General features: G+C 37.0%; 7 protein-coding genes across 12 annotated transcripts; 3 read left to right on the forward strand and 4 right to left on the reverse strand.

Moving 5' to 3' along the window:
• Positions 1-371: 371 nt before the first annotated feature.
• Positions 372-11,275, forward strand: LOC139115418 (gamma-butyrobetaine dioxygenase-like). The gene is made up of 5 exons (XM_070677519.1): positions 372-4,069; positions 5,013-5,118; positions 5,344-5,543; positions 6,075-6,241; positions 9,852-11,275. The coding sequence occupies exons 1-5, from the start codon at positions 3,324-3,326 to the stop codon at positions 10,049-10,051; spliced, it is 1,419 nt and encodes a 472-aa protein (XP_070533620.1). The 5' UTR covers positions 372-3,323; the 3' UTR covers positions 10,052-11,275.
• Positions 11,276-17,986: 6,711 nt separating this feature from the next.
• LOC139115420 (uncharacterized) lies at positions 17,987-22,338 on the forward strand. The gene is made up of 3 exons (XM_070677520.1): positions 17,987-18,571; positions 19,361-19,609; positions 20,112-22,338. Exons 1-3 carry the CDS (start codon positions 18,061-18,063, stop codon positions 21,050-21,052), a joined length of 1,701 nt encoding a protein of 566 aa, XP_070533621.1. The 5' UTR covers positions 17,987-18,060; the 3' UTR covers positions 21,053-22,338.
• Positions 22,339-22,426: 88 nt separating this feature from the next.
• On the reverse strand, positions 22,427-32,693 carry LOC139115421 (uncharacterized). 5 transcript variants are annotated; one of them, XM_070677523.1, is made up of 7 exons: positions 32,504-32,693; positions 31,130-31,300; positions 30,330-30,420; positions 27,238-27,406; positions 25,783-26,812; positions 24,549-24,822; positions 22,427-23,799 (listed from the first exon to the last, which is right to left on the reverse strand). In XM_070677523.1, exons 5-7 carry the CDS (start codon positions 26,316-26,318, stop codon positions 23,551-23,553), a joined length of 1,059 nt encoding a protein of 352 aa, XP_070533624.1. In that variant the 5' UTR covers positions 26,319-26,812; positions 27,238-27,406; positions 30,330-30,420; positions 31,130-31,300; positions 32,504-32,693; the 3' UTR covers positions 22,427-23,550. The 5 variants fall into 5 exon arrangements, with proteins under 5 accessions (XP_070533624.1, XP_070533622.1, XP_070533625.1 ...); XM_070677521.1 differs by having other exon boundaries at positions 31,126-31,300; XM_070677524.1 differs by lacking the exon at positions 31,130-31,300.
• A 2,387-nt stretch (positions 32,694-35,080) lies between these two features.
• Positions 35,081-60,528, reverse strand: LOC139115425 (uncharacterized). The gene is made up of 4 exons (XM_070677529.1): positions 60,210-60,528; positions 39,333-39,864; positions 36,887-37,688; positions 35,081-36,581 (listed from the first exon to the last, which is right to left on the reverse strand). The coding sequence occupies exons 2-3, from the start codon at positions 39,676-39,678 to the stop codon at positions 37,540-37,542; spliced, it is 495 nt and encodes a 164-aa protein (XP_070533630.1). The 5' UTR covers positions 39,679-39,864; positions 60,210-60,528; the 3' UTR covers positions 35,081-36,581; positions 36,887-37,539.
• Positions 52,923-55,676, forward strand: LOC139115424 (uncharacterized). 2 transcript variants are annotated; one of them, XR_011548118.1, is made up of 3 exons: positions 52,923-53,205; positions 53,763-54,392; positions 54,616-55,676. XR_011548118.1 is itself a non-coding variant. In XM_070677527.1 (2 exons), exons 1-2 carry the CDS (start codon positions 53,780-53,782, stop codon positions 54,969-54,971), a joined length of 969 nt encoding a protein of 322 aa, XP_070533628.1. In that variant the 5' UTR covers positions 53,768-53,779; the 3' UTR covers positions 54,972-55,081. The 2 variants fall into 2 exon arrangements, 1 of the variants encoding a protein (XP_070533628.1); XM_070677527.1 differs by lacking the exon at positions 52,923-53,205 and having other exon boundaries at positions 53,768-54,392; positions 54,616-55,081.
• LOC139115423 (uncharacterized) lies at positions 55,781-60,621 on the reverse strand. The gene is made up of 3 exons (XM_070677526.1): positions 60,228-60,621; positions 58,725-59,519; positions 55,781-57,845 (listed from the first exon to the last, which is right to left on the reverse strand). Exons 1-3 carry the CDS (start codon positions 60,523-60,525, stop codon positions 57,325-57,327), a joined length of 1,614 nt encoding a protein of 537 aa, XP_070533627.1. The 5' UTR covers positions 60,526-60,621; the 3' UTR covers positions 55,781-57,324.
• Positions 60,622-64,394: 3,773 nt separating this feature from the next.
• LOC139115426 (uncharacterized) lies at positions 64,395-68,364 on the reverse strand. The gene is made up of 3 exons (XM_070677530.1): positions 67,995-68,364; positions 66,504-67,298; positions 64,395-66,362 (listed from the first exon to the last, which is right to left on the reverse strand). Exons 1-3 carry the CDS (start codon positions 68,290-68,292, stop codon positions 66,091-66,093), a joined length of 1,365 nt encoding a protein of 454 aa, XP_070533631.1. The 5' UTR covers positions 68,293-68,364; the 3' UTR covers positions 64,395-66,090.
• Between the last annotated feature and the right edge of the window lie 75,815 nt (positions 68,365-144,179).

A 144,179-nucleotide genomic window follows, 5' to 3' on the forward strand; every position in this document is an offset into this window, starting at 1 on the left:
GTTATCGGTCAGAACAACAGAAGAAGGGAAGATACAGTGTCATCACCTTAACCTCCTCCTTCAGAGAAGAAATGAGAAAAGGCAATTTTCGCGGAATCTATCCCTTCATTACCGATGACGTTAACATATGAAATATTTATAATCCCATGAAAATATCGCCTGTAAACGATGACTTTATGCTTATACTAAAGATCAGTCTAGTTCCTTGACAAATTTCACGCTGCAATTTAGGGAGCCGTCATTATTTACAGCCTGGGGTTTGAGAGGAATATGCCGGGGGGGGGGGTTTAACTCAAAAAATGGAAAGCTGCAGCTGCGAAGAGAGTTGCTCAAAATGTAGAGAAAGAGGGGAACTACTCAATTTAGGGAAAGCATTTGTTTAGTACAGTTATAAAAGGATGCAATAATAGTAGAAAAGAATGAAAAACACAATAGATTATAAAATGGCACAATTTTATAAAAACACGGTACAATTTGATATGTATTTATACCAAGTATATTGACTATCATTACTAAATGAGCGATTTTTCAGTATTTCCTAATAAAAAGTTGGTGTACTTGCCTGATCAAGCATGAAAAACTTTCACTTTCCGTCCTAGTAGGGTAATGGTTATTTTTGAGAATGTTTAAAGAGAAAAGCTAATTCTTCAAAGTATGCAAACATTGGACTGCTTCGATAACCAACCCATCTTTTTTTTGCTTTGTCATGGTCTCAAAAATACCTGAGCAACAGAAATTTCTTGTATCTTTCAACCAAATGTAATTTAATCTCTACATTCAGCTTTTGTTTTTTTCATCTTGTTTATCTTCCCTGTCCTCTTTGACACAGGTTTTGGAAATCTCTTGATAAACACAATATTGCAGAAACAAAATTTTGATACTCAATATGAAAAGAGCATCAAATGCATTCTATGCATACGAATGATTATCTGATATCTTATAATGCAAAACAACCCTAGGCAGTGTTCAAATTACAGATGAAACACCCGCTGTAGATATTGCTGGCCCATCCCCGACCTCTCGCGGAGCTTTAAAAGATTGAGATCATAAGTCACACACTCTGACCTGTGCCCACCGTTTTTTTCTCTCCTTACAGTTTGGTGAGTAAGACCTATCTGATTTTCAAAGTATATTTGTTCGACTCGTAAGTTGCATATGTCTGTATGTGTGCGAACACGTGAGCCATAGGATGTGGTGACCTTTGAATGTCAAAGTGTGTCTAAGTGGAGTAATAAAATACTGCCTATAAAATTTAACTAGGCGAGCACAGAATTGTTTAGAGTCGCTGACCCTTGATTTGTTCACAGAGATTTTATCATCATAATATCAAGTTATTTCAAGGGCCACAATCCCTAAACGAGGGACTTTGAATCCTGTCGAAACACTTCAAAAAAGAACTCAAGCAAATAAGGGGCCGTGGATAATTAAAACATGCGCACGATAAACGAAACTAAGTGCGTTTGTCCTCAACCGCCCTCCTCGAAACGAAAGTTTGGAAGTGCGAAAATCCAACCAAGCCTCATTCTGTATCTGTATCCAACAATCGTAGATTACGTCGCTATGAAATCACGCATACGCTATTACCGACCGCCTCCCCCCACGCACCCTCCCCCTCTAAAATCAATCTCTGTTCAGTGCCAACTCAACAATGACGCTACCAATAGAATGGAATGAAACAGTGAATCCAATGATTGTTACGTTATTTTACTCGTGCACTGATTCACATGTATGTCAAAAGAATGGTGTACGCAGCGTCGGTGCCGTACTGTCCTATTACACTCCAGACAATGTAGCGCGATATTTTGCGATACAGAAGAACGTGTAGCGAGATGTTGCGATAGGAAAACTTGTTGTGCGATTTTTGCGCACGGTAATCGAAATACAGCCAAACCCACTCACCCATAAGTTGCGTTTACCATGCGCGTGTTTTAATTATCCACGGCCCCTAAGCGAATCGTGCTACAAATCACAAATCGACGTTTTTTCCTCATATTTTTTCCTTTGCCTCCTGGCGTTACAAAAACCTCGACTAATTTCCCCTGTATCTTCCAAATTCTAGAAAATACTCAAACAGTTTCGCCATAACAGACCAATGTGTTGTCAGGCCAGCGAAGAAAACCTTCAACTGGACGACGTCACGGTCCCGGGCCTATCTTCATGCAAATATTATGACCTATCTAGTAAGCAAATAAGATGACCCAGGCCTATCTACAATACGATTACTATAGGTACATGTATGTATGACGGTATGATTGTTTGCATACATAATAAAGAACATTAGACAGTTGCATTTGTATCCATGTTTGTCAATAAAAATGGCATTTGTTTGTTTATGTTTTGTTTGTTTGTATACGAGTATAGTCAACAAATGATACTTTAAAAATTTGCTAATACAAAACCACATATAAGGAATAAAGCATACCCCGCCTTTGCCGTAAGGAGTAAGCACTCATGTGTCTATAGTCTTTGCTTTCGCACCCTATAAGGAAGAGTGATTAAAGATGCTTGGTCAGTATCAGTACACACCTAAGTCCCATGAATAGTGATACTGTCGTCGCATCTTGAATATGTTGCAATGACGGTTTGTAGAGTGACCGTGGTACGGGATGTGTTGTTCAGTCAATTAATTCAATTGCTGTTATTCAGTTTGTATATATACGTTGTTTGCTCTCACATTTATTTGTTTGTCTATTTATCCTGACTTCTCTGTGGTCGGGATGAATAGTTTCATGTATTCAGCAAAGGCAGTCATGCAAACCTGTTGTGATTATCGCAACTTTATGTATTTGTGTCACTCTCAAACAATCAGAGGACAATTTCCCTAGTGTTCTTTTGTTGTGGGAGCCTCGCCGAAACATAAAACGTTTACACATAATCCTTATTGTCAGTGAAAGTTATAGTGCTTTCATCTCTATTGGATCAGATTTACATATTTGTCAGGTTATGTGAGCTGAACAAATGGAAAACACATTGAGCACGCCACTACCTTCTTTTGGCCTCGCAACTTAGTCAACGCTGTATTTTTAGCAAATGTTAGGCTGTTATATGTTAAAAAGTATAGCGAGAACCATATTTTCAGTGAAAGGTTCTATGCTGCCATCAGAATTGAGTAGTCTGAAAACTATCCATGGTCTGACCTGTCGGTCTGTTTACAGGACTTCAACCAATAAATTGAGAATAGCGTGGCGTGGAGGTCACTGGGGTCCTCGCCCTGCACAATCTAGTCTACACTGTATTGTATCGTGAGATCATTTACTGCAAGCGCGTTGCGGTGAGCTGGCTGGAAGTATTATTTGGAGGTGCAGCATTTAAATACTTGTAAAATGACAACGTTTATGCCACGGTTGTGGAGCTTATCTTCTGGACGATTTCATCGTCAACTCCAATTACGTCTACAACTGTGGCACAAAGGACTTATGACTTCTTCGACGACATGGCAGAATCAGAAACAGGTTTGTCGCCAAGCTCCAGCAGTTTGTCAAAGATCGGTTCCACTAGTCGTATTTAGGCGTCAACTCGCTTCCCAGACTGTACAGTCTCACGTTGAAGTTACATCGCCGATTCAGCAGACATGGAAGGAAGATCCTCAAAGAATGCTTCGAGTGAAATTCAGGGATGGCTCAGAAAATAGGTATCCTTATATTTGGCTCCGCGACAACTGTTTTTGCCCTAGTTGCTTCCTGGCAGGCACCAAGCAAAGGCTCATTACGATGAACCATCTAGACGTGAACGTTACACCGGACTCCATTTCGCTATCCAAGGACGGCGAACTTTTGACATTAATTTGGCCCGACGGTCATCGAACTGAATTTAAATCAGGTTTCCTGAAAGGCATACTTTTTGAAGAGAGACGGGTCAGTGAAAACAGACATCTCTGGGGATCGGAAATTTTACAGAACGTACCAACATTTCAATTCCAACATATCCTTGACAGCGACAAAGCACTGCTGGGATTTATGACAGAACTGAAAAATACCGGTATGTTACTGGTTCAAAACGTGCCGACGGAAATGGGCCAATTGATGAAGGTTGCTGAAAGAGTAGGCTTTATTCGTGTTACAAACTATGGGTAAGTAAACTTTATATCAGGTATCGCCACTCCAACGACCTGTGGGCTTCAAACTTTCCGAAATAAGTCACCCTCGGACAGAAGTAAAGCACGTCGATACATTTTCAAATTCACTGACCTTCAGTCTCAAAGTAAATGGAAGGATTCGGTCATGTTTACAAACCAAGGGATGGTGTCGGTGGACTTTGGGGTGGAAATTGAACCCTGTCGTATGCACACACTTTTGTAATCAGCGTCACTATAAACAAAACCAGTCGTCCTAGTCTCTTCGTTGTTTGGCATTCCCCAGGATTGTGAATAGGACACTGAAATGCCAGAACAATCTGATAACGCCGTGCACTATAAATCACGTAAACAATAACTGCTAACGAATGCAAATTTCCGCGTAAAGATGATAAAAATGTCAACCTCTGGAACGGAAGCCTACTTTTTTTTATCAGCAGTGTGTTCGAGTACACGATCGATCCTTTGTTCAGATATTGAACACCATTTTGCCTCGCTGTAGCTCAACAGCTGAACAATTGCTCTTCGCCAGTATTGTAGACAACTTAAATGCGTGCATCAAGCCTGTAGATTAATATGTTTTCAATGACACACATGGTCACTCTGATAATTCCCAGCTTGACATGACGTCATCTTACCATTCATTTGTATGAAACACGATTGGAACTAATTTTGGATAATTGGATTTTCATATTTTGCAAATTTCTCAAACGTTTTATGTGCCATTTAGCTGAATGTTGCAATATCGCAAATTACTCATAAAAACTAGTGTGTAATATAAAAAGAAAAACAGACGAGATAACATTTGTAGATTAAGTCGACATTACTTCACCATCCAATTATCCCAAATTCGTTCCATTCATGTTGTGAATGAAATGAAAATGCCTTCGTTCAGTCTGACCCTTCTTCCTTTTCTCATTCATATATAATGGAACTCCAGGCCTGTATATTCAATTAAAAGTAAATTTGACGCAACAACTATCGGTTTTACGGGACATGCTTTGAATCTGCACACGGATTTATCTTGCTATGTCTATAAGCCCTCGGTAAGTTTCTATATTTGTTATTTGTTTGAGGTTTTTTCCAGATGAATCACGTATCACCATGACTACATGACATACTTTTTCTCTTAAATTTCTTCCGTAGGTTATCGGTTTTTGGATGATAATACCATGAAAAGGGTCGCAGTTAGATTCTTCATGGACGCTGAAAGTGGCAAGTGAGAAACAAATCCAAAGTTCATTCATTTTGCCATTTCTCTGAAAATGTAGATCCAATTACTGCACTGTATCAAGCAACATCGTGGAGAAGGAGGAGACAGTGTATTCAGCGATGGATTCAAAGCGGTAGAGCAGTTAAAAGAGAACGACCCAGAATCCTTCAATATCTTATCTACCACCGTTGTCGACTTCCTTGACTACGGAACAGATTTCATTAAGTGTATATTAAAGGCCTCTCACACAATCATAAAGTGAGTATACAATGCATTGACATCAGCAAGCAAACCCCTTTGTCATTACATGTCGTTCATATTCATCATAATAATCAAAAACTACAGAACGATTTCAATGGTATCAAAATCACCACAATATTCTAAGGTGTACTGAATATCAATCTAGGAGTCTCTGACTGTCTGTCTCAGTGCCACTCTGCCTTTGTCTCCATACATACATTTGTTTATGTATCAAATTTGATCTCTTGCATGTTATGTTTTCCTCCTAATGCGCTTTGAATAAAAATCTTTATTTGCCTTCCGCTTGCTGCTGGGTTTTCAGAGAAAATTAAGAAAACAAACACAATGTAAACACTATTACAAATAAACATTATTTTTCCAAAAGAAACCACATAAAAATTGAGCTTACGTTAATACGCTAGTGTTTTTTGTTTGTGTTTGTTTGGTTTTTTTTCTGGCTGGCTGGTAGGGTTTTTTAAAAATCCAAGGACGGTAAACAAAGAATTTTCTTTTAATGGCCTAACCTTTTGCTCTAATATGTATTTCTAGATTAGACCAGTTTGGTGAGACGTCGATGGTCACTTACGCTGACTTTTGTAGGAATGTTCATATGAACATGTCCCCGGAGAAAGTCTACACATTTTATAAAGCTCTGAAGGCATTCTATGATATTCTTAACAGTCCAGAGAATATCATCAAGTTTAAACTACAACCAGGTAATAATAATACCAACTTTTATTTATTCTCAATCACCTGACGTATATGAAACGAAATAATCTACACTGACATCTAGGGTTTTTCTTGTCCAGACTTGTCTCGACTTGTTAATTTGGTTTGACGAAAGATATTAAATATACAAACACAATATTTCCTTGAAAACAACCTATAGTTTCAAACGCATAAAAGAAACTGATTCATAGAATAAAACTTAATTGCCCAATATAAAGTGGACGAAAGCAGGGTTTCACGTGAATCATCAGTAACCTAGGGAGTCTTTTAAGGGTTCGGAGCAAAGTAAATGATATGAGGTACTAGGAAGCCTTTTCAGTAACTATTCAAATGGTTATTTTTTCCAGTCTAACTTATTAAAACTTTACCTTTTCACTTTGGATTAACTAGATATTATTTCCTAATACTTTTCTTCGTTTCGACGTGATTACCGTGTCACCACTCGTCTTCGACTCGAGGTGACACGGTCATTACGTAACGAATATTTTTCGGGTCAAGAATTCACACTTTTTGCGAAATAAAAGGGGTTTTCCACAACAAATCCGCGTTCAACTTCTCAACTACTTTTGGAATAACATTAGTAATATGGGCGAGTTGTCGATCATTTCTAGTCGTCAGTCACGTGAGCAACGAACACGTGTACATTGCAAATGCCAAGTGACCTCACACAACACGAACCTTCCGCGAAGATATATAAGATTTTAAGGATAGCATAGGCCTAACAATTTAACTCGGACAATGTTACGTCATTTTTCGAGAAGAACAATCGACTGAATCTCAACAGCGCGAACACTGTGTAGCGTACCGTCTGTGCATCCAGAGTTCAGGTGGCGGTGGGATCTTCACGGACACGAACCTCCATATTAGTAACAAATTAACTAAAACAAAATGACTCCAAGTGGATGTATTTTTTCAAAGTCTAAAAATTATGGCTAATTTTTAAAAAATGTTCAAGTCAGACAAATTTTAATCGCGGGAGAAATATACGGCGCCGTGTTGTTCTTTTTCACATTGAAGAACGCATCGAAGATCGACACTTTAAAAGTTCCAACGTAACGCACCAAAACTGATAACAAAGATACGGGTTGTCAAGACGTAGAACGACCAGAGTATAAATCCTGTTATCACATGAATGGCCCGAATTCCCACCTGTGTGACGTAGAACAGGACGGATAAGAAATCCGAATTACCCCTGTTGTACGTCATCAACGGAACTTTTTTCTTGCATGGTACCCTTCAACACAGGTGTCCGGAGTTGCCGGTGTACATGCATAGAGAGAGATTGGAAGGTGTGACACGGTTTTGCCCTCCGGAATGAAAATGACAATAAAATACGGGGTTTACAGTCAAATAAAAGGTCTACACCGATATCGAAATACCTCTTGCCTTTAACGCTCAAGTTTCAAGAATGCAAACTAGCATTTAGTCTCGATATCGGCCAAAAACTCTCTGGTAGCCCCGTTCATCAGGCTGTTACGTACGGCAGCCATTTGGATAACTACATTCTTTCCCATAGTGCAGTGCGGGTTCATTTGCATTCCACATGAACCCGTGACCCCGCAACCGCTAAATTTAATGAGGCGCGTTTTGCCGGTCCCTGCCTGGCCAAGAATAAAAATATTGTGGCCCTGGTCGACAGCATTGCGTATTTTGGTCTCCATCGCAAGATTTCGACACATCTGCATAGACCACGACTCCTATTCCCGCGATCACGTTTGTTTTGATCGTGCAAAGGTCACGAGTTCATCACTTTTGCACGCTGAACCATGGGTAATTTGTCTCGTTCAAAATGGCTGACGTACGTAACACCCTGAGGATGTACGTAACCAGGAATTCAGGGCCAAAAGAGATACTAAATAACGATTAACACGTCTCAGGGTTGGACATTAAACGTCAAAGGTATTTATCTGTCGGAGGAAGGTATTTTTTGACTACATGTGTTGATATACATGGATTTTTTTGTCATTTTCATTCGGAGGGCAAAACCGTGTCACACCTTCCAATCTCTCTCTATGCATGTACACCGGAACTCCGGACACCTGTGCCCTTCATGGGGGTCGCGACGTGAACATAGACCGATTGTCGTGATCGATGCCATGTGCCATGCTCTCAAGACACTTTTTCAAAAAAGGTGACCCGATAAATTCACACATGGAAACATAGAAGGCATGTCCAGCGAAATTTCGAGTCGCTAAAACTATAGCTGTTCCCGAGAATCGAATGGGGATACAGCCAATCCAGTCGAGTCGCCTCGTAAGGCTCAATCACAATGTGGACGTCGCGTCGTACATGGCGATCCCGGTTGGCGATAAACCTAAAATCTTCACCTCAACGGAAGTTCATGAATGAAGGAGTACAGTATAATCTTCGGGAAAGCGACATACAGGCACAAGCATAAAGTCATTCGACTAACAACGATAAATTTCCTTCATCATACAAAAATTCCTTAAATTCTTGCTCGGAATCAAACCTGTAGCGGCGTAAGGTTGTAGCGCTAGCGAAGACATCAGCTGTTGAGCTGTAGGCTATATGCATTGCAGCGCTGTGGAATCCGATGTACTTCGAAAGTTGACTCAGACAACACTCAAAATAGAGTTTCCGTCAAGTAAAATTAGGATGTATCTACGGGTGAGATATATGTCACTGCAAACATCAAAATCCTTAAGACGAAAACATTGACGACCGAGATCGGGATTAACGAGTTGACACCGGCATGGCAGAGACCGGTGACGGCAGCGTTGTGGGCATAAAGTACATGCAATGAGGTACACTCTGTGTGTCATCGAACGGAATCTTTCGCGCTCGCCACGGTCGTAAACTAGTGTGATATTTTGAAAAGCCACGGAATCTCTGAGAATGAGAATTACTGTTTCGATCGTGTCGTTGCATTCACTTCATAAATCTATTTGTAAATATTCTGAATAACTCTGAATACTGTGGCTATCCGTCGCTAGCACGATGAAAGTTATGTCGACCGTACCGTACCGATGGCCGACTTGCCTTGGCATCGGTACAGCGCGAGACAATGATTGACAGGTTCACGTGACCGAATCCGTATGTCTGGTTGGTGGAGATACTATTTCATGTAGCAAATTTCAGCTTGATGGGATTTATGAATGAAAGTATCTCCTGGGTGACGGGCCGCTTTACTCTTTAAATGAAAGTAATCCGCGTAAGTAAAACACAAATCGCGACGAAATTCATGCAATTTGTTACGATAATTTTGATCCATCTACGTCAAAAGAAAAATAAGAAGACTGTTCATGTGATAAATATATAATTCGGCTCGAAGTTGTACGGCTCCGCGAAAAACACTCGTATACGATGACGTCAAACAGAGAAAAATACCATGGGATTATATATGAAATTTTCAGTTCAGGGACGATAAACTTGCCTTGTGCATGTGATAAAAAATGTTATTTAATGTATCTTCCGTACCTGAAGCCAGTTTCATCCAGGGATGTTCCCGAGAGGAAGCACACCATACTGAACCTTGAATGGCTTGAGAGTCAGAATCGGCTAAGTCCAGGCGTTTCTCATTTGCCTAGACTATATGGAAGTTTTGCTACCTGTAATTCTTTTCTTCTTCGTTCAAAGGTGAAATGATTGTGGTCGACAACACTCGGGTCCTTCATGGTAGAACAGCTTTCACAGTCGAAGCCGGGGAAGAGCGCCACCTAGAGGGAGGTTATTTAGACTGGGACCTTGTGAATGCACGGATCAGATTGCTCAAACAGCGATTTCCGTCTGGCAGATTAGTCGACGAAAGAGAGAATGAACAAATTGATATCGTTTAGCAGAAATTTCTTCAAGTCTGCTTATCACAACAATAGTACAAAGATTTGCTGGGGCATTGCCGTTTGTTTGCAGATACAATTAGCACTCTGTACTTTGACTGCACATCCACTCTACATAATCACATCTCACAAGGTTCTTCTTTCATCAGCAAGTATATCAGGAAAAAGATTAAAACTAATTATGCAAAACTAAATTTCAAGATTAGTGAAAACATGCATGGAAATACTGAACTTAGTGGACAGAAATTACAGAGTGAAGACTGTGTCTTTTTGGATGGATCGTCAGATATTGCGCAAGTATTTTAAAGGGTAAAGTTCATACATGCCTCATTGCGAGGGTCGCCATATTTACTGAGAAATAAGACGGGAAGGTACGGCCTACGTGATTCAAATGCTGACCTCGAGGTCACTAACTTAAGACGATCGTAATATGATTGAAAGTGCAGATTAATTTTGAATTTCACCAAAAAATATATGATACATAGAAGTCAGGCAAACGCTTGAAAATATTCCGGACCGCTACAAAACAAGCTATATCTGTACATTTCTGTATATTTGATTACAGATGTAAACATACTTTAATGTCAGCAGTCTATGCAAAAACTATGAATATTTTTTCCTAACACAAAATAGCACTATTGGTTGCATTTATAGATGTTTGATAACTGATAACATGCAATTGAATAGAATAAGGTGGTATATATGAAAAAGAAATTTGCTTTAAGAATTTCATTGAAAATGATGATTCGCTACACATTGTAGTTTTTGAAGAAAGTGAGCAATTTTTTCCACAACAAAACTTGCAATATCTGTGAATTTATAGATGTTTCATTATTAAATTAAATGGAACTGACGAGAATGGGTTGATTACAAGTGCATATATTTACAAGAAATTTAATTTTGGAATTTGATTGGCTATACATGGCAGTCTATGAGAAAAATGTGAACAGTGGTTTCCCCATACAAATGGCAATATCTATATATTGACATATGTTTGATGATTGATATAAATGTAATGAACTGGAATAAGGTTGTTACATGTGCAGTGACATACAAGAAATTTGATTTTGATTTCATTAAAAATGTTGTTTCACTATATAGGAAGCGTAGGAGAAAACGATCAAGAGTTTTTTTTTACAATAAAAACTAGCTAAAGCTCTGCATTTGTAAATATACAACAATTGATACAAATTTACTTGATTAGAATAAGATGTTTGAAAGTGCTGATGCGAAAAACACATATGATATTGGAATTTCAACCCGAAGTATCAATTCACTTGCCGTAATTTTTCTGCTACACAACTTGCCATATATGTGAATTTATATGTGTGAATATTGTTTAACATATACTAATTATTCTAAACAAACGTATGTTCTGTGTAGTATACATGCCAAACAACCAAAGAAGAAGAATACTGTACGTTCTAATATTGGACAGCCATTGTACGTGAATAAAAAAACTTACAGAAGTATTTATTGTGAAATGTGGTATCTTTTTTTATCTAATTAATTGTAACCTTGCATAAAGTGATTACTTAATACACAGGTTAAAAGTAGCCTTTGATAGGTTAAACGCCATATAAGAAATATAAAGTCATGCATATTGGGATACTACCGATAATACGAAGCTGTTCCATACTGGTTAGAGGGTCAATGTTTTTGACGCATGAAAATTGAGATGGTACACAATTTTTCATGTAAACACTTTCGAAAAGGTAAGCATTTTCGAGCAGCATCATTTTCGATAACCCCGCCCCCTGTAATTTATTTCCAGTCCCTTAGAGTCCAACATCTAAAAAAATCATAATTTGATTACATCTAAGCGAAGTATCACGGACAGATAGACACAGATTAACAGGACAGACGCACGGACAAAATTTTTGACATATTTAGGTCCATTCAATATAGAGATAAGAGGGATGTCAGGTTCTAATATTGGATATTTGTTGTACAGACTCTTATGTAATAGAAAATTAGTAATATTCAATGTTTTGTCGTTAAAATCATGCAATGTTTGGCTTCTTAAGAATAGATCTCTTCGTTGATCTCACGGTGGTTACCGATAACCACGCTGTCAGAATATTGTCTATCCGCACATGTTTCAAACTCTATAGAAACATCATAGAGCTTCGAAGGAATTCGAAAACATTTTCATTTCGAACAGCCGATTCAAGAAAACACCTGGTAAATAATATCAAATTGTGTAACGTGTGTCACAAACTACAGCAACGACGTTTTACAGGCACTTATCACTTGCATTAGGTTGATTTGTTTTGTTCTGAGGACAAATTAAATCGTCAGACGTTCAATAAAGTTTACTCGAAGACCTTTTTAACGAGAAATTATAAGGATAAACAAAATCAATCAATGTAAACATAATTTTCATGAATGCTTTTGCTAATTTAAACAAGGTAGTGACGTCAAGACAATATGCAAGACCAGGCCAGTCGCTCGACATCCACATGATCTGCAGACGCCAACTTCACGGCTGTGGATCAGTTGCAGTATTAAGGTAGAGGGCGACGAATTCGGACGCGCACACGCTTTAGAACGTTTCTGCGCAGATTTAACTCCAGCCTGCCGCAATGGGTTATTTGTAGCGCATGTATTTAACATCACCTGTCATTGTTGAAATTGCGCTTTTTACCTAATTTTTTGACCCAGTGTCTTAGAAATACATGGGACCTATGACCTTGTCATATTTTGACCCCCTAGGAAGCTGGTTTTTATTCAATATGAGCGAAAAATTAACATTTCTCTCCCATTTATATGGCGCAAATTACCCATTCACCTGGAGATTTTGTAAAAAGTAGCGTGGTGACACCCTTTTATTAAAAGTGTAAACTAAATGGTATTATGTCAGGAGTTTATTCGCCAAGTTTGGTCAAAATGACACCATTCAAAACGACAAGAAGAAAGTTCGAAAATTATGTAGTGATATAATTTCGATATCGTCATTTTGTAATCGATACTTATGTTAAAATTTCTTCACAAACATCATGAAAACTATACATTCGATAGATATGGATCTTAAGTCTTGGTATTTATTAAAATTAACTCATTTGCTAAGCGTTTTATAATTGCTTTCTTTAGTTTAAATGAATTATATCATTTTTATTTATTTCTAACGACGCCATTTTAACGTCCGTTTCCATGGAAACAAGCGTGGTGACCCCCATTTTTTATTTCATTTTTGCACTTGCACAACTTCCAAGAATATTTGTGCAAAGTTTCAAGAAAATGACACCCACAACTAATTTTGACGTAATTCGTAGTACTTCACCTTAAGGCGACATGTCCCAGTTTTGAAGTCACAGGTCGCATGTTGCTGGTTGTGACCGGATTTCCATAAGGAAGAGAAAGAAAAACCAAAATGTATCATACCCTTACGTTCATGCGTCGGGACGCAGATGGTTGGGGCAGACGCTGTACAAACGACGTGCGCATAGTTGTGCGCATTCTTGATAATGGTCGTCGATTATACACAAGAGGGGTGGTCGCAACGTTGATTTCTGTACGCACTAGCAAAACGGAGGCTTACGGACTCCTAAACCACTGAACTTTCCAGGGTAAAAACTACTCAACATTTAATATACGCATACAAAGAAATATTTAGTACATTTTTGATTAATGTGTGGATTCATTTTGCGGAAAAACAGTTGTGTACATTCGTCCCTCCGTTTTGCAGCCTCAATTATTTGGGCGACACACCCCCAGTTTTGTGGACCCTCCGGTTTCAAATTAAAAGTTCCGGTCCTAAAATTTTTCCAAATTGTAGATAATTAATTGACACAATGTCATTTTCTTGCCGAAAAAAACTTCGCATGCCCGAATATGTTTCTATGCTCCTAAAGTCGATGGTGCGTCCCTTAACGACAGTTTAGTACGACTGTTTTGCGTATTGATCTAGTAGCCCCCACGAAATACAGATTTATCGTAGAATCCGCTGTAAAATAAATGCAGTTGTTGAGTAATAGGCTGTTCAGACGGTTTTGGCTGTGTAAATATCAATAAACGTCCCGAACGGCAGCGATACCACTCCGTTGTTGTGCCGAGTAGTAAGATGACCTTTTGGGGTCACCGCTAAAGGTCATTGTCCCCGATAATGCAACTGAAATCTGATATACAATGCCAACCCAAAGTCCTAGAAAATCATTTTAAAAAGTACCATACGCCTTTTACTGACACCTCACAACATCATGGAGTACAAAAAGGGAGATTTGGTATCGCACGATGCCGAGAGACTTGGTTTGATGTGTAAATACGTCCTCCCGGGAAAGCAGCACGTTTGCGAAAATAATTTACATAACAATAGCAAGTTCACGGCGCGAAATCTAAATTAAGTATGACGGCGTCACTAGCAACAACATTACACACGAAATCAAATAGAAAGGTTACGGCGCGAAATCTAAACTAAGCATGACGGCATCACTAGCAACAAGATTAATCACGAAATCAAATTTTGAAATCATTTACCAAGAAGGAGCCATAGTCAGTGCATCGCCAAATCTGACAATGGAAAAGATATGCGCTTTATCACCACTTACACGGTCTCAATACAAAGATTTGTGTAGTGGGGAGCATCGTCGGGTCTTTGGCAGACATGCCTTATTTGCTGCAGTGAAAGAGGGCCAACTGTTATGCAGAACTCACTATGACAATGCCGGAGAAGCAAGATCTGCATATATCCATCAACATCTGGTCACTCAACCACCTTAAGGTCCTGTCCTCTTTAAGGTTTTGGTTGGGTCATTATGGATAACAGAGTCCCCTCCCCATCAACTGCGTTACATTCCTCGCTTGCGACCATTCCAGTTACACCTTTTCAACGCATCGGAAACTGGGTTTGAATTCTATCGGTAGCATGATCTGTCTGAGTTGTTTGCAAAGAGTTGAACACCAGGTAAGGAATTCAATAGTATGGGACTAAATGATAGTTTAAAAAAACAGCATATTTTGATATTTTACTTTTTCAGTATCTAAAACATCCACAGCAGAGTTAATATTTTGTTTCAGTTGTTCAAAGTGAAAATATTAAACCAGTCATACTTTTAAAATATTGATGACTTATGTTTTTTTTTGTAATTTCATTTTATCTCACTTGTAACAGGGAGGAATTCAAGCTCCATTTCAACATTCTTTGCCTGACTCGACTTTTGAAGAAATGGAGTCTCTTCATAATGTAAGTATCAAAATGATACAGAATTTGTGTCACAATAGGCTGTTCTATATGTTGGAGGAGAGGGGTGCATGGAGAATGCCCTTGAGTGACAGACATCCAGTCCACATTCAAGTTTAAGGATATATGAACAGTAAAATTGAAAGTATTGTCATTTCTCTAAATTCTCAATTTTATAAGTATAAGATGTGAAATTAAATATGGGATCTGCTCGTTTGTGAAATACATCAGTTATGATAAAAAGGCTGAGTCAACATTTTTTCACCAATGCTTTTTCTATAGACAAAATCATTCAATGCTTTTATCAAAAAATTGAGCACGGTGACCATACAATGCTATTTGATCACTATGATTTATTTCTTTTGACTGAGCTATGTGCAAATTTTCATGAAAATGACAATAGCAGTTCTTTTCCCAGCAATACTCAATGTAATCCTATGAAAAGAGACATATTCCATGTGTTTATAGTGCTGGTACATCCTTAATGACAGTGATATTGTGCAAAAAAAATGGAAATCTGAGAATGTTATATAGATATTTACTGTGTACAATAACTACGAATACATCTTCTGGGGATTTTATACTTACTTTAAAAAAATTGTAATTCTATGGGAAAATTGTGATTTAAACTGTTTTATCAATGGGGTTTCAACTTAAGGTTCCACGACAAGAAATTGACCTTTTTAAGCCAACAGTTTTCTAGTAGTTAATAAGCTCAGAACCCACATAAATTATATGTTTTCAGAGAGCCTAGATATAGGGGAACATTTTGGTTTCCATAGTGTCACCATTGCTTACATAACTATCATGTGACAGGTAATTTGCATAACCTTTCAAAAATCGGTTTTCCCTGTGTTTTGTTTCAATGCTTAGAGATATGTGGCTGAAATGTGTGTGAGAGCAAGCTGTCCTAAGGATCTTCAAAAGTGTGTCTCAGAATTTTTCTAAACCTTCTGAAACAATTTTTATGCCAGAAAAACTTCCAGAGCGGTGAATTTATCCTGGTTGATTTCTTTATAATTGTGCTCAAATAAAACCTAAGCAAGATATAAATCTGAGACACTTTTTTGAAGAACATTGTGACAGCTTGCATTCCAGCAAGTTTGAATCAGATATTTTGAAGTACTGAGCCAAAACATAGGGAAAACAAATTTTTGAAAGGTTATGCAAATTACCTGTCACGTGATAGTTATGTAAACAGTGGTGACACTATGATTACCAAAATCTTTCCCTATATCTAGGCTTTCAGAAAATGTATAATTTACGGGGGTTCTGAGCTTATTAACCACCTGAGAAATGTTAGATTAAAGAGGTTGATTTCTTGTCTTGGAACCTTAAATGGGAAAAAAACTACATATTTGGGTCATTAGGTTTCTTTTGATAAAAAGAGAAAAAAAATTCTGCTCCCTGAAATATGGTTTATACCGTAGTTTAATTGATTGGAGTGCATTATATCCATGAATAGGGTGGGAGTTGAACTGTGACAACTAGAGAATGGAACAGTTTCAATGAACAGAACAATAGAACAACAGAAGTTAAGGGGAAGGTTACCCAGCAATCTCTTTCATCAATAAATAATCTATGAAAAACTGGTGTGAAATCAGCCTTTGTTATTAACTTTTACTTACTGATAGCATGATGGCACCAATTTGAAAACCATTGGTTATAGGACTGCGTTGGAAGTGATGCAAGAGCTTAGCACTGCACTGACACTTGTAGGGCTTCTCCACTGAGCTGTAGACTATGGGGAAGCCCTACAAGTGTCACTGCAGTGCCAGGCTCTTACCTCACTTCCAACTATAATCAATGGTTTTTAAAGGGGCACCATCGCGCTATCAGTAAGAGAAACTGAATAAAAAAGATGGATTTCACACCAGTTTTTCAGTTTTTTTATTGATGATCACCATATCGCTGGGTAGCCTTCCCCTTTAATATATCCAAAATATATTTAATATGTGACTTTGTCCCAGTGACCTCAGTTATATCTTTATTTTATTACCTGGAAGATAAGCTTTAGTTTTAGCTTTTCTACTCTTATACAAAGCCTTTAAAATAATTGAAATTCAACTATACATGTGTTACATGTGTGTTCTACTGTTATTATGTCGTTCCTGCAGAATGCTGAAGAGGACTTCACATGTATCGAAACATCTTATGGTACAATTAAATATTCTAATGGACAGTTTCACGTAAAATGTGACATCTGGAACAAACTGATGACAGATGTGAAAAACTTATCAACAGGTGAATTCTTTGATTATTACTACATTTATTAGTATAGTAGAAGACAGAAATTATCTAATTTGAAAGATTTGTAAAATACTGGAAATATTTTTTCCCTGTATTACTTTTACCAGTACTTACTTGATAACCTTCCAAGGCAAATATAAATTTAAGTTTCAGGGCTTAGCTAATTGATACAGTCTGTTTATGTATCATGAATATTAATAGTGCTGACAAATGAACTGGACTAAAGTTCAAATGTCAACAATAATAATGCACTTTACTAACATACATAGTGTATTATTCACAATGCTTCATGGAGTTGAACAATTAAAGTTTAAACCAGTACAGAAAAAGTATATAAAATTACACCTATCCCTTGCTGTATGTTTTTTATAAAAGGGCACATAACACAGTCATGGTTTCCAGCAATAGTATTTTATTGACAATTCTCGCCACCTTAAATGGGCTTTCTGTACGTGCTAGGGAGTCAATAACAGGTTACAGAAATGCATTCTGGGTAATAGGTCGACCATGAGCGGCCATCTTGTTCGTTCGTCTGCTAAGCTGTCTGTGTGTGTTACGTGCACTGAAGGTCATCGAGAAAATGGTTTTTACATGTGAAGCAGCGGAATGTGGCTGTCATTCACGGAAATTGAAACATTTAGACAAATATCCATGGATGTCAGGTATCAGATTGGTCAAATGGCCTCGTAATCGCTTAGCTTTAGCTCGGTGGAAGAGGCTAATACGTCGAGAAGGTAGAAGTATCAAAGGTTCAGAAAACGATTGTGACTTTGCTAGGGACGTCTTGAAAATCTCAAAACGTTCCAGACTTTGTTCACTGCATTTTGATGAAGACCAGATCGACGATGGAGGATTTTCAAAAGGAGATCCAAAATATTTTGCTTGGAATAACTGGGGGAAACCTCTGCAAACACGTTCAACATCAACATTGACCAAGCTTAACGCAGCCAGGTCATCCAATTCAAAGGCAAATGATGCTTCGTCTGCCTGTTTAACACAGCCACCGAGTCTGAACAGTCATTGCGAAAAAATGGAATGTTACGATGTACCTGTCACGACTTCATATTTTGGCAAGACAGTTGCGGTCGGACGTAAGTTGAAACTAAATCGCTTTTCAAACGTAACGTAGCAAATAGATTACGTGCCCCGACACAACTTCTGTGCAGCAAAGGCTTATTTTCTCCATTGCATTGTGCTATGGGTAGCCCTGCGTACGATGCTGTGTGTTCCGCTACAGCTAATAGCCCCGCTCACGGGGCTATTAGCTGTAGCGGAACACACAGCATCGTACGCAGGGCTATGCTATGGGTAAATTGTAATATACATCGCACATCTTGCTGACCCCAGTCATTTTGTTGATTGTGCAAAATGATAAACAAAACAATGTTGCTGCAATATATTTAATCATTACATGAAGATGAAGAATAGTAATGCTAAATATTTTCGGATATTTATGTCTAATTATGAATTACCAAAGGAAAAAGTTTGCTTCCTACATTTTGCCAGTACTGGATTAAAAAATAGTTTACCATATATATTTCAACAGAGCTCAAGGCTAAGTGTTTGCATGGTAGTCCATGTAGACAACCATTTCTGAGAGGTATTCTAAAGAAGACATCTGGAAATCTACCTTTACCCTAGCCATATGGCAAATTTTAAATAATATGTCAGTTTATCCACTTCCTCAAGCCCTACAATATCAAATGAATTTAGTTTCACCATACTACTTGTTTCAGTAATGTTGAATTTAAACATGTACATGGTGTATGAGCATGAACAGACTTTACAAACTAAATGTATTCATGATATTCAAGAGAATTGTATTATGTAGAACATGAGGAATTTTTCTCCAAGTTGTTTATTCCTTATTTTATTGACAGGGATGAGGCCTCTTTTACAGAGTTGGGTTGGTACACCACAACCGATTGACCATGATTATCTACATAGTGCTGCACCTAACCTTGTCAGTATTGCCAGCCAAACTGATTTAACGTTGGAAGATATTGATCACCTGGAATGTTTCGCCAAATCATCATCTCCACCAGGAGGGAACATTGTTGATGCTATCACTAAAACAGATGAGCGAGTCAACTTTTATACTGGTATCCAGTCTCGAAGTCTGTTGGAAGGTATATGTTTGTGATTTCTTAAAACCGTCTTAAATATGTATTGTGCTGTCCATATGATCAAGTTTGTGTAGTTTGCAAGGATGTCACTGTCTTTTGAAATGTCAGTCTGTAAAACAGATACCAAAGTTTCATTTGGTAGGAAGTGCCATCCTACAGAGGCATAATTTTCTAAATTTTAAATTTTGTATTTGATATTAAAGTTTGATTTGTTCTATGTGATCACAAAGATGTTCAGATTGCAAATTAAATAAAAAAGGACATGCAGGTGTAATACATCATAGAATATGCCTAAAATTATATCAAGGAAATTTATGATCTGTAGAATGTACTGAATGATTATACTGACTGTCTCCGTAAATGCCTGTAATTTTGTGGATATCTTTCAGTGAAGATGAAAGACAAAATCCAGTTGCATGTGTAGCTAAGCTCAATCATTCTTCATGTCTTAATAAAATTTAATGTTCATGTGTAAATATTAAAGAATGTCTTGTCTTAATTTTAGGTATCTTCAACTCTGTAAAGTTTGGTATTGATTACATGAAATTTTGGCGAACTTCAGACAGTGCAAAAGAGAAGAAATACGAGCAGAACAGCAGTCGGCGCCCTGGTCGTCGTCAAGAGGTCCCTGCATACTTTCAGTTTATCATGTGTTTGATACGTATCCGACTGAATCTGCCCCTCCTTGTTTTGGCAGATTTGTTTTGTGTCAGTACCTCAACTGTTACTAAAATTACTATCACATGGGTATCATACTTGCATCAAACTATTGTTCCAGCATTGCTGATATGGCCAACTCAAGAACAGATTCGTGGATGGATGCCGTTGGAGTTTAGAAAGGAATTTCCATGTACACGAGTTTTATTAGACTGTGCAGAAATTTTTGTAGATAAGCCCAGTAATAAGAGTGAACAATACAAAACATACTCCCAATATAAAAGCCATAACACATACAAATGTCTGTTTGGAGTTTCACCATTTGGAGCCTTTACCTTTGTTAGTGATTTGTGGTCAGGGAATGTTTCTGACAAATATATAACAGAGCACAGTGGACTGGTAGAGAAAATTGAAGCAGGCGATGAAGTCATGACAGATAGGGGTTTCCAAATAGAAGATTTACTTTTAAAGCGTGATGCAACGCTTATTGTACCCCCATTTACTAGAAAATGGCATAATGGCAAAAAGAAACGGCTAAATGTAAAAGAAATTAGGAAAACCAGAAAAATTGCAAATCTGCGCATTCACATTGAACGTGCTATCCAGAGAGTCAAATGTTGGCGTATCCTTAAACATCAAATCCCTGCAAGTCTTAAGGATGTTGCATCAATGATTGTACAGCTTGTTGCAGCTTTATGTAATTTAAAGGGTCCTTTGTTCTATAGTAAGGATGAAAAGCATCTCAAGAAGTTTAAATCCAGCAAGAAAAAGCCTGTCAAATATTGTTGATGCTGAATACATATTGGACTTGTTTGTGTTTATCCCCATCTTACACTATTTTTGACACTGAATATTGTATGAAAAGTTGAGACTGACAAACAGGAACTGGCAGACCAACAGAAACAAAAATGCCTGGGTCTGTCTGTGTCTGTTTCCATGTCTGTCTGCACCTGTTTGTGTCTTTTTTATCTTTCTGTATGACCCTTGCTGAAAGATCTGCAAACCTCTGGCATTGTCTTGGTATTCTGGCTTGGTCAGCTCTGCCTGTGTCAGACATGTAAGTTAATTGCAGAACTTTCAACCAGAGTAATGCAAAAAGAATTGACAACTGAATTGATGCAAACAGATGGAAATAGACACATGTACACCAAACTTTTTGTTTCTGCTGGTCTAGTGCTCTTTCCTATCTGTCTCTCAGCCTGTCATGAATATTCAATTACAAAAATATTCTGAAATGGGGTAAACCTTTGTGCAATATGAAACCTATTTCAGTTTTGGAGAAATTTAATCAACTCCAAGTGAAGTTAGGCCTGAAAGTCTTAATGTGTACTACATTATATGCTCATTACTGTACGAGATATCCAAGATGAGATGTGTTGATAAGTTGTGAAACAAGTTTAGGTGTGATACCGCTTGGCAATTTGACAGTCCAAACAAGCATTATTTTCAAAACTGAGCAGAAAGTACATATACATGACTAAATTATACATGCATCCAAAATGAGTCAAGATAACACTGACAAAGCTATAGAAGTGATAAACTCAGACAACAACACAGTGGTATGCCAATAGGTTATTCACATGAAACCTTATATCAGGTAGTGAACAAAGGAAGTACAGGCTGTGTTCAGTTTGGACAAAATTTTGACTTTGTTAATTCATCTCACATTGGAGTATTACTAATAAATGGAAAGATTTTGCAAACTTTGAGTTTATGATTGTTTGTGACACATGCTAGAATGCAAAACAAAAATAGACTTAAATGTAAAGTTATAGTAACATGTATCCATTTTGCGTTATTTCCCAAATTATTTTGATATTTCCAGTGTTCAGCTTTTCAGCACAAATTGTGTATAAAAACGTTGATGTTGTTGTGAACAACTAAATTTCAGTCCATAAATTTCAGTATGGACTGAATTCAGATATACCGGGTATTGTCTGTATTTTTACAGGTTACACTGACAAGACAAACTGTGTGTTTCAGTAAAAATGTACATTGAGTATATTTGCATTCACATGGACTGAACATTGGAATTAAAGATACTTTCAACACAAACTCTTGCATCTACAATCAATGTCTTAATGTAATTGTCCAAGAATTAAACATTCTGCTATATAAATGTGGTGAAAATTTGTGAAAAAACTTGAGATTAACCATGAACTCTTTTTTTTCTGACATAAGGCATATCATTTTAATTTTTTCAAAGAAATTGTTCAACAGATTTTAGCTATACACTGAGGAAACAGCAAGTTTTTCCTGGAAATGTGTCTCAGTAACATTCACCTTTACAGGGCAAGGTAAACAGTAACACAATAACAACAGTATTCATTGATTCAATACAGGTGTAGAATTAAAGGGCCAGTAACTCCAACTTCTGATTAGTTTTTATTTTTGTTTTAACACCAAACATAGTTATTGTTCTACTTTCCAAATACACACACACACTAATCATCTTGTCAACTCAGCTTGTGAATGTACAGACTGCATTGCTATTGTTGACAAGTGAATTCTGGTCTTGACTAGAATTCAAATGTAAACAAGAACAGTGCATCTTACACGTCGACACTACGTTGACAAGCAAAATGGTGTTTAAACATACTTTGGGCAGTTGAACAAGAAACCATGGTTGATGTCAAAAACAGAAACTCAAAAAAATCAAAGGTATTGGCCCTCTAAGTAGCAGATGTCAGTCCTTTTGTCCTTCCAGACTTCAGTTTAATGAAGGAGAGGTGTTACCCTATCAAGAAAAAATGCTCTTGCTTTTTCTCTAAGAATATCCCATATTGCCTTATTGAAAGGGATTTTTATTACCGCTATAGCTTTCCTAGTATGAAATACCAAATCACATTGAGGCACACCAGTAACTCCCATTTGGAATTGTACTTGACTATACCATGGGGATTTCTCTTTTAGAGTCAGTCTTTCGTTTGATATATTGAAATGATAATCTGGGTCAAGCTCAGGAATTTCCCAGGGAAAAGTATTCTGATGCTTAAAACTGCACTTAATCTCAATAACTCTTTTGTTACAACATTCACTGACAGCCATGCCATCGGGAGATGTACCCATAAATGGACTATCTGGATAAATGAAAAAGCCACATTCATTAACTTTAAAATTCTTGTGCTTTTGTCCTTCCTGCATATAGTACAAATGTCTAGCCACAGTCTCATATTTCCTTCCATGTTTTACATATTTGATCGTTTCCAGGCTTGCAGCTGTGCCCATTATCTTGTCCAGTAGTGATTTTGCATGGCTTGTGTTTTTTGTAGCTCTGACAGCATCTGCTATACTAGCTGTAATTCTACCTTTGCGTACTGCCTCCCACTCTGGAGTATTCTGACAGAGTTTTGTAGATATTCATGATGACTTTGAGTTGTATTTTCAACCATATACTCAATAAAGTCATCAGATAGAGAAGACTGTTGGAACTGATGATATAGAGTCACCATGCTTGGTACAGAATTATATTGCACATCTGGAGGTGGAGAGACTAGCTTCAACAACAGAGCACCAGGGTGATCAGTCTCACAGACCTGCCAAACAGATAACATGACTATGTAATGAATCACAGATAAAAACTAAGGGTCAATCTCACTAAACAGTATATGAATAAATAATTAGTTTGGTTATGGCTCTCATAGTTCTTTCTAACATTTACCACTATTTTGACCCATATTATTGGGTGTTAAAACAGTTGCAAATTTTAATTAGACAAAAATGGTTTTGTTGACATCCTCACCCTATCAGCAAGGATTGTGATCATACATTGTAATACTGATCACCAAGGGATGAGGGACAATGCTAAATGGCAGTATTGCAAAGAATCTCAACAAAAAGTTATTTAAAAACAAAAATGATTCAACTAATCATACAAAGGGACAGTTGCTGTAATTTTTTTCAGCATTTCTTTTCATGTGTATCAATGATTATTTCCTGGACAACTCACTATTTTGAAATGCCAAGTATTCAGCTTATCAACACAGTCTGTATGCATCACCTGCCATAGTTTGTGAACAACTGAAATCATGTCATGATATAAATTAAACTTTGAACACTAGAAGAAACGCAGAGTTTTTGTTTACAGGTCAAATATTGTTTCTTTCCACATGATTTACTGGGCAGAACAAGAAACTATAATCTATGCATGCAGCAACAAGTTTACAAAGGGCATAAAAATCCTGGAAAAAAAAAGTCAGCTACATGTACTGGACCATCTCTGTGAATGCTGCTTATAATGCAATGTTTGCAAAGTAGGAATGACAATAATGTGCAATAAACTTACATGAGTCATGTGTTGGCGGATACTTATAATATCCCCATTCTCCAATGACTTAAGTGGTCTGTAATTTGAGGGTGTTGGACCTGGCTTTTTTGGTGTTGTCTTGTCCTTGCGATAGTCAAGGTCTGTGACTACCACAGGCTGGGACTCCCTTCTTGGTCTTGACCACTCACACCTGTTATCAGTTCCAACAGCTGTATGTCTATCTGTTCTCCTGTCATTGAAGTCTGCCACCGCAAACAACAAACATGTGACGTGTTTACAAGAGCCGTCATCTCTAAATGTTAGAAAATACGATATCAACAGAACTGTGAGAAAGACATATCTTGTACAGCTTACCCGTAGGAAGTGAAAAATACAGGAGATGTGACATCACTTTTTAACATGCAAAGTAACTACTTGTTAGCTGAATGTTCTTCCACTCTGAGCCATACAATATTTACAAAAAAGGAAATGCTTCTTGATTAAAGTTATGTATTTTAATCCCATGGAATTGAAATGTGCAATCCCATGGAATTGCGATGTGCAACAAAGATAATATTTTTTTGCATTAAGTATCAAATTATTTTTGATGGAAGTATAGTCTTCATTCTGTTACCTGTACACCTCCATCTGACCTGTGCACTATTCAGTGGTACAGTAAGATACACCACAATTTTCTAATACCCTGCAAATTATCATTATTCCTGCAAAGCATGTTTTTTGTTGCTACAATATTTATCATAACACTGAATCTATACAATAATAATTGGTCAGCCAAACAACATGTGATACTACCAACAGTTCATCTCTTTCCTTCACTTGTTATTACTCTAGTAGATACACTATTACTCACTAAAGTTCAATGTTTTACTTCTATGTTTTGTTGACCATGATTTCATAACAGTTCTTCTGTTGATTTGTGTGTAAATATTACATCTTTGGTGTTATTACTCTTCCAGACTTATTTCATCCTTTGTTTTGTTTTGTTTATGACGTGTTTTGCAAGGCCCTGGGCCACAAGGACAAACTCAGAAATCGTACAATAATTTTAATTGTAGTGCAAAACAAAACACAACACCTGAAGATCAGGGTCACACATTGACTACAAGTTACAATTTACAAGTGCATCAGGGGAATGTTTTGCATTCTGTTATTCTACCCATTTCGACATAAACACACTGTTCAAGTAGATTTCTGTGTACAGGGCGAAAATTTTGATATGCATGGTAAATAAGATCATGAAAGCTATACTTACGCGGCTACACATGCACAGCCAGCTGAAAGTACTACTGCATTTTTTGTCATCAAAACCCATGTCTCATAGCGACCTGCAGTTTGTCTTTGCTCAGGTTTCACAGCCCCCTTTAGATAGACATAGTCGTTGTTGTTGTTAATGATGCCGATACTAACGCATTCAACATGACCGTCCTTGAACATCAGATATCCATCATCACATTTATAGTTACTTAGTCTCTCGGAAGTCCACTTGCAGTGAGAAACAATGTACGCAAAAACATCGCCCAGCGTTAGTGCAGGCGTATTCTGCAAGTCTCGGTCCCAGACGACAGCTTTGCCATTCAAATCAACACTTTTCCCATCGTCGTCCACAACAAGTCTCCGGCTTCGTTCCGATATCTCGTGATCACATTTCTCCAACACTTCATATCTTAATTCTGCCTTTTCCGCCAACTCGATTGATTCATTCTTTTTCTTTCTGCAATACGAAATTCCTCGATCACGAAGAAATTTCTGCAGCTGCTCTCGCCGCATTTGTTTAAATCTGTCCGCCATTTTTAAAAGTGGTCGACTGATCGGGACTTTTATAACTAGCTTAGGGGGTCAAAACCTAGTTAAGGTAGCGAGAATTACACTGATGAAACTATGCTGTAACTTTTTGATATCACTTTGGATATTTTTAGTTTGTTGTGTAGAACCTCATTGATGAATTGATTTCAGAAACAACACTATACTTCAGTTATTAGAATATATATTATCAAAGTGTTTATTATCTCAATGCATAAGGTGTGATTTGAGAATCTGTGATCGTTAGTAGGACCATACAAATAATCTAATTATGAGAAACAACCTATTCAACATTTTGTCTCTTAAAATATGGACATTTCTTTACTAGGTTTCAACTTCGAGGATTCCGTCCGGTCTTTTCAAGAAGCCCTCCACAGGTATTACCAAACCAATCCAGACAGAAGACTGTACAACAGCGACGACATGGAGGCTTTCAGTGACAGACACAGCCCTGGACTGTACCAAGCCATCCTGGATTCCATCTGTAGACAAGACAACAGACTGTCACTTGAAAGGTACCATTTGCAGAGGAAGAGAACTGTAGCTTTATTACACATTATTTCTTATTTCAGGTAACTTTTATGATTCAACATTAAAATATAGATCAGATATTGTAAGATAAATTTAAAATGTACATTATAGAGACTAGTCAATATGGTAATTATCACAAAAATCAATCATTTACACTTCAGTTTGGATTTCAATGTGATGCATTTATTAGCTTATCATTTTTAAATAAAAAAATTTATGTTAAATTTTTAACGGCCTCATATTTGAAATATATCCCTGAAGTGATCATAAAAAACATAAAACTTGGCATTAAAATAATGTGTTTTAAGAATATTGCAAAGTGGGAGTACCACTTTAATACTACATTTAAAAATATATTGGCTTTTTGACAACTTACCTGCTTTTTTTCAGGTCACAGAAGTGTTCCATACTGGAAAAGGATTGTGGGGTTTATCTCCGACAGCATGGTTTGTCATGGGAGGGTTTAGTTTTGGGTCGGGTAATGGGTTACTCTACAAGCCAGAATACCATCAAGCGGTATGAGGAGTATCTTGCCACCAAAAATACTGAAATGACAAACAGACGTGTATTAGATGCATATAATGTAAGTGAAATGGTTTGTTTCAATAAAACATTCTAGGTTTCAAAATGGTGAAATGATGTCAATCTTTCTTTAGATCTGCAAAAAACATGATTACTTTATGTGTAGTTTTTTTCCCTTAGATTCAAAGTGAAAGTTAGACATTATCAAAATGAGTAATTAATATCTACTTGGCTATACGTGTTTCATCTGTGCCTAGCTCTAGGAAATTCAAAACCCATCAATTAACATATATATTTGTCTTCTTTTTTTTCCTTTCAGAAGAAACTGATATAAACTCTGAATTCAAAACCCATCAATTACATATATTTTTTTCTTTTTTTCCTTACAGAAGAAACTATTAATAACACTAAATATTGATGACTACCGTCACATACATTTACACAAAATTCCCACCGATACGACAACATCCTCTGCTCTCCATTTTGCTACAATCTTAATATCCATTCCTGGTTGCCCTGCCATACCAATCAACAACAACATGCACAATGTAATTAATAGTGTCACTGGTGGTGTAGATCCAGAAATTGTAAGAAACACAATACATGAAACAATGAAACAAACCCAAACAATCATGAATTCTCTACCTGCAGAATATACAAACATCACACCAGACAAGTTTGATGAAATGTTAGAACACTTCAAGATATACAAAGAATACCAGTTCAGGATGATGCACACACTTAAACACTCACATCTTGTAGACCTCCTCGAGATTCCACTCCACAGTCTAGAGAACTATCACACCTGTTATCAACACATCTCAGACAAAATTCCTGCTTTCAAAGTATATTCTACCAAGTACACTGTGGTGATGACAGCAGACTGGCCAGGATGGTTTTTCAGCAAGAAGTTACAAGCTCAGAGTAAGATTAATGCAAACATCATTCCAAGACAAGGACCACTTCATGTCAACCTCAATATTGATGAAGACCATGTGATGATGTGTTGGGCAATCTATGCACCACTTTACAAGAAGGTATTTCAAAGAGAACTTCCTCTGAAACCCAAGCCATGGCAGACCAAACTGATACTCTGTACATTCTACCTTGGTTGGAGACTGATCCGAGAACCGATACTTCAAATCTTCAAATACTGCAAGGATCCAGAGGTGGATTTTGTCATCCATGCTCTAGAAGATATTCTCCCAACTTGTCTCCTTCTGTATGCTGCTGTCTTCCGATCTGGTAACTACAGTTTGTTTCAGCAACTCATGAAGAGAATCAGTATCTTCTTTATCCAGTGGGGAAGACATCATTATGACAGGGCATGTCTTTCATACTTGAGTGATTCTCAATTTCACTCCCTCTCTTTTCCACTTCTAACATCACACTTCTCTTCATATCTCACTGCATTCACTGAAGCTCTTGTTGAGTTGTTTCATGCACAACTCAGACGACACACACAACGAACCAATATATCATCTTCTGATATCCAGAAAACAGCCAGATCTCTTAGCTGCAGTGGTTTCCAACAACAACTCACCAGTGCATTCATACCACCAGGTCAGAGGGGAATCAGCAAAAGGGATTACTCTGTCTTGGCAGGGAAGGCAGCCGAAGCTATGGCCACCATGTTTACTGAGATTGGAGCCAATGTTGGGAAGACAAAGAAATCACAAGACACAGATAGTAGTGGTTTGCCAATTGGTCCTCCAACTTACCAGCTGAAGACTTTGCAATCACAGATTCAACCCAAACAAATGCCACTTTCATATGTAGTAGCACGTGATCCTGCAACCAACACACTCTGTGATCATCCTGATTGTTCCACACCACTTGATGACACTAAAGATCTCCTACACTTACCATGCCGCCATCTCATACATTCATTACACCTTGACACTGACTCAAGCTGCCCAATATGCACACCCCTCATTCAAGATCAAGCACAGAAACTTGTCAAAGCTCTCAATGAGTCTTTCATTCAGCCTACACAATCAGCAACTACAGTTTCTCATACACAACAACAGCAAACAGATGAAGCAGCCTCTTGTAATGTTACACCTGCCATTACACACACAGATAGACATTACTACAGTTCACCTCAGTTTGGTGTTGACCTTTCAACACAAATTCAACATATACAAGTACAAAGACAGCATCACCCACCAACAAGAGCTCCTCCACTCTCATCAGCTCAACCTTTTGCTGCCAGTCGAAGGCGGTGTTCACATTGTAAACAGTATGGTCATACCAGAACAACCAACAAAGTCATCACCTGTCCTCGGCTGCTAGAAAGAAATCAGAGTCCATCAGACAATCGAGAACAGCCTCCATTACAATCTCAGTCACAGCATTCTACACATCAGGAACAGCCGCCGATACACAGATCAAGTCAGACACAGCATCATACACAAAACAACAGCATACCTCCATCCAATCAGTCATATACAATGGTTATCTCCATGCCTCAAACACAGTTGTATCATAACTGCCTATACTGGGTATTTCCTTCTGGTTTCAGTCAGGCTGGTGTCCGACAGAGCAGCAGCAATGCATGCACTATAATTGCTCTGTATACAGCACGTCTTTTTCATTTAAATAACACAATCCTTGATCAGATCCCATCTCACGTAAACACAACACTACCACATTCAGTCAGTTCTTTATTGTATTTAGGTCTCAAGTCAGGAAATGAAAGCCATGACAGGTAAGTCTAGTCTGTATACCTCTAACACCAAATATAACAAGACAGAAGACACATGCTCATATGTACCCTGTTATTTAATGTGTTATGGAAAAAAATTCTACTAATTGTTCCAAATATTGTCATTATGGTTTTTACAGAGGTTGAAGCTATTAAGTATTTTGCACATCTACTGAAAAGAACTATGTTTAAGCCACATTATCAACAGCATAATGTTGAACTTATAATTTACTACTTACCTCATTAATTTTTTTTTCAGATACATGAAAGAACATGCTTCACTTGATCCAAATCTGACTGTTGAGGAGGCAGTTGCACATTGCAGGTTTCCTACACAATACAATCAAGAAATAGGCCCTGTTTACAACAATTTCAATAACACAACTGAAAGTCTTGTACATCAGTTACAACACCAGTTTTCACTTAATACCACTCACACAATAATATATGTTTCACGAGGACAGAGTGTGGTTTTCTATAAACATCGAAATAAGGTAATGATAGTTACAAACATTTTACAGAAACAATTCCTGTATACTATTAATTAGCCATTTTCATGACCCCTCCCATCCTTGTATTTCCGTTGGTATGAATCTGTCAATCAACAAAAACTCTACAACTTTAGGTTATATTCACCTAAATCTGGACTGAATTGCTACTCTACTCATTTGTATGCAAAACAGGGTTTTTTTCATTTCTTGTACCAAAATGATGATTTTTGACACCACATACCACTGGAAGCACAAGGATGCGAGGTCATGAATAGGTCATGAAAATGGCCAGTTGGTGATGCATTCAATCACATGATTATCGCTGCAGTATTTATGGTAACTGATCAACCGCTCACTTTTTTTGCTAAATGTACTATAAATCTAATAATGACTAATATTGGTTTTATTTTAATTACAAAAATAACAACTTGACTAAACATCTTTTTTCAGTTGATCCTGTTTGATTCACACTATCACATCTTGGGTGGTCATCAGTTGGGCGCTGTCTTACTAACAACTTCATTAGATGAGCCAAAACACTTACTCGCCAAATTTAATCAGTTGACAACTGGGAATGACGTCTGCAATGCTGTCGGTAGTATAACACCCATTTCCTTCAACTAACAGGTAAGTCCATTTTCAAATAATGCTTTTCTAATAACTTGACCAATGTCATTGCCGAACCTTCACTGTAAAGAAGTCTTCGTGTAATATATATACTGTGTAAAATAAAATTACATGTAACATCAATGGACACAAAAATCTGACAGGTTATTACCATTACAATGTGATACAATTGCATGTCAACACTGACACGCATCCACTCTGCACACACTGAACACCAACATACCCTACCTATGGCATGTACCTTGACGTGGTGGTAGGGCAACTGATTGGTAGACAGTAATATAATGAACTCAGACAGACTGTATCTGTCTGTATGTTAACTAACTGGGATTAAATAAATTGTCACTGTCTATCAATCAGACCAAAACATGCCAACTTTTCAATACATTTTGATGGCCATTGACCCATTGTACAATAAAAATAAGCTTACTGTGTGACAAATAATTACAAAGACAGAATCTCAATGATTTACACATTATTACATAATCTCACTGCTGGAAAAATTTATGCAGCAAACTGTCAAAATCTTTTGTCTCAATAAGTAAGAAGATGGTGATCACACTATAAGATGACAAATCATAATATTTATCTATAATTTTTTACAAATATTTTCATTAATGCAAACCTGAAATAAAGAACCCATTCTCACAAAGTGTACATGACCATTAGTCTTTTTCAATACCATATTGTATACCACTCTCATTACTTATTTTCATTTGCAATGATAGATAGAAATGGATGGACAGGTAGATAGACATAAAGACAGAGACCATTAACAGAAAGGAACAGAATGAGTATAGGTGACAGGAAGAGTTAGAATACCAGCATAAACATATGACATACTTGACAAACATGTTTCACATGGCAAGCTTGTACACTCATATGATATATGAATAATAAATTTATCAATAAAGAAAATAACATTGAGGAGGAATGAATACTCCGCAGAGGCATGGATGTCACGTCAATGATACAGCAGGGAATAGAGAATGCACGACCCACACGCCCAAAATCACACAAACACAAACACACTAGCACAACAGTATCGCAGGCGGCTGCTCACCAGCGCAGCAACCATACTCGCATATCAAATTCATCTGAGGTTATACTGTATGAGATACACGAAAACGGTTCAACTATGGACGTAATTTGCTACATCCACAAAATGGTCGTCGGTAAACCGCTTCGAGTGTGCACTGTGCTGTCTCTTGTTTACATTACGTTGGGTTCGTCAACAAGACTTCATCACAAATGGCAATCATTTTTCATTTAGAGGTATAATAAGACATACTCACCGAAAATTGTTCTCAAATAGCAAATGAAAAAGCCCCTCAAAATTTATTTGTATTTGTATTGTTTTTCGTTCTCCCGAAGTCCAGAGTCATGCTTAAAAGTCTACGTAGTGTCGCGCATTTGACAGTAGATAGAACGTAGTGCGGAAAGCGCTTCCGGGTTGGCTCACGCATGCGCGTTGCGTTTGTACAGCGTCTGTTGGTTGGGATGGTTTCTGCAGTAGAGCGCCACCTAGAGGGAATTAATTCAAACTAGTAGTTAGGGATTAAATCGGCAATCAACATCCAAAGTGATTTATTTAGAAATGAATCAACAAATTTAATTAATCTCTGAGATTAAATTTCTAACAACACAACCACAGAGATTAGGTGAGAAAGTATGTATTGTTTGCTAGCAGGGAACGAGTTGTAGGCTGGATAATGTTCGGATGAAAGGTACAACGCATACACCTACCCACCCTACCTTACGTGCCAGCAAGGTATGACGGAAGAATACCTTGCTGGTGCGTTCGTTTGTTGACTTTAACAAAGTTAATCCGGTGATAATCTGGTGACAGCGTCAACAGATCAGTAATGTTACTCTTGCTTGCTTTGGCGCATTAGGCAATCAAACGCATCAGATAATAGACGCAACACAGTGACAAAATTGTACGAAACCAGTGCTAACATAAGACCAAGACACCAAAGGTTGGCAGTATTCTTTAATGGCAAATACTATCATAGCCAACGTATTAAAATAAAATAAACCATAGGGAGAAGAACACTGTGCTGAGCCCTGAGACACCCGTACCCGGCCCTTGCCCTTTGGGATCGACATTTGTGCATCCCCTGTGGCACGAGTCAAGTTAACGAATCTTAAACGCTCTCTGTTGGTGTGACTAAACATTTATTTTGTTCACACGATCTACTTTTCTTAACACATACCTGACTTACTAGTTATGGAAATTCACTACTTCCAACGAGCTACTAATTCAAAAATAGCATAAAAGCTCAGGGACTAAAGCAACTTACTTAAAGTATGAAATCGAAAACATTTTGGTTGCAATCAATTTAAATGTTTTTGGTTATAATGATACAGTAATTGTCTGGAGAGGTATTGCCTTGACGTGTGCATTATCATTAGCAATGCATTTACAAATATATCTGGAGGATGAGAATACAGAAAAAATGATTGATTTTATCAAATGCCCTATCAAACTAAAAAGGCATTAATGTACCCCCTTCTGACTTGCTATAATTTTGAAATTCCTCCTCTCAAAACTGGCCTGGTTTTGAAACTGACAGAATCTTACAGTGTGTATGTGTCTGTGTTTGTGTGTGTGTATGAACGGTGTGTTTGTAGGGAAGGAGAGTGCCGTTTTTACTTATTTTCTCTCACAGGTGAAGTTCATTCTCTAAAACAGAAAAAAAACGTGATCACATAAAAAAGGTTTGGATACAGGATGACGTTCCTCACCCGTCAGGAAAACTGAACATAATTTACAGAATTGTTCAAAACGGACGAAAGCTGTACCTTTTGGCCTATTGTTCAGCGCGATTTATTCTGTGTATCAACCGCAGTTTATTGTTCTACTCCCAACAGCATCCTTGAATGACAAAATATTATATTTGGCAAAAATACTCTGTATATGTTTAAAGACCGTAATCAAATGAATTCTAGTCCGGACTTGAATTCAATTTTATACAGTGACAATGCTGATACATATGGGTGTGTTATACGCTAAAACAGAGACCTTTCATCACACTTCAGGGAGTAGGACAATAATCTACGGTAGATTCACAAACCAATGTTCCTGCAAAAAATAGCCAAAGGTTATACAGCCAATAGAGCTATAAATGAAAGACTTGTCATGATTGAAATAGATATTGAAAAAGGAGTCCGTTTTCACATATCGCGATATTTTCATTTTTTGCAGTTTGTGAAAGTTTTATTTTCTCATATTTGTTTCAGTGAGTTAAAAATAGATCTTCAGCAAACTTCAAATAAGTTATAAGGTTATTTTACAATTTAATACATGAATATATTGTGCAATAGTTTGTATTTATTTTATTTTCATGACACCTGTGTGACCTTTACATCCTGGCATTTTTGTTGGTATGGATTTGCCGTTTTGCTATACTAATCATTTTTTGAACACCTTCTTAACAAAAAATCTATTTTCTTTACTAATGATAGAGAAAGTTCATTGTTGTATCATACCATACTGACAAAATACCAGGATGTATGGTCACTCTTTGGTCATGGAAATGGCCTATCCTCATCCATAAATCTGAGTTGTTTAGTAAAGTCATCTGAGTAGTTATACTGTTCCATTGTGAGGTCACTGTTTACACTGGGCCTCCCTGGAAATCAGTATATTTTTGACTGAGGGAGCTAACCAGTATCAATATGAATATTAAAAAATAAATAAAATAAACTGTAATCTTAAGACTGCTCTATAAAGTCAAATTGATATTTCTGATGACACGCAGAACAATGAGGCTTGAGTAGTTCCATGTCATCTTGGTTGATACCTATGGGTGTGAAAAAGTACCTATATGTTTGTGTATGTGTCCTTAACAATAAATACACACAGAGGATTGTTTCTCCAATACAATTTATTTTTGTGACTTTTCTTTCAGAGACAGCTCAACATATATTACATTTTAATTAGAGACAGTCTCGTTTCGAGTACCCCTAATACTGGATTTTAACTGTAACAGCCATATTAGGTTATTTTTAGTTGGCTTAATTTGCTTCTGAGAAACAACAGAAGAATGTCAAGTATTAGCGCTATATATATGTAGTAGTTTGGAGTAAAATTGTTCTGAACTGTATATACTTCGAGGAAGACATTCACAATCTTCTTTTAAGAAAGTCATTGTTAAACTGTATTCGTATAAGAGTGTTGTTAACTAGAGCTGTCGAAATACTTTACAGCATAGAAAATGGATAAAAAATATTCTACATGTCATTCACGAATAAAGTGAACATGAAAAATACTTGCTTCAAGGTAAAAAAAATACATGAAAATACAACTGGCAAGTTGGAGTCTGTCGTTCTCTGGAAATACTTCCTTCAAGGTAAAAAAAAAGTACCAATCTGTTTCCACCAGTGTAAGTCATAAATGCAAACCAATATTTCATTTTTCTGTACGATATATAATTATTACAAGTTTTGGATTTCTGCATATTTAGTCCACACATTTTGTACAAACAGGTTGTATGATAGTGAGACCATCAGTACTATACTACACAAGGTAAAAAGAAAGAAGCGGTAAAATTGTTTAAACATTTCATCATATTCTGTCAGTGTAAAGATAACACATAGAAATAAACAAAATATGATTCTTACATCACGACCATGGTTTCAACAAATTCATCTCATGTAGGACACTATTTGTATTTGATCTAGATATTCACTAGCAACTCAATTAGCATATACATGTTAGGCTCTGGTTTTCAGGAAAGTACCTCAAATCTATGTATGTAGACAATCATCTAATATGTTCACCTGATAATAATGTAAAGACAAGTCGAACAGTTACAAGAGAAAATACCTTACTTTTCGAAAGTCTCCTTTTCAGAGAGCTTTTTAAAATACTTCTCTAATCTGTGAAATAAACGTATCACATACTTAAGAATATATGCGACTGTAGACAACAACAATTCAAGTAGCTTGATGATGTGTTTCAAAATGGCAATATTTTCTTTCACAATGCGTATTATTTTACCGCGCAAAGTTGAGTCTCCTGCACTCGGAACAGATGTCTTATGCTCTCCATCTGCTTGTCTCGAACTTTGTGACTGGGAAACAGGCAAATTGGAATCTGTCGTTCTCTGGAAAAACGACTTACAATTTGTTATCGCTCGACGTAGGTTGGTCAAAAGCAGGAGAATCAAGGTAATGATTGCTTGAATGAACGAACGTCTCATGTCCTTGACGGAAACCCCCCTTTTAGCATTGACTTTACCATTTATATCCATTTCGGTATTGTTGTAATCAACTTCAGCCAAAACTTTCAAAACTTTATCAGAGGAAGATTGTGTATCTTGAACAACAGGTATTACTTTCCCATTGAAACTAACGCCGATCTTTCTGCTGTAGAAATGAAAATAAAGACAATTAATCTTAACTGGGTTGTTTAACTAATAAAACTTTGCTTATCTTTCAAGAATCATTTTCTAATTCTGGAAAGGAACTCTAGCATTATTAATAAACACAAAAGGCCAATAACATGGGAAACTGGAATAGCACGTTAACAACACACAATCTATAGGACAAGGCCATATCTTTAGCACCAGGCGATATACAAAATACAGTGTCATATAAATTTCCGTCATCGACAAAAAAAACCAAAAAGCTGCGTAAAAATGTTGATAACTTGAATGAATAAATCAACTTACCAGTTACTTTTGTATCGTCTTCATTTGCATCTACCATATTATAAACGACTCTTCACTATGAGTGACCCTGGCCAATGCGTCATAGGTCAAAGGTCCCATACCGAGATGATGCAGTACACTCCATATGAAATGCAGGACTATTGTCGGGATGAAAGGTACGGCACTCTTCAATACCCTCGGCATCTGTTCGTTGAATCTTGTATTCGCAATATCATCCACCGATTTTTGTAACTCGTCTACCTTAAATTCATGTGCCTTGTCTTGGTCTTGGACACTTTCAGCAGACAGATGAATCACGTATACTTTCATGATGATCTCGCGTTTAGAAAGGTTCAACTTCAGAAAGTTCACGACTTCGTATGTTATGACCGTATTCTTTGAAGTGTTACCAGTCTCTTTCTTACTAGCAATGACGAAAGGATTCAGATGCAAAGAGTGACTGAAATTGTCTGGAATGTCGCCAGTTGCGATTAAAAGAATGGTACGTATTCGCCAAAATCTATAAACCATATTTTCAGCTTTCTGGAACGCAACCTGCAATGATTTATTTCGCATGAAAGACTGTTTAAGCTATCTCTTGTAAAATTTGTAGAGAGGAATTGTAACTTTGAAAAAATCCCTTAGTGGTCAGTTTGAGCCTTATTAAACTTGTCCTAAATAGTGAAACAACGTTTTCTGACTGCAAGGTCATAGGCGATAGCGTCATTGTATTTCCACGTTGCCAGCCATGGTTTTGCAATAAATGCGTCATCTTTCAGTTGTCTTGATCTCTCATCGCCATAGACTACAATCAATACAGCTCCTAAAATGATAGAAATCATGTTTATAAAATGAACCTAATTATCAACAGTATACAAGGCACAGGAAAGTATCATGTGATAATGTACAAGAGCACACAACGCAGATTCACATTTATAAACTTCCCGACTCGAAACGCAGCCTACAGTAATTTCTTTTCTATGAAACATTGGTTACGCCGCCTGTCATAAAATTTTCACATACGAATTGTTATTTGAAAAATTTCCTTAGATAATCAATATGTGGCTTATTAAACTTGTCGCCGATAGTGAAACAATGTTTCCTTGCAGCGAGGTCATAGACGATGACGTCACGGAATCTCCAAGTTGTCAGCCATTGATCAATAGGTCAAAGCTGGAATTCGAATGGACCACATTACAAACACATGTGTAAACGCGCATAAAGAACGTGCATTTCCATACGTGTTAGTGCACATATGGGTTGTTTGTACCGCGATCACGTGATCTCTTGGACGTACTGAGTCTGCAGAACGCTCGCGTCCTTTTTATTCCGGAGTAGAACCGTTTAAGTCGTCATCTCCCAGCCGTGTAGATTGCTTATCAACATAAACTATAACCAGTAGAGATCCTAATAGAGGAAAAATAATTTCACCTCAAACAGTTGCTGTCTCCCAGCTTTAGGAATATCACCACAGTTGGAATATTTATTTTATCTTCACGGAGGGTGAAGAGATGATGACTTATCTTAAAGGGTGGTGCTCGTCGGAACTCTACTCAAAGGTTGTTAGGGACTTTCCTACGGCCGATGTAAATACTGTATCTAGGTTCAGTTGGCGATTGATGAAAGTTACAACATGTTTGTTAAACAATGAATATCGTAAACTTTATATGTTGCAGCTATATTGAAGTGATGCATATAGACATCATGCATGGAATACAATGTTTATAGACAAGAAGTAGCACACGCGCAGTTCCGACGACTACCCCACTTTAAACTTTTAAACAAAGTAGTGACGCAGCATAAACTGATACACGAGGCAGATTCGAAGAAAGGAATGTACCACCAGTCGATTGGGTGAGATTACGGGGTCGAATGACAAAACTAGGAAACTTAGAACATAAAAGGCAGATACCGTACAAAGACTGATGCATGCCTTGCAGACGGATTAAAAATGTTTTAGGACTGAGAGAGTGAGAGAGGGGTACACCATACATGTAGAGTGATGTCAATACGAAAATATCAATACAATCACACTAAAGACAGCACCAGGACATGTAAAGAAATTGTCACATTTGATTAATGTCTAACAGACGAGGTCTACCAGATTTGGTATTAACATTGTAATGTCAGTAATATTCGCGATCGCGAAGTCCAAAAAGTACGATTATAAGCCGGGGTTGCCTTAAGAGAGCTTTCACTTATCAGGTCATTTCAGGTCATGAAACATTCGAATTTCTTGTTCATATTTACCGGCCCAGCGACATCTTTTCTTGATTTACTGACGGCATGAATCGTATTTCTGCAACATTCAGGAAGTGACAATCATCAGAATTAGGTATCGCCATTTATGAAACTCAGTATTTGTGAAAAGGCATCGCCAGTTTGTGGCCATAATACTTTTCGAATGTTGCCTAAAATATCAACTTCCTGGTGTTTGGAGAATTGACTCGATGAAATACATATTTACCTTTAGGGAAGGTGAATGAATCAGTAAGTGTTCTGAGTTCATCCCAGTGATCTACATTCTTATCTCTGCGTTCCGGTGTAATGAGGGTACGGGTCTGCCTGGCGTCGATCACAATCACCGCTGTTCTGCTAGCAAAGTCATCCTTGTACTCCTTTGTGGCGGCATAATGTTCCACGAGGAAGTCACCGTGACTTCCACCTTCATTCAAAACTGACGTAAGGAGCCCTCTGACTTTTTCACCTGCTCCACGAAAGCTTTCTAGCTTTGTGAAAATTGATACAAGGTGTTTTGAAGACATGGCTGCTGGTGACGACTCACGACTGAACGCTTCTATCCTTCTATTCATTCAGTGTATAACCTTTGCCCCAATATGGCGGCAACCTTCGTTCTGGTGTGGTGACGTACGAAACGATGACTCATACGTGCCAAAGGTAACATTCTATGCCATTGTTCATTGCCTGGTAATTTCAGATGCAGCTTACCCTAGCCGTTTACAAAAAAAAATTGTCAGAGAGGTGTTTTACATGTACATCTACGAATCGATGTAATTGAACAGAAATAAGATGTCTGAGGGGAAACGGAAGCCGAACTGTGTTTTTGCAGTGTTTTGCGATATTCAAGCCCCCTCCCCCCCCGGCCCCTCCCCATACACAGATAGCTATTCTCCTGCGCAGCTGCGTCAGTTCCCCGAAGTAACCCACCTTCTAACCCTCTGCACACTACAAAAGTTCTCAATCCTCTCCGCTGTCCATGGTGTTGCCCCTCCTCAGGGTAAACATCCGCAACAACTGTAAATTCGCTTCTTTTTTCATAGTTAACATCTTCCTGTTCCCTAAACGTACAGCTGCCTTTTAGTCCCTTTGAGAAATGTCACCTTCTCAGGCAATCAGTTCTATCGACCACCGACAAATGCATCTTGTGAACGAAAGAAGAATTTTTTAAACAAGGAACTGCGATGACGCACTTTCAAATATGTACATTGCTTTTTTATAATTATTATGATTATTATTTTTTCAATAATTTTATCAATCAGCAAGTTATATCATGTGTATTAAGACCATTGACCGGTCTCAACATACGTGTCGGTGGTTTGACAGTTGGTAGGGAAGGCACGATCGCCCTCTACCGAATTAATTTTGAAACGAATCGGATTATTATGTATTCATAGGGCACTACGAGCAAATACGATGAAGAATCTTTGAATAAAACAGGTTTGAAAGTAAATGGGGATTTGACTCCAATAGTCAAAATATTTTGCCAGGGCTATTATGGGGTGAGAACACCGCCAAAATTATCTTGAAATCTTTATTTAAACTTATCTCATCATTATTATTCCATTTATTTTGGTGATTTGGTGATAATTATGTAAATATTTTGCCATTATTATGCAATTATTTGATCATTATTTGGATATTATTTTGACATAATAACGAACCTATTTGGTAATTCGGTTGTTGTGACATTATTTGGCATTGATGTCTTGATTTGGAACTTATTTCACAATTATTATGCCATTATTTGGTGATTTGGTCATTTTTATGTCATTATTTTGTCTTTATTATTCGATTATTTGGTCATGATTATGACATTATCTTGATATTATCTTGACATTATTATGAATTTATTATGTTAATTCGGTTCTTTTGCCATTATTCGGCATTGATGTCTTGATTTGGAACTTATTTCATCATTATTTTGCCATTATTTGGTGATTTGGTCATTTTTACGTCATTATTTGGTCTTTATTATGCGATTATTTGGTCATGATTACGACATTACCTTGACATTATTACGAATTTATTATGTTAATTCGGTTCTTTTTCAATTATTCGGCATTGATGTCTTGATTTGGAACTTATTTCATCATTATTATGCCATTATTTGGTGATTTGGTCATTTTTATGTCATTATTTGGTCTTTATTACGCGATTATTTGGTCATGATTACGACATTATCTTGATATTATCTTGACATTATTATGAATTTATTATGTTAATTCGGTTCTTTTGCCATTATTCGGCATTGATGTCTGATTTGGAACTTATTTCACCATTATTATTCCATTATTTGGTGATTTGGTCATTTTTACGTCATTATTTGGTCTTTATTATGCGATTATTTGGTGATTATTACGACATTACCTTGACATTATTATGAATTTATTATGTTAATTCGGTTCTTTTGCCATTATTCGGCATTGGTGTCTTGATTTGGAACTGATTTCATCATTATTTTGCCATTATTGGTGATTTGGTCATTTTTATGTCATTATTTGGTCTTTATTACGCGATTATTTGGTCATGATTACGACATTATCTTGATATTATCTTGACATTATTATGAATTTATTATGTTAATTCGGTTGTTTTGCTATTATTTAGTATTTATGTCTTGATTTGGAACTTATCTCATCATTATTATCATTATTTGGTGATTGGGTCATTTTTGTGTCATTACTAGCCGTTATTATGCGATTATTTGGTCATGATTACGACATTATTATGACATTAGCTTGGCTTTCAATTATTTGACCTACTTTATTATCTGAACTCATTATTTGACCTGCATTTGAACCCTACCCAGAAATCATTGCACATCACAATGGCGGCTGTAATTTTGTCGGTGTCCTCGGATAGAGATAGAAAAGCGGGCTTTGCGTAAGTTTTAAAGCGCAGCTCAGCATATCGAGTATCTAGAATAGTTGCGCGTGCTCGAAAACAGAGGTCGACCACGATTTCGGATTAAAAATCGATTGTTTTCGGCGGCGGAACTGGGCGCTCCATACTGGAAGCCAGCGGGCTGTCGACAGCCCCAGCCCTGCCACGTAGACTCTCGTAGAGCCACTAGCACCATCGTAGTTGATAGCGCTTTTAGTGTTGTAGAAAAGGGCACTAAAAACGCTATCAACTACGGTGGTGATAAAGGTGTTATTAATACCCGAACTCTGTCATATAAATCGGCCCGACACGGTTTACATCATGAACTTGGGTATTAGGACGTAGGGCACAGCAATGGTGGGGGCCTCGACCTCCACGCCTATCTGCCTTAGCCTATGAAACCCATGGCTATACGTAGCTGTGGGTCGATCCATAGCTGTGGTGTTTTTTGACCGGATTCCTGCCTTTTAAAGGCTGGTTTTGACTTTTACGATTTTGTGGTGGCGGGGTTAAAATAGTAAAAGTCAAAACCAGCCCGTAAAAGGCAGGAATCCCGTCTGAAAACACCACAGCTATGGACCCACAGCTAGGCTATACGCATCGAGGCAGCATTTTTAAGCTTACTCAATTTTAATAGAGCCGTCTTTTTAAAATTGTGTCCTAAACATTGTGTTTAGAAAACTTCAATGTGATTCCGAACGATTCCTTTTTTGAAGAAAACGTCGAACCTTTGTAATTGAAATATATAAACCATGATTTATCAATGTGATATATATTATGCTAAATTACAATAAATCCGAAATTATTTACAGGTGATTAGGGAGCGTTCAGTTATTATGGCCGGGGGTGGGCCGGCAAATTCTTCCTGCGCATCAGTCAAAATAAGTGTACCCCCCCTACCCATTGTACCAAAAAATTGATGACCCCCCCCTTTCAAGATGACAAAAATTTCATGACCCCCCCAACATTGCTTGAGTAAAGCTGCACAAACAAACACCTCTGGGGTATGGAGCAATAGAATCCCCCCAAAAAAGAGCTTAGATTTTTTCAAATGACCTTCCTTACAAAACTCAAAAGGTTTTAATGATCAGATTTCCCCTTCTGACTTGCTATAATTTTGAAATCACCCCTCAAAGGGGTTGGACAGAAATAACTGGTAGATTGCAATATTTTTGCGCAAGCGTGTGTGTACAATTAAAATTTTAATATTTGGATTTAATTAAAAATCAGCTGTTGATAATGTTGATTCACCATACATGGTATACATATATTTTCTCATACATGTATGAGAAATCTATGTAATACTTTTTCAATGCAAAACTATATCTGTGCATTTATATATATATTTATATATATTTGATAATTTACATTAATGTACTTAAATGAAATAGGGTTGTTACAACTGGTATGCAGACAAAAAGTTTGACCTTAGAATTTCACCAAAAATGTTCATCCACTATACATGGGAGTCAATGATAAAATTGTGAATAATTTTTTTTTTTCCAGTGAAAAACTTGGTATACTTGTGCATATACAGAAGTTCAATAATTAACATTATTTTACTTGATTAGAATATGATGGTTAAAGGTGCATATTATGTGAAAAAGAAATCTGATTATGGAACTTCACTGAAAATGTTCATCCACTATACATGGGAGTCTATGAGGAAAGTATGAATAATTTTTTTCCAATACAAAAATAGGTAAACCTATGTACTCTCGATTATTGATACCAATGTACTTGATTATATTAGGGTGGTAACAAATGGATGTGTTCGCCAGAAATTGGATTTTGGAATAATACCAAAATGTAGATTTACTGTACATGGGAGTCTATGAGGAAAATGAATATTTTTTTTCCAATACAAAACTATCAAAATCTGTGTATTTATAGAATTTGATAATTCATTTTAAAGTACTTAGTTAGCCTAGGATGGTTAAAGGTTGATATGTGTGCAAGAAATTGGATTTTGGAATTTCACCGAAATGTTGATTCACTATACATTGGAGTCTATGAGAAAACTAAGAATAATTTTTTTTAAATGCTAAACTAAATTAATTTGTGCTTTTATAGGTGTTTGATAATTGATACAAATGTACTTGATTCAAATAGGGTATTTAAAAGTTCAGATGTGGACAACAATTATGATATTGGAGTTTCACCTAAAAGTATTATTTAACTTTTCATGGTACTAGTAGTCTCAGTACAGGTAACTGTTAAATAATTTCCCTGACAAAACTTGCTATATCTCTAATATGTAAGTAATAGGAATTGTTCATTGCCCTCAGTGCAGTGAGCTTGATTTACAATAAGACAAGCCTCAGAGTTGTCAAGTCAATATGTTCATGTGACAGATAATTATACTTTTTTCAGATTTACAGGTGAATAACTTCAGAGAATGAAATCATGCAACAAATCATTTTTATCTCCCAGAATATTTGTGAACAATGAAACTGCTTTTTGATGGGACGGATACTTATGAAAATTAAGTGACCCCCCTCTGAGCTGTTTGAAAAATACATGACCCCCCCCCTTTGCAGTTTTCAAATTTGAGGTGACCCCCCCCCTGGATTTTGCCGGCCCACCCCCGGCCATAATAACTGAACGCTCCCTTAGAATGGCATGATGTAGGCCTAAACAGGGCGGAACTTTCCGATTTCCACTGTACCCGATTATCAGAACTTACTTTTAATTTTCTTGGTATAGTTCTGAACGTTTTAAAAGAAATCCGTTTCTCATAACTGGCTTCACCAAATGTAGAAATTATTGCGGTTTTTCAATATGATTTGAGTTGGGCCGGTGATCTTTCATTTGTACTTGAGTACAACGCGTCTCTATACATGCTATAGCCGAGATATTGAGATGTAAGGTTTTGAAATCATTTTTCTAGACGATATTATATGTAAAATTCAATAAATTTAACAAACAGGAATCGTACAATATTTGACAAACAATTTATATGGACAGAGTCGGTTGCAAAATGTCAACAATAAGCAGGAAGGAAATTTTAATTCCCGTGAGTATTTCAATATAAAACTTCCAAAAGGTGAAATATATTCGTACATTTCTAAGAATTTTCCATAACTGATGCATCTTTGAAGTTACGGTTACAGGTAATATTTAATTTCTTCCTATATGCCCGTGGTATAAAAATTGAGTGTGTTTCAAGTCCTCGCATACCGTCCTTCCCGACATGTTATTTTCAAAAAACTCCTTGCAGTAAATGTTTATTTGTTTTAATAATTGCCAATGTCATACTGTACAAGACACGGCACAACAGCTGTGTGTATAGTGATGATTCGGTGTATGCAGTATGTTTTATTTGCCTAATCAACACAGCAAAAAATACGTAAAACTTGCAGCCTAAAGAAAAATGGACTTAATGTTCGGCTGTGTGGACTTGATAAAAACGATTATTTTCGCTATTAATATCGCGCTCTGCGGAAGAAAAACAACATCGCACAATCGAAAGGGAAAACAAAAGAAAGAATCAAAATCGTGCATGGGGAGACAATACAGTTTTAAAGGTTGGAGTCCTCACAACGAATCAACATACTTCTTTACGGGGAAAAGTCATAAAGTTTCATGACAAACAACGCAATAAAAAGTCGTTAGGTTAGCGACCGTGCCCCTATGAGTTTACGATAAAAATAACATATGTTCGAGAATAGTTCCTGACAAACAAAAATGTAATGTGGCATACGTATGATAAGACATCTTCATTGAACGAATATTTCCTTGATACTTATCACCGGCTTTTCAGACTGTAGCATACAGATGCAACTCTAACTGGCCTTAAAATAAGATAAAAGAAAAGTAGGCCCTATTGCTTTCTCATTTTTTTTTCATAATTCTCATCTGGACTCATCTGGATGAGAAGGCTTCAATAATGGCACGAATATGCTGAGATGATTTGGATTCTAATATTGCAATACAACCAAATGCAGTGTGGTCTATATTTGGCAAATAAATACGACAATATAATCGCTTTGTCAAGGTCAAACATATTTACGAAAGAGTATATAATAAAATATAGATCATTAGGAATATCAAAGATTGATTTCGGCGTGAACTTCTATTGAAGTCTTGCCTTTACAGTCACATGTAGAAATGTTTTATATTTATTACATTGTAAATAAGACTTGACAACCGGAAAACTAGTTCCTGCAGAAGCATTTATTTAAAAATATATGGGGGTGTCGGAACACAGGGATGTCGCAACATGGGGTGTTGGAGCTTCAGGGCGGTCACCATCAACTGCCACCGCATTGGCAAAACGCGAGAAACTTTCGTGTCTAATAACATAAACGTCTAAATAACATAAATACATAATCTTGGTCGCGCTTCGCTCCATAGAACTGGGGTAACATAATCCTTATACCTTTACTGAGCTGTGCGCAGTGTGCGAAACTCACCGCGCAAAATCTTTACTGGTCAAGCGGGCCAGCAACTTTAGAAAATCACTGGCCCTGAAGGAAATCAACTGGTCCCATTATCAGGTCAAATCCGTTGAAATATAGAGGATTATTTACCCGCGCTCAGTATAGGGGCCAAGAACATGTGATTGAAAAAATAAAAAGACACCACTTCAAAAACCTAATATCAAACTGTTTTTGTGTCTTTAATTCTTTTAAAGCAAAATATGAAGATGACTATCAAAACCAAAAGTTGGGGTAACTGATCTCAGTGCCAAAAAAATATGGAATCAGTGAAAGGTTAAGCACAAACTCATAAGACTTTTTTATTTCCTAAAAAATAACCTTTCACAAAAATATTTCTAACGATGAGAAAACGAGCATTAAGCGCGGGCTTGAAATATGTCCCAATATGGAAAAGCTAGGCGTCCAGAACTCGAATCAGGGATGGGTAATTAAGTTTTGGCAGCACAAACACCGGATCAAACACAAATGGAGTCAATACAACATTTGACTGTTCAAAAAAAAATTCTGGCTTCTCCTCTTTGAGGGACTCATCGTCAAATTCAAGGAAGGGAATACAAAAATAAGGGCAACTGATGAAGAGAAATAATACTGAAGTGTCGAAATCCACGTCAAAAGACGAATCACAAATTTAAAATGTAATCTTAACCACATAAAGGGACTGTGGCTTAACCTTAACTGTGACTAAGGCAAATGGCCATCAAAGTCAGAACTACTTTCCACAATGTTAAATGTCGGACATTTACTTTCTGGTATTGAAGTTTGACGTCTGTAACCTCCACAAATGTAATAATCTCCACAAATGTAATATCAACCACAATTGTAATAAAATGCACCCATAAATGTAATATCACCCATAAATGTAACAAAAATCAACCATAAATGTAATAAAAACACCAACCACAAATGTAATAAATGGTAACCATAAATGTAATAAAAAAATCACCCATAAATGTAATACTTGTCAACCATAAATGTAATAAATCTATTTTGTCGTTGCAATTGAGGAATTAGCCTTAAATATTGATCTATGTAATAAGGAAAGCAACTCCACACATTATTCATTTCTTAATTGTTTGCGTTTAGTGTGTTTTGCATATTTGAAAGTGTATTTTACGTTTCCCTTTTTTGTGTACAGAACTGATTGGTCATGGCGAGACACAGCTGTAATCTGAATGTCAGTGTAGTCTCTACTCCAGAGTGGGGAAGACTGTATAACACTACGATCCTTTAACGCCGTTTGTTCGAAAATTGCCGTACTTAATCAATTGCCTCAAATTCATCTTCAGTGGATAAATTGTGTGGAATAATCGATAGATTGTCTGTATTCCTATGTTGTCCCACTTGAAGTTTGTTCCTTCACTAGGGATGCCAGGATGTCTAATTTTGTTCTACTGTGTTCAAGGTAGTGTTCGTATTGTTTTTTACTAGATTGAAATATATGTTCTCGTCAACATGTTTTGTGTCGTAAGTTTCTGTTATAAGGTTTTATATTTCTCTGTTATTTGTTCTGCGTCATCTGTCATAAACTTTGTGTGGTATCACTGGTTGACGAGTTATTTTGACGCTTCCTTATTATGTAATTATCAGTGTCCAGAACTGCTGTTCCACTACCATTATCTAACGGTTGGATCAGTACCTCGCCGTTTTCTGATAGCGTTCTCAAAATATTCTATTCTGTGTTTCGGAAATGAAACCGAGTTTCAGGAAAGTATGCAATAACATTACACTAGTCTTATTAAAGTTATTATTTACTCAGGGCATTGATAAACAAATGATCACATATGCAAGTTCAAGTTTATTACATTTATGGTTGAGTTTTATTACATTTATGGTTAATTTGTTTATTACATTTGTGGTTGCGGGTTGTTACCTTTATGGTTGACTATTTTATTACATTTGTGGTTGATTTTATTACAATTGTGGTTGATATTACATTTGTGGAGATTATTACATTTGTGGAGGTTACAGATGTCCATCATATTTCCGTCCTACACAATCTATATATCGGGTCTAATATCGGTACTAGACGACACAAAAATGGCTTGCCGTCTGTCGCAGCACGCCGGGTTTGAGAAATTGCCGATATTTTACTTCAAGCTGATACATATCGGCGATTTTGGGACTCTAAATTATAATAATCGACACTGAGCAATTCTAGAATGACTTGCCTTGCGTCTCAACACGGCGGATCTGTGAAATCACATATATTTACTCGATATTTATCGGCGATTGGGATTGCCTTGTGTCTTAGGCACATCTGATCTATGTAAAATCTCCGATGTTTATCGGCGATTCCGTGACAAATGTCCGATATATATATGTCAGAGATTTGCCACCTCACAGATCTTGCCAAACCCGCCCGGCAAACCCGATTTCCTCAATATGGCTCTAACTTCGATACTTTACGATACTATACTTGTCAAATCGTGGGGCAAATAATTGATGTTTATCTGGGAGATCACCATGTGTAAAAACTGGTCCAGTGGTCTAGCCAAGCCCGACTTCCGTAGTCCGAATCTGACTTAAATTATACGATACTTGTCTAAAACAGTGGGTAAATATCCAACATCGGAGATTTCACCATCTCACATATCTGACCATAAAAAGTAGTTTTTCTCGAGGGTCCACGATCTGACCAAACAATTCTAATTTCGATACTGTGACAGTGTTGTCCAAAAGTCCAATGTTGCAGTGTCCTCGAAATTCAGTTTACCGCGACACATGCAACACGGTCGATGCGCTATAAAACAATTACGCTATTATGACCACAAGGAGATCTTGAACCTAACAAATGAAATGCTTTACAAATGGAGAGGATATTGCATAGCGCCACTCATTACTTTGGCGATAAAACGTGAGGTGGGCCTAAGGTCTTTGGCTTTGACGTCGTGCCGATCAGTCTGTTAACTTTTATTTGCGAATTTCGCGTTTTGCAAATCTCTTGAAAGAATAAATTTCGTATCTTTGAATAATTTTGTCGGGTATTTAGCTTAGCAAAACATTCTGGTAAACATCTGTACATACAGGAAAAGTTTAACGTTACTGTCCCTCGTCTTTAGGAACAGCAGGACATCTTTCAAGTGTTACTGGTCCGGCATGAAAACAGCTGGTCTTAGGCCACCGGGTTAGCGTGAATTTCGCACGCTGGCTGTGCGTGGCAGGTTGGGTGTAACCTCGCTCTGCATGGCAGGGCTGTGTGTTACCGGCGTTATACGGCCTGCCCAATGTGGTGGGAGGCCGTATAACGCCGGTAACACACAGCCCTGCTACGCAGAGAGCTAGGTGTAACCACAGTCCCTCTGGGGATGGAGGGACTGTAACTGCCTAGCCTATAGCTATGGAGATATGCCACCGTCGGCTACCACCACAGCCCAGTTCCGCCGCCGAAAACAATCGATTTTTAATCCGAAATCGTGGTCGACCTCTGTTTTCGAGCACGCGCAACTATTCTAGATACGCGATATGCTGAGCTGCGCTTTAAAACTTACGCAAAGCCCGCTTTTCTATCTCTATCCGAGGACACCGACCAAATTACAGCCGCCATTGTGATGTGCAATGATTTCTGGGTAGGGTTCAAATGCAGGTCAAATAATGAGTTCAGATAATAAAGTAGGTCAAATAATTGAAAGCCAAGCTAATGTCATAATAATGTCGTAATCATGACCAAATAATCGCATAATAATGGCTAGTAATGACACAAAAATGACCCAATCACCAAATAATGAAATAATAATGATGAGATAAGTTCCAAATCAAGACATAAATACTAAATAATGGCAAAACAACCGAATTAACATAATAAATTCATAATAATGTCAAGATAATATCAAGATAATGTCGTAATCATGACCAAATAATCGCGTAATAAAGACCAAATAATGACATAAAAATGACCAAATCACCAAATAATGGCAAAATAATGATGAAATAAGTTCCAAATCAAGACATCAATGCCGAATAATTGAAAAGAACCGAATTAACATAATAAATTCATAATAATGTCAAGGTAATGTCGTAATAATCACCAAATAATCGCATAATAAAGACCAAATAATGACGTAAAAATGACCAAATCACCGAATAATGGCAAAATAATGATGAAATAAGTTCCAAATCAAGACATCAATGCCAAATAATTGAAAAAGAACCGAATTAACATAATAAATTCATAATAATGTCAAGGTAATGTCGTAATAATCACCAAATAATCGCATAATAAAGACCAAATAATGATGTAAAAATGACCAAATCACCAAATAATGGCAAAATAATGATGAAATAAGTTCCAAATCAAGACATCAATGCCAAATAATTGAAAAAGAACCGAATTAACATAATAAATTCATAATAATGTCAAGGTAATGTCGTAATAATCACCAAATAATCGCATAATAAAGACCAAATAATAAAAATGACTAAAATCACCAAATCACGAATATGGCAAAATAATGATGAAATAAGTTCTAAATCAAGACATCAATGCCGAATAATTGAAAAGAACCGAATTAACATAATAAATTCATAATAATGTCAAGTAATGTCGCAATAATCACCAAATAATCGCATAATAAAGACCAAATAATGACGTAAAAATGACCAAATCACCGAATAATGGCAAAATAATGATGAAATAAGTTCCAAATCAAGACATCAATGCCAATAATTGAAAAAGAACCGAATTAACATAATAAATTCATAATAATGTCAAGGTAATGTCGTAATAATCACCAAATAATCGCATAACAAAGACCAAATAATGATTGAAAATGACCAAATCACCGAATAATGGCAAAATAATGATGAAATAAGTTCCAAATCAAGACATCAATGCCAAATAATTGAAAAAGAACCGAATTAACATAATAAATTCATAATAATGTCAAGGTAATGTCGTAATAATCACCAAATAATCGCATAATAAAGACCAAATAATGACGTAAAAATGACCAAATCACCAAATAATGGCAAAATAATGATGAAATAAGTTCCAAATCAAGACATCAATGCCGAATAATTGAAAAAGAACCGAATTAACATAATAAATTCGTAATAATGTCAAGGTAATGTCGTAATCATGACCAAATAATCGCATAATAAAGACCAAATAATGACGTAAAAATGACCAAATCACCGAATAATGGCAAAATAATGATGAAATAAGTTCCAAATCAAGACATCAATGCCGAATAATGGCAAAAGAACCGAATTAACATAATAAATTCGTAATAATGTCAAGATAATATCAAGATAATGTCATAATCATGACCAAATAATCGAAAAATAGAGACAAAATAATGACATAAAAATGACCAAATCACCAAATAATGACATAATAATTGTGAAATAAGTTCCAAATCAAGACATCAATGCCAAATAATGTCACAACAACAGAATTACCAAATAGGTTCGTTATTAATATCCAAATAATGATCAAATAATTGCATAATAATGGCAAAATATTTACATAATTATCACCAAATCACCAAAATAAATGGAATAATAATGATGAGATATGTTTAAATAAAGATTTCAAGATAATTTTGGCGGTGTTCTCACCCCATAGGCTATTACTCTCTCTCTCTCCTCTCTCTCTCCTCCTCTCTCTCTCTCTCTCTCTCTCTCTCTCCCTCTCTCTCTCCTCTCTCTCTCTCTCTCTCTCTCTCTCTCTCTCTCTCTCTCTCTCTCTCTCTCTCTCTCTCTCTCTCTCTCTCTCTCTCTCTCTCCAACAATGCAAATGTGCGAAAACCACGTGAAAAGCTGAAAGGGTAAAATATTAACAGATCCCGATACTATGGTAATAGCGACTAGGATATAAATTGTGTCAAGAGTATTCGTATGCAGTAAGTATCAAATTATGCTATGTCTTCTTTTTTCATTCACATGAGGTTTACGATAGTGTGCATGCTGTACTGCACGGACTTTGACTTTGGGCGTGGAAGAGGAAACAAAATACATCGCCAGCCTGTTGTTTACAACGATGGTCACTGTGTCAAAGGTGACAAAATTAACAACCCTTGATCCGGATCATTTATCTGGATTTATTGACGACTGTAAGATCACTTTCGACGAATGTTACTCTGTTCCTATGTTCCGCTATAAATATTACCCAACTGAAGACCACAAGAGTCCAGTGTTTTTCCCGAGTCGACATAAAAGCAACGTAACGAGTTATGCATCATAACACGTCATTTCATGGGTCCAAAGTGCAAGAGCGTATTTAATTATAGTAGAATGAGAGGAACGGTACTATATTTTGTCAATTAGGCCGTCAACCACATCGACATGAAAGACTGACCTGTTTTCGCCCAATGGACAATAGCTGGAGGTTTTGGCTTGATACTTGCACAGCAACATTTAGCATGTTTAGCAGAAATATGGTTATCCCGGCGAGAAGACACGTTGTACGCCTGTCTCTTGTGATCCACCAATCCATTAAAACATTACACCACACATGGAAGCTAAGAAGTCTAGAGTTTAATTTTTATTTCCAGTTTATGGTAGGGCAAGGATGGCTGCAAAACATCGATTTATCCTGTAAGAAATATCTGATAGAGATGTCACCACATCGGATAATTTGCAAAGTAAACTACTGGAATTTATAAAAAGACAAAAATATCGACCTTGAAATTTTCAAACTCTGGCAAAGGAGAGCATAGAAACATCATGATCACGCTGTTGATTACACTTGATGCGAGACAATATACCAACCAAATAGTTGAGAACGCTTTCGACCAGAGTGAACTACTGAAGATAATGAGTGCTACTGACCAGCCGGTAAGATTATCCTTATGTAAATTGATGGCTGTGTGCCATAGCTTGAAAATGTAAGATTGTTAGTTCTTTTCTCATACCACTGAGACAGACTACTGGTGAAATATGATTTCAAGCAAACTTAAGTACACGTGAAGTATATCACAAATTCCTAAACTTGAGAGACGCCAAAATGTTTATCACAAAATAATTATAACTTTTGCAACTTATGCGGTATATTGATAAAAAACCGATAGTAAATGATAATTGAGAACTGTACCGTTAAACCTTTCTGACAACAACGCAAACCTTTTTTACTTTTACCAATGAAACACATTCAAAGAAAAACAATAACATAAATGCAAGCAGAGTTGTGAACAAATTTAAGGTCACCATAACACCCGCGTTATCATCTTCATCCTCGTCCGCTTTTTCCAGTTTTCATGAATATTTTCAACGAAATATGTATACATTGTGGAATGCACTTGCAAAAAAGAATTTAAAAGCGTACAATTCGAATAACAAGTTAATATCAAATGCAATGCTGTTAATGTATGTTGACTTTTATGTTTCTTTTTCAGGATCAGTTCTACTACTGATGTACATGGATGAATTTTCAAGAGAGCTGGCAGATGACAAAATTGTTGCGGATAAATGGTCAGATTTTTGGAAAGATGAAACATTTGAATTTCGTCTTCACAGAAAGAATCGATGCTTTACAGTGTGGGACAAATTTAACATCAAACAATTACAAACTATCCTGAGATATCTTACAACACTTCAACTCGGTCATTTGACAGGAGAATCTCGTGATGTTCTTTACATTGGGACAAAACAAAACGCAGAAGAATTCCATCGACACCTGCTGGCCAACTCTTTTCTAGAGCAATTGAAGTTCACGGAAGGTCATAGTAATGTTTCCGTTTCCGAATATCGCCATTACCTTTCCTACCTCTACAGAAAAGAGAATAAGTTGACTTTGTGGACAATAAACTTACCGCTGTTCAACTTTTGTGGCGGTGACGATTTGCAAGCACGCATACCGAAGTTGAAGCAAGATGTCTTGGCCAACGATTTAAGAAATTCGATGCAACCACTTCAGTGGCTACAGCGGTTCGATCTTGTCATAATACATTGTCATTGTGACACCTGCTTTCTTCATCTTTATCGTGACTCCTATCAGTTGAAAAGTGAAATTGCCGGTGTATTGGGTAAGTTTTTCTTTAATTACGTGTTCTTCGTGATTCCAACGTGTCGCTATGCAATGATGTACAATGATAACTCTTACATTTTAAATTTAAAAAACTGATTGTGTTGGTAGCCCGATAATAATATTATGATCAAAATCAAAGCGAACAGCTTGAAGGCGTTTGTCTGGCATAATAGGGTAGTTTCTTGAAAGCGTAATTGTTGTGGATTATTGTTTCCTTTCAGGTTGCCTAGAACTTCAAGTTCAATCCCGGAATATAAAACCATTCATCTCCGAGCAATATGCCGAATGCGTTCATACGACCGTACGTGACATCGTGACGAAAATGTTTGATGAATGTCCTGGGCGTGTTGGATACGAAGACACTTCACTCACAGTGCTGAGTGGGTTGCCTGTGTCCATTGTTCTAAACGTGTACAGCTGGCATTTATGTCTTACTCCAACAGGCAGCTGTCACAAACAAGGTATTGATTCTGATGAAGTGGAATGTATAGTACCAAGGAAAGTAAAGTATATCGCGTTTGGCTTTGCAGTTTCAGTTGTAATCCTGGTCATTGTGTTGGTTATTACAAGTCTGTGATTATTTCACGTTCTTTGAGGCAGAAACCCTATGATCATTCACTGACGGTGCATGCTATAGAGTCCTGAGCTGAAGTAGGCATGGCTGACCATACTTATTTGGTGGTTGTACAATGCCAGATTTCTTTGTGTGAAATTACAGTGCTCGATGCTGAAGCAGGACGTTATAAATAAGAGTACTTCGAGTACAAAGTAATTATATCTGTTGCTTAAGGAACATCACATTAGGTTTCATGCATCCGGTGATACGGCTGTATCGTATATCAGGGGAATTGGTTCGATGAGGTACTCTGAGATCAGCGAAGTAGGGACTCACAAGAAGTTAGACTAGCATGAGAAGGGTTTACTTTCTTTATGTCAAGTCATACAGCAACGTACCTAACAGGATCGTTCTCTATCTTTTCTCATAAAGATCTCCCTTTTAAAAGGGAAATAACAATCTAATCGTATTGATTTGTTGAAATGGACGTCCATTAGGGATAGATTAATATATTTCCACACAATGTTATGGTCTCAAAATTACATCGAATGATTGGTCCTTATTAATCAAAGTTAGTCTATTTTGTTAGTTCTTTACAAATTCGATCGTTTCTTTTTATATACTTTTTTATTTAAGGAAAGAAATCTCTTTTGAGATTAAAGTTTGTTTGGACCACAAGGTTGCGAGGCATGATCCAGATCATAATCATTCCAGGAGAACGACTCCTTGACCTCTGCTTATACTGGAATCTGTTTTCATAAGGCCAAGATGATTGACCTATAACTATAACTAATACGAAGTCCATGAACAGGAATATAAGAATCCATAAATGAAAATATAAAGAGTCCGTTTATTTCAATATATGAGTACATAATTATTTCCTGGTAACACTGGCAATCTTCAAATTCAGTATATTTGAAACGTCGATTGTTAAAATGAAGATTCGGGTAATGTGTACGATGCGAAGTTAAGTGAAAGTTGTCAATATCGTTTGTTGAATTGAGGCATAACAAACAACAAATCTGTCACAAGGAAATAACATTCATTTTTAAGACAAATGCTTTTATTTTAATAAGATTAAGCGATTGTCTCTCTTTCTTTCGAAACGGACGTAAACAGCAAACCCTAAGCAATACAATACGAAGACAAAGCACACTCTATACATCTAAGTTGAACCAGATCGTCAAATGAAGAGACGGATCTAGATTAAAACACATGTTTACTGCTTTATTCGACCTTATGTTTATCTCACAGAACACAAAATTGATTCTTTGAATGACACCGCTATTCATCAACCCTCTAAGGTGAACTCACTAATTAAAACTATATGAGAAAATATTGAGTGACAAATCTTTAGTATTTTGTGGTAAAACTGTATGCAATGAAGGAAATATGTATGCCATGATATATTTGTCGATTTTGTAGCACGGCTTAACATTAGCAAAATTAAAGAGTGAAACCGACGTGTCTCTATAAAAACAACAACATATTTGCTGTGTAAAATTGGGGCATCAGTGCACTCATACGCCACAAACCAATAAACAAGTTGTTCAGTCATTCGCAATCAATACCATCAGTGCTAGTTGAACTTTTTCGGATTTCTCCTTCAGTACATCCTGTGCTATTAGGGAAAAGTATCATATCACATTCTTAAAGAAGAAAAATATCTTCGTTTAATCTATGAAGTATTCAACTATATATAACTCACTAGTGTATACGAAAAAAATGTTGTTTGCAAGACGTATTTAATGGCTACATGGTATATCAAACGAGTAAAACCTTAAAATCGTCCATGAACAAAAACAAGTAAAATATTTTAATGGAATATACAGAATTAAATCAACAGAGAATGTATAGACTATGGCCCTCAAGACGTTCTTCTACTATGCGGTGAACTAAAGTTACTTTTTCAATTCCGACTGATTAAAGTCCTAAATGTTAAGTCAGCAATGTTTATATAATAAAACAACCCTTGTGATAATGAGGATATCTGAATGCTACATAATCCATTGTCTGATAGAGAAATGGTTATCAACCATTTCGACATTCTTATTATCTGCAAATTGGCAAAGGACAGAACATACAGTAAGCGAAATTGAGTTTCATGTTAGCGACTCACTCACAATCGACGGAAATAATGCAAAAATTACTGTTGATCAAGGATCAATGCCATGATGCGAGTGATTAAACAAAGGAGGCAAAAGAACTTTATGAAACATACAATTATTGTTTCATTTCTGATGCACTTTCCACGCCAGAGTGTCTTTCAAATGTTTGCCCGTTTCTTATTTGTTTCAAACAGGGAACAACAATTCTATGACATTGTATAAAGCGATGACTAGTCGAGCAGTTACAAGGGAATAAAGTATATGCACTACTCTACTTTGGCAAAGCCTGATTTCTTGCAGGGTATTTTCAATGCTTGGAATATTAAAGTGAGTAAAGTAATCATAATAACAAACACATAATGAATCACAAAGAACACTTGAATGATAATAGAAATACAACATTTCACGATTGAGAAATCGCGTATGCTTTTGATGGTATTCGAAAGTTTGGCAACGGTCTCCGTGATAGTGTTAAGTATCAGGCTAAGAAAGTTGTAGTTAGCTACTCTCTGAATGATTGAATAGCACTCCGCCACTGCTTGTCTGGGACTGGTCAGTAACAGAAGAAACAGGGCAACTAAGGCGTGAAGAAAGCCAGGCATTCTCTTATCTCGAGTTGGTTTTCGACTGGTAGTCATGTCAGGCGTCCTCCTTTCAAGATTGGTTTTACTTCTGACAGCCATGGTAGGACAGCTCTCATTAACTTTAGTAATGACTTTGTCAGAAGAAGATTGTGTGTCCTGTACTACAGGTATTACCTCCCCATGGAAACCAACACCACTCTTACCTGCTCGAGAAAATGATATAAACGTCGTGATTATTCGTTCAGTGTCATATTTTGTTCAAATAAGACAATGGACAACCAAGATCTTAAATTACAATCATTCAATAACATGCCTTAAGAATGTAAAAAAAAACCACACACTTCTGAATAGCAAGCCAAAAGCAATAAGCTTCATCAACATTAAAATTAAAATTGTAAAAAGCACAGCAGCGCTTATTCCTCCTCAGGAAACTGAGAGGCTTTAATGTCAGTAAGAATATTTTAGTAACTGTGTATCGTTCGCTTGTTGAGAGCATTTTAACGTTTAATATTGTATCCTGGTACGGGAACCTCTCAGTTAAGGACAAAATGAGATTAACACAAGTTGTCAATCTGGCAGGAAAGATTGTTGGTATAAAAACAACGGCAACTTTCAGTAATATATTACCAATCTTTGAAGAGGAAAGCCATTCAGATCCATCAGGATCAAACACACCCCCTCAGCACTGAATTAAAATCCTCCCGAGGTCGACGACTTAAGGTACCTTTTGCGCGTAAAAACTTGTACAAAAAGTCTTTTATACCTTCAGCTGTGGCAGTTTTAAACTCAGAATTTTATACGTAATTTATTGTTTTTTCCCCAAGACTGTGTATATATGTGTGTGTGTTTTTATTGTAAGTCAGGAGATTTGTGGTGTCGAAAGAAAATTTTCCATTTGTGGATGTGCGTGTTTTCATTAATGGACAATAAAGTAATTTGAATTGAATTGAATTGAATTGAACTAAAAGCAAGATGATATCATCCTGCAAAATAATATGAAAATCGTCATCGGCATATCAATTTCTCACAAAATACTATAAAGAGGAAACTGCGAGAACTGTGAATTGTTTGGGATAACTTACCGATCACTTTTGAGTTGTCGCCATTCGCATCTACCTTATGAACGAAACAGTCTTTACAGTGAGTGACCTGTGCCAATGCGTCATAGGTCAAAGGTCCAATACCGAGTTGACCCAGCAGTCTCCATATGAAACGGAGAATTGGTGTTGGGATGAACGACACAATGATTCTCATGATGCGTGGCATTGCTTCCGTGAATCTATATGTTGCAAGGTCATGCGCCAAGTTGTGTAATTCGTCCACTGTGTTCAACTGTGCTTCGCCGTGGTGTTGAATACATTCAGTAGACAGACGAACCTGGTATACTTTTATGGCCTCACGTTTAGAAAGGCCGACAAAATTTACGACTTTGTATGTTATGACCGTATATTTGGAAATGTTCCCAGTCTTGTCCTCAATAGAAGTGACGAAGGGATTCAAATGTAAATAGTGATTGAAATTTTCTGGGACGTCATCTGTTGTAATAAGAAGGACAGTTTGCTTCAGCGGAACACTAAAAACCGAATTAGTAATTTTCTGAAAAACAAGCTGCAAGAATGTTTTGTGCACGAAACATTGGTTCAGACGCGTTTCGTAAAATTTGTACAGCGGGATTGCAGTTTTGAAATATTCCCTCAGACGATCAGTTTGTGCCTTATTAAAACTGTCCCAAACAGTGAAACAACGTTTCCTAGCAGCGAGGTCATAGGCGATACCGTCGTTGTATTTCCACGTTGCCATCCATTCCTTTGAAATTAAGGCGTCATCTTCGAGCTGTCTTGATCTCTCATCGCCATAGATTACAACCAATACAGCTCCTAAAAGATAGAAATCATCCATTTTTATAAATCCATCTAATTAGCAACAGTATACAAGGCGCAAGAAAGTAACATTTAGTAACGTACCAGGGCACATAAGGCAGATTCAGAAGGACAAGGGTAGTGCGAGACTATTCTCTAACTTTTACAATGAAACATGATAGCAGACAGACACAAGCAAACAGAGACTGAGACAGAACACACATACTACAACAGCAATAGAAAGTGAAAGTCGACTCGTATTTTCAACAGAAATGGAGACATATTTAATTGACAGGTAGGCTGCTACAAATACGAATAATAACGACACCAAATCACGTAAAGGTTACACTAAGACAGTGAACAAGAAACGGAAACAAAATAATAGGATTTGACAAGCAGACGTGTACAAAACTTGTTACATTGAAACAGGGGATACTGTTGTTCTTGAATAGTTTATATGACAGGGTCTCACAAACATGGTTTCTTTTATGTATATACTTGCCGAGTTTTTTCTTCATTTATGACAGTAAAGCAGTAATTAAGCTGCATTACCGCTGACTATATAAGCCGCACATCGGCAATAAATGCCCGCATAACATGGCGCATGTGTTTTATTGTAGGTATGATGTCATCAGTGTATGGCCAAATCACTTCTCAAAATGGTGCCTCTAAATATACACTTCCTGAAATCGGAAAATTAGGAGTCACTCGAGATGCTTGCATTACCTTTGGGGAGGGTGAATGAATCAGTAAGTGTTCTGAGTTCATCCCAGTGATCCACATTCTTATCTCTGCGTTCTGGTGTAATGAGGGTACGGGTCTGCCTGGCGTCGATCGCAATCACCGCTGTTCTGCTAGCAAAGTCATCCTTGTACTCCTTTGCGGCGGCATAGTCTTCCACGAGAAAGTCTCTCCGATCTTCCTCGTCTCCCAAGATTGAAGCAAGGAGCTCTTTGACACGTTTTCCTGCTTGACGAAAGCTTTCTAGTTTTGTCGCGACCGCTACGAGGTGTTTTGAAGACATGGCGGATGGCGTACGTTCGCTTTAGAAGCGTTCAAAAGCTGCTTTGTACAGGATGTGTAACCTCTGCCTTTGTATGGCCTCTACTATATTATCGTTCTTGTGACGACTGAAAACGAAAACTAAATACGTGGCAAAGGTGACTGACCGCGTCACTATAGTTCAATAAACAGCAATTGCATAGGCAGCTAATACAGCAGATTATGGGGAATGTTTTGCTTATGAAAATAGAGTTTAACACAAAATAAAACCCTAGGACCGATGAAAGTTGTTAATCGCAACTACTTTGTACCTGAGATCCTGTTGTTATTGAAATATTAAGAACAAATGTGATGGAGAGAAGTTTCATTTGCTTGTGTGTAAATTTGGCCATACTCAGAATGCACGATGCGATTTCGACTTATCGCTATTCCTTAAACTCATTGTGTTTAGCAAGGTTGTGATGACTGAGGGTTGCTCAATTGTTCTGTCATTCTGCAGAGTTTATCCTCCGAGTGCATTTCACCACCTTCTTTGTTTGCATCACATTAGAGGATACGTCTGAGCAATTTGGATAAGTCAATCTGTCTATGATAGTGGTTGGAAGACGATAACTTATGATTTTCAATGATGTTGATATTTTAATTATTGTACTGCACTACTTGATAAAAAACTGTGCTAAACTAAACAATCTGCCTTCATCTGATTTCTCGTATCTGCAACAGAGGCTTGATGATTTACCGTGGAAAATATTTATGACCACAAAAAACTACGCTGATTTAATAACTATTAGTCATTGTAGGAAAACTATACGGCTTATCGTATTATGCTGTCGATTTCACTACAAACATCCATACACACCTGCACACACTCTCTCTTTCTCTCTGAAATCCAAGAGCATATAATCCAATAATCCAAGACGCACATAATCTCTCTCTGTCTCTCTGTCTCTCTCTCTCTCTCTCTCTCTCTCTCTGCGGCAGAATACACACAAATCAATATCCTGTCACATTTTTGTACATATAATAATTGGTTTAAATCAGCCGCAATCCTCGAAATAATTGGTGACAATTTCTAAAGTACCAATATCGTTAACGACTGAGTCGGTTGCATTGAGGCCATTAAGACAAAAAAAAATCGTTATTGGAATAAAAGTAATTTGACTAAAATAGATAAAGTAGTAGAAAGTGCCCTGAAGATTATTCATCCACTCATCTGTTGGATTATGTAAGATTAAGGTAATATGCACCTCGAAAGTGAAAGACTTAAACTTTTGCTCTAACTTTCCTCAAGGAATCTTTCAGTCATTCTCTTTCAAAATCAAGAATAAAAATAGGGGGTCACCGTGCAAATTTTTGTACTAGAGAAACAAATTACCCAAGATTTACCGATATTAGAAATTCAAAATGGCCGCCATCCCTGTGTTAACTCTATGGAGAAAAATAAAAATTTTTGAATTTCGAAAAACTAAGCCGGTGAAAAGTTTTCTTTCACCAAGAGCTTTAAAATGAACCCCCACATGTGGTATATCAGAAGAGAATTGTAAAAGTTTGAGAGTCCCAATGTCTGTCCCCGAGGTGCGTTCTACCTTAAGGCAATGGAAAGGACTATTTTGTCGCTAATGCTTTAAATGTAAACACGACAATTTTGTTCCTGAAATATTATAGTTCCTATGAAATACGAAACATTGTTGAACGTTCTCTGTATACATTATCATTGACAACAAAAAAGTCAGTCTTTCCTTGTTGTCCTTATGATATAACCTAGCACAGATATTTAATAGCACGGTAATGAACTCGAACTAAATGAGTGTTATATTTCGTGTTCAGTTTCGGATTTGTACTCATTACTACATGTGACACAATGATCGAATATGGTTAATAGTTTCGAAGATATTTCCATTAAATACCATAGGCAAATCAATGAGTTGGGTAACCGGACTAGGGGGCTTTGGGCATCAGGATAAACAGCTAGGTCTTCTTAAAAAATGGTAACGCGCTTCTGCCGACTCGATGTGAGTCTGTACACTATCATGACCTTTATCATTTCTTTGTTCTTTGAAGAATATCAAGATTTTGATCTTTCACATGAACCCACTGCAGCGCCCTGCACTTCTTAGTCAGGGTGTTGGCATGCTTCCGAATTACCAATCGAGGTACGAGTAATGAAGAACAAGTTGTCGATGCGGTACAGATAATAACCATATCAAATACATCGCGAAATGTAAGTTCACACGGGAATGTCATCAATGTTACATACGTGCCGTTAACGTTAGTAGACGTAACGTATTCGTAGGTCTGGAAAACAAAATATCAAACATTAACACGTAAGCTATTTGTTCATGATAACAAATAACGTAATAAACTGTTGCAAAACTATAATTATGTCTTATCATTTACAACAACTCTGTGCCTAATAAGTGATGTTTATTTAGTTGTCAACAAGTATCTCTCAGGTGACTATCATTTATATTTCAAGCAGAATTTGAGGATTCGAATTCTTGTCAGACTATGTCGGCCGCTTCTCTGTCATGTCAACTTTAGTACCTCTGTCTCTCTCTGACCCCCGTTGTTTTATCATTCGTTGCTTGTCACAACGGACAATCTTATCTTAACGGTTACAGCATCACAGAAACATCGCAAGAATATAATAAACGATATAAAGAAGTTGAATTGTAAAGACCTCGGTCACCTACATTACCATTTCTGCTCGTATTTAATATGCTAATATTACATATGACAGAGCAGGGTTAACTTCATCTGGCATGCACAAATTTAAAACTAGCAAACAAGGGATAGCACCATGTTAATTCTAAACTTCAAATGAAAGAATGCTTTGCAATGTATTCATAGTAATTTATTCAGTATATCTGTAGATATAGATGATGATCAATTCAACGTTTGTTATCAGAAGCAAACCAGCCTGTTACTATAGTATCCATAGTATTACTAGTATTTTTTCCAACACCCTGTAAAATATTATTCTTAATTTTCTATCTGCCAAACTTTTCTTGTGCATCGGAATGGCATTAGAAATGTTAAATATTAACTGCTTTATCTCCTGGGACCCTTTTAATAATTTTGTAATCATGGTTGAGAATTCTCTTGGGAAATGAAGTCATGGTAAAACTGAATATCACAGTTCTTCATGCAATTGTAATAACATTTTTCATCAAAACGATCATTTGCTAAAAAAAAACCAAACTATAGTCATAATCAAATATCGATATTCCAAACGCGTAAATCAATGTAGCAAAGGTGGTTGGATGAATGTCGTTTTGACTTATGTTGGATTTTTGACTTGTTTGTTTTCAAACTGTTGGTATTTATTTTATTTGGTGTCGACATCCCCACCCTTTTTGCAATTGCCTACCGCAGACAACAATTCGAGGAGAATTCCCTCGATGTAAACATCTTTTGCTGAAGCATCCTTGGTTTCGGATGCCGCCTTTACCTTATGATCCACATTAGACCCTCGGCAATGATGGCCATGTTGTGGCACAGGTTAGGCTGCAGTTCACTATGGGTGTCAAAATATTACATATCACAACTACATCCTCTTGATGAAATTTGATGGCAACTTCACTGAGGACCACTCTATCAATGAACCTAAAGCTTTGCATAACATGAAATATCTCACATTGCACAAATCAATCATTCAACGACTGATCATGAGTGGTATTTGGTTCGAAATTGAGAGTAGAACATCGAGGATGCTTACCCAAAGTTTTCAAAATAGTTTTCAACTGTTACAAACATGTAAGTACATACATGATTTAAAGTACAGGCTAAATGCAATTTGAAACATGTCAGTACATTCAACGACGCTTTATTCAAAATATTAGAACTAAAATATTTTACATCTTACTCAATCAAAATTCATTTGGTCGTGTTATGGAAATAGACGATCATCAAACCTTGTATACCTCACGGGCCTACCTAGACTGTCCACAGTCGCTGCGCCTTGTTTTGTGCGCACCAAAGTTGGGCCTGCTTTCGAAGGCTACGCTGTGCAGCTGTGAGCACGCGCTGCCAGACACAGCGACTGTCGGTTCTTGCAAGTATATGAATATGCATAAGGGTAGTGACGTCAAAAGAAACACCTATCCAACTGGGCTGAGAGAATATTATACTAGTAGCCAGTAGACCTATATATGCGACATGTTTTTATTTTTCATTTTTCATTTTATTTGGCTATGATACTTGTCATTTTTTTTGATTAACGGATGTGTGGAGTTCTATAAAGTACCCGGATCAGGCAGAAATCCGACCGGTCGTTTGCAAGAACGTCCAGACCCTGGGAACGTGTTGCGTCTCTGAAGGGCGCGCGCGTGATCCAACTGACTGACACTGGGAAGAACGCGAATCGCAGAGTCTCTGCCAGACTAGGGCCTACCTTACACGGTGCATTCCAATTACTACAGTACAAGTACTGGCAATAGAGACACTGCCGCCTTTTGGTGCCAACCTATGTCTCAACCCGATTTAATTCTCGAATATAACACTATGTATAATATGATATTATCAGAACTGCTGACGCTAAAAAGATTTTTCTAAGGTGTATAGATGACGACAATGTGCTTGAAAAAAGTGTTTTGTTGAAGTATCATGAATGGTAAACTTGCTTCTCTCTTTGATATATTGAACCTTTTGAAACATGACGCCTACTGATTGCGCATGCACACAAGGTAAATTCTCACAGTTGACATTGAAATCGAAGCTAGTTAACAAGGCTATTTGCTCACTACAAGAGTGAGACGTTTAGAAGATCAGTCCAATACGTGAACTCTTCATAACATGCAACGGAATAGATCGTCCAAATGAAGAAATTACTTCTAAGCAGTACTGGTAATTTTTAAAGCTGACTGGTGTTATGCATATACAAAAATGCCATTGCTAAGATAACAGTTGTCTTATCTACATTGTACATGTTACGTTGGCAATGATTTACAATGCAACTATTTGTAATTTGACTGTGAGATAACGGCCGCAGATTTGCACACAATTCAGAAGTGACGTAAAGGTAGAAGACTCGATCCCAGTGATTGAGTTTGTTCTAGTCTGTAAGACAATATGAAGGTGTAATAGCCTTTTGTTTTCCATTAAAATTGTAATCTGGTAAGTAAATTTCTGGCAAGAAAATCTGAGGCCTGAACCATGCCCTTAAATTAATGATACTTCAAGTTTTATACGACAATGGTTTTGATGTCTTGTTTTTTACTGATGCCCTCTGCCATTGAGTCAGCAGTTTGTTGATCATAGAATTTGAAGGAATTCGATTGTTTGACATAGTATGTAAAGCAAGTACCACTGTTGTAGATATAATCCGAGATTTTGTTTAAATATATAGAGAAGATTGTGTTTTGAAGTAGAAGTAGATGACTCTTTGTTCGCCTAAGTGAAATTGTAGATGAAATTCCCTTAGATTGGATGATAGATCAAGTGTAGATCCAGTGAAGATGAAGTTTAGTGCAAATTTTAGACATCGTCATGTCTGGCGTGGACAATATCTGTAGACAAGCTTCATGTAGACAAACTGCTTTGGCTCCTCATCTTAAAATCCCTGATGTTGCAGACCTTCCGTATAGATCTACTCTTGTTTACCTTGGACTTTGGCTTTCCGTAAGCGCAGGAAAGTGAGAAACACGGCCACCCGGGTGCAAAGAAAGCCATACATTCCCTTATCTGGAGTGGGTTTACGACTTGTAGCCATGCCAGACATCATCCCTTCAGCATTGATTTCACCACTGGTAGCCATGGTGGGAGAGATCTCATTAACTTTAGCCACGACTTTGTCAGAAGAAGATTGAGTGTCCTGTACTACTGGTATTACCGTCCCATTGAAACTAACACCAATCTTACCTACCAAAGACAATTATATAAACGCAATAAACTGTCGATTTCTTGTTTTAATAAATCATCATTGGCACACGGTGTTTTCTCAAATAACACTAAAATGAGGAAATTGCGAGAACAATAAATCATTTGTGATATAATACTTACCATTTACTTTTGTGTAATCTTCATTCGCATCTACCATATGAACGAAACAGTTTTCACAGTGAGTGACCTGTACCAATGCGTCATAGGTCAAAGGTCCAATACCGAGTCGACCCATAAATCTCCATATGAAACGGAGAATCGGTGTTGGGATGAACCCCGCAATGCTTCTCATGATGCGTGGCATTGCTTCTGTGAATCTGTGCGTTGCAAGGTCATTCGTCAAGTTGTGTAATTCATTCACTGTGTTCAACTGTGTTTCGCCGTTGTGTTGAATAAGTTCAGTAGACAGACGAACCTGGTATACTTTTATGGCTTCACGTTTAGAAAGGCCGACAAAATTTACGACTTTGTATGTTATGACCGTATATTTGGAAATGTTCCCAGTCTTGTCCTCAATAGACGTGACGAAGGGATTCAAATGCAAATAGTGAATGAAATTTTGAGGGACTTCATCTTTTGTAATAAGAAGGGCGGTTTGCTTCAGCGGAACTCTAAAAACCAAATTAATAATTTTCTGAAACACAAGCTGCAAGAATGTTTTGTGCACGAAACATTGGTTCAGACGTGTTTCGTAAAATTTGTACAGCGGGATTGCAATATTGAAATATTCCCTCAGACGATCAGTTTGTGCCTTATTAAACCTGTCCCAAACAGTGAAACAACGTTTCCTGACAGCGAGGTCATAGGTGATACCGTCGTTGTATTTCCACGTATCCAGCCATTGCTTTGAAATTAAGGCGCCATCTTCAAGCTGTCTTGATTTCTCATCACCATAGACTACAACCAATATAGCTCCTAAAATGATATAAATCATATTTTTTTGAATCTATCTATTTAGCAACAGTATATAAGGCGCAGGAAAGTAACATTTAACGTACGAGAACACACAACGCAGATTCAGAAGGACAAGGGTATTGTAAGACTATTCAGTAACTTTTACAGTGAAACATGATCGCAGACAGACACAAGCAAACAGAGAATGAGACAGAACACACAGACGACACGTGCAGTAGAAAGTGAAAGTAGACACCTATTTTCTACAGAAATGGAGACATATTTAATTGACAGGTAGGATGCTACAAATAATAACGGCACCAACTCACGCAAAGGCAACATTGAGACAGTGAACAAGAAACGGACACAATAGAATAGGATTTGACAAGCAGACGTGTACAAGACTTGCTACATTGCTACAAAGGATACTTTTGTACTTGTATGGTTTATATGACAGGATATCACAAACATGGTTGCTTTTAGGTGTATACTTGCCGAGTTTTTTCTTCATTTATGAGAGCAAGGCAGTAATTAAGCTGCATAACGCTAACTATATAAACCGCACGTCGACAATAAATGCCCCATAACATGGCGCATGTGTTTTATTGTAGGTATGATGTCATCAGTGTATGGCCAAACCACTTCTCAAAATGGTGCTTCTAAATGTACACTTCCTGAAATCGGAAAATTAGGTTTCGCTCAAGATGCTTGTATTACCTTTAGGGAGGGTGAATGAATCAGTAAGTGTACTGAGTTCATCCCAGTGATCCACATTCTTATCTCTGCGTTCCGGTGTAATGAGGGTACGGGTCTGCCTGGCGTCGATCACAATCACCGCTGTTCTACTAGCCAAGTCATCCTTGTACTTCTTTGTGGCGGCATAATCTTCCACGAGAAAGTCTCTCCGATCTTCCTCGTCTCCCAAGACTGAAGAAAGGAGCTCTTTGATACTCTCTCCTGCTTTACGAAAGCTTTCTAGTTTTGTCGCGACCGCTACGAGGTGTTTTGAAGACATGGCGGATGGCGTACGTTCGTTTAAAGAGCATTCAAAAGCTGTTTTGTAGCGGGATGTGTAACCTCCGCCTATATCGCCTCTTCTATGTTATAGTTCATGTGACGATAGAAAACGAATACTAATACGTTGCAAAGTTGACTGACCGTTATCATAGTTCAATAAGCAGCAATTGCATAGGCAGCTAACACAGCCGACTATGGGGAATGTTTCGCATATGAATATAGTATGTTAAACGAAATAAAACACTAGGACAAATGGAAGTTGTTAATCGTAACTTATTTTGTGCTTGAGACCTTGAAATTTACTGGAAAGTTACCTAAGTGGATCGACGAAAATTAACTTACCAGAAACCCAAGCGGTTGGGTGAAAGCATATATGGCTGTTTTCATCTTGATTGTCCTCTTGCCTAGACGTTTTCATAATTTTTGTTTATTCGCTTACTTCTGATGAAAGCTTTAGACCAGAGAGGTATAATATAAGATATGAAATGTTAAGAACAAATATGACGGAGAAAAGTTTGAATCGCTATAGTGTGTAAATTTGGCCATACTCAGAATGCACCATGAGATTTCAACTTTTGGCTATTCCTTAAACTCATTGTGTTTAGCAAGGTTGTGATGACTGAGGGTTGCTCAATTGTTCTATCATTCTGCAGAATTTATCTTCCCAGTGCATATCGCCACATTCTCTGTTTGCATCACATAAGAAGATAAGTCTGGGCAATCTGGATAAGTCTGCGGAATCCGTCTGTGATAGTGTCGATAATTTATGACTTTCACGGATGTTGGTGGTTTAATTATTGTACTCATGCACTACTTAAAGGGACAAAGTCGGCTATTTTTCATGAATTTTGTTTGATGCGAGATACTACTTATATTGTTTGACATGTTGAAAGACACTGAATAAATGGATGACCATGCATATATTCGATCCCGGTTTAGACAAATTAAATGAAACCATCGCGAAAATGAATGAACGGACATGACCATTAATTCATTTTCGCGATGGTTTCATGTATCGTGCCTAAAACCGGTGTCGAATATATGCATCGTCACCCATTCATTAAGTATCTTTCAACATGTCAAACAATATAAGTAGTATCTTGCATCAAACATAATTCATGAAAAAAGGCCGACTTTGTACTTTAATTTAACTCTGTACTTAACTAAATTAAAACGTACCTGCCTTCATCTAATTTCTCGAATCTGCCACAGAGGCTTGACGATTCACAGTGAAATATCTTCATGAAGACAAAAATACTACTCTGAATTAAGTTTTATCAGTCATGGTAGGAAAACTATAGGGCTTATCGTATTACGCTATCAAGTTAAGTACACACATACACACGCTCTCTTTCTGAAGAACACATAATCCAAGATACACATAAAATCTCTCTCTCTCTCTCTCTCTCTCTCTCTCTCTCTCTCTCTCTCTCTCTCTCTCTCTCTCAAATTATCGCTAAATGGTACCTTAAATTCTTTTCCATATCTGGAGCGTTTAAATTAAAAGACAATTCTTTTTCAGGTTGGGATTTAAACAAATGTAAAAGGATATATCCACTGTGCAGAGAGCGGCGTTTGTATTTCGGATGTAACATTACCACACAAAAGTAAAGAAAATAGCTCCCCTGTTGGTAATGTAGGCGTTTTCATGTATAAAATATATCACAGCCAGATAGAGGTCCAAAGTGCGAGTCGTAAATTGTTATAGTTGTATATTGGAAACCTTATTTTAGTTCTGAAGCTCGTCGAGTATATAGTCATAAAATAATTGCCTCATTAACTCATGGGCTTGAGCATAATTGCAACAACTTTTGCGTTTGACCTGAAATTCAGTCTCTGACTCCCCTGTTAAGAAATTAGACTGACTTCTGAATTAAATGTCGTGAAATCTGTTGCAGTGTCTCATTAAGAATATATATGCTGAAGAGTCTATGTTGAAACAGTTCAAACAAATTCATTCGAAGACGTGCACGGGAATGCACATAGGTCTATCTACGTTTCTTCACATGGTGTTTGTACCTCGGTCAATTCGAAATCTGAGTTTCACCTTTAAAACAATACTGGCAAAAGTCAAATTAAGTAGACACTTGCTTTCATCTTTTTCCAATAAGGTACCAGTTGAGCAAGAGGTTTCTTTTTTTAAGACATTGACCATCACTGGACTGAAATTTGTTTTCTATTATGGATCTACCTTGGATGATATTTGGCGATATTTCACATGTTTCAGCCACTACTTAAGTGCCTTGTGTTGCAAACATTTTATCTTCAAACGTTCCTCATGTGGCGAAAGCGAGTGAAGGTTGGTTCAAAATTTAACGCGAAGGAGGTAGCGTCACATCTTTAATTAATTATCAATGAAACTTGAAGAAGAACAATCGAGAACGGGAAATTCCGTGTTGTGATCTTGTTTAATTCTGAGAAAAACTCAAAGACTGGCGGAGGTTTCCATGTGATGACCATTGTATTTTAACGATGATTTTGCACTTTTGTAAGTTTATAAAAGTGTCTACATTTTTAAAGGACGTACAATTATAGAGGAATTACAAACTCGGAACGCCTCGTCTGCCACTTTGTTATAAAGATCTAAATTGGTGCTTAGAACCAGTATCTTGGTGTGTCAGCTTCAGTTTCTGAAAGCATTACGATCCCAACTGGTACCTCGACTTGTATTCCCCTAAACTACGACCGCAACGCAACAACAGGTACAGCTTGTATTCTTTGACAGGAGCTAAATCATGAGGATTTCAGGCAAAGGGGTTGGTAGAACTACATTTCGAGGACTTAATCTTGTAACATTTGTGTTTTAATGTCAACTACAGTTTCTTGTTGTACTCCTTAAAGTGACACTCTCACTTGGTAACATTTTTGAAAACAACCTTTTTTTTGCCCAACGGTCGATATTTGACGTGGCGACTGCGCGCGGATCTGTACGCCATATAGCACCACTCGCGTCGTGATCGGTCATGCCCCAGAGGGAAAAGCCAAGTCTTATTGACTCGGCAAAAATAAACGAAAAAGAAAGTTTGCTGATTCTACCAGAATTCGCATAGGTGACTAGTATAGCCGCTGGAAAAACTGTTGGGAGCGCCTCAGCTTTTTTGCTCATTGATAATCGATGCATCGATGGTCTGTGACTCAATTCTGGTCTCACACAGATTAATCCTATCAACGGAAAACTGTCTAAATATTTCGAGTACATTTGACTTCCAAAAAAAAAAAAAAACATTTCATCACGGAATCGCGGTTGGTCATCTATGCCTTGCTAAGAGCGCACTGCACGGATAGCCAACTCGAGTCGACAATGCAATACAATACAGTGGCAATGGACATTGACAGGATTTCAACATTTTGAAACTGAATATGGCAAAAACTACCTTGACGCGGTAGGAGATGATATCAGTGATATAAATCTGAACTGTACATTTTCTTGCATATTCAAATTTGAAACATTTTTACGAAACGGAACTTAGTTTCGGCCGACAGGCTGTCTCGGCATTGGCAGACGACAAAATGTGGTCATCAGAGGCGGCTAATATTTTACACGTAAAAACTGATATCTATGTGGTATTGGTTAAAAATATAATACAACTGATTGAGAATAATAAAAACGACAAAAACTAAGGAGAAGTTTAAAAAAATTACCTGAGGTAAAGGCATAATGCTGTATATAAAGTCTTCGCAGTGGGAGGTAAATTAATTGCGTCGTTCGAACTTATCATGGACTCCCTAGAATATCGTCAATCAGCACAACAACAAACCTTTGGGGATTTCGTAAAATTTCGGGATGTGAAAAATACGCTCGGGAAATGACATGTTTTTATCGATATCTCGCGATCCGCGCGCAGTCGCCACGTCAAATACCGACCGTTGGCCTGGGGACTGGTCATTGGGGAACAACGAGGAGAGAACAAGTTACCTGTAAAACGGGGACGGGGAAGTTGAGCCTATTTATAATATTAAATACGGGGAAAATTGACAGATATATTTTATCACAAGGCAGGGGATCTTCATATCTGCAGGGAAATGATAACACTTTTAAAGGGGAATTATTTCAAAGGCAGCAGAAATCGACAAGTTTTTTTCGCCAAATAGTAGAGGAGCTTCAAAAATTCACAATGGGGAGGGGAAACAGGCAAAAATATGTGGGGAGTGGGTAAACATGAAGTTTGAGTGCGGGAGGGTATAAAGAGAAATTTTCAGTTGGAGGGCAAATTATGATCAGCTGACTAATTATCCCCTGGACTTAAAATTGGTCAGTTCACATTACTTTTCCTTCACAATATGTCTTATCATAATAAGGACCCCTTTAAAAGTGCACTGTTCGTTGGCTGCACCTGAAGAAATGAAACTACTAAATGTTTTTTTAGAAGATACAGAGGTGACATGATATTCATTTACAAAATTCTCAATAGTATTAATGATTCCAGTGTAGGATCATTCTGTCATTTAACGACTCGGGCAAACCCGTGACCAATGGTTTAGGGTAACGGACTCACTATCGGAGGATGGTGAGTTCGAGACCCGGTTCAAGTCCCGGTAGATCCAGAGTAGCGGATTCACTGCCGGGAGACAGTAGATTTGAGACTCTAGCTCGGTGTTGTGCTCTTGAGCAGGGCACTTAACTCCCCAGTGCTCTATTAGGGTACTGGGTTATGTGTACGTCGTCCTGTAAATGTGACTAAATATACAAAAAATAAAAAATAAAAACCTTGGACACACTCTTTAATTTGATAAACACTATGCAAAGCTAAAAACATACGAACGTGCTTTTACATAGGATTGTAAATTAGTTGAACTCTATGGGCTTTCCAATAGGGCTTGCAAGAACTGGTTTTGATCAGTACCGAACCAACATTTATTCAAGAATTTAAGGATGTCCTTTGACCTACTTTTAAACATATCATCAAATACAACCTGTTGAAATCTTGTATGAAGTGGCAATAGGGTTCTTCATATGAACTGTCTTTTTATTTAGTTCGGCTAATTGTGGGCCATTGCTTAAGCTAAGCTTACCAATCGGTCTAGAAGTTGGGTTTTTCTTTCACTTTCATCAATGAAGAACTTAAAGATTTATTGTCAACCTTTGAACGACCTCGGATGACCTAGTTTCAGTTACTTCAGCAAGAAGGAAATGTACATCCTTGTTGTTTGACAGCTTACAATTTACTGTTACAGTTTCCTGTGCAGACAAATTACGGGTACCTAGGAAGTTACGTCTCGAAAACGGGTAATTGTTTCTCTGTGGTCGTGCTTGAAAATAATTAGCTAACATTTGTCTAGCAAATGAAGTGAAATACACTAGTGGAGAAACTCGACAACCTGCGCACTAGATGGCACAGTTAGACGGCGTGAATTGCAGTTACATGAGGCAACTCGTTTGGCAACTCAACCCCTGTGACCTCATGGATGTTGGGCGTGTATGAAAAGCTTACTATGTTTACTTTTCAAAGGCTCGGATACCCTGTACCATCTAATAGTTCGATAGGCCATATTAGCCAATTTCTTTTCCAATGCTTAACTGATTTCGGTAGTGTTTGGAATTTGCTGTTCCTGTTTTACGTTTAGTAAACGATTTCTCATAAAAATAATTATAGTAAATCACAGATGTAAAGGCGATCGCCATTTATGTCATACGAGGGTCCTAGGCTGGTTATGTCTCAGGTATGTCACAGATCAAATGATCTATCAGGCGATGCGAACAATTACAAGATACCAACTCGACCAAGCGTCACTAACGCGACGCCTGAAAACCAGACGAGTCGGTTTTCCATACAGCGATAATCTCAAACTAAGGTCAGATCAGGGTTTGGGTGTCCCAGTCATCACCTAACCTTTGCTGCTCTTCGAGTTACTCAACGGGTTGCCTTTTGCAAATCGGACTTTGGTCATTTGATTGGATATGTATACCCGGCAAAGTGTATGGAAGTAGCACTTATTGTGTTCATCTGGAATTAATGACGTCATTTATCTTAGTACGTTCCAAATATTGCTACTCACTCTGACTGTGGCATGATGCTAATCTTGACTTTCTCTTTAAACATGTGTAAGTCTTAAATATAACGAGATCAAAATTTATATAGAGACATCGCATCATCAGTATTTTGCACGTTTCTACGACGAAACCTTTGACGACCTCAATTATTTGCTACCTATAGGTAAATTATCTGGGCCATAAATACAAACGTTAAGAGGTTTTGTAATTGTCATAACAAACAAAGCCGGTGTTATTAAATTATTAAAGCAAAGTAATTATTACCATTAAATATTGCTTTTGATCTTTTTTATATCAATATAGTTTTCTATTTTCTTTCTAAAGTATTGTGTAACAGAGAGCACAAAGAATACATCACAACTTCCAATTAACAATACTCGTTGATAAAGGAACGTAAATCCAGTTGAATGTCAACTATGACACTGACTCCATGCAGATAGAGTGTAATTGGATAGGTAATACCACAGACAGAAAACAAAGAAGTTACACATACCATTAATACAAACAAATAACAAAAAAGTTACACATACCATTAATACAAACATATCAAAACCAACGTGACAATCAATGTCGACAATGAAATCTATTGGAATATGTCTGCAATTGGATAAGCCATAGGAACAATGATAACATTTCTATAAATTCAATAAATGGTTTTATTCAATTTTCATATGGTGTCAAGTACTTTTGTTCCCATGTAACGGTTATGTTACTATGGTTACTAGTATTTGTATGTATTTTCCAAAATCGTAATTTTTCAAGACATGTGTAAAATGTCAGTAATCCAGCGTACCCTCTCGCCACAAATCATATAACACCTTGGTCAAATTATGCAATGTATTGTTTCAGCATCTTTGTATTTACCAGCTTTTAACGTGAAAATATGCTTTGTTAGGTTGTTGTTCACACTCTTGTATTAAATGTTCCGTTGTTGCTATCTGAGCTTGCAAACTTGTTTGCAATAATCTAGCTAATTGCGCCGGATCAATTTGGTCAAAGTTCGTGACTTGTACCTGTCCCTGCCCAGTGCTAATTTGATAGTGTACTGTCAACAAGGCATTAATAACGTCATATATTTAACATCGTCTGACATTGAAATCATCATAGGACATCTGGCCTTTTCTATTTTATAATTACATTATGGTAATTTTAGTATGCTATGAGTTCATCAATCCGTGCATAAATAGTATGTGGCAGACAGAAAGTAGCCTTTTGGGGAAAATCATGATATTTTTAGCTTTTTTTAGTAACAACTCTCAAGCTATCAGAATGTGTTATCAGAGAAACATTTGAAAAACACTGTTTGTAGTGGCCTTGGTAAACATCATATGTCCTCATATTTGTGATAGATATGTCATAAAGTGCAGAGTTTAGATTCGGCGAGACATCTTCATCTTAGGTACTGTGCAAATAAATTGTAGATTACTTCTTAAATCGATAACAAGAAACAATGGTGTCCTCTTGTGGCGTTTTATATGAAAATATCTCTCTCTCTCTCTCTCCTCTCTCTCCCTCTCTCTCTCTCTCTCTCTCTCTCTCTTTCTTGTATACATAATTATTCACAACAAACAAGCTTGTTGTTATTTATTGTCCTTATGATATAGCTTACCACAGATATATAATAACACAGTAACCAAAAATAATTGTTTCATTTCACATACAGGTTCTGATTTTGTACTCATTACTATAAAATGTGGAACATTTTGTTTATATATGGTTAATAGTTTCGAAGATTTGTTGATTAAATGCAAAGGCAAATTAATGACCTTGGTAATCAGACTAGGGGGCTTTGAGCAACAGGATAAACATATATGTCTACTTACATGATGGCAACGCACTTGTGTCGACGCGATAGATAGTGTCTATCTATATGATTTAATGAAATTGATCCTTCCATCGTCCTTTAAAGAATACCAAGTTTTCGTTTTCACTTTACAAATGAGCCTACTACAGCGCTCTGCACTGCTAAGTCGGAGTTGGCATATTTCCAAAATACTAATCGAGGTAGGAGAGATGAAGAACACGCTGTCGTTACTGCAAAGCGGCACAAATACTGAGAATATCAAATACATTGTGAAATGTAAGTTTACATTGGAATGTCCTCAATGTTACATACATTTCCCCTAATTTTAACGTTAATAGAACTAATAACTCTAGGGTCTGAAAACGGAATATCAAATATTTAACACCTCAGCTATTTTTTCATGACAAGCAATAACGTAACAGGTCATGACAAAGACAGGTGTCCTCCTTTTTTCTACAACTCTATGCCTTAGGTGACATTTATGAAGTGGCCAACAAGCAACCCTCACGTGACTATTATTTATGTGTCAAGCCGAATTTGAAGAAAAACTTTTCAGCGTATGTCAGCCTTTTTGCTTTCATTTAAACCGAGTACATCTGACTATCTATACTCCGTTTTGTATCACTCGCTGCTTTTCACAATAGACAATCTTGTCTTAAACTGTTACAGCATGCACAGACAGGTCACAAACATGTAATAAACGATGTAAACAAGTCGAATTGTCGAGACCCAAGTCACCTTTAGGGTATTTGCCGGCACAAACCATGTATCAGACTAATACCCCGGATGCGGGAAATTTCTGCGTTACCGAATTAAAGGCTTATGACTCCCCAAAGAGTAAATTAAGTACCCATCAAGTAAAACAAAAGATCACGATGTTTGTGAATATGAAAAAAATGTGAAAGAGGCTCCCCACCTTACTATCCGAAATGTTTTTTGTTTTTTTTGTATTGAGTTTGTGTTTGATTCGTTTCAGATATGTGTTCTTATATTCTTATATGATTGCTTGTGTGAATAAAATGTTTGTTTCATTTCGGATATATGTAGATAAGTTTGGATAAGTGTGTGCGTCAATGTTTGTTTTTGTGGGAAAGCTTATGGCGATGAAACAAATCAAACACAAACTCAATACAAAAACATTTTGGATAGTAAAGTTGGGAGCCTGTTTCACATTTTTACATGACACCACCTGTGGTCTTTGTAGAGCAATCACCGATTGACAATCAGTTCACACCTCAAGTAAGGTATCTTTTCATATGGAAATGATTTCCAAACAACAACGTTTGTGCCTGGGAATCTTGGCATGATTAACATTTCTGCTCGTATTTAATATGCTAATATTACATATGGCAAACCACGGTTTACCTTAGCTGGCATGCATAAAAAGTAGCAAACTGTTTAAAAACTTACAGAGGAAGACGATAGTTATCCTAAACGTCAAGGGAATTTTGTAATAATGTATTCAAAGTAGCCTATTCAGCATACTTGTATATATATATATATATATATATATATATATATATATATATATATATATGATGATGATCAATTGTACGTTCGTAATGAGAATCAAACAAGTCTGTTTCTATAGTATTTTAGACACCAGAGGAGGACTATTGATTTTTTCCAACACTCGCTAAATATTATTCTTAGTTTTCTAACTGCCAAGCTTTCCATGTGTGTCAGGATAAAATTAGAAATGCTATTAAAAAATGATCACCTTCTTAGACTCTCTATAACAATAATGTAAAGGTTGAAAATTCTGCGAGCGAAAGAAATCGTGAAATGGTCAATTGCACTAAATATCAAAGTTCTTTATGAACATGTGATAACATCATCACCAAAACGATCATTTGTTAAAAATCTCGAGCCATAAGCACATATCGAGATTCCTAACGCGTAAATCAATTGAGCAAAGATGGTTGAGCTGGTTTTAATTATGTGGGGTTGCTCACTTTTCTCTGAATTAAAAATGGACTGTATTTATTTCATTATATGCTGACTTTTCCATCATTTTTGTAATAGTCTGCCGCATAAAGCAAATTGAGGAGAACTAAATGGGCGTTAACATCTTCTTCTGAAACATCATTTGTTCTACCTGCAGTTTTCTTATTAGACACTCGAAAGACTTGATGTTCTCCTATTCCCATAGCACCCTTATATTCTTCTCTGCTTCATTGATAGAAGTTTCAGTCATAAGGTCAGCATGCGTTATTATAGCAAACACCGGAATCCCACGCCCTACAAGAAAATGTAGCAGCGGTGTGGTTACTTCTAGAGTCATTTCTGTCACTTCTATGACAGAGATATGAGACGCAAATTCGTGAGCATGTAGTCCATAAAGAGTAAGCTTACTCTAAAGCATCACAAATACACATAAACAATCAAATATACGAAATTGAGCATCTTTATTTTATCGCGCACAATCGTGCGCCTAGCTCAATGGGAGCACGGTACGTAGAATTATTTACCTTTCTCTTGCGCAATCTGTGTGACTGTGTTACCAAGTTTCTCTGGCTCTGCGGTGCCCTTGTGTACATAGGCCACAGCATGAATTACACCCGCTCTACGCTTGGATGCTTTCTTTACCCAACCGCGAGGTGAATACCATTCAAAATGTTGCAATGGTTCGTTTTCAGGAAGTTTGCCGTCAAATATATCACGGATTATTTTAGATATTTTGTCTTTTCCTCTGTCGCTTTTATTTTCCTCAAACGCTTTGCCAGGAACATCGATGCATGTGAAAGTCTTTCCTTCGATGTCAAATCTGTAAGGGGTTAAGGCAGTTGTACCTGCTGATGTTCCTTCATACGTTTGAGCTAAAGGTACATGAAGTTTAGACAATGCCTATAGAAAAAAAATATGATATCTGTTATATTTTATGGCAAACCAAACGTTGCAACATTCTTGAAAAACCAATTTTCATTTTATAAAAAACATTTTCTTATCGTAGAAAACCATTTTCTTTTAGTACAAATCCATTTTTGTGTAAAAACCTACTTTTTTGTGTAAAACCCCGTTTTCTTTGTCTAAAGACCTATTTTCTTTTTGTAAAATCCAATTTTTTGTGCAAAAATTTATTTTCTCTGAGTATAAAAAGATTTTTCTTTGTGGAAAACCTATTTTTTTTTTGGAAGGATCATTTGTTTTTGTTAAAAAAAGTTTCTTTTTGTTGTAAAAATTTTCTTTTTGTGAAAAAAAGTTGTTGTGTAACCTATCTTCCTAAATTTGTAAAAATCATTTTCTTTTTGTACAAACCTTCTTTTCGTACAAGCCAAACCTTTTTTTCTTTTTGTACAACCTTCATTCACGTTGGTAAAACCTATGGTTGTATTCCATAACGAACATTCGGATCGGTCACGTGTCACACCTGTTTGTGCTTGTCCAGCTCACGTTATTCATTAAAGTGTATATTTTTTTTTCGAAATATCTCTTGTATAATAATAAAATAACACAACAAGTTTTTGTCTTTAAAACTCTCATTCATTTTTGTAAAACCTATGCATGCATTAAAAAACGGTCATTCCTATTGGTCATGTTACCTTCGAACTAAAGATGGCGTTTTGGTCAATGGTTATTTGCAGACGCCACCAGTTGTGTGCTATCTGCAGGGTTACAGCGGTACCGGTCGGCTCTGCTGTCCTCATCTTCGCTTGCCAAGGTCTCGTGCCAGGGCAGCTGGATGCTCTCCGTTGCGGTAGTTAGTGGGAGACTGTCGTCGAGTAACGGACTCCGTGCGAGCAGACGATACGCCTCGCGTTGTACGTGCACATCGTTTTGACAATTCATTTATAGAATGCTTTATTCAGCATAAACTTTATGCTGAATATGCTGAATAAAGCATTTCTTAAAAATTTGAACTGTCAGTTTCTTTAATGAATTGCCAAAACTATGTGCACGTACAACGCAGGATTTTCTTCTCATCACAGTCGTGAGTCTACTGACTTTATGACTACGTTGAAAGAGACAGTTTCACAGACAGTCAGATAAAGAAGGTTATTTTCTCGAGGCTTCGGCAGCATGGGTATCGTTTTCAACAAAGTCCCTCCTCCTATGGACAGTGGCAGAGGGACCGTGGCGTATATGACACTGTCTTTACATAATGCTTTGGCCACGAGTTGCAGAGCCGCTAGACTTGCCAAAAGTCAGTTAGCTTGATGTGGCGTAATAAAATAAATATATTTCGGCAAAGTTTGTCTTTATTTAAAATTTTACGTGAGAGGTGTCATCGCGTAAAGTTGCGTTCATAAATAATGAGGGAGAAGCTGGCGGAACTGCGAATGAAATCCTTTCTTTTTCATCCCTCCTCAACACCGTCAGAAAATTTTCAAGTCCCTTCATCTATATGGTAAAAAATTTTCAAGTCGCCCCCAAAATGATCATCTAGCCGCATATTTATTAGGGATGTAAGCGCGGAAAAATAAGCAGTTTGCGCAATCCGCTCGCAGATGTTCGATGCAACCAGTTATCAGCAGTTTGTATAGCTATATTTCTAAGGCAAGTTTAAGTTTTTGAATGGATAATTGGACTTTGGATTTAGGCCTATCAGTTAAGGTTGAATTGAGTAAATCCAACTCTTGCCAGGTCAATGGCACGTTTAGAAGAGCACACGAGACAGTCGGCAAATTGTGGATTCATGGCTACATTTTGCCAAATTGTGAAAAACTGAGCACTGTGACCTACCCAGTGACGGAATATTTTTTCAAAGTACCAGATATGTGTGCCTTGGATGCTACTTAAAATATTTTATGAATTTGACAATATTGGAAGGTTAAAATGTTACATCAAATTAACATTCCAATCTCTGAAATTTTGGATAGAATAATGACAATTTTGTAAAAATTAATAATTCTATTTAGTCACACATCTTTTCATTTAAATTAGAGTCTTTAATGTTCAAAGTTTTACTTTTGCATTATTTTGCATTATGAGAATGTAAAAATTTCATTCGGTGCATGATTTTGCAATAAATGGTTTTACATATTGCCTTCACGTGATTTTCTAGAAAAACAGTGATTACGTCATCTTTTTTCTTTAGTGTTTGATTATTCTAATATGCCAGAATTTAAAATTCCGTGATAACTTTGAAGTTTTCTTGTCTTCCATATGTTGCTCTCTGGCCTGATCCTGTGTACAGGTATGTTACACTGTCTGTGTCATGAGCGTTATCGGAGGTGCGACAACACGGTCGGACCCAAGGCAATATCGTCTAGTTGGAAGTTTTTGACGATACAATTGATACAATCCGATACTATCGGATATTTTTAGGTGCTACATTTTAAGGACCCAGTCAAAGTCGTCATAAAATATCGTCTAGTTTGACGATACCAGATGATAGTATCAATATTGACAATGTATCGTATTAAAAAAAAAGCGTTCTAAACCGTCATATTGAACTATACAAGACTCTGATATCGATATTTTTCTATTGTCATGTACCTGCATTCACGTGCCTGTGTAAAGCTACGGGAGAAAGCGCCCTCAGATTTGTGCATTTGTTTGACGTATCACGCCCCGACCCGGTGCCCAAATATGGGCAATCGCGTTCATTACTGAACTATCTTGATTCTGGTGGCTACGCGCGTTGCAATACGCAAACGTTCCATTCGTACACAAAGCCAGCGCGAGATTAGGAAAACGTCTGCTCGCTCAGATCGTATAGTTGCGCGTGGCGAAAGTGAGCCGCGCAGGTGACATCTGCTTTTATTTCTTAATTCTAGTGAAATCCTGTGTATACTAAGGGGTGGACCATTTGATATCCTGGAGGGGGTGGTTCAGGAAGATTTTCGAAAAAAAAACACAGCAGATACAAGGGGAAAAATCTGCCTTTGATGACTTATGAAAAAAAAAATGGCTAGCTAATGTGGAAGAAAAAAAATTATCACAGTATCAGCAAGAACCTTTTGGGATGTAACTTTCTTTCCAAAAGCCCCTTGAAATTAATTTTCAGTTACATTTGGCTTTTTAAATTGTTCACTGATTCTAGATAAGTGAACACACTCTGTAGATACATGCATATCATGTCCTGTGTGTTGACCAATAAATAATATTGTTCTCTGGTATGATTGAGACATGAACAGATTGCACTGACAAGTCAAATGACAGAATTTCAGTAGATGTTAAAAAAAAGACTGTCATCGTCAAGTGTTATAATCTGTGGCACATTCCTTCGGCCAACCAATAACCAATTTGCATTTTCAAAAAAGAAAATCGTAATGGAACTATTTTTCAATTTGGTTTTATCATCTTGATTTTTAACTTTTAGGCCTATTTCTAAATTTAAAATCTTTGAGCTGAGATTGAAATATACGAAACAGGTGTATACTGCGTGAGGGTGGCACTTTGCGGCCATTCAAATTTCCTCTCACAAACTCTATTCCCACAATGCACATTTCCGTTTTTCAACTTTCCAGTATTATACCAAATGTCAAATTTTCACATTTCATTTGGGGCGTGGCCCAGTATCTTTTCATTACTATGGCGGAAATAACTGTATCGAATTGGAATTAAGGTGTAACATTTATCTACGTCTGACCAAATATACTGGGAGGAGGGCTTGGTTACGATAATTCGCACAAGATACTTTTTAAAATTAGTGGGAATGAGGGACTGGTCAGATCTTCAGCCTAGGAGGCCGGTGGATTCATGGGGTCACCCTTTTTTTTACTTTGGTGATGGGGTCACCTATTTTGAAATGCCCAATTTGGGGGGGGGGGGGGGGGGGTCAGTGTGTTTTAAAATTTCGACACGGGCTCATACTTGCCTAAAATGCATCAATGCATCGTGCTAGCCATGAATTCCATCATTCAGTTTCATTTTTCTGCGCGCCCTTTGGGTGCGTAACTTTACTAATATGAGGGTATTACGAAAATACCGCAAAGGATGCACGAGGACATTGGCGCAGAGTATACGTATCGCCCGACGCGAAGCGGAGGGCAATGCACGGCGCCAATGTCCGAGTGCAGCCTTTGCGGTATTTTCGTGATAATCTTATCATTACACATCCTACATTGTCTTAACTGGGGCATCAATTGTCAGAGTAGTGACCGTTTTAGTGCAATGTCAACATTTTTCTTCCGATTTATAGTACAAATATGTAGAACGCTATCTCAGACGGCTTCTGCAATTGCAAGCTCTGGAGTGTGTGTACTACACACGTATGTACAGAGCGCGCGAGGCTTACTGTTCTTTGGTTGGTAGAGTGCGCATGCACTTCAGGCAATGAATTTAAGTTGTGCGTTCAGCCGAAAGAAATTCAAGAAATGGTTGATATAGGAAGTAGTTTCACCGCGAAATAGGTGTTCATCTCCAAAATGTTTTGCCTAGTGCAAGTGGTATCTCTGAACGAACTGTAAGACGATACTGTCTCAAACATGATATCAAACACCTTCAAGGTCAAGATTTGGATCGGGTTGTAACGGGTGCAATTCATAAAGTGAGCCAGCATACGGATTAAAAACTATGACGGGGTACTTAGATCATTATGAGGAGAACATCATTGCGTACAAAGATTGACAGCTGAATAAATTAATCAGATAAAATTAAATGTGGATGCCGCACTCTGATTGGGCTGATGGCTGTCACAATTTTTCACAACGTTCCATTTTGCAACATTGACGGGAAGTGCGCAAAACTTCGGAAGCTCAGATCAAACTGATTATATATGACTTTCCTTTCCGGCGGCCGCAACATTATTGTTACTTGTATGTTCGTTACTCGATCCATTGAACGAGTTGCCCGCGCAAATAACTGTCACAATTTGATGCATTCCTAGGCCAAAGATAGATACTATCAGCTGCCACGCCCAAAAGAAAATAGGAGAATAAGATATTTGGTGAATTGAAAATTGGAAAAACGGAAATATGCATTGTGGGAAATAGAGTTTGTTAGAGGAAAATTTGAATGGCCGCAAAGTACCATCCTCGCGGCAGTATGCACCTGTTTCCTATATATCAATCTCAGATCAAAGATTTTAAATTTAAAAATAGCCTAAAAGTACGGTGGCCCAAAACTACGTATTCTTGGTATGTAGTAATTTCTCCCGACTTAGAATTTTATATATGTGTCAGCATTCAATGTTAGCGTCGCATTCAATTGTTTCTCTCTGACATATGTGTCCGCGTTCAAAGTCTGCGTCGCAGTCAATTTTTCCTCCGACATATGTGTTCGCATTTAATTGTTTCTCTCCGAGATATGTGTCCGCGTTCAATGTCTGCGTCGCATTCAATTGTTTCTCTCTGACATATGTGTCATTATGGGGTTAAAGATCTAGCCAAGGGGGTATGCTGCTCACCAGTATGGACGCATCCTATGGGTCCCACATGAGCGTCAGAATGTGAAACGGCAGCCCGTCCGACAGCTGCCAATACATCCAGGGCTAGACGGTGGCTAGATCATTAACCCCATAAGCTTACAATACAATGAATAACTTTGTCACTTAATTTCAAAATTTGTGAGCTTTTCGCGATCACGAACACTGAAAGAGTGATACTTTTTCCGGATGCAATCATGGGTCATGGAGCGAGGGTCACGCCCACCAAAACTTGCCAGCGCCCTAATGTGTTGGTGACAAAAATCATTGACTGCGACGCCCATGTAATAGAGAAACAACTGACTGCGACGTAGACTTTGAATGCGGACACATATGTCGGAGAGAAACAATTGACTGCGACGCAGACTTTGATTGCGGACACATATGTCGGAGAAAAACAATTGACTGTGACGCTAACATTGATTGCTGACACAAAAGTCGGGGAGAAATTCTAAGTCGGGGAGAAATTACTACATACGAAGAACACGTAGTTTTGGGCCACCGTCCATAAGTTATAATCAAGATAATTAAACCATTTGAAAATTAAAAATTAGTTCCATTTCGATATTCGATTTTGAAGGTGAAATTGCTTAATGGCTGGCCGAAATGTGCCATAGATTGATTATCATGCAAACAAAGACTTTTGAAAATCAAGGGTTTTACATATAAAAAAACCATTACATTTAGTTTAGGTAACTTTAACAAATAACTTTAAAATTAAAGCTGCAAGCAGCCTTGGCGGGGCCCAAGCTGCTAATCTGGTTTAAAGTTCTTGCACTTATAATGTTATATGCAAAATTGTAGTCTCGAAAAGTAGGATTTTGAGCATCATCTCATGGTAACTGTACTGGTATGTTTCACTGGTAATTGCATGTTTTTATGCAAAATCAAATATGGCTGCCAAAGTTCTTCACTGATCCAATTGCCTATCAGAAATAGTAAAGTGCTCAGATAGGAGTAAAATGTCATTAATCGGTGTGTTGGTTCTTGAGAAGAAGAGCTTTAAATAGTATATTGCGATTTTCGCAAACATCCAAGATGGCAGCCAAACCACAAGACCGATTGAACTGCCTTTTGCAATCTTGAAAGAGGTCATACTTAAGATGATACGATTAAAATTCAGTTCAAAAGGTGTGATTCCCTAAATTGCCATTTGACCGATCAGGATGGCTTTCGCAAACTTGAAAGACATTTTACTTAAGATGACAGGAATTAAATTTTAGTTCATTGGTGTGTTTATTCTGGAGAAGAAGATTTTTAAAGATTAAAGTGCGATTTTCACAAATCCAAAATGGCGGCCAAACCTTGTGACCAATCCATATGCCTTTCGCAAACGTGAAAGAGATCACACTAAGGATGATGTCAGTAAAATTTCATCTACATCAGAGCGTTGGTTCTGGAGGAGAAGATTTTTTAAGATTAAAGTTTAATTTTCACAAAATCCAAGATGGCGGCCAAACCACGTGACCGATCAAAATGTTTTTTTACAAACGTAAAAGAGATCAGCCTTAGGATGACATGAGTAAAATTTCAGCTCAATCGGTGTGTTAGTTCTGGAGAAGAAGATTTTTGAAGATTAAATTGGTATTTTTCAAAAATCCAATATGGCGGCCAAATCACGTGACCGATCCAAATGTATTTTGCAAACTTGAAAGAGATCACTCTAAGGATGACATGAGTAAAATTTCAGCTCAATCGGTGTGTTAGTTCTGGAGAAGAGGATTTTTAAAGATTAAATTGGTAGTTTTCGAAAATCCAATATGGCTGGCCAAATCACGTGACCGATCCATATGTCTTTCGCAAACTTGAAAGAGATCACACTTAAGATGTTACATGTCAAATTTCAGTCGAATCGGTGCGTTGGTTCTGGAGAAGAAGATTTTTAAAGATTAAATCACGATTTTCTCAAAATCCAATATGGCGGCCAAACCACGTGACCGATCAAAACGCCTTTCGCAAACTTGAAAGAGATCACACTTAAGATGTTACATGTCAAATTTCAGTCGAATCGGTGAGTTGGTTCTCGAGAAGAAGATTTTTAAAGACTAAATCACAATTTTCTCAAAATCCAATATGGAGGCCAAACCACGTCGCCGATCAAAACGCCGTTCGCAAACTTAATAGAGATGACTTTCAGGATGACATGAGCAAAATTTCAACTCAATCGGTGTGTTGGTTCTGGAGAAAAGATTTTTAAAGATTAAATTGGTATTTTTCGAAAATCCAATATGGCGGCCAAGGTCACGTGACCGCACGCATTTATTTGCCAATTCTTAAGACCTTAGGTCATGCTTGCTATATAAAAAATTTCAAACTGACTTGACCCCTAGGTCAGCAAGAAAGCCATTTTTTAGTTTTTCGGAAAATCCAATATGGCCACCAGGTCACATGACCAATCAAAATTTTAAGGATAATATGCACGAGAACCCATAAGTAGCTATTAGCACTGCAAGTTTGAGAAGTTTATGTCATGCGCTTTCTGAGATCAAGAGTGACAAAAAGGGGACAGTAGAAGAAGAAGATGAGGAAGAAGAAGAATATTGAACTCCAGTAAAAACCAATAGGGGCCCACGCCGGTAGGCTTGGGCCCCTAATAACTCACTAAATAAACTTCTATATTATGAACGTAATCTTTCTAGCGCAAACAAGTGTAAACATCAAGGATTAATAGAATCTCACACCCCCAAGGACCTGGGATCAGATTTCTCACGAGTTGGGGATATTTTGTCTCACACGAGCCGAAGGCGAGTGTGAGACAAAATATCCCCAACGAGTGTGAGAAATCTGATCCCAGGTCCTTGGTGTGTGTGATTCTTTTTCTCACATGACCACAAAATGCGTTAATTCATATTGGACACGTACAATATTATCAAAAATCTGGACAACTCTGTCGTCTGCCCATGTACTTTGACCTGCTTACTTTGTAGTTCTAGTCCGTGTGTTACTCGTCGTGCCATTGGATAACATTTTGCGCGTGGAACAAAACAGACTGCTTATCATCCAATCAGAGGTCGTGTAATATTTACTGCAGAGTGGTGGGACGGTTTCTGAGAGTGTGGGATCGATTTATCCCACACTCTCGATCCCGCACTCCCAGCAGCCAGGAATGTGAGAATGTGTATTCTCACATTCCTGGCCACTGGGAGTGCGGGATCGACGGTGTGGGAAAAATCGATCCCATACTCTCAGAAATCGTCCCACACTTTGCAGTAAATATTACGCGAGCTCTGATTAGATATGATAAACAGTCTGTTTCGTTCCACGCGCAAAATGTTATCCAATGGCACGACGAGTAACACACGGACCGAAACTACAAAGTAAGCAGGTCAGAGTGCAGTACTTTAATCTGACAGCTGGATGCAAGTCAAAGGCGAAAATTAAGAACATTCTAAAAGTAAAGTATGCCAGTCTAGTTGTACAATGATTTAATTTGGCCATGAATCACCACAAAATAACTGCTACATTCTTAATCGTACCACAATTAGTCTAGCTTTTATACATTTTCATGAAGTTTTGTAAGATTTTGTAATGTTTTCATAACCTCTTGTAGTCTGACAAATTCAAAATCAACTTACACATCCAAAGAAATTGATTACACAATCTCTTGATACAGAAGTGACATTTTGGTGAAATTTCAGCGTCGAGAAACCCCCAAACTTGAAACAAAGATGACATGTATATGCAGCTGATCAACAGTAATGACTAATGGGATGTGAACTGGCATGGATTGCCTACACGGGAAGGCAACTCAACATTCCAGTATCAAACTGTCTACATCTTGTGAAAACAACAACACAGTAGTGAAAATGTGTAGTGAGACTATTCTATCTAGGGACGGAGGTGAGCAGAGTCAAAGAATCATGACAGTACTGAATTAACGTGTCATTTTCCTTACGGTGCTGTCAAGGGAACTCCGGTTTTCCATTGCTTTAAAATCTTTTAATAGTTTCATTATCATCTAAAAGGAATTATACCAAGTTTAATGACAAAACATACTCTCCAAATATTTCTGTATTTGAGTAACACTAGGGTAGGGGCTTATACACGGATGTAATGCATTTTTGAAATCCTCTGAAATTGGTAGGGGGCTTGTTCACATGCATGGAGTTATACTTGGATGAGTACGGTATGTATGTTTTGTCAATTGAAATCCCTGAAGTAGGTCGAAGTTTCAAACCAGAGTCCGATGTGCAATGTTTTAGTTCAGGGATGTCAAATGCAATCCCTGAACTAGTTAGGGTCTTCAAACCAGAGTCCAATGTGCAATGTTTTAGTTCAGGGATGTCAAATGCAATCCCTGAACTAGTTAGGGTCTTCAAACCAGAGTCCGATGTGCAATGTTTTAGTTCAGGGATGTCAAATGGAATCCCTGAACTAGTTAGGGTCTTCAGAACCAGAGTCCATGTGCAATGTTTTAGTTCAGGGTCTCAAATGGAATCCCTGAACTAGTTAGGGTCTTCAAACCAGAGTCCAATGTGCAATGTTTTAGTTCAGGGATGTCAAATGAAATCCCTGAACTAGTTAGGGTCTTCAAACCAGAGTCCAATGTGCAATGTTTTAGTTCAGGGATGTCAAATGCAATCCCTGAACTAGTCAGGGTCTTCAAATCTTAGCCTAAGATATCTTTCAATTATGTGTAGTCAAATGTTTAACTTGTACAATGACGTTTTCTTCATGTACATCCCAAAATGCAGAAAATGTCTTGTTTATTGTTGTCTTTTCACTTTATTTTTTCTGGGTGTGTCAAATGTTGAAATAAAGGTAAAAATTTGAAGTATGTACTTCAATATTTGTCAATGTAGTTTTTTCACAGTATATTTTACATTTATCACAAGGTCAAGTTTATCAAAGTCAGAATTGTCTTTTACCACGTCTGTGAATGTAAATGGATGCACCATATCATAGTGAAAATGACTAGTTCAGTTTTTCTATAATATTTGGTTAGAGTAGCGTTTTGGTCATTTGGCCGTTTGTCAATTTGCCATCAAAATTTAGAGGTTCTAGAAGGTACCTGCAAAAGTTGATAAAACTACCAAGTTAATCAGTGATGGCCAGTCCAATAATGCATTTTAACAAACAATGTCAAGAAAATCACCTTTGGCTATTTTCCTGGTTTAGAGTAGATTTGATGGAAAGCTGTAAATTATCGTTCAAATTATCTGAAAACACTTTGGTAAAATTGAGAATACTAAATTTTAGTTCTCATTGCCTAGCTTGTCAGACTTGTCTTTGCCTTCTATGATATTATTCCACTATTTTTTAAAGTACAAGTGATTTTATCGCAATCATTGATCTGCACCATGAAAAAATTCAGAATATCCAAAATGTTCAAAACCCAAAAAACATGTGCAACTGTTAGACGACAGAGTTGTCACGATTTTAGATAATGTTTTAAATGTCCAATGTGAATTTAACGCATTTTGTGGTCATGTGACAAAAAGAATCTCACACATCTAGGACCTGGGATCAGGATTTCTCACATTCGTTGGGGATATTTTGTCTAACACGAGCCGCAGGCGAGTGTGAGACAAAATATCCCCAACGAGTGTCAGTATGGTACTAGTGCCTGTATATTACACACTGTACACAAAGCCCTTTCCCTTCGTCCTATAACATCAGTCCCTTAAGCCTCAGGACAATATTTCTCTTTCGCAAATTGTTAGCAAAGTGTTCTCCAATTACACTGTAAATATCATGTTCCCCTTTGTTAGAGGCCTCGTCTTTAGTATGATGATGGCGCCTGTATATTATGCATTGTACACAAAGTTATCCCCTTCGTCCAATAACATCAGTCCCTGAAGCTTGAGTACAACATTTCATATTTGCATCTTGTTATCAAATTGTTCAGTATTGACCAAGCCCTTCCTCTTCGTCCAATAACATAATTACCATGAGGATAATATTTCATTTTCGCATATTTTTATCAAAGCCAGAACAATGTTTCATTTTTGCACTGGTTATCAACATTTTATCTACTTACATTGAGAATATCATAACCCTTCGTATTTCCCCTTGCCCTTCGTTTTAGTTTTTCACGAAATAGGTTTGTACACAAAGAAAAAGGATTTATCAAACACAAAACAGGTTTGTACACAAAGAAAATGTTGTTTTTTTTACAAAAAGAACATTTCTTCTGCAAAAAACAAAAGGTTTTCTACGAAAAGAAAATTTTAATAAGGTTTTTCAAGAATACTGCAATGTTTTTGCTTGCCATTATTCAGTATAACTCATGTTGTTGTGTGTCTTATCTATTTTTCAATCTATGCATTGATAGTTTTACCAAGAAGAAGACAAGTTTTTAATTGTAGACATTTATTAACGGAGCAAGCAGATTTAACATGACATAAGGTGGCTCTTTGGACCATAAACAGTGTATTCAGGCAATGATATTTTACTGCATGCCTTTGGATGGCCATTGTAGTATACGCAATGTTCCTTCTTTATCTACAAAAGTAAGGCCTTGGGGAAAGAATTCCCTCGGAAATTTTACAACAAATTTCAAGCTACAATGTCCGATGAAAACAATTCAACCAGCGCGTACACATTGGGGCGAAAGTTTGTGACTGGCGGGCGTCGCACAGCATAACATAGTAAAGCTGTATCCAAGCAGCATAGTTAAGGTAATGAATTATTTCGATCTGCCTATAGTAGTAAGAGAAACCAAATCACCTCACTACACTAACTTAACGGTAAGCAATCCATCAGAAGTTCACCGTGATGAACCATTGTATGCAGCACTAACCATATTCGACACGAAAGAATGCGTATTAGAGAGAAACGCGAAAAAATAGTCATCAAAACATAATTTCGGAAAACACGAAGCTTTTTTCATCCAGTTGGTTATTGAATTCTGATTTCATTCAAAAAGCAGAACTTCTCCTGACCTCTGCTATGCGGATCGACTTTCAGACTTTCTAATTTTGCCTGATGAGTAAATTACATCAAATTAGACATAAAATGAGAATGTAACATGGCTTGCACAGGGGCACAGCTTCATGCTCAAGCTCATCATCGCTGATAAGGCTAACCACGATCTTTCAACCTACCATCCTCCAATCATGACTAAGATATACCCATGCCGACTGCATTTCATGGTCAACCTAAAAGATACTTCAAAAGGATATAGAAATAAATTTGATAAATTCAGTCTACTCACTGTTATAATGGTGTTGATTGTGGATGATTTGCCATGTCCGGGTGCTCCGATGAAAGCAATATTTACACCATTACACTTTTTCTTGATTTCATCTAGAAGTGAAGGAACAACCTCAAAGTCGTTACCGCTGGCTCTAATTTAAATTTATAAAGAGCAATTTTTCAATAATAACAAATTCAGTCATAATCAATTGTTTACAAACCCGGTTAGCGTGTCAGTGAAACGAACTGTAATCCACTTTTAAGCACGTATTTCTGTAACATTATAGTTCACTTCTTCAGTAACAAACATGACACAAATAAAAAAGACGAATATTGAGAGACTCAAATTAAGTCAGACTGCTTTTTAACATAACTTACCAAAAATTGTTTTGACCATCGCTTGTTCTTTCTTAACTGCATTTACTGAAACGCAAATTTCTTTGGACTTATGTCGATTACTTTTCAAAGGCATCCAAAACTCTACTCCTGCCGCCTGTTTTTGCAGGGATTGTGTTAAGAATGATCTCATTTCCTTCCTTCATTATTTCCGTGACGTCATCAACTGTAAGATTGAAATCAGTAATTCTCTCCCTGATCTTCCGAGCCAAATCAGAAACTTCATCGTCTTCACTGTACTGGAATCGAACATAGTTCCATGACTTTCCGTACTTAATGTATACCTCGAACCCTGTTATACGATGTAGTGAAAGAATGGGTAATGATCAGGAGTTAACCCCACGCCTCAGCACAGTAAACGACTACAGTGAGACAGCGTAAAAACACTGATGACATCTCAATGCGATTTGCAATTTATATAAGTAGATGCCATGGCACAATTGTATGCTTGCACAAACATGAATAACAACATTTTAGAAAAGTATGTAGAACTGAGGTGGCAGTGACCTAAACACTTTAAAAAGACAAAGTATTTCGTCCTAACCTGCACCAGCGATGTAATTTTGAAGACGACCTCAGAGCCATCCAAGCTACGAACAGATGTACTAGGATATAACTGCGTTTCTTTTCCGCTAACCACCTGCATTACCAGGACTCACTTCCATCTTGTGAGCTCTTCAGTTACCGCTTTAGCGAGCCTGAAGTGTGCTATGTTGTCATGTATATGTCTTGCTAGGTCCGAAACCACATCGCTCTCTTGTATGGTATCCTGATTGGATTGACTGATCCGATATACTTGACAAGAATATCGAAGGCTGTAAAATAAAAGAAGAGTGTTCTTTCATCTGCACTTTGCTAGGTACTTCATTGCATAAGACCCGTGCATATCATCTAGACTCTTATAAATGTTGCTAAAATTATCAAGGAGAATTCTTGTTATGGACTTAAGGTAGAACGCACCTCGGGGACAGACATTCGGACTCTCAAACTTTTACAATTCTCTTCTGATATACCACATGTGGGGCTTCATTTTAAAGCTCTGGTGAAAGAAAACTTTTCACCGGCTTAGTTTTTCGAAATTCGAAAATTTTTATTTTTCTCCATAGAGTTAACTGAACAGGGATGGCGGACATTCTGATTTTCTAATATCGATAAATCTTGGGTAATTTGTTTTTTTAGTACCAAAATTTGCTCGGCGATCCCCAATTTTCATTTTTGATTTTGAAATACAATGGCTGAAAGATTTCTAGAGGGAAGTTTGAGTAAAAGTTTAAGTTTTTCACCTTCGAGGTGCATACTACCTTAAATCAATGAACTATATCTTATTTACATTATCACACTTTACTTAAACAAGTTAAGGTCAGTTGAGTTATGTACTCACTAGGTTCTTGTCCTTCATTAAATTCAACAGTGTAATTCTTCTGTATGACAGATATCGGCTCAGAGAACTCAAGTGGCCGAGAATGTCCTTTATCGTCTTTCAGGACCAGGCGCATCAGGTGGATGTTGATTTCGTCACTGTTGAGGTCGAATAATTTAGCATTGTCGCGAACGGCTAATGCTAGGTCATGGATGGTGCCTGTCTCCTTACACGGCAATGGTAGCAGATTTCCCTTCACTCGACCATTGCGCACAAAGATTTCCCTCTTTCCACTCATAGCTGCAATTTCAACGTTTCACAGTACACTCGATTGCGCTAACAATCAATATGCCCCCCAAGAGATTGGATACGCTTCGTGTAACGTAGCAATAAAAAGAAGACCGACTGTGCTGTCGCGCAAGGTAGGCGTATAACTCTTGCTAATTGGTTGCAATGAGGTGATCACATGACTTCGATGACTTCAAAACGAAAACAGCAGAACAATGATCTGCATGAAAAATGATTAATAGTCCATTGCCCAAAAGTTCGACCACCAAATACGGATTTTTCTAACAAATTTCTCAAGTCAGGCTTGTGATTAGTTTCTTCAGCGTCTATACGTAACCGTGCCTGTGTTCCTTGAAAGGCTATGTAATCGACGCTCTAAATATGAATATTTTTCAAAGTTATACATTTTTGCAGCAGAACCTTAAATCATAATGTTGTTCAGGTAAATATATTGCCTTTCGTTAATAATTAAACTTTCTAGACACAACAAACTGTGCAAATTTTGGTTGTGTCTTTCTCTTCAATACCAAAACTAATTATTTTTGAAGTGACATACAAAGCAAAGTATTAGACCCAAGAGTATCTTAATATTACTATTTTATTTTCGTAAGCAGACTTAAAAGTATAAAATGTTTTATAACTTAGAGTCGCAAGTCTTTCGATATAGACTTTGCTCAAACTGTAGATTTAACTGCGTGTTGATGAAGCCTAAAAATTATTTGATAGAAACCCTCTTCGGATAGGGGCTATTGAGCAGTGAGGCACTTCTGTCTATGTTAATCCGTAGATAACTTAACCACTTTCTTCTAGCTCCTAGGTGAAAAGTACATGAGATGACAAGTTCTGATTATATTTCAACAATTTTGTATGACTTAGTATTGCATAAACATGCCCTGAGGTGAATCGGTGCCAACATGTTTGCGTACCTGAAGCATGTTAAATTGTTCAATTCGCCATAAGGCATATTGAATAATTGCTACTCACATAATTTATGTCAAACACTCAAACACATCCCTGACCTCAAACAGTTTCCGGTACTAACATGCATTACGATGGGGCTAAGGTAGCGACTCAGCTTCAAAGGTCAGTTTAAACATTTTTTATTTCAACTGTTGAACCCTGACAAATGGCTGGTTCGGTCTGCATGTGTTGGCTCACATAGGAAGCCTTCAGGTATTATGAGAGGGGTGGGCCAGAGGCATTACAAGGGAGGTCACTTTTTACAAACTCACCTTGGCGGGTCACATTTTACACTGCTAAGTAGATAGATGCAAAGTCAAAATAATTATATAGAGAAACGTCACAAAAATATTGCCATGAACATTTAAAAGAAATGGAAACAGCATTTTCGCTGAAATTTCAACTTGTAATTCAAATTTCTTATAAACATATACACTTGTAACCAGCCTACTTTATCAAGTATTTACGTCAACTATCTAACGTCTACATATACACAGATACTCTAGTTTTAAATCGGAAAAACGTGTTCACAGTATTTATACTTTTCTCATAAGCTTCCATATGAATTGGATCTACATTTTCTTTGAAATTCCAAAATCAAGTTTCTTGTTCACATACACTTAACCATTCTATGCTGACCAAGTACAATTATACCAATCATCCAAAGTCTACAAATGAACAAATATTGGTAGTTTTACATAGAAACAATTGTTCATATCTTTCTCAAAGACTGCCTGTATAGTGAATCAACATTTTCGATGAAATCCAAAATCAAACTAACACAGATAAACTTTTTATCTCATACTTCAAGCAAACTTAACACATATAAAATAAAAAAATATAGCTTAGTCTTGTGGGGGAACTTGCTGATAGTTTACCGAAAAGACTCCCGCTACATCTTTGCTACATTTTGCTAGTGATAGTTAACAAATAATGCTTGAAAATGCGACCTCACCCCAAAACGATCGGTCTTCCCCATGTTGATTCTGTCCGGTCCACTAACTTCGATCATAGCAAATAGAACGTAATCACTCTTCTCTGTTTGTTTGTAAATACCACCACTGTTTGCATCAAGCAATAGTCGTGTCAGTGTGTAATTTTTCGCTATTTTCACAAGATCTAAATTTCAAAACATGTTTCTATTCACAAAACAGACACTAAATATTTCAACTTTGTACTTGTTTGATAAAATTTGCAGAAGATATAGCGCAAATTGGACTTCTTGGCTACAATTTGTGCAGCATGAGTCACTTACACAAATTGTTGATTTTTCTAAGTTCTTATTGAAATAAGTATAAGTCTGCAATGCCTGGCAGATTTGCCTAAATTTGACCCTTAGGCAGTTCTAAATATATCCGAAATACCATGTCTCAGATTTCCAGTTAAGTGCCTCGAAGTGAAGACATCTGAAGAAACGTGACTCTTAGCAAAGGCTGTTAAATAATGCAAAAATCGTTCAAGGTCAAAAACAAAAGCAATGTAAAAAAAAAAAACCGAGACAATTTTTTTCCAAGTTTACCATACCGCCGATTTCCATAGACAAAACACCAAGGTCGATTGCATATTCGTTACACATGTCGGATGTGTGAGCTCTCCTTTTGAAAATAAGTGTCAATAAAGCCAGGACGCTACCTGCAACGTTAAAATCCGCTCTAAAATCATATGACTGGGAACAGAATGAAACATTGGATATTTTATTAAGATATACCTACTATAAAAAGGGAGTCATTTGAACTCATATGGACACTTGAGAAATCATACTAATCGCTGATGATAATACAATATATGTAATATTAGGGCTTGGGTCAGAATTTACAAAAATACCTACCCTACAAAATAAAGCAAATTAAAGTCATATAGAGAATTTTGAAGTTACACGTTGTTATGATAAGCTAATTCAAGTGCATCTAAAAACCAAATTATCAAGGGGCTAGTGTTTTTCGTGGATTTTGTGTTCACTTAATAGATATACCATTGAAGTGAAGACATGCGCATTTTTAAAATTATATTAGCGGCTACTTAATTTTTAAACAAGACAGAAAATTACAAACAAGAACTTTGAAAAGATTTAACGATGTGGAGAGATCAGGTTTAGAACAGAATTGTTAACGGAATGGTTTCTTTCAAAAATATACCTACCTACGGAGAGATGATATTAAAGACATGGGCAATTTTGAAATCACATTGACCGCTGCCAGTTTGCAAGTTGGATATAAAATAACAAGGTTAAGGCTGACACAAGATTATCAAGCGGCAGGGGTGTTAAAACTATACCTAACCTCGAATTAAAGGCACTATTGAAATGATATGACGATTGGATAATACATACAGATTTGTGTTATTTAATACTTAAAGGTTTGATGTAAAATGCAAGATTAGGGAATGGAACAGATTTAAAAAATGTTTTCTCCAAAAAATATACCTACACTATAACGAGAAGGTATTTTTGTTTGAGACATTCATATTAAAATCACAGTAGTTTTGCTATTAAATAAAGCTACATATTAACACTCAAAAATTGACTTTAACACCAAAAGGCAAACAGAAAAATATAAACCTTGCTGATGTTTGCTACACATGACACGCAAATCCAAAACACACATTACGCACTTAATCGAATGATAAAATAAAGCGAGCTTTGACTTGAAGTTTTGAGTAAAATAAGTTTGATCTTTTCTTAATTTTGTTGATTTGAGACGTTCAGTTAACACTGAGTTCGACATTGTTTCACGATGTATCCCAACAAAGCAGAAAGGAATTACAGCGTTGGGTTTTTTTTCTGAGTATCAAGGCAGATGTTTATGTGAAAACATCATGATGAATAAAGCCAATTGTTGTCAATTGAAAGATATTTGAAAGATAGCTATCATCATTTTCAACATCCTCACTGCAGTCTTTTTGTATTGAGTTTAAAGTGTCTATGCCATACCACAACAACATTCTTTAGAAAGTTTCCTCCGGGTTGTGTTTTTTAGCTCACGTGTGTAAACACGTGGGCTATTGTCATAGCGATGTCTGTCTGTCTGTCCGTGTGTGTGTGTGTGTGTTAGTGTGTGTGTGTGTGTGTGTGTGTGTGTGTGTCTGTCTGTCTGTTTACACGATAACTCAAAAATGCCTGAACGGATTCAAGTCAGATTTGGTACACAGGTACCATATGCTACTTGCAAGAACTGATTAGATTTTGGTTAGTGTGGCTTGCATATTAATGAAGTTATGCAATATCGTTTTTTTTCCGTACAATGGTTTCCCTATGGAGACGGTAATGACAGTGTAGACATATATCAAGAAATACTGCATAAATTTCATGAAACTTTTCACAGATGACAATCTCAGAACATTATGATGATGCTGTGAGTGTCATGTCAATTACCTTCTCATTTGCATATTTAATGAACTTTTGTTATTAGTGAGATAACTCCGAAATTACTGCACCAAACTTGATGATACTTGCAACAAATATTGATCTGATATATATCTAATTATACTTAGAAGCATTGGGCAGTGTCAAGTTAATAAATAGGTCATTTGCATATTTTATGAAGTTTTGTAATTAGTCATATAACTCCGATATAACTTCACCAAATGTGATGAAATCTGCTGCAGATACTGATCCGACTGATATCTAACTGTAGTGTAAAGCATTAAGTAGTGTGAAATTAATTAAGGTGCATTTGTATATTTAATGAACTTTGTAATTAGATATATAATTCTGAAATTACGGCACCCAAGTCTTTGAAATTTGGTACAGATACTGTTTTGATAAATATCTAATTGTACTGAGAAGCATTTGGCAGTGTCAAGTTAACAAATAGGTCATTTGCATATTTTATGAAGTTTTCTAATTAGTGGTATAACTCCAAAATAACTGCACCAAATGTGATGAAATCTGTTGCAGATACTTATCCGACAGATATCTAATTGTGGTGTAGAGCATTTACTTGTGTGAAGTTAATTAAGGGTTTATTTGAATATTTAATGAACTTTGTAATTAGTGATATTACTCCAAAATTACAGCGTTAAATTTGATGAAACTTGCTACAGATGTTGATCGATGGATATCTAATTGTCCCATGAAGCATTGAGCAGTGTCAAGTTAATTAACAGCTCATTTGCATATTAATCAAAGTTTTGTAATTAGTGATAAAATCTGAGAGTACTGTGCGATGTTGAAAAAACCTGCTTCATTTAGTGATAACATATATCTTATTGTTCTGTGAAGCGTACTACTATTAATGAACCTGTTGTAAAACACGTGGGCATATTCAGTCCATATCTGGTCACATTATGTATTGTATCGATGTGAAATGTAAAAAGTACGCGACATTTTTCTACTTCTGCAGGACGCCTGCACGCACCAGGCTAGGTTGGGCCGGTTGAGCCTCTGAAGCCAGCTGAGGTATTTGCATTACTGTTGACCAGGGACGAATGACGTCAATCGTCAAAATTGATATGCATGATACGTAAATCATGCATAGAGTTACTTCTGAAATGCAATTCACAAATAAAGCTAAAAATCAAAACAGTTCGGTGGACGCGACGCTCAGGACAAGCATTGGATGGACTGCGGGTCAAACAACAAAGTACCAGCAACCAGCATCATAATAAATTATAAGCAGTCATCGCCATGGATGTGAGCAATACTAAATTTCAGCATACTAGCGAGCAAGAGCATGCTTTCCGCTCCATGGAACTACGCAAACATCTTACGGGTAGCGTCAGGCTGTTGCCGTAAAGAATCGCGGGGATTATGGCGATGATGCTCTTACGACTCGACGGGCAGTTGTTCCGAGGATTGTTGTGTTACTGCTGCTAAATGTATTGAGTAGACATACCGACCTATGTTACTGGTGATCCGCGTCGAACAGCGTAAGTGTCGGTACCACGGTCCCTCTAGAGGGACCGTGCTTTGCCAACGCCTATTTTGCTCCAGCCGATATGTCGTTCACACGTATATCTATTGCCGTCGTGTCAGTCGCTCAAGCAAGGCAAGCTTTGAAAGTGCGAACATCGGCTGTACCTTATACTCAATCTAATGCGATATTACATTATTTAGTTCAAAAGACGCTGATTTTATGAATAAAAATACAACGGCCAACGTCGAAAACTCACTGGAGGCACAGTTTAATAAGATATCAGATACGTTATCGGGCTGGTTGATAGGATATCGACAAAAAAATTAAAGGAGTAAAGGGCCTGGTACTCTAAAACCCTACGGGGGAGAACACTTTCTGGTATTTTGTCCCCAGAACGAAATAAAGTAGCAGTTGACTAGATAGATGTCGATGTCGATGTTAGTTTCAGCAACTAGTTGAAATCATGCAAGCTTAGGTCTGAAACATCCCTTATGTACAATCGCCGCACGATCTTCCCACATTTCCCGCGCCATTTAACAAAATTGTAAATCTCATATTGGCTTAATCACTTTCCCCGACTATGAAACTGTACAGAATGCTAGCGATAGGTTTTTCTCCGAGGCAGCGTGTGCGGGTCGGTAGAGCAACGAGTATTTCTTTCACTAAACGTGTTCTATGAATGAGAACAGTGGGCGTCGTATCGGGTTAAACTGTTGCAAAATCTATCGAAGGAGAACGTTTGCAATGAATACAGCTGGTGTCATTTTCTCCCGGGTATTTTCTATCGCCAGAAAAGTTTTTCTAATCACCCAAACACGTTGTAATTCAAGCTAGTTTGAAATTCACTATAATTCGACCCTGCTTCATAGAACTTGGCCAACGATAAGATTTTGGTGCTTGATTTCTTATTTTTGATTGTTTTTATGTATTTGCCATGCTAACAAAATATAAGCACTAACGAATATTTGTCCCTTTACTGTTCACAGAATAAGTGACTGAAATGAGCTACATAAAAGTAACTTTACCGCTGTTAAATATTCCTGTGGGCGTGGGATTCCGATGTTTGCTATAATTACGCACTGTGACAAACTGCCTGCTGCTTCTATCACTGAAACGGCGGAGAGAATAACATTCGTCATGGAAATAGGCAATTCTCGAATCTTTCGAGTGTCTAATTTGGATCATGCAAAGGCGGCAGCTGGAACCAAGGATGCTTCAGCAGAAGATGCTTACGCCAGGGAATTCTCCTCGAATTGTTGTCTGCGGAAGATAATTACAAAAGGGTAGAGATGTCGATATTAAATAAAATACAGGGCTCGAAATAAGTGGTAGTTCCGCGCCCACAGACTACCAACTTTTCCCTGAGGCTACAAAAGTCCATGAAATGGTAGCCCACAGGGACTGCAAAAGCCTAGGACACGAATATCAGTCAGTACTTGGCGTTCCATGTCTGGTCTTTCACTTTTGGACGAGCTAAATGCAGGCAAACCCAGCTGGGCACTGTAAGGCCAGACTATGAATTTGGTTTTGCAAATTGCAAATAAGACCTTGCGATGGAACATTGCAACAAAGTTTCAACATCTCAACTTATGTACTTGGATGACAGGCACAGAAAATGAAGGCCAATGAAAACGTATTCTCATTGCATTTTGATCAAAATGTATCAATCACAAACTTCCCACTACAGAAAGCCCATGCTCTGTTTTAGCCCTGCTGAGCAGTGGTGGTCATTGCCATGTTGACAATCTAAATTGATATGCAACTCTGAGAATGAAACGGGTTATGAATACAACGATAGGTCACCAAACATTTTAGTGTCACTGTCGTCAATTATACCAGTTTCCTTTGGGTAATAAAGGTGTGCAAGTATTCATCTCAAATGACTAGAAAATTCACTTCATGGGCAGAATCTTGAAGAATAGCTATTTTGCTCATATGTCGCAGTGATGTCTGTGTGTCTGTGTGTCTGTGTCTGTCTGTGTGCTCGATATCTCAAAACAAGCTCATCAGATCAGAATCAAATCTGGTGCATAGATTTAGTTTGCAAATGGCCAGAAGTGATTAGTTTTTGGTAGATGTGGCTAGCTTACTTTTTGCTCATTTGCATAATTAATGATTTAAAGGAAAAAACGGATATACATGTACATTGAGAACGACTGCATACAATTTGATTAGATTTGCTACAAATGTTGATCACATTCAAATATATCAGCTATGAAAATTATTAAGGGTGACGTGAACGATAATTGCTAATTTGTATATTTAATGAAATTCCCTATTTAGGGATATATATCTAAATTTACTCGATCGAAATTGACGAACCTTTGTATGTATTTTGAAGATACTATGATTTAATATTATTGAAAGTCATTAAGCATTTATACTTAATCAAAATGCTAATTTGCATATTTAATGAACTTTTGAATTAAGGATATATGCTTGAATTTACATGTTGAAAATTGATGAAACTTGCTATGTACATTACAGATACTATGATAGAACATTATTTAAAGTAATTAAGCATTTTACTTCAGTCAATTCCTAATTTGAATATTTTATAACTTTCCTAATTAGGATATTTCTCTGAATTGACTAGACCAAAGTTGACGAAACTTGCTATGTACATTAAAGATACTACGATAGAACATTATTGAAAGTCATTAAGGTTTTAACTTAAGCCAATTCCTTATTTATTTTGCCAAATCATTAATTATGCATTCGCATTTTAATGTCAGCTAATTTATAATTTGCATATCTAATGAGATTTCAAAGTATTGAATATATAGTTTGAAGAACTTGATCAAAGGCAATTACACTTGCTATGTAAAGTTGTGATAGAGTGACAGCAGTCAAAGGAATTACTTATTTAAATTTCAGCTAATTGCATATTTGAATACTTAATGACCTATAGAGTTAAGCTGAAGTATATATTGTTCATTATGTTGATAATAACACTTAAATGGTAAAGGTTCAAATTTACACATAACTGCAATATATAATGAAACACGTGAGCATTTTCGGTTCATATCTGGTTTTAAGTCGCATGCTGCACCCGTACTATAAACAACACTTGATGTTTGTCAGTTTGTTACGTGCACGGCCTGCTCTCCGTCTTCTGTCGATTTTGTCATCCATAGGTTTGCCCATCTCAGAATTTGGAGTATTTGTTCCCTTGGACACGATTTGGTGCGAATTTGGAGCTTTGAATCCATGAAATTATGAGGTGATCAAACGATTGCGTTCCATTACATTCGACATCGTCACTGCGTGTGCCTGCACAATGCTCAAGATTGAGTTTCTATATTTCCGTTAATGATACACAGTTTTCAGTTCTGCCTTTTTATCAAAACATGAACAAAAATTGCAGCAATAACCCAAATAAACTAAATCGCAACTGTGTCGTCGGCTATCCTGTTGGTTGCGTACAATCCACTTCATGAACGTCACGAAAGCTGGATGACAGCGGATAGTTTGTCTTTTCCGAGGGGTTATTATGATTAGGAGCAACTGAAAATTCACAGGTCACTACACTATGCATTTGGGTCAACCTCCCTTATTGACGACTTCGCTTGGTGTATTTTATGCACGAATTCCGCGCCGTCAGTAACTTTTACAGGGCGGACAATGGCTCGAAATGCGCAATTGACGCAATTACGCAGTCGCGAGAAAACTGGATATCTTTGTGATCTGTCAGTGATGTTGTAACAGGTTGAGGTAAGATTATCCATTGTGAAAAGCAGCTAGTGATAAAAACGAAGTCAAAGAAGAGGTACTTTAGGTTTACATGAAAGCAAAAACGACCGACATAGGCTGAGAGGTTTTTAGTAGAATTCCTTTAATTCTGCTTGACACGTAAATGTTAGTCACCATAAGGTTACTTGTTGACCACTAAATGTGTCACCTTAGGCACAGAGTTGTGGAGGAAAGGAGGACACATGCCTTTGTCACGATTCATAACGTCTTTGCTTGTCACTAAAATAGCTGAGGTGTTAATGTTTGATATTTCTCTTTTCCAGACTTGAGAGTATGCCATGTCTACTAACGTTATAGGGCAATGTATGTAACATTGAGGACATTTTCATGTAAACTAACATTTTGCAACTTGTTTTTATGCTTAGGCGCTTTAAATAAAATTCTTTGTTTGTCGTCTGCGTTCTGGTACGTTTTCAGAGAAAATCAAGAAAGCAAACCCAATGTTAACATTATTACTAATAAAAATGTTATTTTTTCCAAAGGAAACTTAATAAAAGTTTAGCTATTCTTAGTACACTTGTGCTTTTTGTCTGCGTTTGCTTTTTTCCCTGGCTGGCTGGTAGGTTTTTCGAAAATCCAAGGACGGCAAACAAAGAATTTTCTTTAGATGGCCTTGGTATTTGTGCCGCAAAACAGCGTGTTCTTCATCTCTCATACAGTGACCTCGATCGGTAATTTGGAAATATGCCAAACTCCAACTAAGTAGTGCAGAGCGCAGAAGTACGCTTGCTTGTAAAATCAAAAAGAAAGCTTTACATTCTTTAAAGGGCGATGAAAGATAAAGGTCATGAAATTATATATACTTAAACTTTATATAGAGTCGACAGAAGTGCCTTGCCATATTTAGTGACCTAGATGTTTATCCTATTGCTCAAAGCCCCAATAGGCTGGTTATCAAAATCATTAATTTGCCTTCGACTTTTAAAGAAAAATACTCGAAATCAACCCCATACATCCCATTGCGCCGCACATCATATAAAACACTTTTTTTTTCGTTACCGTATTAGTATATATCTGTGGTAAGCTATATCATAAGAACAACAAGTAACGACTAGCTTGTAGCTGTATGTTGTGAATGATTGTGCATACAAAGAAAGTCCCATAATGATGTTACATATCACATAAATACTATCATATGTTTAGGACCAAAAACTGCTGTGTTCACATTTGAAGCATACATACTATTTATATTCCCCAGCCGATTACAATGTCAGACGATGTTTAATATATGTCATGATTAATGCCTTGTTGACAGTATTGTATCAAATTAGTACTAGAGAGGGACAGGTACAGGTCACGAACTTTGACCAAATTGATTCGGCGCAATTAGATTATCGCAAATAGTTTGCAAGGTCAGACACAAATTATTGAATATGAAATACAAGAGCGTGATCAACAACCCAACAAATCATAATTCCAATATATATATTCCAATATATTTCATTGTCGACAGTTATTGTCACGTTGGTTTTGATATGTTTGTGTTAATGGTATGTTGTAACTTTTTGTTATTTTCTATCTGTGATATCATCTATCCAATGTACACTCTATTTGCATAATCACAATGTTATTGTTGACATTCAACTGGATTTACGTTCCTTTATCAAAAAGCATTGTTCATCGGAAGTTGCGTGATGTATTTCTTAGGCTCTGTATTTCACAATAGTTTAGAAAGAAAATAGAAAACTTTTATATTTCTATAAGAAAGATAATTAAAATTTCCCCTGCCCACAAAAATTGCTCCCAGAATAGCTTTTTTGATGAATAGCTCCATTGGCTGCTCCTGTTTCTCCAGTCAATCTTTATCATCTGATTTTACTTATATGTAAGGAAGGAATCTACCTAGTAGCTCTTCTTTGTACCTTTCTATCGCAAGTTTCTTTTCAAGGATGCCATGTTGTAGTACTTGCATATTCAAGACATGGAAGAACCAGAGCTGTGAAGAGTAACACAATTTTTCAAGATAGGTGTATGTTCATCTGATTGCGTTATTTATAGCTTGATTTTGCATGAAATCCATTTGTGTTGTTAGCCAATTACTGTCAATTGAACTTTCGATCTCGACACGCTAGATTTTACTCACTGAAATTTTTGGTTGCACACTACAACCTTCGTCAGCAGAATAACCCGATCTCAATGTCGTGACCTTTCGGACATGGGGCATTAAAAATCGGGTCATAGACTTTTGGTAATTTATACCTTCCACCAAAGGCAGTCGAGAAAGTTTCTCGACTGTCTATGCTTCCACTGTTTCTACTAAGGGTGGCGGGTTAACAGGGATATATATCGCCTCCTTGACACCTCTTTCGAAGTATCGGGATCCCTATCAAGAATGTCTACATTTTCCAAGTCAACAAATGGTTCTGGTGATTCATTGCGATATTTTGGGAAACCTCCGATGTTGTAGAGGTGGGACTCCGGTGTTCAAGAAATCTGGTAAGAAAGATAAGCATATTCGCATATACCGGCGGATAAAGGGATTATTTTTGTTGTGTTAGACACGAAAGTATACCAACAGAAATGTGAACAGTTACCCAGTGACACAAATACTTACAGAAAACTAGGCACCAAAAATCCTACATCTAAATACAAGAAAGAACTTGTGTCAGTATTACAGGAGATAGAAAAAGAAGGAGGGATTAAAAGAGAAGAATACTGGAAAATTATACCCACCACTGAGACCCCGCCAAAATTCTATGGTTTGCCTAAGGTGCATAAACAAAATACTCCACTTAGGCCGACTGTGAGCAGTGTTGGTACCATAACATACAATTGTGCCAAACTTGTAGTTGACGTTATGTCTCCCTTAGTCGGACAAACAGATTATCATGTTGTCAACTCTCAGCATTTTGCCTAATGTATGCAAAATAGACGGATGGAGGAAGATCCTATGACGTCACTGCACTGTTTACATCGGTTCCAATAGACAAAGAACTTGGAGTCATTCATTATAAACTGGAGAAAGATAATACCCTGGACATAAGATCTCACCTGTCAGTAACGCAAGTCGTCAAACTATTGGATGTCTGCTTACGTTACACATATTCTGTATACAACGGAGTATATTACTTACAAATTCATGGAGCAGCAATGGGTTTACACGTGTCGCCTGTTGTTTGCAATTTGTAAACTGAACATCTGAAGAGATAGTTATCGCTACTGCGCCTCATCCCCATTGTGGTGTGTTAAGGTATGTGGATGACACTCACACAAAAACTCAAGAAGTGTAAGAAGTGTCATGCTCAGGAATTCACAGACCATCTGAATACTCTTGACCCTGATATTAAATTAACATCTGAAGGTGAAGAGAACAGGTCCCTCGCTTTCTGGAATACCTTATCGGTAGTCCACGAATACGGCTCCATAAATCTAAAATCTACTGCAAACCTCCGCATACAGATCAGTATTTGAATTTCACGTCTAATCACCCGTTACTACATCACGCAGGCTCTCGCGAAATGTGGGTATCCACCATGGATGTTCAATCGGGTCAGTAAACCGAAAGCGACCACCTCAAAAGCACGAAAGAATTCGTTCGCAAAGGACAGATTGTTCTGCCATATGTGCAGTGTATTTCTGAGGCCCTGAAACGGACATTCAACTCCTACGGTATAATGGTTTGTTTCAAACTTACTAAAACACTACGCCAGTTACTGGTTTCACCAAAGGATAAAAATGCAAGAAAGACATCACTGGTCCTGTTTGCATGATTCCGTGTCAAGGTCAGAGCGATAAGGGCCCCTGCACAAGAAAGATCTCAAAAACCCAGATTTCTTGAACACCAGCGTCCCACTCTACATCACCGGAGGTTTCCCAACATATCCACACTGAATCACCAGACTACTTTGTGGACTTGGAAAATGTAGACATTCTTGATAGGAATCTCCGATACTTCGAAAGGGGTGTCAAGTACCAGGGCGATATATAACGTGTTAACTAGCCATCCCTTAGTAGAGACAGTGGAATATAAATTACCAAAAGTCTATGACCCAATTTTGATGTCACGTGTCTGAAAGGTCACGACATTGAGATCGGGTTATTCTGCTGACGAAGGTTGTAGTGCTGCAGCCGAAAATTTCAGTGAGTAAAATCTAGCGTGTTGAGATCAAAGGTTCAATTGACAGTAATTATAGCTTAATTATATGTTTTCAAACGATAGATATGAATTAATAAATATTCCAATGTCCTTCTCGCTTTCAACAATTTCAAGGTAAGCTTTTTTTTTATTGATTACTATGCATAGTACTTACTATTTGGTGAACTGCACATATATATATACAGGCAGAGTTGAAATGCTCAACACTATATATCTATCCATGCTTTGAGGAGTACAACATTAAAACACAAACGTTACAAGATTAAGTCCTCGAAAGTTTGTTCTACCCCTTTGCCTGAAAGCCTCATTATGTAGCTTCTATCAAAGAATACAAGCTGTACTTGTTGTTGTGTTGCGGTCGTAGTTTAGGGGAATAAACGTTGAGGTACCAGTTGGTACATGCATTCAGAAACTGAAGTTGACACACCAAGATACTGGTTGTAACCATGACTTTATATCTTATTACAAGATGGCAGACGAGGCGTTCCGAGATGTTTCCTCCAGTTGTACATTCTCTAAAAATTTATACACTTTTATAAACTTACATAGTGCAAAATCATCGCCATTATACAATGATCATCACATGGAAACCTCCGCCACCCTTTAAGTTTTTCTCAGAATTACACAAGATCACAATATGGAATTTGTCGTTCTTTATTGTTCTTTTTCAAGTTTTTCCTGACATTTAATTAAAGATGTGACTCTATCTCCTTCGCGTTTAACTTTGAACCAACCTTTACTCGCGTTAGCCATGAGAGGGGACGTTTCAAGGTAAAATGTTTACAGCACAAAAGACAACAGTAGTGGCTGAAAAAAGGTCAAACATCATCCAAGGTCAACCTATGGTAGGCAACAAATTTTGGTCCTGTGATGGTCAGTGTCTTACAAAAACAGAACCCTCTAGCTCAACTGGAAACTTTGTGGAAAAGGATGAAAGCAAATGTGTACTCGATTTCACTTATGCCAGTAGTGTTGTTGAGAAGAAGAAACTCTTATATCGAATTGACCGAGGTACAAACACCACTTGTAGAAACGTAGATAAAACTATGTGCATTTCAGTGCACGTATTCGATGGAATGATCCAAAAAGCTGAATATTTTTCCTTTCCATTCTTTCTCAATATCTTGTTATATTTGTTCGTCCCAATAAGTTTCTTGTACAAAAAGAGTATTAGCTTTTGTTCTCTACTCAACTGAAATATTTGCTTTTTTGTCTCTACTGCGTAGACCTCTAAACTTTAGAGAAAAATGAAATGCATAGATCAGTAAGCAAAAGGAAAAAGAACTAGCTAATGTCTATCTGGTGTCTACTTGCGCCTTTGTTTTCTTCTTCTTCTATTTTCACTTCTTCTGGTGTTTCCTTGTTTTTCCCAACCGCTCGTCCATTCGAACTCTGAACAGGACAACCCTTCGTCAGACACTTGCGTAGCGATAGAAGGAGACATTTCCGTTGATGTGCTAATGTGCTTTCTCTTCGCATCTCTCCCGGTAGCCGTTGTCTGCTAACGATGTAAAGCTGTGGCATGGTCGGTGATCTTCTGTTGGACTTTATGCGCAGTTACAGCAAACGCCACACCGTCGGCCGTCTCCTTTCAATATCCTTCGCCGCCCTCGCTTTTTGTTTCTGACTGCGCGGAATCGAACTTCCTATATTGGTTTCTTGATCAGCCTGTGCCCGATAACTTCTTAGTACGACGCCTAGCTCTCGGCCTGTGAGTCTCTTTCTTGTGCCATACAGTTTGCTCTCACATGTCCGCTTTTCCTGCATAATGGCAAACAGTATCATTGACACAGTCTTTCTCGAAGATGACCAGATTTCAAGCAGTTCGAACAGCGTTGTCGATCAGCATCGGGGCTATCAACTTTTAGGATTTCTCTTTCTCTGTACAGAATAAGGACAAAAAATCGCCATTTTACCTGTCATTCGGACGGTATCGGCTGTTTCAAATTTTTGACATAAATAAACCGATCATCATTATCAATGTTGGTCAGTTGACCATCGATTCGCCATTTCGCCCTTACGATGCTTCTAACCGTCAACCCCGGTTCTGTAAGTTTCTGATAAATTACGCCATCATTTACAGAAAGTGGCAGGTTCCTCACTACGATGCGATCTGTGAGCTAACGCTGCGCCGAAATGAACGTGTTTTCGTCGAAGGCACTGACGGTTTTCCGGGCAAATTCACTTCGAAAACCTCGTAGTCTTGGTACCGAAGTACTTAACTGACGCGGTGATCACGAAAGCATTCGACGGAAACACAATATAGACACAAAAAAATACCATTATATTACAATGCCCTGCCCGTGGCATTTTTGATTGGTCGAGCTGAACCACGTGACTGACCACAAATACACAGTAATGGTTTGTTTACATGCCCGTGAATATGAATAATAAGATTAACATTTCACAGTATCGTAACTTTACAGCTCAAACGTAAATCATAATCAATCACAAAATAAAATGGAGCACTTGTAGGTCAAGTTGAGATACTTTTTTCTGAAAATATCTCCGCATTTGCCAATTTTACAGCGCGCGTGACTGCGTCGCGTATTGCTCAGTTTCTGGGGCCCAGTTGTCGTTCGCTCCTGAAATTTTCGGAAATTTTGACGGTTTTCTTGTGGTCCGCTATAATATAATGGAAATAACAGACTCCGCTCTGACCATTAACGTTATTTGTGGGCGCGGGCTTCGAGGAAAGCCAAATTAACGGGCTCGGCAAGCCCTCGCCCGTTAATTTTTGGCTTTCCTCTCGCCCTTTGCCCACAAAATACGTTAATGGTCAGCGCGTCGCCCGTTTATTTCTATAGTATTACGCAGGCGAAGCGAAGAAACTGCTCCTTGGCTCAGCCTCGTTTTCGCCTCCCAAATCGACGCATTTTTTTTTAATGCCTTCTATTTCTATGTTGCACTACAGAGAAAACACACTTTGTATTTTGAAAAAAACATATATTACATAAGAGTGCGAAAGTGTAAAAGTATTGGTGGCTTTTGCAATATTTTACAAATGTATCAAATCATCAGTTTTCTTATGTCATACTGTTACGTATGTGCTTTTATAAAAAAAAATTCTAAAAATCTTCCTAGCGATATTTTGCAGATAATCTAAGACTTCTAAACACCCTCACCACCATATACAGCATGAAGGGTTCACGCTTGTCACATCAATACTTGTATAACTTCATCAATAACTGGAACGAAAGTAAAGTACCAGACAAACATATGTAGACTTTGTAGAATAAGGGAGCCTTCAGTAATTACAGGGGGTGGGCCGGGGAATTTCGCGAACACCTGTACCGTAAAATGTGACCTCCCCCCTATCCTCCTGTCTAAAATGTGACCCTCCCCCTTGTCCGACATTCTAAAACTTGACCCTCCCCCCCCCCCAACCACTGCGGTATTCTCCCCAGGAATAACTAAAACAGTATCAGCTAATTTACATAACAATTGGTTCAATTGTTATGTTAGGGACAAATTACAGAGGGGAGGGCTGGTGTTTTTGGAGGGACAGTCGCAATTTATCACACAAGAATTTTGAAGAGATATGGTATTTCATACAGTTTAGGGAGGGTCACCATATTTTGTGCAACTATAAGAAGGCAAGATGTAGCTGATTTAGTGCTTCATCCAAAAATATCAAATCATAATACATGGAGTCTATCAGGCAAATTATTGACAATTTACCCCCACAAAACATGCTATATCTGTATTTTATATATGTTTGATAATGTATTTAAACGTACTTTGCTTGAATAGGGAAGTAGGCTAAAATGAACATTTGTGTACAAGAAATTGATTTCTGAATTTCATCTAAAAAGTTGGTTCACTATCCATGGTGTTTATGATGAAATTATGAATAGTTTTTTCCAATACAAAAATAGGTAAATCTTTGCATTTGTGTACTCTTGATTATTGATATTAATTTTCTTGATTAGACTACAGTGGTTACAAGTCTATGGTTGTGCAAGAAATATGATTTCGGAATTTCACCAAAATGTCCATACGCTATGCATTGGGGTCTATGATGAAACTATGAATAATATTTTTTCAGTACAAAATTAGATAAATCTGTGCATTTATGCATGCTTGATTATTTAGATTATTGTTCTTGATTAGACTACAGTGGTTACAAGTCCATGGTTGTGCAAGAAATTTGATTTTGGAATTTCACCAAACTGTCGATTCACTATGCATTGGGGTCTATGATGAAACTATGAATAATTTTTTTTCAGTACAAAATTAGAAAAATCTGTGCATTTATGCATGCTTGATTATTTAGATTATTAGTCCCCACGGACACCGTCCGGGGGGACTTATAGGTTTGGTCATGTCCGTGCGTGCGTGTGTCCGTGCGTGCGTGCGTGCGTGCGTGCGTCTGTGCGTCCGTCCGTCCGTCCGTTCACGCAGATATCTCAGAGACGCCTGGAGCGATTTCATTCAAACTTAGTAAATGGATTACTTCATATGTCATACAGATGCACGTCGATTTGTTTTGTGATACGATCCAATATGGCTGCCAGGCGGCCATTTTATTATGATTTAACATGTACAGAGCCATTACTCTAGCATGTTTCAACCTATTTTATTCAAAGTTGGTACAAGGACATTGACCTATGTCATACATATGCACCTCAATTTGTTTTGTGATACGATCAAATATGGCTGTCATGCGGCCATTTTGTTACGATTTTTTCATATACAGAGCCATAACTCAGGCATATCTGAACCGATTTTATTCAAACTTGATACAAGGACATTGACCTTTGTCATACATATGCATGTCAATTTTTTTGTGATACAATCCAATATGGCCACCAGGCGGCCATTTTATTACAATTTTTTCATGTACAGAGCCATTACTCAGGCATGTTTCAACCGATTTTATTCAAAGTTGGTACAAGGATATTGACCAATGTTATAGCTATGCACATCAATTTGTTTTGTGATATGATCCAATAGTGCCTCCATGCAGCCATTTTGTTACGATTTTTTCATGTACAGAGCCATAACTCAGGCATATCTCAACCGATTTTATTCAAAGTTGGTACAAGGACTTTGACCTATGTCACACACATACATTGAATTGTTTTGTGATAAGATCCAATATGGCCGCCGTGTGGCCATTTTATTACGATTTTTTCATGTCCTGAACCACAACTCAGACATGTATCAAGCGAATTTATTAAAAAGTATTTTGATCACAGACCTAATGAAGAGGACTCTATCCTCTCTGAGGACCTGTAATCAAAGTACCCATTAACAAGTGGGGACTGTGTCATCAACGATGACTTGTTGTTCTTGATTAGACTACAGTGGTTACAAGTCTATGGTTGTGTAAGAAATTTGATTTTGGAATCTCACCAAATGTCAATTCACTATGCATTGCGGTCTATAAGTGTGTGCGTATTTTGTTGGTGATTTCCTTTTCAAGAAATATCACACGGACAATCAAAGTTTTGGCCATAATATCAGCTTCTGTCAAAAGTGACCCTCCCCCCAAGATAGGTTTATAAAAAGTGACCCTCCCCCTTGAACTGTTTTCTAAAAAGTGACCCTCCCCCCAATTCCCCCGGCCCACCCCCCCTGTAATTACTGAAGGCTCCCTAAGACTTCAGTTCGAGGACATTTTTATTTATTTGCTAAAACATCACACTGCAAATGACATTACAGTTTTTGTCACTGTATATTAGTGTCTCGTCACCTTAAATCATTCTGCGAAAATGTGTGATGTCTGGTGTAGCCTAGGCTAGCTGTCTAGGCATGCCGAAGTCTGTTACGGGCATTGTGGTAGTGTTGTATGAGGGCGTCAAAAGAGTAAATCGATGACACATTGTTTGATATTTTATTTTTACTTTAAAACTGCACAGCATACACACAGAGAATGTATTGTAAAATAATGCACCAGTTGCACAACAGTTGGAATTGATAAAATATCACGAGATGCACGAATTTCGTATATTAGTTGTTTCTATTCAGCGCGTATTGTATTTGATGCTAAAAATGTTAATGAAGTCCTCCTAGACTTGTTTGTAAAAAAACATCGTTGTCAATAAATATATATCTCGGCATATACAGTATAAAAGTTGACCTGAAAACTTGACCAAAATCAAGGATGACTGAAACGAAAGTGAAGTCTATATAGACAACTGTGTTTACTTCGTGGAATTGTTGGCCAGTTCGAGGAAATGACTGATTTTTTATCTACTAATTAAACTCTCATGATTTGCTGCGTTTATCCTGTAAACTTTAGTCTGACACAATGATCAATAAGACCGTGGCTCTCTTGTTTGTCTGACTAGTTAATAGGTGCCTTAGTCGTCTATGAGGTCTAATAAAACTAAACAGACGCCATATTGTTTAATTTATTTCATTTAATCGTCAAAATAACACTATTTAATAAGAAAATATATCATCAATCGTTGTACCTATCCACTAATGTTACCAACTGGTTACAATAACGTTGACTTTTGCTATATTATAGTTTGAGCTTGTTTTATGTTTTACCCAATAAATTAGCGTTTCCTTTTAAAGCCTTAAAATTCACCAAAGACTGACACGAAAGTATAGTCTGCTGAGACAAATAATTTCCACCTTTTAAAATTACTTTGTCGACATTAAAAAATTTCACCTTGTAACTACAAAGTGTATTGTCAACTGGTGCTTCTATCAGCATATAGTGAGAACTTGTTATGATAACACTGACTTCAACATTAAACTGTGATACCAAAGGTCAATGTTAATTTTAATGCTTTATCAAATGAATATGAGATTTAATTTTTCCTTAAACAGCTTTTCAAATTCAACAAAGACGTAAACTAAATTAAGTATGCTCAGACAAGTAATCACACTAGCTAAAATATATTATTTATCATAGATTTCTAAATCGCCCTTTTTTGCTGTCTATTCTATCATCTGCCTTATGTTATTCATAAAGCCACCAATCGTTTATCAATTCGCACTCAGTGCCGGGCAATAGGTGCTGTATTCATAAAACATACTCTATGTTTATGATGTGCATTTGAAAAAAGATTAATGTCAAATAATATGGCATTGAATTTTTTCCTGAGGCCCTCATAAACAACGACCACAACACATGCACTCTCCTTAGAGCAGGCATGACAATTAAGACAGTTGACCCTGATACCACGCGTTTCTACTGAGTGATTTAAGGTAAGGAGACATTAATGACTAAAACACAAAGGTCATTGAGAGGATCATGTGTTGGCAGGAAAACAAGAATTTCCTCGAACTGACCATTAATTCAACGGATAGTACATATATTTGTCTGAGCACACTTACTTCGTTTCAGTCACTGCTGAATTTGTGCAAATGTTGACCTAATTCACTCTCTGTGCTGCATACGATGAAAAGATGTGAGAACTAATTTCGGAAACAAGGCTAGAAAAAATTGTTAAAATGTTTCTAAAAAACACAATGATTAACACGATATTACTCATTGACATGCATAAGTACTGTATTGGTACATTTTGAGATGCGAATATTTTAACAGACGTAAAATGTAGTATTCCTAAGAGCCAACCATATTTTACCAGTTAGCACTGTTGCGCAATAGGCGCAATACAATTTTTGACAATGCATACTCTAATGCGTATGTTGTGCATTTAAATGGAAAAAGAAAATATGAAACAATATGGCGTCGATTGATTCTTGTGAGGCCCGCATTTACAACGACTACAACATATGTACTCTACTTAGACCAGCTAAGACAGTCAAGACAAGTTGACCCAGATATATACCACGCGTTTCTACTGAGTGATTTAAGGTAAGGAGACATTAATGACTAAACACAAAGGTCATTGAGAGGATCATGTGTTGGCAGGAAAACAAGAATTTCCTCGAACTGACCATTAATTCAACGGATAGTACATATATTTGTCTGAGCACACTTTACTTTCGTTTCAGTCACTGCTGAATTTGTGCAAATGTTGACCTAATTCACTCTCTGTACTGCATACGATGAAAGGATGTGAGAACATAATATCGGAACAAGGCAGGGAAAATGTTAAAATCTAAGTTTTAAAAAGTACGATGCTTAACACGATATTAAACATTGCCATGCAAAAGAGCTATTTGGTACATTTCGAGATGCGAATATTTGAATGCACTTGAAATGTTTTTAAAAGCTAACCATATTTTGCTAATTTTCACTGCTGTGTAATAGGCGCAAGAGACTATTCTTAAAAGCCATCCATATTTTACCAGTTAGCACTGTTGTGCAATACGCGCAATACAATTTTTGACAATGCATACTCAGTAAGTTAATGCATGGGTGTTTGTACCCATCAAGCCAAAAAGAAAGAAAATGATACATAAAAAGCCACATCGTCGGCCGTCTACTCTCGATCTCCTTCGCCGCCCCTCGCTTCTGTTTCTGACTGCGCGGAACTTCCTTTATTGGCTTCTTGATCAGCCTGTGCCCGATAACTTCTTAGTATCGACGCACAGCTCTCAGCCTGTGCGTCTCTTTCTTGTGCGGTACAGTTTGCTCTCACATGTCCGCTTTTTCTACATAAATGGCACACAGTATCATTGAGACAGTCTGCTCGAAGATGACCAGATTGCACGCAGTTCGAACAGCGTTGTCGATCAGCATCGGGGCTATCAACGGCTTTCTCTTTCTCTGTAAAGAGTACGGACAAAAAAATCGCTATTTTACCTGCCATTTGGACGGTATCGGCTGTTTCAATTTTTCGACATAAATAAATCGATCATCATTATCAATGTTCGTCAGTTGACCATCGATTCGCCATTTCGCCTTTACGATTCTTCTAACCGTCAACCCCAGTTCTGTAAGTTTCTGATAAATTACGCCATCATTCACAGAAAGTGGCAGGTTCCTCACTATGATGCATGCGTTCTGTGACGCTCCAAAATGAACGGTTTTTCGTCGAAGACACTGACGTTTTTTTTCGGGCAAATTTAAACCACCTGTTATTACAATAAGCTGTCAGCTGGGTCTTTGACATAAATCTCCATAGTCCTTTGATTCTCTGGATTCCGGTAATCCCATCAGGTTGTATTACATCCATCATGGATTTAAAAATCTCAGGACCCGTTAACTTCGGTGCATCATCATGTATCACATGTATTGTTTCAGAAAAACAGGTTTTACCTGATGAAGAACAGGGTTTGTGCCGTCCTAACAGGTTCCACCGTGTTTCTTGGTTATGAGATCTTGAGATGCCATTGTCCAAGTCAAAGTCATTCACTCAACAAAAGGCGGTCTTGATCTGTGTCAACGGACACGAAAAGATTGTCCAAAAGTATTGCTTGTAGCGAAAAGTATCGTGAAAAACCTCGTAGTCTTTGTACCGAAGTACTTAACTAACGCGGTGATCACGAATCACCCGATGGAAACACAATATAGACCGAAAAATTACATATTACGCAGCGAAGCGAAGGAACTGCTCCTTGGCTCAGCCTCGTTTTCGCCTCCCAAATCGACGCATTGTTGTTTAATGCCTTCTATTTCTATGTTGCACTACAGAGAAAACACACTTTGTATTTTGAAAAAAACATATATTACATAAGAGTGCGAAAGTGTAAAAGTATTGTCGGCTTTTGCAATATTTTACATATGTATCAAATCATAAGTTTTTTTAATGTCATTGTTTAATACTGTTACGTATGTGCTTTATAAAAGATTTTTCTAAAAATCTTCCTAGCGATATTTTTCAGATAATCTTCTGACACCCTCACACCATATACAGCATGAAGTGTTCACGTTTTTCACGTCAATACTTGTATAACTTCATCAATGACTGGAACAAAAGTAAAGTCTACCCAGACACACATGTAGACTTCGTAAAATAAGACTTCAGTTCGAGGATATTTTTTTATTCGCAAAAAACATGGAACTGCAAATGACATTACAGTTTTTGTCACTGTATATTAGTGTCTCGTCACCTTAAATCATTCTGCGAAAATGTGTGATGTCTGGTTTAGCCTAGGCTAGCTGTCTAGGCATGCCGAAGTCTGTTACGGGCATTGTGGTAGTGTTGTATGAGGGCGTCAAAAGAGTAAATCAATGACACAATGTTTGACATTTTATTTTATACTTTTAAACTGCACAACATAAACACAGAGAATGTATTGTAAAGTAATTCACCTGTTGCACAACAGTTGGAATTGATAAATATCACGGGATGCACGAATTTCGTATATTAGTTGTTTCTATTCAGCGCGTATTGTATTTGATGCTAAAAATTTTAATGAAGTCTCCTAGACTTGTTTGTAAAAAACATCTTTGTCAATAAACATATACCTGGGCATATACAGTATAAAAGTTGACCTGAAAACTTGACCAAAATCAAGGATGACTGAAACGAAAGTGAAGTCTATATAGACAACTGTGTTTACTTCGTGGAATTGTTGGCCATTCGAGGAAATGACTGATTTTCTATCTACTCATTAAACTCTTATGATTTGCTGCGCTATCCTGTAACCTTTAATCTGACACACTGATAAATCAGACAGTGGCTCTCTTGTTTTGTCTGACTAGTTTATAGGTGTCTTAGTCGTCTACGAGGTCTTATAAAACTAAACAGACGTCGTATTGTTTATTCCGTTTCATCGTCGAACTTACTCTATTTAACAAGAAAATATATCGTCAATCGTTGCACCTATCGACCAATGTTACGAACTGGTTACATTAACTTTGACTTTTGCTATATTATAGTTTGATGAATTTGAAGGCAATGGTTTGTTTTATGTTTTACCCAATAAATTAGCGTTTCCTTTTAAAGCCTTAAAATTCACCAAAGACTGACACGAAAGTATAGTCTGCTGAGACAAATAATTTCCACCTTTAGAATTATTTTGTCGACATTAAAAAATTTCACCTTGTAACTACAAAGTGTTGTCAACTGGTGCTTCTATCAGCATATAGTGAGAACTTGTTATGATAACATTGACTTCAACATTTAAACTGTGATACCAAAGGTCAATGTTAATTTTAATGCATTATCAAATGAATATGAGATTTTATTTTTCCTTAAACAGCTTTTCAAATTCAACAAAGACGTAAACTAAATAAAGTATGCTCAGACAAGTAATCACACTAGCTAAAATATATTATTTATCATAGATTTCTAAATCGCCGCTTTGTCTATCCTATCATCTGCCTTATGTTATTCATAAGCCACCAGTCGTTTATCAATTCGCACTCAGTGCCGGGCAATAGGTGCTGTATTCATAAAACATACTCTATGTTTATAATGTGCATTTGAAAATAGATTAATGTCAAATAATATGGCATTGAATTTTTTCCTGAGGCCCTCATAAACAACGACCACAACACATGTACTCTACTTAGAGCAGGCATGACAATTAAGACAGTTGACCCTGATACCACGCGTTTCTACTGAGTGATTTAAGGTAAGGAGACATTGAATAAAAAACAAAGTTCATAGAGTGAATCATGTTTTGGCAGGAAATTTCCACGAACTGACCATTAATTCAACGGATAGTACATATATTTGTGTGAGCACACTTTACATTCGTTTCAGTCACTGCTGAATTTGTGCAAATGTTGACCTAATTCACTCTCTGTGCTGCATATGATGAGAGGATGTGAGAACATAATTTCGGAAACAAGGCTAGAAAAATTGTTAAAATCTTTCTAAAAAACACGATGATTAACACGATATTAAACATTGGCATGCAAAAGAGCTGTATTGGTACATTTCGAGATGCGAATATTTTAACAGACGTAAAATGAAATATTCTTAAAAGCCATCCATATTTTTACCAGTTAGCACTGTTGTGCAATACGCGCAATACAATTTTTGACAATGCATACTCTAATGCGTATGTTGTGCATTTAAATGGAAAATAAAATATGAAACAATATGGCGTCGATTGATTCTTGTGAGGCCCTCATATACAACGACCACAACACCTGTACTCTACTTAGACCAGCTAAGACAGTCAAGACAAGTTGACCCAGATATATACCACGCGTTTCTACTGAGTGATTTAAGGTAAGGAGACATTAATGACTAAAACACAAAGGTCTTGAGAGAATCATGTGTTGGCAGGAAAACAAGAATTTCTTCGAACTGACCATTAATTCAACGGATAGTACATATATTTGTCTGAGCACACTTTACTTTCGTTTCAGTCACTGCTGAATTTGTGCAAATGTTGACCTAATTCACTCTCTGTACTGCATACGATGAAAGGATGTGAGAACATAATATCGGAAACAAGGCAGGGAAAATGTTAAAATCTAAGTTTTAAAAAGTACGATGCTTAACACGATATTAAACATTGCCATGCAAAAGGGCTATTTGGTACATTTCGAGATGCGAATATTTGAATGCACTTAAATGAAATGTTTTTAAAAGCTAACCATATTTTGCCAATTTTCACTGCTGTGTAATAGGCGCAAGAGACTATTCTTAAAAGCCATCCATATTTTACCAGTTAGCACTGTTGTGCAATACGCGCAATACAATTTTTGACAATGCATATACTCTAATGCGTAAGTTGTGCATTTAAATAGAAAAATAAAATATGAACCATATGGCGTCGATAGACTCTTGTGAGGCCCTCATAAACCACTACAACAACGACAGTCAGTGTACACGAGCTAAGCACGCCACGACTGCTGCCACAGGTTGACCCAGATACCACAAATTTCCACTGAATGATTAACGATGACGAGACACTGATATTTAGTGACAAAAGGTTAAGGTCATAGGTAGTATCATGTGTTTGCAGGAAAACAAACATTTCTACTAACAGATGTCTAATTCTACGAATTCTACATATATTTGTCTGAGCGGACTTTACTTTCGTTTCAGTCACTGGCGACTTTGTACAAATATGAAGTTAACGCATTATGTTGTATATGGTGTGGGGTTGTGAGAAGATCAACTCCTAAACAATGCTAGGAAGTCCTCATTCAAATTAGAAATGAATTTTTGCATGAACTCTTAAGTAATAATTCATATCCTACGTGTCTTGGAGGAATGACGGGATTTGAAATCAAATAATTATTACAAACCTGGACTATCGACCAATACAGGCGGTCACTGAATTTTGTGAATGATCGCCCTCTATCAGGAAAACATCGCTAACTAGTAAAACGAAGGTAGAGTCGAGTTCAGCTGTAGGGGTGTATAAATAAGCCGACACTTTTAGTAAATAACTTAAGGATCTTTTCTCTCCAATCTTCGCTTTAATGATGTACTCACAGGTGTATTATGCCTGCAACAATTACTCGATTATAAGATTAAAAACACATTTTTTTCAATATCAAACTGGACAACGATTTAAACTTATTTGGGATAATTGGATGGTGAAGTAATGTCGATATAATCTGCAAATGTAACCTCATCTGCTTTTCTTTTTTAAATTACACACTTGTTTTTATGCGTAATTTGTAATATCACAACATTCAGCTACAGGACACCTAACACTTTGAGAAATTTGAACAATAAAAGATTCAATTATCCCAAATTAGGACCAATCGTGTTACTGATGGATGCACTGTTATCTGACGAACCTTCACCATAGCCAAAATATAATATATTTTATGCGTAGTTGCAACTTGTAAATATTTACATAAAAGTATAAAATATTGTGATATAATGAGATAATATAAAACTAGTGCATGTTGCATCCGCTCCATGAAAGTCTTTTAATTCAATTCGGGAAGCTATCAGCGAAATATGTAATACAATACCAGCGCATTGTTTAATAGTCTAGTTGAGAATTGAATAAAATATCTCAGAATTTAAACTTAGTCTAGGATAACATATATGCGTATAGCTCCAAATGACTGTTATGGTATCAATGGACGGCATTTATGATGTTATGTGAAAAATGTAATCGCCACAGTTAAAGAGACTGTGTTTTACTTCCTAACGACACTAAAATGAACAATCACAAAATTCAAAAAATATCCAAAGGCAACAGTCATGCTTAATTTATCAAATGAAGGTGGATCCCGTTCCATCATTTTCTTTCGAAAATGCTGTCAATAGTTAAACATGGCTTGGAAGAGATTAAAACTCTTGTGATAATTACAGTTCAACATTTCTGACCTAAATTGCACCATTTACAGATGATCGAGCAGATACCATTTTCTTATAAGTGATAGACTCACTCGATAAACCGGTGAAAGCACAATAGTCATGTTATACATAGAATGTCATGTAAGATTAAACAGTTTATATCCATTTGACGGCGAAAGTACAACAGAATTCAACACAACATGCCAAATATTCTCAACTACGTAATGTAGTTATCGTAACGACTGTATAGGAGAACAGTGACTTTGCGACAGGTCGCAATATGTTAAGTAACGGATATGGTACAGAACAGTGGATGAAGAATTACTGCAGCTAGATGGGAATGTCGTTTCATTCTTTTTCCATACTATGAAATGGTTCTAAATATTAGCGACATTTTAGTCTGTAGCCATTCCGACTGTTACTATGGGAACGATAGGTCACTCGATGAGGTCATGCATTTTGGCTCTTCTTTTCTATGCGTGAGTAATGAGTATTTGTTTGTCAGTTTCTATATCAACTTTATCATACTCTTACTGGCAGTTAAAATGCCATGGGCTGGAGATTAAATCATATTACATTGGTGAAAATTACAAACTTATTAAGCTTACAAGTATACAAAACACAGATGGTCGGACGGAAAACGAAAATGGTGACTCAGAATCCGGTAATTAACAATTTATTGTGGCTTTTACAATTGCTTTATCAATCTCATATTTGAAGATGGGACATATGGAGGGTTGAGTGCATTGGACAACAAACATTCCCCCATCGGACCACTTATTCTACGGAGGTGACATTATTTGTCTGAGCAGACTTTACTTTCGTTTCAGTCTTTCGTGAATTTGTAAAGCTTTTGAAGCAAACGTTAAATTGTTTGATTAAACATTAAAATAAACATTGACTTCAAATTTTCAAAATACTGATAAAGCAAAAATCAATGTTATTTTAACATGTTCGCATTATTGGCCGATAGGAGCAACGATTGACAATACATTTTTGTCGTAAAATGGTGTAATTTCGACATCAAAACGAAAGGTACCAAAGAGTATGGCGTCCGTTCAGTCTAATAAGGCCTACATAGACGGCGTTTGCACCTATAAGCTACTGACTCAAAAAAGATAGCCACGGTGTGATTGATCCATATTAGACTAAAGGTTACAATGTAATTATATTTAGAGGATAAAGTCAGCATGTCATGAGAGTTTCACGTGATGATAGAAAATCAAACACTCCCTTGAAGTGACCAACATGCCACGAAGTACACAGAAATTTTTTGTCTAGACTTTATTTTCGTTTCAGTCATTCTGAGTTCAGTAATATTATTGAACTATAAGCATTGAACTATTTAAATGCGATGTTCATAAAGCGAACGATATTTTTACAAGTTTTAACTGTTGTGCAATAGTTGCACTATGTGACAATACATACTCTATGTTTATGCTGTGCATTTTAAATATAAAAATAAAATATCAACAACATGGCGTCGATTTACTCCTGTAAAGCCCTCATACTGAACGACCACAACACCTCCACACGAGTAAGGCCAGTCAGCACAGCCGTGGACAGGTTGACCCAACAGGTTGACTCAACCGCAAAATTGTGCTGATGTCTAATTCTACTAGTTCGACATTATTTTTGTCTGGGGAGACCTCTCTCGTTTCACTCATTGGTGAATTTGTAAAATGATTAACGTACACACTCCACGCTCTGTATACTGAGGGATGTTCTTAAAATGCTACAATACGAATGGTGATCACTAGATATCTTGGTCATAGCATTTTCCTCACTCTGGCGGATCTAGGCTTTTAAGATTGTTGTGCTTTGTCATTTGAGGACAGAAACAATCTATATCAATGGATTTAAGGTTAACTTCCAATGAATTCATCGATATTAGTGATGATTTTATTTTGATCGACGAGATCAAGAGGTGCCCGTTTTTAGTTTGCACTGAGAGTCGTATGTATTTTGAATTTTACTATTAGATATCATCTATCTGATATTATATTCGTAGGTCTGCAATATTTCCCACAACAAATTTAACAGCCTTGTTCCTAAATTTGATATTTGAAACTCCCATATATTATCAAAATTCTCCAAGTTTCATAAATTCATTTCGATTACGAAATTAAGTTTTCAAAAATAGGAGAATTAAACTTCTGGCCTTCAAGTGTCGTTTCCAAAAGAGGACGATGTGATTGAGCTATAATGTACTACATGTAACAAATAGAACAAGCTAGATGTAAAGGTAAGCTAAAATCAAAAGTAATTTCACAAAATCACTCTCAGACATTTTCGCTTTGGCAGAAATATACTAAAGATAATTGTCCTAGCAATTTTTCTCATAACCATAAAACCTAACGAAGTGATTATTTCTTTTGAATTATTTTGAATATAGTGACCCTATCGATTGGTTTGTGTGGTCTTCATTATTGTCTACCATAGCAGCGAAACAGTCTTCACAGTCAGTGACCTGTATCGATGCACCATAGGTCAAGGTCCATAGCAGAACTGGCGTATTATAGACCACAGGCGCTTATCACATTGCTGGGATAATAATCGTATTTAATATGTAGAATGTCTATATACGACTCCATTATTCGATAAAAGAATCATCGTACGTGATTGAGTGTAGGCCTATAGGCCTACATGTTTCAATATAACAGTACATAATTCTTTCCTGTAACACTGGCAATCTTCAGATTCCGTATATTGGAAACGTAGATGTTAAAAAGTAGATTCGGGTAATGTGTACGCGTATACGATGCAAAGTTAAGTGAACGTTGACAATATCGTTTGTTGAAGTAAGGCATGATAAACAACAAATATATGTCACAGGTAAATAACATTCATGTTTTAAAACGAATGCATTTATTATAATAAGATTAAGCGGTCGATTGTCTCGCTTTCTTTCGAAACGGACGTAAACAGCAAACCCTAAGCAATACAGTACGAAGACAAAGCACACTCTCTACAACTAATTTGAGTCAGATCGTCAAATGAAGAGACGAGTCTGGTATTAAAACACATGTTTACTACTTTATTCGAACTTATTATCTTAAAGAACACAAAATTGACTCTTAGAATGACCACCGCTATTCAGCAACCCTCTAAGGCTGATTTCAACAAAATATATGATAAAACATTCAACGACAGATCTTTAGTATTTTGTGGTGAAACTGTATGCAATTAAGGAATCAAATATGCCATTATTCTAAATGTCATATGTTTGTCATTTCATAGGACAGCTTAACCTTAGCAAAATAAAAGAGTGAAACCGAACCATTTTTCTCCTATAAAAAAAACCAACATATTTGCTGTGTAAAATTTGCGCATGGACTCCACAAAAAAATTAACAAAGTTGCCATTCGCAATCAATACCATCAGTGCTAGTTGAACTTATTTGGATTGCTCTTTCATTACAATCTTGTGCTATCAGGGAAATGTATTATATTACATTCTCAAAGAAGAAAATATCTTCCGTTTAATCTATGAAATATTCAACTATATAGAACTCATTAGTGTATACGAAATAAAATGTTGTTTGCAAGACGTATTTAACGGCTAAATGATATATGGAATGGTAAAAACCTCTTCAAAAGTTCACTAACAAAACAAGTAAAATATTTTAAGGAATACACACAATTAAATCAACATAGAATATATAACCTGTGGCACTCCAGACCTTCTTATACTATGCGATGAACTATAACTTCAAATTGAAATACCGACTGATTTAGATTCCTGAATGTTAAGTCAGCAATTTTTTATGTAACAAACGATATCTATGATAATGAGGATGTCTTCATAATTCATACAAATTGTTGATAGAGAAATGTATATTAACTATTATTAACCATTATTAACCATTTCGACATTAGTATTATCTCCCTTTAGCACATGGGACAGAACATACATAAGCAAAGTTGAGTTTCATGTTAGCGACTCGCTCAAAATCGAAGGAAATAATGCAAAAATTAATGTTGATCACCGATCAATTCCATGATATATGCATTACTCTACTTTGGCATGGCCTGATTTCTTGTAGGGTATTTTCAATGCTTGGAATATTATAGTGAGTAAAGTTATCATAATAACAAACCCATAATGAATCACAAAGAGCACACGAAGGATAAGAGAAATAAAAACTTTCACGATTTAGTAATCACGTATGCTATTGATGCTATTCGAAAGTTTGGCAAATGTCTCCGTGATATTGTTAAGTATCAGGCAAGAAAGTTGCAGACAGCTACTCTCTGAATGATTGAATTACACTCTGACACCGCTTTTCGGGAATAGTCAGTAACAGAAGGAACAAGGTACCTAGGGTGCGAAAAGGTCAGGCATTCTCTTACGATTCTCTTACGATTTGTAGTCATGTCAGGCACCCTCCTTAAAGTTTCAAGATTGGTTTTACTTCTGACAGCCATGGTAGGACAGCTCTCATTAACTTTAGTAATGACTTTGTCAGAAGAAGATTGTGTGTCCTGTACTACAGGTATTACCTCCCCATGGAAACCAATACCACTCTTACCTGCTCGAGAAAATGATATAAACGTCGTCATTAACTGTCTGAATACAAAATGGGTCATTTGATTATTCTTGAAGTGTCATATTTTGTTCAAATAAGACAATGGACAATCAAGATCTTAAATTGCATCATTCAGTAACATGCCCTTAAGAATGTAAAAAAACACATAGCAAGCACGCAAGCCAATAGCAATAAGCACATCAAATCAAGTGCTGAAACAAAGACGATATCACACCGCAAAATAATATATGAAATCGTCATCGGCATATCAATTTCTCACAAAATAGTATAAAGAGGAAACTGCGAGAACTGTGAATTGTTTGGGATAACTTACCGATCATTTTTGTGAATTCGCTATTCGCGTCTACCATATGAACGAAACAGTCTTCACAGTGAGTGACCTGTGCCAATGCGTCATAGGTCAAAGGTCCAATGCCGAGTTGACCCAGCAATCTCCATATGAAACGGAGAATTGGTGTTGGGATGAACGACACAATGCTTCTCATGATGCGTGGCATTTCTTCCGTGAATCTGTGTTTTGCAAGGTCATACGTCAAGTTTTGTAATTCGTCCACTGTATTCATCTGTGCTTTGCCGTGGTGTTGAATACATTCAGTAGACAGACGAACCTGGTCACACTTTTATGATCTGACTTTAGTAGGACTTACAAAATTTACGACTTTATATGTTATGACCGTATATTTGGAAACGTTCCCGGTCTCATCCTCAATAGAAGTGACGAAGGGATTCAAATGTAAATAGTTATTGAAATTGTCGGGACTTCATCTGTTGTAATAAGAAGGGCGTTTGCTTCAGCGGAACTCTAAAAAACAAATTAATAATTTTCCGAAAAACAAGCTGCAAGAATGTTTTTTGCACGAAACATTGGTTCAGACGCGTTTCGTAAAATTTGTACAGCGGGATTGCAATTTCGAAATATTCCCTCAGACGATCAGTTTGTGCCTTATTAAAACTGTCCCAAACAGTGAAACAACGTTTTCTGACAGCAAGGTCATAGGCGATACCGTCGTTGTATTTCCACGTTGCCATCCATTCCTTTGAAATTAAGGCGTCATCTTCGAGCTGTCTTGATCTCTCATCGCCATAGATTACAACCAATACAGCTCCTAAAAGATAGAAATCATCCATTTTTATAAATCCATCTAATTAGCAACAGTATACAAGGCGCAAGAAAGTAACATTTAGTAACGTACCAGGGCACATAAGGCAGATTCAGAAGGACAAGGGTAGTGCGAGACTATTCAGGAACTTTTACAGTGAAATATGATAGCAGACAGACACAAGTAAACAGAGACTGAATGAAGCACTCAGACTACACATGCAGAATGACCTTAAAGTCGACACGTATTTTCAACAGATATAGACATATACTTAAAGGACATGTAGGATGCTGCACTTCCGAAAATAACGTCACCAACTCACGTATAGACAGCATCCAGAGAGTGAACAAGAAACGGACACAATAGAATAGGATCTGACAAGCAGACTTGTACAAGACTTGTTACATTGCTACATAAGATACTTTTGTACTTGTATGGTTTGCATGATAGGGTCTCACAAACATGGTTTCTTTTAGGTTTATACTTGCCGAGTTTTTTCTTCATTTATGACAGCAAGGCAGTAATTTAGCTGCATTACGCTGACTATATAAACCGCACGTCGGCAATAAATGTCCCCATAACATGGTGCAATGTGTTTTATTGTAGGTATGATGTCATCAGTGTATGGCCACATCACTTCTCAAACTGGTGCCTCTAAATGTATACTTCCTATTTTCGGAAAATGTGGTTTCACTCGAGATGCTTATATTACCTTTAGGGAGGGTGAATGAATCAGTAAGTGTTCTGAGTTATTCCCAGTGATCTACATTCTTATCTCTGTGTTCCGGTGTAATGAGGGTACGGGTCTGTCTAGCGTCGATCACAATCACCGCTGTTCTGCTAGCAAATTCATCCTTGTACTCCTTTGTGGCGGCATAATCTTCCACGACAAAGTCTCTCCGATCTTCCTCGTCTCCCAAGAATGAAGTAAGGAGCTCTTTGACACGTTCTCCTGCTTGAGAAAGCTTTCTAGTTTTGTCGCGACTGCTATGAGGTGTTTTGAAGACATGGCGGATGGCGTACGTTCGCTTGATGAGCGTTCAAAAGCTTGGCTGTTGTAACCTCTGCCTATATGGCCTCTTCTATGTTATAGTTCTTGTGACGACAGAAAACGAATACTAATACGTTGCAAAGTTGACTGACCGTTATCATAGTTCAATAAGCAGCACTTGCATAGGCAGCTAACATAGGCGATTATGGGGAACGTTTTGCATATGAACATACTATGTTTAACAAAATAAAACACTAGGACAAATGGAAGTAGTTAATCGCAACGTATTTTGTACCTGAGGCCCTGCTGTGTTTTGAAATTTACCTAAGTGGATGGAAGAAAAGTTGTACTGCGGCATTTTGTAATATGACGCATTTTGTATATACTTACGCAAAATGTAATAAGGGTATCAGCATTTTGTAATAAATGGTCTACGCATTTTGTAATAAGGGTATCAGCATTTTGTAATAAAATATTGTTTACGCGATTTGTAATAAGGGTATCAGCGTTTTGTAATAAAACGCGTTTTGTAACATTAGGTAACGCATTTTGTAATAATTATAAACATCCGCTGATATTGTATGTATTTCAAAATGCTTTGTGGTTTCTGAATACGTAAAAATGTAATAGCATATAATGATGTCGATATTATATCGCACTACCAAGGCTAGGTTATAATAATAACGCCATATAAGGGGTCTGAGTTGACAGTCAAAATGCAATTGAAGACAGAATGAGATTTATTGTATGCGATTTATAATTGAGAAAACAAACTGAGAAAGTTTTAGTAGGTTTTACATACAGTACTGTACTTTGAAAAGCAAATATACTGCAGACCTTTCAGCATTTTTTTCTTTCAATGTTACTTTTGGTGGATGGAAAGAGAAAGGCTTGGAGATGACATGCAGAGCTCAGAATTTGATAAAAGACAGCGACATCATCAACATTGACAGTGTTGTGTTCTAAGACCTAATTTTATTATACTAATGATGTAAATGCCACAAAACCTACCTTATCCAAAAATGGTTCCCTTGTAACATTTTTAGGGTTTCGGTCTGACTTTTAGGGCGTTGCTACATTATTTTTACTTTTTTTTACTCAAGAAAAACAATAAATATTGTTTTTGGTTACAATAAAATTGTGTATTCTTATGTTTTTTTCATGTATATTGGATGAAGTTTGCAAAACTCGAATAACAAATTCTGAGTTTTGCAAAATGATTGTAATGTTAGTGTACACTGTGATTTGAACTGAGCTTTTATTGGATTCATAAAAATGATGTTACAAACATTTTCCTGGAACCATCAGTTGTAGACAACAGAATATACATTTAGACATAATTGAGAAATGGGAAGTGATAAATTCTTTAGAATGTCGTCAGAAAGAGAAGCAAATGTGAAAATCATTGTAAATTCAGAATACTGGTGGCCATTTTGAATATTTCATGAGGTCATGTGACCAGTATTTGCATATTTTATGGCAATTGTAATAGTGCAATTCCAAAAATATCTTGTAATATTGTAAGTTTGATAAATTTGATAGTCAGATGATATAACATAGGATACCTTGATGTGTCTGACCCCTATTCAAGGGCGCTGTGTGTAATTCTTGACTTATGAGTTAAGACAAGAAAATCTGTGTACGGTTTATCAAATCTGTGTAAAGTTTATCACAATGTATAAAGTCTACATCAAAGTCCATGGTAATGGGACTATAAAATGTGACTTAGCATTGGGATATGATAAAATATCGATTATCCTCTACTGGAAAATTGAAAAACATGTAAAAATAATGATATATATATATATATATATATATATATATATATATATATATATATATATATATATATTATATATATATATTATATATATATATATATATATATTGTTGGCGGCCATTTTGAATACCTTATTAGGTCACATGACCGGTATTAGCATATTTTGGGACAAGTGTGTCATTGTCATTCAAAATATACATACTTACTGTGGGAAATATTTCATAATTATACAGAGCCTTTGTTTACATTACACTTAGCAGGTCAAAATGATACAAAATATCAGTGTTTTTTCAAAATTTGTGTCACAATTTCATTGCTGACGTGATAGAAAACAGGTTTGGTGATGAAAAATGATGAATTAATGAGGAATTCCTATGAAAATAAAGAAATATGTTGAAAAAATACAATATTTTATATATTGGCGGCCATTTTGAATACTTAATGAGGTCACGTGACCATAATTTGCATATTTTTGGCACAAAGTATTTTACGGTGATTCCAAAAATATAATGGTATGGGGGACAGTCTTTGTTAATTTAAGAAGTCAGACATCATGCTAGATGGTACTTCCCAAATGTCAACTCCACCCCAGGGCCTTGGGGTGCAAAGGTTTAAAGTGGAAAATAAACGTACGAAAGGTTGCAGTATTCTAAGCAACTTCTATACGTATGATATGTGTTTCTCTAAAGTTGATTTCGATAATTTACTCTAATAAGATGGGAGGAGCACGTTAATATGTCAATGCTGACAGCTGATATTTATCAAAATATACTGAAATAACGACTGACGTGAAGCAGTCAATTAAAATACTGAATGATAATTTATTTTAATCATCCCAAAGACAAGGACAAATAAAGCTCTATCGACAGACCAGCCACTTTCTCTTGTATGTAAAAAGGTGACAATTCATATCTACTGAGGCATGGTTTTGTTTTCTCAGATCTATTTCTTTCCCGTTATGTTCCTCCTTTGAATCCACGCTATCGCCCAATGGTAAAATTTGTCTAGCCAACGAGCTAGGATAAGCTGTCCTACAATACTATGATTAAGCTACATTTGATTCGCTATCATAATGGTTATACCTGCCAAATATCTGCCATTATCATTAAATGATGACAGCCATAGAAAGCTAGACAGACAGACAGACAGACAGACAGACATACAGACAGACAGACAAGCAGACAGACAGACAGACAGACAGACAGACAGACAGACAGACAGACAGACAGACAGACATGCATATGCAAGCTCTCTTCCTCCCTCCCTCCCTCCCTTCCTCCCTTCCTACCCACATACATACATACATACATACATACATACATACATACATACATACATACATACATACATACATACATACATACATACATACATACATACATACACACATACATTCACACATACATACACACATACATACACACACATACATACATACATACATACATACATACATACATACATACATACATACATACATACATACATACATACATACATACATACATACATACATACATACATACATACATACATACATACATACATACATACATACATACATACATACATACATACATACATACATATATCTACGTTTAGTTTAGTTTAGTTTAGTTTAGTTTAGTTTAGTTTAGTTTAATTTAGTTTAGTTTAGTTTAGTTTTAGTTTTGTTTACTTTAGATTACTTCAGTATAGTTAAGGTTATTACGAAAATAACGCAAAGAATGTATAAAGACACATACATGTAGTCATTAGCGCGCGTTTAGCGCGTCGGGCGATGCGTTGCACTAATGTCTGAGTGCTTACTTTGCGATATTTTCGTAATAATTATTATCATACATCTCCTTTTTTATCAAGAATATATGCACCCGTCGTTTCCGATGCATTATTCCATACACTTTAGAGGCATATTCTGCATCGCCCTCTTAACTGCGAGCGGGTTAAGGGTAAGCGCCATCTTTGTTTACATCGCGCGCTCATCCAACATTCGATGTACGAGCCGAGCAGCGATGTCGTGCCATATTTGTACAGTGCGGTCTTGGTGAACTTTCGTTATTACCTCATAATATTTTTCACCCTCAAACGTCGTAATACATTTAATACTGTTTCTTTTATCAGAAGTTATTTTCAAAGTACAGGATGGAGTTTCATTCAGTGATGCACTGTTTATCATCAAATATGAAAGTAAAGGGGTTATTGCATGCCCGTTACGTGCCCGTTTTTACGGAAGCTCGATTCTATTGTTTGCGAAGGCAGATGTATAATAATTTAATTTATGTTATTATATTTCATTTTATCTGTGTATCTACCTGTTGATTGCTGGTTGTCTGCAATACATCAGAAAGAATGTCGATTATCCTCTATTTAATAAATGAACTGACTGTGTATACAATGATTCTCTCAAAGATATGATAATAAACTAGTCAAAATCTAGTAGTTACCTCCTCAGATGATCAGTTGTAAAAATACTGATTGACAGCTATCTAAAATTAAGTCTTTCTAATTTGAAATGGAAGTCAGGGAGCGATCAATTTTTGTACTTACTTAACGAGTAAACACACACTTTGTAATACCATTCCAAAGTCAATAAAATATCTGTTAATGCTTTAAAACGGGGAAAGTTTTTAAAATTATTACAAAATGCGTTAACTGTTATTACAAAGTGCGAATTATTACAAAATACTGATACTCTTATTACATTTTGCGTAGACAATTTTTTATTACAAAATGCTGATACCCTTGTTACAAAACGCGTAGACTGGTTTATTACAAAATACTGCAGACGTTATTACAAAATGCGTCAGTTATTACAAAATGCTGATACCCCTTATTACATTTTGCGTAAGTTATTACAAACACGTCAGTATTACAAAATGCCGCAGCACAAAACGTTTTATAATTTGATTGTCCTTGGCCTAGACGTTTTCAATATATTGTTTATTCGCTTATTTATTGATGTAAGCTTTTGACCACCTGAGGTATAATATAAGATATGAAATATTAAGAACAAATATGATGGAGAAAAGTTTTAATTGTCAGTGTGTAAATTTGGCCATACTCTGAATTTACGAAGCGATTTCAACTTATGGCTAATCCTAAATTCGTCTGTGTTTTAGCAAGGTTGTTATCACTGAGGGTTGCTCAATTGTTCGTCATTCTGCAGGGTTTAATGCCCGAGTGCATTTTACCACCTTCTCTGTTTGCATCACATTAGTGGATAAGTCTCAGCAATCTGGATAAGTCTGCCGAATCTGTCTATGATAGTGGAGTCGATCATTTATGACTTTCACAGATGTTGGTGTTTTAATTATTGTACTCATCTATCTATCTATCTATCTATCTATCTATCTATCTATCTATCTATCTATCTATCTATCTATCTGGAAATTTGTATAGCGCTAAATATCCAAAGATAAACAATGCTCAGTGGCGCTTAGAGTTAAAATGAAAACGCTCTCTGGAAGACGTAAGTGTTTAAGCGTCTTTTGAAAATGTAGATGGGAGAGGTTTTTATGTCCAGGGTAAAGAGTTCAAAAGACAGGAGCTGCTGCAGAGAAGGAGCGGCGACCATAGGTAGTCAGATTCCATTTAGATGTGTGTAGAAGGCATTATCACCAATATGTTGTTGGAATGTATGGTTTTCATTGTACTCATGCACTACTTTACTTTACATCTGTACTAAAATATACAATAATATACCTGCCCCCATCTGATATCTCGTTTCTACCACAGAGGCTCGACGATTCACCGTGGGAAATCTTTATGACGACAAAAAATACTACGCCGATGTAAGTCCTATAATTTATGGTAGGAAAGCTATAGGGCTTATCGTATTGCACTGTCATTTAAGTACAAACATCCAATACACACACACACACACATACACACTCTCTCTCTCCTCTCTCTCTCTCTCTCTCTCTCTCTCTCTCTCTCTCTCTCTCTCTCTCTCTCTCTCATTATTGCTAAATGCACTGTAAAGTGAAGTGTTCAAGGATAGAACACCAATTAAACGCCGTTTGTAACACTTTTTGAACGCGTCTAGACGTTCAGAAATATAACACTACGTGTTCAACCAACGTTCTGTTTTTGAACACACGTGTGCAGATTTTGAACACTATGTGTTCATCAGACATTATATTGAACACATGGTGTTCCATATCTGAACACACGTTGCACATGAAATGTGTTCAAAAAATTGAACGCATTTACGCGTTCAAAGGGCTGTAACACTTTTTGAACGCATGGACGCCGTTCAACGATAAGTGTGTTAAAGGATTGAACAAATGATATGCACTTGTTGAACACATTAACTTTTGGCGTTCAGGGGGTGTTCAAGCATGGAAATAACATAACGGACCACTGATATTCAGTAAAATTATTTTATTCTAAAATTAAATAAAAATTAGTGAGTAAAATACAATTATTTAGTGTAAAATGGGAAAATAAACATGGCAACTTTGTAAAGTTTGTAAGAGGAATACACCAACGGTGTAAACACCTTCCTATCAAAACATATAAACAAAAGAAAATCTTTATAAACACTGTCGATCGTTTCCAAAATATGTGAACAAAGTAATGACAAAACAGGTTTTGAACTTCAATATTGTGGATTATGTTATGTTCATACTTGTAAAAACGTACAAAAATATCTGTTTTGAAAAAGCTCAAAATTTGGCTTACTTATTGTGTTGAAAACACGTATTCGTATGAAATGTTTACTCCGTTTTTGTAAGATAGTTTAAGACATTTCCTCTTGTATAGACAATTGCAAACTTGGAAAAGGGTTAGTCAAGGCTTCTCTGATGCACATGGTACATAGTTGTCCACACTAAAGTAAACACAACATGTCAAGTTGTCACAAAGTGTCACAGTAAGACACAACATGCAGAAAGTTGGTAAAGGGGTCCTTGAAGGTGTAAAACCCATTTCCTTGTCCAACAAAGTCCTTCATGAACGAAAAGATTTGTTTGTTTGTAATACCTTTAAATAAACTCTGAAATAAATCAGTGACATTTCAAAACTCTACTTCTCAGAAATTAAAAACACATTAACTAATTTTGACTTCGTTTCATAAGTTTTGTTCTGTATGTCAATAAGCATTTGCTGTTGAACCTGGAAATTTCAGTCCTTACTAAATTCACTTGTAAAAGGAAACTGCAGTCTAAAACCAATGGCAACAACCTAAATGTTAGCCATTTCAACATAAATATAGCAATACAACAAGCGACTTAGACGTCGAAAGAGCTCGCAGTGTTATGTAAAGGATCTCTGACAGCTCTCTGCGGATGGCCTCACCAAAAATATGAAAATAGCTGCAAAAAATACACAATTGAAGATTTCACCATTGTTTGGACATATCAAATTGAGATAATCCCAAAAAACATGTGAACAAATATCAAAGCTATTAGACGGGTAATTTTTAACATACAAATTTTTTGACCAAAAATGGTAAAAATTGACTCCAAAATAAAAACTTGCAGATTTGATCATAACTTGCATATATCACATTCTGATAATTCCCTATGTCTTAAAAATGTCTGAAATGTCTCTGATGTCTAAAAAAATACAAATTTGCATATTTCTGCATAATTTGAACAATCTGAAAAAGCTATCCGCAGAGACTTATGTCAAAAATATCAAAGCTGTTCATTAAGTAGTTTTGAAGAAGATTTTTAAAGATTTTTTGACCAAAAACGAAAAAAAATTGCCATGAAAAATAAAAAATTGAATATTTTATCACAACTAGCACAAATTTTACGAAGGTCATTCTTAGGGACATGTTTACCAAATATTGAAGACGTCGAACCACCAGTAAGAGAGAAGAAGATTTTTGCCAAAAAATAGCAAAATTCGCCTCAAAAATACAAATTTGCGTATTTCACCATAACTTGAACATATATGATTAGGGTAATCTCTGCGTACCTGTACTCCAAAATTTGAGGACGATGCCTCACATTCACCTATTAGATAAGCTCTGCGTCGCTAAAAGCAAAGCTAAAAAACAGTAACAAATCGAGAACAAAAGACGTGTTGATCTACAATACAAAATAATCTGAGATTCGTAGCAGCCTATAATCAACTAAATGTTACTGGAGCATAAGCCTTCAAAGACGTGACGTCTCCTTCATCAGATGCAAGGGTGCAATGAAGAATTGAAGCAGAAAGCGACAGTGAAAATTTCAGAAAATTCAGAAATTCAGAGTGTACATTATTCACTCTGAATTTTCTGTCGCTTTCTGCTTTAATTCTCATTCCACCACTGCATCTGATAAGGGAGACTACACGTATTTGAAAACTTATTCTCCAGTAACATTTAGTTGATCATTAGCGTTCTACCAAAGCTTAGATACATTCAGAACAAAAATACAAAAACTTATCAAAATTCAGTTACTGACCCTCGGAAGTTTAAATCTACATTAGAGATGAACTGAGGTTCTCAAGCTTGTTTCCAGACAGCTGTACACTCATCTTCTTCAATTTCTGTACCAACAGCTTCTATAATATCTCTTCGATTACCAGGTAAATCCACTTTTCACATCCTGAAAATAATGCAACAATAGGTAAAATGGCGACATGAGACTTAAAATGAAAGACAAGGTGGCCTTATTAGGTTAAGGAAAAGAGATGACTCTTGACCCGAGTGCGATCGATACGCCATGGCCCAAAACACCGCTGCGTATTGACAGCTAGTGTATGGTATACCAGCCACTGAAAGAAAAAAAGGTTTCTTCACGTATTTTGGCTATTCCAAAGTACTACACAAATAATTTCTAAGGATAATAACACTGATGCTTCAAAATTCAACTCCTTTTACTTTTTTGGAGAGAAAACTTACCCTTTCTGGTCTTGCTTTCATACGATCACGACTTCAGCGTGCGTTTACGAGAAAAATGTCGCAACTTCCGTTTTGATGCATGACGGGATAAGAAGAGGCACCAAACGTGAACACCATGTGTTAAGGAGCAGAACGCCTCTTGCACGCCGATGTTAAAATTACAACGTTCATGGTGGTTATCTCATTTTCTTTTCAAAATTTCAAAATTTCAACCTGTAATAAACGTGTAAAATTATTTTGTATACTTTCTTTTTTCGAAAAAACATGCTTTCAGTAATTTTAGACCGGAGATATTTCATTTTCACTTAGTTGGAAATTCATTTCATCGAAATCCGTGGACGTTGGCCTAACAGCGATGCAGAAATAAATTTAATATAGCCATAGTAAAGAAAAAAACACTAAAGATTGTTAATTGTTTTACAGTATTGCAAAATTTCTGTAATGCTGAGTTTTTGAACACTTGAAGGAGATGGTTGTTAACACACGTGTTAGGTTTAGATCATCATTGTTAATAATAAGAACACTAGTGTTAACAATATGAACACTAGCCGTTCAAATTTGAACACCGATATCTACATTTTGAACGCGTAAGGACGCGTCTGGCGTCCGCTATTTTTACAGTGTGATACCTTAAATTCTTTTCTTCTTCAGTTTGGGATTTAAACAAGCGTTTGAAATGGCTATGTATTTCGGATGTAACATTACTACACAATAGTAAGAAAACAGCTCCGTTGTTGGTAATGTGGGGACTTTTCATTTAGAAAATATATTACAGCCAGATAGAGGTCTAAAGTGTGAGTCGTAAATTGTTACAGTTGTATATTGGAAACCTTACTTAGTTCTGAAGCCAGTAAAGCAAATAGTCATAAAATAATTGCTCATCGACTCATTGGCTTGAGCATAATTGCAACAACTTTTGCGTCGCCCGTTTGGTCTGAAATTGGGGCTCTGAGCCCCTGTTAAGAAAATAGACCTACTTTTGAATAAAATGTCGTTATATTTGTTGCAGTGTCCTATTAGGAATATATGCTGAAGAGCCTATTTTGTAGCAGTTCAACCAAATTCATTCGAATATGTGCATCTGTCAGGAATGCACACAGTTCTATCTACTTTTCTACACGTGGTGTTGTACCTCAGTCAATTAGAGTTTCACCTGTTTTAGATCAATACTGGCATAAGTCAAATCAAGTTGACATTTGCTTTCATCATTTTCTACTAAGGTACCAGTTGATGTAGAGGGTTCTGTTTTTGTAAGACATTGACCATCACAGGACCGAAATTTGTTTCCTATCATAGCTTGACCTTGGATGATATTTGACCTTATTTCACGTATTTCAGCCATTACTGTAGTGCCTAGTGTGCAAACATTTTATCTTCAAGCGTTCCTCACGTGGCCAAAGCGAGTGAATGTTGGTTCAAAATTTAACGAGAAGGAGATAGCGTCACACGAGGCTTTAATTAATTATCAGTAAAACTTGATTAAGAACAATCGAGAACGGGAAATTCCATGTTGTGATCTTGTTTAATTCTGAGCAAAATTCAAAGACTGGCGGAGGTTTCCATGTGATGACCATTGTATTACGGCGACGATTTTGCACTTTTGTAAGTTTATAAGAGTGTATAAATTTTAAGAGAATGTACAATTATAGACGAATGAGAAACTCGAAACGTCTCGTCTGCCATCTTGTCACAAAGATTTAAAGTGGTGCTTACAATCAGTATCTTGGTGTGTCAGCTTGAGTTTCTGAAAGCATTACGATCCCAACTGCTACCTGAACTCATATTCCCAAAAACTACGACCGCAACACAACAAGAGGTACAGCTTGTATTCTTTGACATAAGCTACATCATGAGGCTTTCAGGCAAAAGGGTTGGTAGAACTAACTTTGAGGATTTAATCTTGTTTATGTTTTGTTATCAAATACAGTTTCTCGTTACGGTTGTACTCCTTAAAGAGGCACTCCCACTCGGCAACATTATTAAAACTCATTTTTTTAATGCCAATGGTCGATATTTGACATGGCGACTGCGCGCGGATCGCGAGATATCGATAAAAACATGTCCTCAAAAAAGTTAAAGTTTGAATTCTGGTGGCCCACCTGAATTCAGCTTCCGAACATAGAACGTTCGGCACTGGGTCCATTGTCAACTAAGCTATGGAGTACAGTCTACGCTGACGCTGCTGTACGCCAAAGCAGTACCACTCTCGTCCGTGAGCGGTCATGTTCCATGGGAGAAAGCAGAGTCCTACTGACTCGGCAAAAAAACGAAAAACAAAGTTTGCTGATTCCACCAGAATTCGCATAGGTGACTAACACAGATAGGTGCGGTTGATACACAGTATGCATAGTGGCCGCCGCGTGGTATGCGCGCATACCACACGCGGCGGCCGCTATGTATCGAACCACGCGTAACTGTGTGGCAGACGACAAAATGTAGTCATCAGAGGCAACTAATATTTTACACATAAAAACTGATATCTATGTGGTATTGTTTAAAAATTTAATACAACTGATTGAGAATAATGAAAACGACAAAAACTAAGGAGAAGTTTTAAAAAGAATTACCAGAGGTAAAGGCATTGATAATGATGTATATAAAGTCATCGCAGTAGGAGGTAAATTAATTGCGTCATTCGAACGTTTTTGGACTCCTTAGAATATCGTCAATCAGCACAACAACACACTTTCGGGGGATTTCGGGTCATAACCAGAAACGATCGTAAAATTTCGGGATGTGAAAAATACGCTCGGGAAATGACGTTTTTATCGATATCTCGCGAACCGCGCGGAGTCGCCCGTCAAATATCGACCGTTGGCGTTAAAAAAATGTGTTTTAAAAATGTTACCAAGTGGGAGTGTCTCCTTAAATTGTGGACAGATTTATAGTGTTGAGCATTTCAACTCTGCCTGTATATATGTGCAGTTCACCAAATAGTAAGTAGTACGCACAGTAATCTATAAAAAACGTACCTTGAAATTGTAGAAAGTGAGAAAGACATTGGATTGTTTATTGATTCATATCTATTGTTTGATAAACATATCAATTTACCTATAAATAACGCAAATAGGATGATTTGTATCATCAGATGAACACATCCATCTTGAAACATTATGTTACTCTTCAGAGGTTTGGCTCGTCCACGTCTTGAATATGCAAGTTGTACATGGCAGCCTTACAACGAAAGACACTGAAGCGATAGAAAGGTACAAAGAAGAGCTACTAGGTAGCTTAGTAAAATCAGATGATAAAGATGCACTGAAGAAATGAAAGCTACCAATGCTCATTTAGATGATACAGAGGTGACGCGATAGACATTTACAAAAATTCTCAATAATATTAATGATTCCAATGTAGGATAATTCCTCTCATGTAACGAGTCGGACCCGTGGACACGCTCTTTAATAAGACAAACACAATGCAAAGCTAAAGATATGTAAACGTGCTTTTACAAACAGAATTGTAAATTAGTTGAACTCTTTACATTGTTACAGCACCATCTCTGTATTCGTTCGAGCGCCGCCTGGACAAATTGCGGGGCGGTCAGCCATCTAAATTCAACTTTAAATAAAAACTATTTGTCTCCCATCAACTACGCATAATGACGATCTGGATACGGTGGCACCTGCCTGCGTCCAGAAATCTACCTAAGTAATTTTTACTAAAGTAAATGTGTAGACAGCATTGTAACTGTTAAGAAGTGAAATCTGGTCCCCGGTCTAGAAATCAAATGTACATAATAAAAGTTCACTTAACACCTGCAGAGGCTATGATGACAAACGAAATAGTTGGTCATTCAACATGCTTTGAAGATTAGAACGAGGACGTGCAATTGTCGTTAAAAATGAAAAAAAAAATGGAAAACTTATCCAAGATTTAAACAACGGGCCGTTCAACAACTTTTTGATCTCATCAAATTTGAGTGTGTCTACCTCTGGGCTTCCCAATAGGGCTTGCCAGAACTGGTTTTGCTTGCATGCGGATCAGTACCGAACCAACTTTTATAAACCTACTTTTAAGTATATCAGCAAAATACAACCTGTAAAAATCTTGTATTAAGTGGCAATACGGCACTTCATATGAACTGTGTTTTTTATATAATTTGGCTGATTGTGGCTATTGCTTATGCTAAGCTTACCAATCGGTCTTGAAGTTCGCTTTTTCTTTCACTTAAATCGGTGAAGAACTAGGATTTATTGTCAAACTTTGAATGACCTCGGATGACCTACGTTCAGTTACTTCTGTAAAAAGGAAATGTACGTCGTCCTTGTGTTTAACAGCGTTCAATTTACTGTTACAGTTTCCTTTGCAGACAAATCACGAGCACCTTGGAAATATACGTCTCGAAAACAGGTAATTGTTGCTCTTTGGGTGTGCTTAAAAACTATATTATTTATCTCGCCAATGGGGCGAAATAAACTGGTTGAACAACTCGACGACCTACGTACCAGATGGCACAGTTAGACAGCGTGAACTGCACAGTTACACGAGGCAACTAGTTGGCAACGCAACGCCTGTGACCTCGTAGATGTGGGGCATGTATGGAAAGCTTACCGTGTTTAAGGATATCCTGTACCATCGCATCGTCCGATAGGCCATGTAACAGATTTCTTTTTCAATGCCCAACTGATTTCGAAAGTGCTTGGAATTCGCTGTTCCTGTTTTACTTATTATAAACGATTTCTCATAAAAAAAAGCTAATTTTTGATATTACAGATGTAAAGAAGATCGCCATTTAGGTCATAAGGGAGTCCTAGGCTGGTTGTGTCTTAGGGATGTCACAGATCAAATTGATTTAACAGACAATGCGCACGAGGTGTACAAGAATCAATTCGACCAAGTGTCAGTAACGCGACGCCTGAAAAACAGACGAGTCGGTTTTACGTACAGCGATAACCTCGAATTAAGGTCAGATCGCGGTTGGAATGTCCTAATCATCACCTGACCTTTGCTGCTCTTCGAGTTGCCTTATGCAACTCGGCCTTGGTCATTCGATTGGATATGAATACCTGGCAAAGTGTATGCAAGTAGCACTTATTGTGTTCTATTGGCAATTAATGACGTCATTTACCTAAGTTCGCTCCAAATATTTATTTTTAAGATATGTGTAACATGATAGTAATCCAGCATGGCCTATCTTTATATTGCTTATACTTTACGCCACAAGCAAATAGCACTTTGGTCAAATTAAGCAATGTCATTTGTTTCAGCGTCTTTGTATCTACTAGTTTTTCATGTGAAAACATGATTTGAATGGAAATGATTATTGGACCAGTTTAATGTCATATTGTTAGGTTGTTGACCATACTCTTGTATTTAGATATTCAATTGTTGGTGTCTGACCTTGCAAATGTGAATGCGGTAATCTACTCGCGCCAGATCAATTGGGTCAAAGTTCGTGACCTGTACCTGTCCCTCTCTAGTGCTAATTTGATAAAGTACTGTCAGCAAGGCATTAATCACGTTCTATATTGAACATCGTCTGACATTTTAATCAACCGAGGACATCTGGCCGTTTTCTATTTTATAATTACGTAATGGTAATTTAGGTATGCTATGAGTTCATCATCCGTGCATATAAATAGTATGTGGCAAACAGAAAATAACCTCTTGGCAAAAAAATCATGGCACTTTTAGCTTTTTTAGTAACTACTCTCAAGTTATCAGAATCTGTTATCAGAGTAACATTTCTAAAACACTGTTTGGAGGGGCGAGGTAAACATCATATATAATACTTAGAAATGTCCTGATAACCTTCAAAATTTTGACACTAGATATGTGATGAAGTGCAGAGTGGAGATTCGGGAAGATATCCTCATCTCAGGTATTTTGCAAAGAAATTGTAGATTAGGTCTTAAATAGATACCAAGAAACATCATGGCGTCCTCTTGTGGCGTTTTATATGAAAATCTCTCTCTCTCTCTCTCTCTCTCTCTCTCTCTCTCTCTCTCTCTCTCTCTCTCTCTCTCTCTCTCCTCCTGCAGCAGCAACTTTTGTACGAATATTACATGGTTTAAATAAACCACTAGCCTCGAAATCTCGAAATAATTTGTGATGATTTCTAAAGTTTCAAAATCATTGAGATGCACAAAGGTCTGTAAGACGAAAAAAATCCGTCACTGTAATAAACGTGATTTGACGAGATAAAGTAGCAGAACGTGCCTTGAACTTTATTCATCGACTCATCTGTTGCTTAATGTTAAGTTCAGGCAGTGGAAAGGGCTATTTTGTTGCCCATTGTCATTGTCATTCTTCAAATGTAAACACGGCAATGTTGGTCTTGACATATGATAGTTCTTATGAAATGTGAAACATCATTATGGCATTTCCTTTAATAAATAATCATTCACAACATACAAGCTAGTCGTTCTTTGTTGCCCTTATAATATAGCTTACCACAGATATTTAATAGCACGGTAACGAAAGATATTATGTGTTTTTATTTCATATACAGTTTGGGCCTTTGTACAAATACTTACTTGGACTCTGTTTTTATCACTCGCTGTTTTTCACAATGAACAATCTTGCCTAAACTGTTACAACATCATCACAGACAGATCACAAAAATATCAAGAGTTTTCTCGCGACTGCGAAATTGCGCAAATTGCGTATTTCGAGCCATTGTCAACCTGTAAAAGTTACTGACAGCCCGGAATTCGCGCACAAAGTACACCAAACAAAGTCGTCAATAAAGGTAGGCGACCCAAGCGCAAAGTATAGTGACCTGTAACGTTGCTGTTGTTTCTAGTAATAATACTCCCTCGAAAAAGGCAAACTATCCGCTGTCCTTCAGATTTCGTGACGTGCATGACATGGAGTGTACGCAACCAACAGAATAGCCGACGACACAGTTGCGATTTAGTCTCCATGGGTATTGCTGCAAATTTGTGTTCATGTTTTGATTAAAAAGCAGAACTAGAAACTCTGTATCATTGACGGAAGTAGAAAAACTTCCAGCTTGAGCATTGTGCCGGCACATGCAGTGACGATCTTGATGGCAATGGAACGCAGTCGTTTGATCACCGCATAATTTCATTGATTCAAAGCTCCAAATTCGCACCATATCGTGCCCAAGGGAACAAATACGTCAACTTGTGGATGACAAACTCGACAGAAGACGGAGAGCAGCCCAGCACATAACAAACTTACAAACATCAAGTGTTGCTTATAGTACGGGTGCTGCATTCTACATAGGCGGCGCAACTGAACTACGTGACGACCGTACTGATATTTGGGAAGCGCTTCCTAGGAAGACAAAATCAACATCAACACAACCCTTATAATGTCACGTTTGTACCCTAATGAATTGAGCTCAAAATATCCCTTTCAATGAACGTGCAGAGAAAACACTGATAAGCGATATAAAGAAGAGGAATTGTCAAGAATCAAGTCATCTTTATTAGCAACAGCATTCCCGGCTTTGACTTATAACAGTGATTCATATACTGTATCACTTCATACAATATTGGACAATTTTGGGACCAATCCTGACGGGTGTAGCATGCTAGCAGGGTACGCTTACCCATTCCGGACACCTGGTACCACCACTAACTATCAGTGGTTCAGGATGGTCCTACTTAAATTTGTAAATCTCAAATGTCCCATGGACCTGGTAATGTATTACCTTGAATGAAAATG

Source organism: Ptychodera flava, chromosome 17, assembly GCF_041260155.1.
Source record: "Ptychodera flava strain L36383 chromosome 17, AS_Pfla_20210202, whole genome shotgun sequence".
Lineage (NCBI taxonomy): Eukaryota > Metazoa > Hemichordata > Enteropneusta > Ptychoderidae > Ptychodera > Ptychodera flava.

Bases quoted from the DNA above. Each gene is read 5' to 3' on its own strand.
- LOC139115426 (XM_070677530.1), bottom strand. From the start codon at position 68,292: ATGTCTTCAAAACACCTCGTAGCGGTCGCGACAAAACTAGAAAGCTTT. The intron at 67,299-67,994 runs GTAATACAAGCA...ATATCATTTTAG, and splicing joins TTCATTCACCCTCCCTAAAG to GAGCTATATTGGTTGTAGTC. The intron at 66,363-66,503 runs GTAAGTATTATA...TGTCTTTGGTAG, and splicing joins AGATTACACAAAAGTAAATG to GTAAGATTGGTGTTAGTTTC.
- LOC139115418 (XM_070677519.1), top strand. From the start codon at position 3,324: ATGACAACGTTTATGCCACGGTTGTGGAGCTTATCTTCTGGACGATTT. The intron at 4,070-5,012 runs GTAAGTAAACTT...ATGGAACTCCAG, and splicing joins ATTCGTGTTACAAACTATGG to GCCTGTATATTCAATTAAAA. The intron at 5,544-6,074 runs GTGAGTATACAA...ATGTATTTCTAG, and splicing joins GCCTCTCACACAATCATAAA to ATTAGACCAGTTTGGTGAGA.
- LOC139115420 (XM_070677520.1), top strand. From the start codon at position 18,061: ATGGTTTTTACATGTGAAGCAGCGGAATGTGGCTGTCATTCACGGAAA. The intron at 18,572-19,360 runs GTAAGTTGAAAC...TTTTATTGACAG, and splicing joins CAAGACAGTTGCGGTCGGAC to GGATGAGGCCTCTTTTACAG. The intron at 19,610-20,111 runs GTATATGTTTGT...TCTTAATTTTAG, and splicing joins GTCTCGAAGTCTGTTGGAAG to GTATCTTCAACTCTGTAAAG.
- LOC139115423 (XM_070677526.1), bottom strand. From the start codon at position 60,525: ATGTCTTCAAAACACCTCGTAGCGGTCGCGACAAAACTAGAAAGCTTT. The intron at 59,520-60,227 runs GTAATGCAAGCA...TCTATCTTTTAG, and splicing joins TTCATTCACCCTCCCCAAAG to GAGCTGTATTGGTTGTAATC. The intron at 57,846-58,724 runs GTAAGTTATCCC...TTTCTCGAGCAG, and splicing joins CGACAACTCAAAAGTGATCG to GTAAGAGTGGTGTTGGTTTC.
- LOC139115425 (XM_070677529.1), bottom strand. From the start codon at position 39,678: ATGAATAGAAGGATAGAAGCGTTCAGTCGTGAGTCGTCACCAGCAGCC. The intron at 37,689-39,332 runs GTAAATATGTAT...CTATCATTTTAG, and splicing joins TTCATTCACCTTCCCTAAAG to GAGCTGTATTGATTGTAGTC.
- LOC139115421 (XM_070677524.1), bottom strand. From the start codon at position 26,318: ATGGCGGACAGATTTAAACAAATGCGGCGAGAGCAGCTGCAGAAATTT. The intron at 24,823-25,782 runs GTAAGTATAGCT...TCTAACATTTAG, and splicing joins GGCTGTGCATGTGTAGCCGC to AGATGACGGCTCTTGTAAAC. The intron at 23,800-24,548 runs GTAAGTTTATTG...TCTGTTTGGCAG, and splicing joins TCCGCCAACACATGACTCAT to GTCTGTGAGACTGATCACCC.
- LOC139115424 (XM_070677527.1), top strand. From the start codon at position 53,780: ATGTACATGGATGAATTTTCAAGAGAGCTGGCAGATGACAAAATTGTT. The intron at 54,393-54,615 runs GTAAGTTTTTCT...GTTTCCTTTCAG, and splicing joins TGAAATTGCCGGTGTATTGG to GTTGCCTAGAACTTCAAGTT.